Source organism: Pogona vitticeps, chromosome 2 (assembly GCF_051106095.1).
Source record: "Pogona vitticeps strain Pit_001003342236 chromosome 2, PviZW2.1, whole genome shotgun sequence".
Taxonomy (NCBI): Eukaryota; Metazoa; Chordata; class Lepidosauria; order Squamata; family Agamidae; genus Pogona; species Pogona vitticeps.
Genome location: NC_135784.1, coordinates 250,530,257 through 250,674,435, shown reverse-complemented (window position 1 = coordinate 250,674,435; position 144,179 = coordinate 250,530,257). Strand labels below are relative to the sequence as shown.

The 144,179-nt window shown below is 40.5% G+C and overlaps 1 long non-coding RNA gene across 2 annotated transcripts; it reads left to right on the top strand.

Moving 5' to 3' along the window:
- The first annotated feature begins 38,054 nt into the window (after window positions 1–38,054).
- LOC110077531 (uncharacterized) lies at window positions 38,055–139,752 on the top strand. 2 transcript variants are annotated; one of them, XR_002300296.3, is made up of 3 exons: window positions 38,055–38,607; window positions 43,422–43,510; window positions 120,743–139,752. It is a non-coding gene; the product is annotated as an uncharacterized LOC110077531 (long non-coding RNA). The 2 variants fall into 2 exon arrangements; XR_012084391.2 differs by lacking the exon at window positions 120,743–139,752 and adding an exon at window positions 44,566–47,607.
- Window positions 139,753–144,179: the final 4,427 nt, after the last annotated feature.

Genomic DNA, 144,179 nt, shown 5'->3' with positions numbered 1-144,179 from the left:
ATATCTATGGCAGCAGAGAAAATTAAAACTAAAATATTTATGCCTGATAACACTATACATTCCTCAGTACTTTGAATTGACTTGAAGATGTATACCACACATTGTGATGTGAAACAAATAATTATATAAAGGGAAATGTGTTTCTGTCTTAATAACTACATTTTATTTCTACTATCAAAATTAACCTATGCAGTGCCAGTTCACTTTTATTGGAAAGGTTACTCATATAAGCAGAATAGTTCTTCACAAGAGCAGGGATGTAAGTTTATTTTCCACACATTTAAGCTTCACTTGAACTGCCACAAAATGTCTTATTACTTAGTTAGATAGTTGTATATTTATTTGCATTTCAATGTAATTTGACTTCATTTTTGGGGGGGTTCCCCATTTCTACCCTTGTGTATAAAACATATATTTGCAGAACTGAGGAGAATGCTTGTTGCATCTCAAAAGCGGGAAAGAGCAGTGCTTGGAAAACATACTTTTCTTTACTGCATCTCCCAGAATTCATCATCCAGTACAGGAACTGGCCACAGTGGGTGGGGTACTGTGACTGTTGTGATCCCCTGACCATGTTAGTCAGGGAATTCTCTGAGTTCTGATCTAAAACGTTTAATTTGAATATTCTTGACCAAGGGTATCCATAGGAATTGGAGTGAGGGGAAAGAGATCCACAATAGTATAGTAAAATAATTCATGCTTACAGCACACATCACAATACAGCAGCCAAAATCCTATTGCTTAGAATACTAAATCGCAGACTCAATGAATCAAAGGGGATTTGCTGAGTCAACTTCTCCATAAATCCTATTGTTTCAAATAGGCCTGCTCAAGTCGTGACTTACTTTAGTACAGTAAGTTGCAGTTAGAGTAGTCCCATCTATATCAGTTCAATGCACAGAGGAGATGACTCACCAAATCCTCATAGATTCAGTGAGCCTACTTTAGAGTGATTTACTACACTAAGCAACAAGATTTTGGCCAATGTCTATTTAAAAAGGTATTAAACAAATTAATTTAGATTTCTGGGAGAAAGATCCTGTACCCCCCCCCACGCCCCACCGGCAGACATCCATGCTCTGGAGTCAACTACACACTAGTTGTTGCCATAATAAATGTCTTAGTTTCTAAACTGTGAGGAGACTCATTGTTGGTTTTACTGTCACACACACACAAAAATTCTAGTGTCCACTTTGGAATATAGTGCAAATATTTTAGCAGTATTTCAATATAGAGATAGCTGTCAATTGTAACAGCTACCAGAGTATAACCTCCTACATAGCCTAGGCAGAATAAATTACATCCTTTGTGCTTTCTTGAGATATTTCTTCAATATATATGATGTGAACATCCATCTGCTAATTTAGCAGCAGCAGCAAAGCACACACCAAGCCTTAGTAGATTATGTAATATTCATGACTAGGGGAAGGATTTCTATGCCATGTCACATTTCTCTGCAATCTACATTTGAACCCATAAGCAAGTTTAAACATGTATGTGAGTAACCGAGTAACCCAGCCTTTTTCACCAGATTACTCATAAACATCTTCAGACCCACCCACAAGCTTAAACATAGGATGCAGAAAAAATATGACATGTCATAGAAATCCTTATGAGAAATATCGAAGTGCTTAGGTGTTCTTTAAAGGAAAGAAGGGGAACCAATGGGATGTAATGGAGAGAGAGATAAACTAGGATGCAGTAAACCCACTTGATTCCCACTTGACCGTGAAAACTTACCGGAGAGCAATGGTAGAACCCCTTTAAGAATCTATCTCACAAACCCTATCAGTGTCACTATACCTTAGGTGTGATTTAACAGGACATAATAACTAAAGAAAAGGAGAGAGAAGTAGCTTTGGTATCTGGAAAAGTATTATCCACAAAGAAAGTTCTGCAGTAGCATAGCTTTTCGAATACATTTTGCTGTCTAAAGCAGAGCAACAAATCATACTTCTCTCAAAGATCATGGCATTCCTGGTTGGCCAAGTTATTTTGACACCTAAGGTGTGCCACCACCATTTGTGTAAGCCAATATATAATCACAATACATTAAATAACTGTCTGTTTTCTACCATTTACTGATACTCCATACAGTATCTGCTGCACTCTAATGGTATGGCCAGCTCCGTGTAATAGCAAAAGCTGACTATGTTACCATCCCTGTTACACCTCTTCGTGAAAGAGATTAGTACAAATGATTTCTGTTAGAATCCATGACCATGCTTGCTGCAAACACTGCATCTGTACCATTAGAGTAAAAAAGCAGGTATATTAGCTTCCCCTAAATAAAACCGAGACAATAAAATAATACAAAAAAATAAAATAAAGAAGAATAATACTTTTTTAAAAAAAGAAGAAATGCCACAGAAATGAGTTATGCGCACAATTTTTAGCCCTTGCTATCTGTGGTAAATTGATTGCCTCCTCTTTTTGCCTAAGTACTGACCAAGAGTAAGTAGCTGGCTAGAGAGCTCACGGAGTTTGATCACCTGGCTGTGGAGCCAGAGGTTGGGAGTTCAGTTCCCCAATATGCCTCCTGAGAGGACCTTGAGCAAGCTACACAAGTCCCAGAGCATGCCCAGAAGAAAGGAATAATAAACCACTTCTGAGTATTGTATAACTAGAAAACCCTGAGAAGGATCATCATAAGGTGGTATCAACTTGATGGCACACTGATGGTCATGATGATGATGTAAGCATGTGCTGTGTTGGGTATGCAGAGAAGACAGTATATCTAAGCAATGGTGTAGTAGAACCAGGGTTTGCAGTGTTGAAGAGCCGGGACTTTCTGAGTAGCGGCGACTGCCACATCATCTGCCATCCGTCCTCATAGCCTTCCCTTTGGGTTTAGTGGCGATGTTTGCAGGAGCTGGAACAGAAGCTGGTTTTCCCGCGAACAGTAGATTGTTGCAAGAAGTCTCGGTTGTAATGTAAAGTGCTTTGGGGCAGTTTGGTACTGAATGAGCAAAAAAGAGAACCATTCACTTTACAAAAGGCCTGTGCCTCATTTGTTGATATGAACTGATCCAGGCAGATGCATTTTGGATTCTTCAGAGTGGAGATGTGGACTCTAGTACCAAAACTCACTGTTAAGTCAGACTTAATTCATATCGGTGACTTGACTCAGACTCAACTCTTTTTTTCCCAATGACTTGGACTCAACTAACAACTCAGGACCCACCACCCCCTAGCTTGTTTCTCGGGGCGGAGGGAGTTGTTTTCAACATGGATTCAGACTCGGGGCTTGGTACCAAAGGCTTGGACTTGAGACTTCAATCCAAAGACTTGCCAGGATCCCTGCTCCAGAGCGTCATGGCAAGCAGTTGTGTTTTCAGATTTACCACTGTATCTGAGGCTGTGTATTCTAAACTGCCTAGGAATCCGAGGGGAGAGAATGTGTTTGCCTCATTTTGTAACCTAGAAACATCTTTTAAAGGCAGAAAAAGGCAAACCCAGTGGGTCCTGAAACTAATTAAGATTCGTGCTGGCAAAAATTCTCAGTTTCAGAGCTTGGGATGCTGCTGTGTGAAAGAGGAATGTTCAAAAGGCACTGCACTGTGTTTTCCCTATTTTCGGTGGCATGATTTATTCTGACTACTTTAAATTATTCATTTTCTTTAAGCAATCAATATTAATAATGTGATTTGCTCCTTGGCATTTTTAGTCACACTTCTGTTTAACTGACTGTAAATAAAGGTCACTAGGAGGTTTCCCGCTGCTGTTCTGAAGGTCCTTGCCTAATTAATTCCCCACACTTCTTTTCCCTTACTAGTCTGATTAGCTGTTGCAATCAAGCTTTGCAATTAGAGATCTCCCCACTCTTGAGATCTGCTCACCACAGTTCAGCACAAAAACATGCATTTGGACAATACTGGGGCCTCCCCAGAAGAAATGAAATTCATTTCTTTTATGTCTGTTGTTCACAGAGAACATTAGAGATCAGATTAAGTTGATTGGCAGGGCATAACCACAGTTCAGCCATTTCTTAGCTATCACCACCTTTGACCTTAAGCCCTTATTCATACCGTAACTACTAGGGGTATATACAGCCACAACAACATTCACTTCAAATCCCTATTGACCAAAATGGGGAAAAAAAGCCCAATTCCCTTGTGAGTCCTTCAGATGCCTCCTAATTAAATTTCCCTTTCAATCTGAATCTTCAGGCAGAAATATAAATCTGTGTGTCTTCTAATTAAATTGTGTCTTCTATTGACTTTAATTAAAAACCAACAAAAAGGTATTCTTTTTTCTGTGTCAGAACTGCACGAAATTTGCAAGTATCATAGGAATTATGCCTACCAAATTACAGAAAAATAAATGTTGGGCTATTTATACTACACATCCTTTCATTTTGATTTAAAAAAAAGAAAAGAAACAAACTGCCAGTCACTTTTCTATTTCTTGACATGATCTGATGAAACCTGAAGAAACAGTTTGAGGAGGACCAAGCCTGCTATATTTTAAGAAAATATCCGGGTTCATTGGCAAGAAACATGAAAAATAATATTCAGAAAATTAAGTGTTGGAGCGGGTTGTGGCTGGGCAACTCCAGGCGCTGCTGGATGAAACTGATTTTCTAGATCCATTTCAATCGGGTTTCAGGCCGGGTTTTGGTACAGAGACTGCCTTGGTCGCCCTGTATGATGACCTTTGCCGGGAGAGAGACAGGGGGAGTGTGACCCTGTTGATACTCCTGGACCTCTCAGCGGCTTTCGACACCATCGACCATGGTGTCCTTCTGGATAGGCTGGCTGGGTTGGGAGTTGGGGGCACTGTTTTACGGTGGTTCCGCTCCTTCCTGGCTGACCGTGTCCAGAGGGTGGTGCTGGGGGACAGTTGCTCTGCCCCATGGCATTCATGTCATGGGGTTCCTCAGGGCTCGATACTGTCCCCCATGCTGTTTAACATCTACATGAAACCGCTGGGAGAGGTCATCAGGAGGTTTGGGCTGAGGAGTCAGCAATATGCTGACGACACTCAGCTCTACCTTTCGTTTTCCACCAATCCAGGTGAGGCGGTTTCTGTGCTGAACTCGTGTCTGGACCTGATAATGGACTGGATGAGGGTCAATAAATTGAAACTCAGTCCAGACAAGATGGAAGTGCTGTTAGTGGGTGCTTCGCCAGACAGGCTGGAGGGCCATCTCCCTGCCCTGAATGGGGTTACACTCCCCCTAAGGGACAGTGTCCGCAGCTTGGGGGTGCTCCTGGACCCTAGTCTAACACTGGAAGCCCAGGTGGACTTGGTGGCCAGGGACGCCTTCCTCCAGCTGCAGAAACTATACCAGCTACGGCCCTACCTGGACGAGCGGAGTCTCATGACAGTTACACATGCACTGGTAACATCCCGTATAGATTACTGCAATGCGCTTTACGTGGGGCTGCCTTTGAAGACGGTCCGGCGACTGCAGCTGGTCCAGAATCGAGCGGCGTGGCTGGTGAGTGGTGTGGCCGCCAGGGAACATATCAAGCCGATTCTGTATAAGTTACATTGGCTACCAGTTGCTGCCCGGGCCCAATTCAAAGTGCTTGTTTTGACATATAAAGCCCTAAACGGTTTGGGCCCTGGATACCTGAAGGACCGCCTCCTTCCATATGAGCCTACCCGGCAGTTAAGATCTAGCCAGGGGGCCCTTTTGAAAGAGCCGTCCCTCAAGGAGGTAAGAGGGACGGCTTGTAGACAAAGGGCCTTTTCGGCAGCTGCCCCCAGACTATGGAATGCCCTCCCGACTGAGATTCGTCTGGCACCGACACTGATGACATTTCGGCGCCAGGTCAAAACCTTCCTGTTCCAGAAGGCTTTTAACTGAAATAATATTAGCTGTGGGTCCGATGGCAATTTTATATATATTTTAATTGTATTTTAATTGCTACATAACTTTATTGTATTTTAAATGCTGTAAGCCGCCCAGAGACCTTTGGGTAGTGTGGGCGGCATATAAATAAAATAAATAAATAAATACATAAATAAGTGATAGGGATATGGAATTGTGACATATGGAAAACAAATTTAGGACTTTTGCTTTCTGCTAAATTCACACTCTCAATATTAAGACAATGACGGAGTGGTCCTGGATTCTTCTGTTCCAAATTAGGACATACCTTTCCTTTCTCCACCACAGTTAAGCATCAGATAATTCAGAATGAGATAGACCCCAGTGTATAGATAGTGTGTTGTGTCTTGAATACCGTACAGAAATAAAGGAACTGTAGGTTTGAGCTGGGCTGAGACTGAGACATGGAGAAAGAACTAAATTGACTTAAGAGTTCTTTAAAAGTAACTGCATTTTGAGTTCTTTAAATGAAACCAAGGGTTCAAGTTTTCTCTGGTGAACTGACAAGTAACAGTGGATTTGCTATTAGAGTACCAAAGCTGTCTGTTTCCACCAATGTTCAACCTGGATACATGTAAATCAGACTTGAATCTCCAGTCGTCTTTCCTTTTGAAACAACAGCTAATTGCTGGAGCCTGAATCTTCTCATGTAAATGGAGCAAACAAAACAATTCTCCTACTGGGCTTCTTTCCATAAATGGACAATGAAAGAGACCCATGTAGCTTTGCAGAGTAGTTCTGGAGAACCATCCAAATATGTGAACCCAATGGGAATAAAAGGAGGCTAGTCGGTCTCTCCCCTGGATTGGCTGCCTGTGAGTTCATAGAGCAGGGCAATTACATGCTCCAAGGAATCAGAGTGAAATAATGGATAGTGTTGTTGCTCAGTGGTAATGTACATAATGTGCTTACAGAGGATCCCAAGTCCTGTCCTCCTCTGGTAGAGTTTCTGAAATCTTTGAGAGTGGCTGTCACTGAGTATAGACCAGTGATCTGCAGCCTGGTGACCTTTAGAACTATTTTACATACTTAAAACCCAGAAACCATGCACAGTGGTTAGATATTAATGGAGTTTAGTCCAAACTGAAAGCAGCTACAAGGGACAAGGTTGTCTACCCCTCGTATAGACAATGCTGACCTAGACAGACCAACACTCAAGTTTCTATAACTCAGCTTTCTGTGACCCTGCACACAGAAAAGTCTGTTCTTTGTATGCCCCTGCTTTTCTTTGTGTGCTGATTTGTTCATGGATGTTAGACTCACTGTAACACAAGTAGAAATGGAAGTTAAGTCAGATGTCAATGTCACTAAACTGGGTTACACCCAAAAATTTTAGCATTCTGAAAATGTTCTCACCAACAGAACTACCACAGAAACTAGCAGATATGTCAGCCAATACAGTCTTTCCTGAGTGACATACTCCAGCTAAGAAGGTTCTCAATGCAATAGGTTCCCATGACAAATTGGATGAGAAGATGTCACTCGATTTTGATTACTGGATATACTTTTTCAATGAGAACTCCATGAACTACCACCAACCATCAGGTGCAAAAGGTAGAAACCTATTTGGCATGGAGTGTTCCTGATCTGTACCGCAGATCTTCAGAAATAAATAGGATCAGATGGTACTTGCACATCCCTACTTTGGTGTTATCCTTTTTCATTACTATGCTCTAAAATCTCACCTTACAAGTACCTACCTGTTCTAGATATATACCACAGATTTCCCCAGTTAAGGAAGGAAAGGGAAAGACTTTAGGCTTGGATATTTTTTTAACTGAGTGTATTGAGTCTTCTGGTTCCACAACAGAAATTGTTCCATCTGTTAGGTCAAAAGGAATTTCCTTCAGTTCTACTGGGTGAAGAGGGAGGTGGTGCAGTTACAGTTCAGAAACTGGGCCCTCAGTCTCCTCACAGAAAAATAAATCTGAAGGAAAAGCCTCTATGGTTTTGAAATGGAATTCAGCTCCCTGTCTTCTCATACAAATGTGCAATCTTGATTAACCCCCAAAGCATTCATTTCTACAGTTTGATTTTGGATAACAAAGGTAGTTCTGGCGTTGCTATTGTTATAAAGGTGGGAGTCAGAAATCCTTGCCAATATACTTCAGTTTATTTAGAGTTCTACCAGCAGATTCAGATTTGCCTTCTGCCTCCTACTACAGTGGACCCTCTACTTATGGAATTAATCCATATTGGAACGGTGACTGCAGGTCGAAAAGTCTGTAGGTCAAGTCTCCATTGACCTACAATGCATTGAAAACCGATTAATCCGTAATCAGCTGTTTTTGTTCCGTTTTTGTTCCATTTTGATTTTTTTCTTGGTCTGTAGGTCAATTCTCCGGCTGCAAGTCGAACCTAAATTTTGTGGCCAGAGAAGTCTGTAGCTCAAAAAGTCTGTAAGTCGAGCCATCTGTAAGTCGAGGGTCCACTGTAGTCTACGTAGACTTCTGTCATGGACTCTATCTTCCTTCGGAAAGAATTATAATGCTCTCTAAATTCATGTATTCTTCTCTCTCCTTAGGGTGTTTCCCACATTTTACAACTTCCTCTTCGCTATATTTGCCCCAAATCTGTTTCTCCCAAATACTGTCCTGCCATCCTTGTGTTTGAATTTTTGCCTTTTCCATGGGTCTTTCCAATTCTTCATCCCACCCCCTGGATGCTTCCCCCCCCCTTTTTTTGCAAGCAGTATCAGTCTTCACCCTTTAGCTTTGTCATGGCCCCATATTGTCTATAGACATTGGGATGGCTGTGTGTCTTAATTTATAGAAGGTTGTTCTCTCTTTCAAGGCCTTCTGTATTAGTCCAGTTTAACAACAAAACACCATAAGATAGGAAAGCAGGGGTGCTGAAGTTGTAAATGAATCACCTGATCATAGACCTTGTCACTACGATGAGAAATACTCTACCACTATTTAAAGCATAGTAATTATTACTTAAATTTGCAGCAAGGATAAAAACAGCATATGTAAATTTCAGTCAAACCTTTGTTTTCTTCTTAGGAGGCAGAGGAAGAAAATGCAGCAAAGAAATCTGACAACTGTGAATGTTTTGCTCTACAAGATTAGAACCTTGGACAGGCTTAACAGAATGTTAAATCCCAACAAATAAAAACATTTGAACAGGAGCATATTTGCCCTGTATTTTACTATCACTTCAGTGCCCTTCTCTGTATTTACAATTTTTCTCCAGTATGCTTTTCTATTAAGGTAATAACAGGGTAAAGAAAGAGACAGGGAAATGGCATTCTATTATCTTCAATTGTTACTTCACTGTGCAGGAAAACATTACAGGCCTCAAAATCTTTACCACCACTACCTAACTGACTCTTGTTCTGACAGCAGCAAGCCAAAGCATGCTTGCCCTGAACAAGCAGATTTCTCTTTCCTTTCTGTTCCAGCAAGTGTATTCATTTAATCTCACAAGGGATCTGACAGCTTTTCCTAGCTCTTAAAGCAATTCTTTAGCACTCATTGAAAAGTGCTCTAAGCCAAGGAAAGAATGCTGACTGGTGCTTACATGCAAAGACATGCCATGGGCTACATGAGCGCCTAGTACAACCATCTATTTTATAGATTCTGTTGCTCAGCATAAAAGCTGGAAGCAAATAGATGAGTACCTGGGAATCACTCTCTTGGTAACGATAAAGTAATCATTTATTCCATTGATGAACAGTGGGATGCCATGGATACAAAGAGATTGATGCAGTCAAATGGTATCTAATTACTCTCTCTCTCTCTCTCTCTCTCTCTCTCTTTCTCTCTCTCGTTAACCAGAGAGAGAGAGAGAGAGAGAGAGAGAGAGAGAGAGAGAGAGAGAGAGAGATTTCAGTATATTTATTTTTCCTTCTCCTCACACCTATTCACCAACACTCTTACCTTCACACTTTTTTTTTACTTCAGCTATACTTGTGTCAAGATATCATATCCTTTGATAAGCAGCCCAAACCACATGAGATCCACTGAACATCTGTGGTGATAGGGGTAAGTTCTCTGTCACTTGTGTAGCCTTGGACAAGTTCCCCAGTCCCAGAGTGCCCAAAGAAAAAGGAAGTAGTAAACTACCTCTATTTTAAGCCCAGAAAATGCTGGGTGGGTTGACATCAATTGGAAATGATTTGATGATGCGTAATTATTATTCAGAACATACATGATAAGTGTTATGAATTTTTGAATGCAACATTCATTTCAGGTGAATGTTTCTGGTGAGGGCTAAACTAGATGGAAAACCAGGAAATGCATGTCCTGGATGACCTTTTGAAAAACAAAACATTGATGTAGATTAAATGAGGGACAGCGTGAGGAAATAGTTAAAGTATTGAGTATTAAAGTATATCTTGTGTTCTTTTATTGTTTTGTGTTTTATTGGAAGCCGCCTAGAGTTAATCGTATAGACCAGATGGGTGGGATACAAATCAAATCAAATCAAATCAAATCAAATCAAATCAAATCAATCAATCAATCAATCAATCAATCAATCAATCAATCAATCAATCAATAGAACTTCAACTCCGGAGACTTGGGTTCAAATTCTCACTCAACCATGGACCTCATGAGGTGATCACAAACCAATCTCTTTCAGCATGATGCACCTCATAGGGCTGTTGTGAGGTAAGTCTGAGAGGAGGAAAACCATGTATGCTGCCCTCAGCTGGGAGGAACAATGGGACATAAACATAATAAGAACCAGCTCACAAGTAAGTAAATACTCAGAAGTGGTGAAGGGTGGCAGCCCAACACTTTCCAACCTGAGGGGACAGACTCGCTCCGCCTAACAATAGGGCAGGCTCTAAGTGACAGAGAGAGCTAGTTGACAGATCTTTCACCTCAGCTGTTTTTCTGATTAAAATCGCTCCTCCTGCTGCTTTCCTAACTATGAGGTAAAGAGACATGGAGACTACGGAACCACCCTCCTCTGAAAAGTAAAGGACTTTGAGGAGGGCAATTTTGTAGGGCGAGAGGGAAAAAATGGCCCATTGGGAATGCATTAAACATCCCCTCTACCTGCTGCTAGTTCAACCACATTCTGCTTTCTAGCCATCAGGATACCTGCCACTTTGACTTTCACACCAGGCCTATAATTGTCTCTTAACTATGTGCCACACATTCTGGCTACAGGTCCTGGCTGCTACCCCTTCTGTGCTCATAGAGATCTGACTTCTCTCAGAATGCACTGAGAAGCAACTGGCTGCCTTTCAAAGAATATGAGCCCAAGCTCTTTACAAGTATCCTTTGGTGTGCAATATCACTGCAGTGTATTTCCACTGGGGAGGCTGAAGGGAGTGAACTGGCTTCCAGCAAGTACTTTTAGCATAAAAGCCGTGCACTGTCATGACCGTTACTTAATTAAGGTAGCCAGGAAGACCAGAGACCTGAAAGATTCTGTATGAAGTAAAACTTGTTGGATTTAATCTGTAAAATGCTGGCAATAAACCTTTTAAAAGTTTGAGTGCCTGAATGCTTGGCACACCAATAGAATTTTACAATGTTATAAAATAAAATCATTAAATCGTTCAATATTTATATTCAGTGCAGCGCACACCGGGGTTTTCATCTGCCTCAGAGCTCTGATCAAAACCTCTGTATTTGCCATTCCCCAGATTTCTGATTAGATGCAGAGTATGCCTGCAGGATGGGAAGGAGTGATTTAATCATGGTATGGAAATGGATAGTTATAGCTTTGAAAAGGTGACAAGACCATTTTCACCAGGATCTACCTGCCTTACTGTACCTGTGCATCAAATCTCATGGCATCCCATTCCTTCAGATGAGAAATAAAATCTATTTTGATGAAAAGGCAAGGTACACCTCCCCTTCATAGCAGTAAAGTTACTGATTTTTTTGCCCATCACAAGTAAGCCTCTGGCAACTTTGCTGTAATGACCTTCAGCAGTGCCCAAACAAGATTTTAAGGAAATCAAAGAGCGATGGGCATGAACTGGCACGATGGGGGATTCATGATGGTGCACATGAACCATGAACCATACTGATTTTTTTTTTATTAAAAAAACTACTTCATGATTTGTTCAGTTTGGACCCATCTCTAAATGAAAGGGGCTTCCTGTGTAGCTCAGCTACTTAGAAAACCCCTTTCCCACCCAGCACCCAACTTCTTGGGCCGCAGCAGCGACCTTACTTGCTCCAGGCCTCCTCCTCTCTTTGGCTGCTTCTGTATTGCCCACCTTAGTAGGACAGTAGGCTGTCTGGGTCCTACCTCCCGCCCTAGTGCTTCATGTGAAGTTTAGGGTGTTGTGAGAAGAGTAATTCTTTGAGGGTTCCCTACATGTGGCCCAATGAGAAGCAAAACTCCTTACCTGCACAGCAGCAGAGGAGGCCTAGAGCGAATAAAGTAGGTGCTGGGGCCCATGAAGGGGGGCTTGTGGGGAAGGAGAATGAGGCAAAATGAAATGCCAATAAGCAAAAAGTTCTGCGTTTCATTTCACTTTGTGAAAGTATGATTTGCTGAACCATCCTTAAAACAAACCATGAACTGGCCCAGTTCATGGGGTTTGGGTTTTGTTTTTGTTTTTGTTTTTTGGTTCATGGTTTATTTTGTGCCCATCTCTAAAATTAAGTGTAGGCATCCTTCAGTCTCAAAAGACTATGGTAACATGCTCTGTATGGAGGACTTGGAACAGCATCTAGTGTGGCTGAGAAGGCCATTTCGAGAGTGACAATCCCTTCCACACTGAAGACAAATACAGTCTGTCCCCTGTCCAGCTCCCTGATTTTGCTGCTTTCAGGACTGCCTCTTTGCCTCGGCCTGCTGGACAAGTGCCTCTTCAAATTGAGAGAGGCCATGCTACACCACCTGCCTTCAGGCTGAATGCTCAGATGTCAAAATTTCCCATCTGTTGAGGTCCATTCCTAAGGCCTTCAGATCCCACTTGCAGATATCCTTGTATCGCAGCTGTGGTCTCCCTCTGGGACGGTTTCCCTGCACTAATTCTCCATACAGGAGATCTTTTGGAATCCAGCCATCAGCCATTCTCACAACATGCCCAAACCAATGTAGACCTCGCTGTTTCAGTACTGTATACATGCTAAAAATGCAGCTTGTTCTAGGACTACTCTATTTGGAACTTTGTCCTGCCAGGTGATACCAAAAATGCATCAGAGATGATGCATATGGAACGTGTTCAACTTCCTCTCCTGCTGTGCACAAAGGCTCCAGGACTCACTGCACTACAGGAGTGTGCTCAGGACACAGGCTCTGTAGACCTGGATCTTGATATATGCCATCAGATTCTTTTTTTCTTTTTATTTAATTTTTTACTTTTAAACTAGGGATAAGGTAAGGAATACAGAAGGTAGAGGGGAATATGGGGGGAAAGGGGGAGAACACAAAATATACTATCATTCAATCTGTTCATTCTGCAATATCAAGTCAACTTTCCACCTTTCTACAATTTGATTGCCCTCCAGGTTTAAATTTACAGTTACATCTTACTTTAAATCTATATTATTCAAGCACTATCTGGTGACTCAAACCATTTATATAATAAATCCCATCGTTCAGTTGCCTTTTGTATTGAACAGTCTTTCAATACTTCTGATAAACACTTCAGCTTCTTATTAAGCCATACTCTCTTTGTGAGTCTAGAGAATATGGTAACTGCTTTGCCAATGCATTTATCCAGCTTGACTTCTAGAGAGAGGGTGTCAGAGATTGTCAAGCCAGGGTACACGAAATCATGAACAACCTCCAATTCTTGTGCAGAGATCATAATAGAGGGAGATGACTCCACACCCTGGCCCATGACTTGTGTTTTCTTGTGTTTTCTTCAGGCTGATTGTTAGTCCAAAGTCTTGGCAGGCCTTGCTAAAAAGATTCATGAGTTGTTGGAGGTCTTCAGTGGAATGGGCAACAACAGCTGCATCATCAGTGAAGAGGAAGCATGCATTTCAGCTGGACTTTGGTCTTCACTCTCAATCTAGAGAGATTAAAGAGCTTTCCATCTGATCTAGTCCAGAGATAGATACCTTCTGTTGCTGTTTCAAAAGCATGCTTCAGCATGACAGCAAAAAAATATCCCAAACAGAGTCGGCATGAGGACACAGCCCTGTTTCACTCCACTTCAGATGTAAAAGGGGTCTGATGTTAAGCCATCAAAAACTAGACTGCCCTTCATTTCCTCATGAAAGGACCTGATAATGTTAAGAAGTCGAGGTGGACATCCAATTTTGGGAAGGATTTTAAAAAGGCCGTCCCTGCTAACCAAGTCAAAGGCCTTTGTGAGATCTATGAAGGCGACAAAGAGTGGCTGTTGTTGTTCCCTGCATTTCTCCTGCAGCTGTCTGAGGGAAAATACGATGTCGGTGGTGGATCTATTAGTTCAAAATCTCCTGGCAGTCTCTTGGACTTTGCTATGAGCAACTCAAAGAACCTGCAAGTTGTATTTGCTAGGACAGGCTTTGCATGCTTCTAGAGCTCTCCTCTTTTCCTCGATGGCTGGCATCAACTCCTCTGAATAGATGTAAAGCAGTCTGGCGTTTGTCTTTTTTGGCTTCTTGCCAAATGTGGACAAGGAGGTGTTATAAACAGCATTCTCGAAATGTTCCCATCATTCAGGTGCATTTGCGCCAGCTGAGCCTGGAAGAGTTTTGTCAAGCACTTGAGCAAATTCCTCCAATTTTTCTCTGATCATGAGTCTTGCTGTTGTCAATACATGGGCTTCCTTCCTTTTTTTGTGTGATACAGTCTCTTTATTCACAGTTTTACTCTGCTACACACCAGGGAGTGATCAGCATCGCAATCAGCACCCTGATAACTGTGTGTGATCGTAATACTAGGAAGGCTAGTGTGTCCAATGAGGATCAAATCGAGCTGATGCCAATGCTTCGATCTTGGATGTCTCCAAGAGACTCTGTGTCAAAGCTTCATATTAAAGAATGTGTTGCTGACACAAGGACCACAATAACAGCGGGACTCCAGCAAGCATTGACCATTTTGTTCATCTTCCCAATGCCAAAGCAGCCTAGATAAGTGGGCCAAGAACTGTGATCAGTGCCAACTCTCACATTAAAGTCTCCAAGAATAAACAGGGGCTCTCTCTCCCGGATTTTTTTGATAGTAGCTGCCAGATTGTCATAGAATTTGTCTTTGACTTCTGCTGTAGACAACAGTGTTGGTGCATATGCACGAATAAGGGTGTCCAGCCCTGCTGATGAATGGAGCTGCAGAGACAGGATTCTTTCACTCCCTGCAATAGGTGGAACAATGGATCTCAGCAGAGTATTCTATCCCCAAAGCCAACATGATATTCCCTGGTCTCATTCAATGGCTTTCCCTGCCAGAAGAATCTGCGAGCATCCCCCTGCCTCAAGAATCCTAGGAGCTATAATATATGGAAGGCACTGAAAACCCTCTTCTTACAAATCCCAGTAACCTTTATATAATTGCAATTTCTAGGTTTTCTTGGATTTTAGATTCAGAGTCAGACACAATGTTCACATGGCTCCTTTCAAGCCGTGAGAAGACTTCAAACATATGTTTCCACTTTTAAATGTTCACACCCTCCTATCACATCTGACCTTGAGGCTGCTACAGGAGAGAAAAGTGTTTCAGCCAGAGACATATGTATTACACTAGAGCAAATCATTCTGCAAGCCAGTTCTAAAAATGGAGGTGGGCCAAAGAAAAAAAATTATAACTTTGAAATTGGACTTTGGAACAGCATCATATTTACCAGAGATATAGAAGACAGTCTGCTTTTCGTCAGTGCTAAATTTGGGGAAGTTTTGGCAAAGGGTTTTCAAATCATGATTTTTTTAAAACTAAAACTGTTTTCCCTTCTGTGCAGAAACAAGTGACCCTAAACATCCTCAAATTTAAAACAGCTCCTATAAATTGGGGGGGGGGGAATTCCTGCTTATCTTGAAAGAGAATGGTTGATCCCACCTGGTAATTTCTAAAAAATTGGAAAGAATCCAGGGCCTGAAATGTTGATCCTCAAAAAAGGCCTTTCAAAACAGAAGAACTACCACTTTGTTAGTGGAGCAGGTGTACCAGCTAGAGTGTTCTGAAGTAGACACAATGTTGCAGCTTTGTAGCCTGGGAAGGGAGATGTTTGAATGGCAATGAAATAAACAGTTAAAAGGTAAGTAATGGAGTGTCAGTCCTCTTGAAAGGGAATATATTTCAAATATTCCCTTTCTAGAGGACTGAAACTCCATTACAACACCAACTGGCATACAATTTTAAAGGCACATTTAAAGAATTTCTGCATTACAAAAGCATAGAACAGTTGTTTGTTCCTGCCCTGACTGCTTCTAGTAAAAATTTTCTCAGGATTTCTGAGACCAGGCTCCTGGCACAAGTCTTCAAAGGGGAAATCAGCTCCAGATCTGGGGCAATCTGAACTTTTAAAATAGTCAGTCAGGATGCAAATAGCTGTTTCTCAAGAGGAGAACTTTTAAACTCCTTCCTGGCCAAACAGGGATTTGTTCTGGCAAAGGGATTGTGTCTGGTTGTAAAAATATTTTAAAAGGTATTTTAAAAAGAATAGAGAACAACTATTCAGAAGGTTACTCATATAAGATGTAAAATTACTGTTTTTTTTGCTTTGTGACTGGAGATGGTCTTACTCAGTGTAAACTATGGTGCCTATATGATAGTACAGTCTCAGCCATTCCTCCTGTCTTGTCATTGTACAATTGCCTGGTAATTAAGGGGAAAAAACCCTCCAAATATGTTATGTGCCATCAAAATACTTCTGATGTGTGGTGACTACATGAGTTAATGACCTTCAAAATGCAGTATCATTAACAGCTCTACTCAGATCTTGCAAACCAACAACATCCCTTGTTAGGTTGCTCAATCTTCCTGCTGCCCCCCTTCCTAGAAATATTTTACAGTATTTTTCCAGTAAATTCTGGTCAAGTTTTACAAACTAACAGCTTATTGAGACAATTTGTCTCATATTAGGTCTTCCTCTCTTCCTATGAGCTCCCCTCGCCCCCCTTTCCCAGCTATGTTATCTTTTCTGGGCAGTTCTGTGTTTTCATTATTTCCACATGGTAAGACAGCTTCCATTTACTCATTTTTGCTTGAGTAAGAGTTCAGACTTGATTGAGTTCAGAGATCTGCATCTGCAACACTGAAATTTTTTTTATTACAATGGGGGGCAATACGTTCCAGCAGCTTTAAAAATGTTCAAGGCTAAATCAATTAACCAATTATTCGATGGTGAGCAATTAGAACCCTACTCTGTCTTTACAGCATTGGAAAGGGTCCAGACAAGATTTCCAAGAGTGATTCTGCAGGTACAGTGGACCCTCCACTTACGGAATTAATCCGTATTGGAACGGTGGCTGCAGGTCGAAAAGTCTGTAGGTCGAGTCTCCATTGACCTACAATGCATTGAAAAACGATTAATCCCGTAACCGGCCATTTTTGTTCCATTTTTGTTCCATTTTGGGTTTTTTCTGGTCTGTAGGTTGATTCTCCGGCTGCAAGTCGAACCTAAATTTTGCAGCCAGAGAAGTCTGTAACTCGTAAAGTCTGTAAGTCAAGCCGTCTGTAAGTCGAGGGTCCACTGTATCACATGGGGTTCCTAATGCAGCTCTATGGCTGGAGGTAGGATTCCTGAAAGTTGAAACAAAGATTTGGCTAACTATCTTTAGCTTCTGGCTGAAACTAATTTTTTCTTCCCAAGAGGTTTGACCTCTCTAATATTACAGGAGAATTATCAGTCAAATTGGACGGAAGTTCTACTAGCCAAGTTTAGAACTTATGGATTTTCGGAGGGCAATATAATATATTTGGGATATGATGCTACAAACCTAAGTCTGAAACAACATATCATGGAGGTGGAGAGACAACATGACATAGGTGCAATATCGAATAGTATTTCTTTGGATAAAGTGCTACTGCGTTTTAAACCAGCTAACTACCTTTACTCACGGTTAATACCCAAATATTGTAGAGCCTTTACCCTTGCTCGACTAAATGCAATACCATCGGCTGTACAATAAGGGGAGTATAAGAAAATTCCATACTCCCAACGTAAATGTTCTTGTAATTTGGATGCAATAGAAACAGTCATGCATGTTCTTCTGTCCTGTCCTTATTATTTTGATATTCAGAGGAATTTTATTGAATGTCATCTAAAATTACTTCCTGAGCCCTCTGAGGCTTTTTACACGCTTTTATTGCTGTCTGGATGCAATATAGATATCTGGTACAATGTGGCAAAATTTCTTGCAGCTGTAGTTAAAATCTGTGAAAGAAAGGTTTTAAAAATTACTTGATTTTAGTTATTAGAGGGAACCTGAAAGGGAGACTAAGGTAGTATAATGTATTACTTTGTTAGAATGCTTTTAACTTAGTATATGTTTTTATATGTGTGTTTTGCTGTTTTTGTACATTTAGTTGTATGTTTGGATAGTGGTCTATGACCGTATTAAACATTCTGACTTGATTTGATTGATCATCCACTTTTGTGCCTTTCTGGCTATCTATAGCATCCGTTAAGGCTCTCCTCCAGCACCACAATTCAAATGAGTTTTATTCATTCATTCATTCATTCATTCATTCATTCATTCATTCATTCATTCATTCATTTATTTATTTATTTATTTATTTATTTATTTATTTAATTAATTAATTAATTAATTAATTAATTAATCAATTAATTAATCAATCAATCAATTAATTAATTAATTAATTAATTAATTTATATCCCGCCTATCTGAATCACACAGGACCCCTCTAGGCAGCTTACAACAACAACAATTTACAATAAAATTAATACAATTTTAAGATAGAGGAAAGGCAAGAACGAAGTGAAATGGAGACTAGGGCAAAGGAAAAATGGGGAAGGTCAGGAATTGGCTGTGAGGAAGGCCTGCCGGAACATCAGTGTTTTTAATTGTTTTTTAAAAATACCCAGTGAGGGGGTGGCCCGAATGTCAGGGGGAAGATTATTCCAGAGGCGAGGCGCCACCGCCGAGAAGGCCCGATTTCTTGTCTTTTCTTTCCTGGCCTCCCTTGGCGTTAGGCTCCTCAGCCTCACCTCCTGACTCGTGCGAGTGACACGGGTAGAACTTGGTGGAAGTAGGCGTTCCGCCAAGTAACGAGGCCCTAAGCCGTTTAGGGCTTTATAAGTAAGCATCAACACTTTGAAGTCGATGCGGAATCGGATGGGCAGCCAATGCAGTGCGACCAGAGTGGGTGAAATATGTTGGAATTTTTTCACGCCACTGATAAGTCTGGCCGCAGCATTCTGCACCACCTGTAGTTTCCGCAGCAGCCTCAAAGGCAGCCCCACGTAGAGCGCATTACAGTGGTCTAATCTTGAGATTACAAGCGCATGTACTAAGGTAGTGAGGGCTCCCACATCAAGATAGGACCACAGCTGGGCTATCCGCCTAAAGTGGTAAAAGGCGGTTCAGACCACGGACGCCACCTGGGATTCCATGGTGAGTGCCGGGTCCAGATGGATCCCCAAGCTGCGGACCCCATCCTTGGCAGGGAGGGTCACCCCCCCAAAGGAGAGGGAGTTTCCCAGACCTCCCACTGTGGGGACACCCACCCTCAGCACCTCCGTCTTGTCCAGGTTCAGCCTCAGCCTGTTCTCCTGCATCCATTTCAGTACGGCCTCCAGGCAGCGCTGGAGGCACAAAACGGCATCTCCTGCGGTAGGCGGAAAGGAGATGTAGAGCTGAGTATCATCAGCGTACTGATGACACCGAGCTCCACACCCCCGAATGACCCCTCCCAGCGGCCTCATGTAGATGTTAAACAGCATTGGGGAGATAATCGACCCCTGTGGAGCCCCACAATTGAGACTCCACGGGGCCGAGAAGTTCTCCCCAAGCTGTACTCTCTGGGGACGGTCCTCCAGGAAGGAACGGAGCCAGGCCAAGGCAAGGCCCACAATTCCCAACTCGGAGAGCCTCCCCAGGAGGATACCATGGTCAATGGTATCGAAGGCCGCTGAGATATCGAGGAGGACCAACAGAGACAATTTGCCCCTGTCAGCCTCCCTCAATAGGTCATTGCACAGGGCGACCAATGCCGTTTCTGTACCACAGCGCGGCCTGAACCCCGACTGAAATGGATCCAGGGCATCTGTTTCGTCCAGGAGCGCTTGCAGCTGATCGGCCACCACCCTCTCGACCACCTTGCTTAAGAAAGAAACGTTGGCGACGGGTCTATAATTGCCAATTTCATCCGCCGCCAAACTTGGTTTCTTCCTGATGGGCCTAATGAGAGTCTCCTTGAGGGCAGATGGAAATCTACCCTCAAGGAAAGACCCATTAATTATTACAGTGGCCCATTCCGTTGTTGTAGGCCTGGCCGCTTTGATTAGCCAGGCCGGGCAAGGGTCAAGGGAGGAGGTGGTGGCACGACAGCGGTCAAGCGCCCTGGCGACAGTGTCAGGCGTGACAGACTAAAAGGAATCAAAAATCACCGGGCAAGACGGAGCGCTGGACATCTCAGCTCGACTCACTGTATTCAAAAAAGGAGACAGGTCCCGGCGGATGTCCCTGTTTTTCTTCACTGTCTTTCTTTCACAAAGTATGCATGATTTTGACCTTGGTTTCCAATGATAATCTTTGCTAATGCCCAGCTCTTCCTCTTTTTTTAAAAAAATTCAAAAGGTAAGGAGACATCTTTTGGAAAACATGCATACAACATGTTCATAGAGCTTTCGATCTGATATAGGTTTCCTTCTTTGAGTTGGCTAACTCAAAGAAAGGGTTTGAAAATTGGAAGATAGCTTTCTAGTCTGCATTCTGCAGAGTGGGCATGGCAACGTTAGTTTACCTGAGAGATTAAAGGGTGTGTGTATGTTTCTCTATTGCACGTGTTGAATTACCATTCACATTTGTTGAAAAACAGCCTTGACAATTGTTTTGTGTTTGGAAAGGAGACAGTTTCTGGGATTTCCCCTTGCTTGGTGTCACTTTGTGAATGGTTTAGAACCAGGTAGTGTTTCTTGTTAAAATACCTTAAAGCAAATACAGGCTGGTTCAGTCCATTATCCAGGCGGTTCACACCAAATTGGCAGAATGGAATGCCCGCCTCTTGCTTAGCCCTTGAGTAGAGAAGGGGAGTTCCAGTCATTAATTGCCAATTCAGTTAGAGAATTCTGGGAATTATTTTGAAATACGTTACCAGAAAAATATGAAGGTCCTCTTTCCATCTATCATTTTTTGCCAGCAGCCATTCCATTAAGCAGTAGCGGAGGGAGGGAGGGCTGTCCCACCATCTCTGTTGAGAAGCTAGTTCTATCAGTCCCTGTTTACAGCAGTCATCATAGCACCAGCCATGTTCAACTGTCTAGGGACCAGTTCTTCCTCTCCTTGGCGTTTTTTCTATTCCAGCTGGCTATTACAGGAACTTTAAACTTAAAAACATATTAAAGCTTAGTTTTCTCCTCTTCCCTCCCAAGTTCTTTTCCTTTTATGTTATTTATTAGAGACCAGGAGCTTGTGTTGTTACTGATCATTTTAAGTTGCAATGAGAGCCTTTATTTTTCTTCAAAAGGGGTGGTCCTCCAAATAAATAAATAAAACTTTAATGTTTGTGCTGCTATGCCTGCCTGAGGCCTGGTTGCAATATAATACAAATAACGATAGACGACTTATGATGTTTCATGCACAGCATGATGAGCACCTAGTTGCTGACAGAGGAAAACCACAACTCTAGGTTGATATTAGGAAAGCTATGTAGTAGCTGTAGTATGCATGCTACAAAAATTGCAACCTACAGTATACACAATATTTTTTCAGTGCTGAAACTCTAGTGGTGACAGAAAGAGAGCTGAAGGCATCCAGGCACAAATGAAACATATATTCCAATAAACTCTAAGCATAATCAGACATAAATTTGCTTAAGAATAGACTATGAGGCTCCAATGAAGCAAAGCATTTGCTTTTATGTGTTATTTAAGACTCCAAGGAGTCTCATTCACATCTATAAAACTGCTTGCTTTTCAAGAACTGCAAATGAAAACAGCAGAAAAGACAGGAGAAGACATTAGAATATCTATTTTGCTGAATTGTTTTGGCAAGTATATTCAGTTTTAGCTACTTATACTTTATTTTACGATAACAAGTCACATCATGTTGAACATTGGGTCAAAACTCACTTTACAAGCTGGTGTAGTTTAAAAAATCTTTACAGAAAACTTAGAACTGGGAGGCACAAGCAGTTGTTTGTGGCTTATAGTCTAGTTCTATCTAGTTCTTCAGAGTAAATTCTAACTCTGGGGTACATTATGCAACCAATAAAATGGCAAAGATTTCTGGTTTTCAGTTTATTTTATTTTATTTCTAACCCACATTTTTCCTTGTAGACGAACAATCTGTATGTCAAAACACACACAGAGATAGGTAGACATTTCGGTTATCTATCAACAACTACCGCTTCCTGGGAGGAAGTGATTTGGGGGGACACAGGCATCAAGAGAGAGAAAAAGTGGGTTTTGAAGGATAGTATGTGTGGAGTTAAACTCCACCCACAGAACAAACAAGAACAAAAAATAATCCAAGTATTGAGGGAGAAGCAAAAAGGTGAGGGAGGAAAAAGTGATATGTTGTGAGAGAGGGACAATATTGTCTGCACGTTAGTGCAGTTTCTGGTATGATTCATGTCTGAAGGGGAACACAGAAGGGCAGAAAATAACCCTATGTGGAACAGCTCCAAATTAGGCTGCTGGGCTGTTGAAAAGAAACTGGCTTGAATGGAAAAGGAGTGTTTTCATGTGTGTTGAAGGACGGCATTCTCAGTTCTGATAATGAAAAACAAAACAAAACACATTCCTGTGGGCCTTATGCTGAAGGGCTGCTTGTTTCTCCAGTATTCTGTTTGAACTGAGTGCGCCCTCATTTCTTACCCAATCCAGTTGGTGCACTTTGAGGTTCTAGTTTTTACTAAAAAAATTAAATTAAATAAATCCCAAAAGCCTGAAACTGCCCAACCTTGTTTTCCACTTCATTAGACAGCAGGGTATTGAAAGAGACAGCCTACTTTGTTTGCTTTTTAATTAATAACACTTTTCTATTCTGTTTGATGCTGCTGGGATTTCTGTTGAATGTTACTTCCCAGAAGGATGTTCTTCAGCACTAATTTCATATATAACCTTTTTGTAGTGAATTCACTTAAGAGAAAAGAGGATTGCTGCTGGTGCAATTGCTGGCAAGGATTCATCGTACCTAGTTTTTAAATAATAGAGAAGCTTGAATGATACTGTGCTCAGTCCCTGTTGCCACGTGGCCTTTATCTATTTAAAATGGCAATGTTCATCTCAGAAAGTGGAATTGTAACATACAGTTAAGCACTCCTGATCAGAAGTGATCTGAAATCAAACATTAGTGTCTTAATCCAAATTCAGGAATGTTAGATCAAGATATACCTTTTTTTGGTACATCAACTCCCAGCTCCATCCCAGGCCCCAGACATCATGGCCTTTGACTGCACTGACCTGGGGGGTGAATGGGATCTGTAGTCCAAAAAATATTTTTCCAAATTCTGAACCCTGAGGAGGAAGATGGCAAAATCCATGGAGAGGCTCTTTTGTGTGGACTTCTCTGGAAGTGGCTAAAGCTGCAGAGTCAGGGCTTCAACTACTCCTATTCAGCACTATTTTACTGGGAAGGCATCCTATGCTAAATCTGTTAACAACAACGGTGAAGCTGTTTTGCATCTTTATTTCCTTTTTGAAAAGGAGATTTATGAAGCACTTGCCTGTGACTAAAACAAGGAAACAGTGCAATAATGCATACTATTTAAGATTATCAATGGATTTAAGTGTGTTTACACAGTCTGAATCCCATTTTCATAATGTATAATGAAGTTTGGTCAGAAACAAATTAATGGAATACTGTATTTATGTTGTATAGGTTCCAGTATCAAAAGTAGCCAAGATTTAGACATTATGAAACACAACACTTCTGCAAATGCTAAATTTTTATTACCATTTGAGATTTTTCCACTACCAATTCACCAAACTGCAAATCTCTCTTCTTAAGTCAAGCACTGCTTATGCTCTTTGCTAGGGGGTGGCTATGTATCTCCATTCAGCAATTATAATAACCTGCCCTCCTTTCATTCTGATGGCAACCCAGAGATTTCTACAAATAAGCTATGTGGCTGGAAACAGACTTTGAGATGAGAGGAATATCTCATCTAAAGAAAGAAAGCAGGCCTCTCAATAAACAGATTATGTAGAGACACACACATTCAAAGTAGATATAATTAATAACATTTGTTATAACCACTAGAGATAGTGGCTGGTCCCTTCTTCGCCTAATACTTATACTTAAAACAATCAAAATAACATAGAATACAATACATGGAAAGAAATATCTTGTACTGTAATTAGATTGAGGTGCGGGAAAAAGTATGAGATGTAAGGCTGAGGGGTTGTTGATTACACCACTCATATAAAAAGCAGTCTGATGAGCAGAAAAAGGCAGGAGAGGAAAACGCTGGGAAACTCAGTGGTGACCCATACATAGACTATCTATCACACTCGGAAAGCTAAATGTGAAATTAATGTGAAAAAGGTGTACTTCTTTCCCCTACTGTCAGGACTCCTTTGACTGCTCCTTCTCCTGTTTTGACTCAGAAGTGATTTTTACTTATAGGTGTGGAGAAAGGTTTAATGAAGTCCGACAAATTATGTTACATTCCATTGATATCTCTAACAATACTGGTAAGGGAAGAGGGCCACAGATTTGGGTATTGTTGAGCAATTAAGGAAGGACTCCAGCTGATCCTCAAATTACTAGTTCTGTTGCTGTCTTTCTCTTACTTTCTCCCTCACACACACAACCTTTCAACTTAGGCATGTCTATAAAGCTCAATGGGAGCTCAACTGGAATGTAGTCCATAAAATAATATTCCTAAACTCTGACTCAATAATTAATCACCACCACAGAGAAAAGGAATTTTAAAAAAGAGGGTTCTTTCAAACAAAGAGCACTGGGGGAAGGCTCTCCAAAGACGTTGAGACATGAGTAGTTTATGCAGAGAGAAGGAATCCTTTAGGCACCATGGTCCAAAGTGATTTGGGATTTTGTAGGTGGGTAGAGTTACAGAGGAGAAGGGGACGACCGAGGATGAGATGGCTGGACAGTGCCTGCGAAGCAACCAACATGAATTTGACACAACTCCGGGGGGCAGTGGAGGATAGGAGGGCCTGGCGTGCTCTGGTCCATGGGGTCACGAAGAGTTGGACACGACTAAACGACTAAACGAAACGAGAGTTACATCAGTATGTAGATTTGCAGTGCCATTTTGGAATATCCTCAGAAAGTGACAGGATACCTACACTTCCTTCAAACAAATAGGAAAATCATTAAAAAATATTTTGCATCTTGGCACTGGAGTGGTACATTTCTATCTAATACAGTACTAGTTAATAATTATGTACCATGAAGTCATTTCTGATTTATGGCCACTCTCTTAACTTCAGCTGGCCCACGTTCACATAGTTGGCAGGACAAATAACTCCATAACTCTACGCAAACTCTCAGATAGCTCTTCTCTCAACAGTCGCAGTAGGGATTTCAGCTCTGAGCCATTCAGTCAAACCATCCAATTCACTGAGCGATATCACCCCCAATTTAGCCACAATAGAGCTATGAGGATCCTCCCCATCATACCCAGCTCTCATTTCTCTCAATTTTCTGTGTGTAGCCTCTGGAAGTCATTATTTTGTTTATACATATTCTGAAAACAATAAAACCCCTTTTCAGTGTAGCAATTACGCAGTCTATTGACAGCGCTGTAGTAATGTACTGCACAAAGATGCTGCATTGTTCACTTATTCATGTTCTGAAGACACACAGTGAGATTCAGAGATTTTTTGCATTTCAAATAGCTTCTTACAAAAGCAAGCATCTCATTTTAGATTGCATTAATATGTTAATGCTATGAGTGATCAACGCTATGTGCTTTGGAATGCTAAGAAAAGGTAAAACCTTGCAATAAAAATAAAATAGATCAAATTAACCTTCATTTAATGAATGATCATCTTCTTTTCCCCTCCTAAGCATATAGAAAAATGCACAGACTCTGTCTATGCCCCAGTACATGATTATATGCAATAAACCCTTGCCTTATCAAACTGATGCTTTTGAGAAGACTGTCAGTAATAACTATACCGAGATATATCCCTTACAAAAGCTTGCAGTTCTCCTAGGTTTGCTCTTATAAATGATTTATTTCTATCATAAACCGTTATCCATCTCATGGTTCTCTGACATTACAATGCTGTTGTATTCAGCACACAGCGGGGTGGGTGATGGTTTTTCTTCTTGGTAAATATGAAGATTGACAGGCAGGTGACACTGCTAATGAAAAAGCTATGACCAGCGACATAACATTTCTTTCAGGTGAGCTGCTACTGTGAGCAGTGCAATTGCAACCTTTTAGACCGAAACCCCCACTATGCAGTATTCGTCAGACAAGTATATGCCTCACCAAGTTGCTTCAGATGATTACCAAGTAGCTAGAAAAAAATATGTTTGGAAAAAAAACATAGAGATGAATATTTATCTTCAGAAGGTTTAAGCAATCTCCTCTTGCTATCAAGGGATATAATATGCTTGTTGGGAATACTATTGTTTTGTTGAGCAAGCTAAGAGAATCATACACAAGAATGTCTTCAGGAATTGTTCCGGCAGGGAGTAAAGCAGCACTGTGCTACCAGTAAGTGTACTGGTGCATAATGGTTACCAGACACACAGGAGGAGGAGGAAAAAAAGAATCAGATTCAGGAGAGAGGAGCACCTTCCTTACTCTTCCTACAGATACCCATTATTGTACATTACCTATCTAAAGATAAAGTTGGGATCAGAACTGTAATAACAACATATCTCAAATGAAAGTTTATGCACAATGCCTTGGTGTCAGATTTCAGACAGTGAACGTCTCTAATCCGAGATCTGCCACTTTGCATAACACCACGCACACAGATGAGACTATATAAATAAATGAATAATTATTCTTACTGTTAACAGTGCATCATGACATCCATCTTAACCATGTGTTTATTTCCCAGTACTACATCCTTTTATTGCCCAGCTTTCCGTTCTCAAGGGATTTTCATGACAAAACCAATGAAGAGAAATGGATTTCCTTTGCAACTTGGGGTCAAAGGTAAAGAGCTCGCTCTCAGCTGCCTTGCTACAGGAATTAAAATAGAGTAATGAATTTGTGGTGTGCCGTGTGACTTCGTGTTAGACCTTGACCTTAATATCACATTTAACTGAGAACAATCATAGGTCACAAATTAGAAGGTTTAAGCAATCTTCTGGTGTTATCAAGGGAACCCCTTTTAATCTGATTCTATTTAATGTGAGGGTCAAAATTTCTAAGAGAGAAATTGTCACCTTAGTTACAGCTATGATGAAGGCATTCACGGTCCTCTCCTTAATGTAGTTGGAACTTGATTGAAATCCAGCTACATTGGCTTAATTTGGTTGTTCATTGAGATTGGGGGTTTGGCTGGCAGCATTTGAAGGACTTTTGGGTTACGTCTTTTAAACAGAGAATACATGACTTCCCCATATAATACCAATGCTGGCTGTGGCCAAGAAAATTATTCATCCACCAAGAGGAATTCACAGAAACACAAAAATCTAGTATCTTATTTGGAACAGAAGGACAATCACATAAGAGGGCCCTCCATCCCATATCAAGTTATGCAACAGGTTATGTGAGTGCACAAAAAGGTTCCTGCTAAAGCACAGTTGCCTTTCTGTAATTGTGTAATTAAACTGGATGTCAGACACTGAACAAGTCAAAATATTTTAAAATAAGGGACATTTTTTAAACTTTCAAAATTTAAATGAATTTTATTACCTTCTTTAACAAAATAGCAAGGCTTCCACGGTTAATCAACCAAGGTAAATGTTCCCCTTGACATTTAGTCCAGTTGACTCTAGGGCGTGGTGCTCATCCCCATCTCCAAGCCGTAGAGCCAGCTTTTGTCCGTAGGCAGTTTCTGTTGTCACGTGGCCAGCGCGACTTAGACACAGAACGCCGTTACCTTCCCACCAAGGTGGCATCTATTTATCTATTTGCATTTACATGCTTTCGAACTGCTTGTTTGGCAGGAGCTGGGAGAAGCGACGGGAGCTCACTACGTTGTGTGGATTCAATCTTATGACTGCTGGTCTTCTGACCTCACAGCACAGAGTCTTCTGCGGTTTAACCCATAGCACCACCACGTCCCTGAACCAACCAAAGCACCTATTTATTTTTGCCCCCAGAAAAAATTCTTGTTCTTCTTGTATTCCACTCCATTGCACTCTTGTCTCTACCTGACTGTTACACTTCTTTTACTGATCTTTACATTTTTTTCCATACACATGCACTTCCAATTCTAGATTTACAGACTTAAATTTTGGCTTTTTACTTTACAATTAGGAAAGAGCCAAGTTAGCCAGGTAAAAGAGAGAGGGGGAGAGATGGAGCAACCCCTCAGGGAGGACTTCTGACAGGACCCCCTCCCTAGGACATCTGCAAACCCCAATGTGAAGGTTTGGGACAGGAACCCCTCAGAAATGGCCCCTTGCACATGTTGCCAGAGACATCAGAACTTGAAATAAGGGAATATGACTTGACTCCGATGTTTAGACTTGGTGAAACCCCACATTCTAATTACTTTTTGAGGCAAGCCATTAACTCATTTGTTGCACCATTATGCAAGGAGGAGATTTTGAACTTTACTGTTGACGTCAATAGTTTTTGGGATTTTCCCAATATAAATGTTGATGTTTTGGAACCGATCAATCAGCTTTTGTTATTAAAGCAGAGGCTACTGAATCACAGTTTGCCTGAGATGACAGAACCCTCATAAATAGTTGCAAAAGAAATTAGAAAGGCAAGTAGATTGGTCATGAAAATTCAACAATAGAAAAAACAAGATGCCAACACTGAACAAAGGAGGATAATAGCTAAATAACTTGTGATGTCCGTCTCTAAACCAATCATGTGAAATGCGGAGGAGCTCATATAAGTAGTGTTCACCTTGCTATGACCTCAGGATGACCAATGGTCTTGCAAACTTGCATCTCCATATGAGATAAATGGATGGCCACAGAAACATTAAAAACTTGTTAAAATTTATAATTGTAGTTTTAATTGCAAGACAAAGCTAGATTTGATCTTACACATAGTGTTTAATTCTAATACAGCAGTTATCTCCCCAAGTGTTATGTTCACTTTCATAAATTAAAACTTCACAGTGTTTCAGATTGGACAGGAAATGTTAATGGTCTTACCACCTGCATTCATCAGCGAAAAACAGAGTGGCTTTCATCAGCACTGTCAAGCCTTATAGTATTTTATCTTAATCATAGCATGTTCACCTTAAAGAAAAGTTTATTGTAATTTCCTTTAAAATACTTTAATTCTTTAAAAAGAGAATGCCAGTTAATTATGCCGCAATTGCTTTTTATCATTTTAAAGCTGCCTTAATTCCAGCTTTTCTCACACGTTCCTTCTCCCTGTTTGTAAATCTAGTGACTGGATACACTTGCCCAATTCAAGAAGATTCTCCATTGTCTGAATATGAAGGTGTTGACAAATGAGCCATTGATAGGACTAAGTTAGAAACAAGGACATGCATTTTCTTGCCAGGCTTTCAAGGAGAGAACATTGTGTGATGGACCTTTAATTATGATGTGTAGTTATGATATGGTTGGATCAGAAACAAGAACAGACAATTAGGTAGAACACCACATATGGAATATGAGCTGGTTTTACATATTGGCAAAACAGTGACTCATCCAACAAGTGAATACTTTGCAAAGAAAATAATGAGGTACACAAAAGAAAACCTGTTATATAAATCATGTGCCTGATGATGTTTGGGTCCATAGACACTATTTGTCACGTTTAATAGTTCTCTAATATCTGAATAAAGGAACCAGAGCCTCAGTTGCTCTAATAGTAATTGCTCAATTTGTCCAGAAAAAAATATATTAAATGTATTTGTGAAAGCTTTCACGGCCAGGATCTAATGGTTGTTGTGGGTTTTTTGGGCTCTTTGGCCATGTTCTGAAGGTTGTTCTTCCTAACGGTTCACCAGTCTCTGTGGCTGGCAACTTCAGAGGACAGCACAGAGTTATATTAAATCATTTATCAAGAAGATATTGCAGCAGCGCTAGGAACACTCACAGTGCTTTTTATCTAGAAACGAAATATGGGTCCTTCATCAAAAAAACATGCCAATTCAATTTTATTTCACATGCATAAAAAGGTAAAGGTTCCCCTTGACAAATTGTCCAGTCGTGTCCGACTCTAGGGCGCAATGCTCATCCCTGTTTCCAAACCATGGAGCCAGAACTTGGCCGTAGATAGTTTCCGTGGTCATGTGGCCAGCGTGACTAGACACGGAATGCCGTTACCTTCCCACCATGGTGGTAACTATTAATTTTTACATGCTTTCTAACTGCTAGGTTGGCAGGAGTTGGGTCAAGCAACGGGAGCTCACTCCGTCTCATGGATTCGAACTGCTGATCTTACGACCTTGCAACCCAGAGGCTTTGCAGTTTAATCATGTCCCCTCATTCAAGGCATATAATAGGAAAAAAATTATTCAGTTACTGCATAGCTATGACTGACTTTCAACCAGTCTTGAAACCCTCTTGTGCATCATCAGGCTGCATATAGGTAGGTGGCAACCAGGTTTGCTAGACCCACCGCATCTCATTCTCTCAGGATGAAGGGCCAAAACAAGGGTGAGGAGCAGGAGCTTCAGAGGCCTTGTGATGTCACAGGAGCTCAGTTTTGCAAACAGAGATAGAGCAGACAGAGGTGAGAGAAACATCTAAACTTCTGGGAATTTTGACAGTAAAGAGTTTGGTTAGAAAAGCCAGGAGTCCATGTAAAGCTGTGATAACCAGGTAGTATGGCAATCCAGAACAAGGACAACAATTGTTTTTGGTAATTTGGCAGGCAGCAAAAGGCCAGGATATTGCTGTGATTTCTGTTAAGGCCTTCTAATTCCTATTAAGGCTGCACTCTACATTCCTTATCTTTAACACACATGGCACCTAAGGAGTTTTTCAAGGGCCTGTGCTCCTGCCAGGGCTTGTGGAAGGTCCATCATCAGCCCATAGGGATTTTTCCCCAGCTCCCAAGCCATTGCTGCTTATATAGCAAGAAGTCTCATGAATTACAACACCAGAACTCCACTCCCTGCCTTATTTCAAGTGGGATGATAAGCCCAAGTACATGCACCCAGTACTGTGCAGTTCCAAGGCATATGCAGACACCTTTACTCTGATCCTATTAGTAGTGCAGTTCAAAGTATTTGGTATCACCACCACCCAAAAAGAATACCTATTACTTCACCTCTTTCATAGGTAGGAATAGGTGTGGGAAGTCGACTACTAGCCCCAAGTTTCTCATGAAACTGGGGTTTGAGCTATAAAAGGTTGAGACAGACTTCATTGTGTACATCCTTCAGTTCTGAATCTGAAGTGACCCACCCCTTTTAAAAATGGTGATGCCCCCAGCATGCTAAGCTCTACAATAGAAAGAAGACATTAAAGAGCTCTGCCATGTCCCTATTGCCCTTCATGACCTTGCCAATAAGCAAGCTTGACACAATGATTGGATTGAGAATATATTAAAAGTCATAACCATCCACTCCAGTGCTCCTGCTCATGAGGTGATTATTTTATTAAGCACTATCTATAATAATTCTCTAGCTTCAGTGTAGCAAGCGTATTGCTTCCTCAAGCAGCTGCACAATTACACGGACACTTAAGATCGCCGCTGTTTTCCATTTCACTTGCACTAAATTACTTTGTCACTACTGCATGAGTCGGAAAAGCACAGAAAATGTGGCTTCCATAATGGGAAGCTTGTATATGCAAAATGCTGCATGTCCTTAGAGCAGCCAAGCACCTTTGCACAAGGTACTGGGGCCCATCCAAATGGACTCCTGTTTCCCAGTAGAGTTATCATCAACTTGTCCCCTTTAGTACTTTGTCCATCTGTATTCTTTTAAAGGGCATTCAGATTTTAAAATGAGAAGTGCTATAAAATATTATTAGATACCTTTATATATTTCTTTATTTCCAATAATTATATCCTTCCTTCCCTCTAAAATTAGAATTTAAGGTGCTTAACAATAAATACACATCCCACAATAATATTAGAGAATAAAAATATGAAAAGTCTCATCAAATGAAAACATATCTCCTCAAATATACTTTTTTGTATAAAAACATCAATAAGAAGGGGGAATGAACGCACAGCAGGTTAAAAACTGCTTTAGCAATACATCAGCTTAGACACCCAAAGACCACCCAAATAAGAAGTTCTTGTCTACTAATGGAAAGAAAACTGAGAGGAAACTAACTTGGTTTTCCCTTCAGGGTGGTTTGGAGCTTAGAGTCAATTTGACTAAGATATTCAGCTCCATAGTTAGAAATGGAGATGCCCGAATCATTAAAAAAAAACTGTTTGGCTTACCCTAAGATTTGAAATCGGAGTGCCTTATCTATCTCCTCAGAAATCTATATGTGGGACAGGAAGCAACAGTTAGAACTGGACATGGAGCAACTGATTGGTTCAAAATTGGGAAAGGAATGCGACAAGGCTGTATATTGTCCCCCGGCTTATTTAACTTATATGCAGAATACATCATGTGAAAGGCAGGACTGTAGGAATCCCAAGCCGGAATTAAGATTGCCGGAAGAAATATCAACAGCCTCAGATATGCAGATGATACCACTCTGATGGCAGAAAGTGTGGAGGAATTAAAGAACCTCTTAATGAGGGTGAAAGAGGAGAGCGCCAAAAATGATTTGAAGCTCAACATCAAACAAACTAAGATCATGGCCACCGGCCCCATCACCTCCTGGCAATTAGAAGGGGAAGATATGGAGGCAGTGACAGATTTTACTTTCTTGGGCTCCATGATCACTGCAGATGGTGACAACAGCCACGAAATTAAAAGATGCCTGCTTCTTGGGAGGAAAGCGATGACAAACCTAGACAGCATCTTAAAAAGCAGAGACATCACCTTGCTGACAAAGGTCCGCATAGTCAAAGTTATGGTTTTTCCAGTAGTGATATATGGAAGTGAGAGCTGGACCATAAAGAAGGCTGATTGCCGAAGAATTGATGCTTTTGAATTGTGGTGCTGGAGGAGACTCTTGAGAGTCCCCTGGACTGCAAAGAGAACAAACCTATCCATTTTGAAGGAAATCAACCCTGAGTGCTCACTGGAAGGACAGATCCTGAAACTGAGGTTCCAATAATTTGGCCATCTCAGAAGAAGACTCCCTGGAAGAGACCCTGATGTTGGGAAAGTGTGAAGGCAAGAGGAAAAGGGGCGACAGAGGCCAAGATGGTTGGACAGAGTCATCGAAGCTACCAACATGAATTTGACCAAACTCTAGGAGGCAGTGGAAAACAGGAAGGCCTGGTGTGCTCTGGTCCATAGGGTCACGAAGAGTCAGACACAATGACTAAACAACAACAAGATTTGAGATATACTGTATCTGTTCTACCACCTCAATATTTTGCAGGTTGGCTTCCTTTGTTTTGTGATTCGTCATCAGGAGGTAAACATGGGCTTTGTTTGTAGGTCTGCATAGTGAGACATAAATGTCTGAGGGATCCCATCACTGAAGGACTAACTTACTATCAGCTTCTGATTTCAGGCCAACTTATATTCATCTCAGCATAACTGTTACTACACTTTGGGGATAGATAAAGGTTGCTCCTGGAGGTTCCTACAAAATGCATTTTAAAATAACCATCTTCTTTGAACCTGCAAATGTGTCTTGAAATATGACATACTGCATGGCTGATACGAGTATCTTAAGATGTTATCTTCAGAAGTCTATCACTATGTAATGTGTCCCTTTCATTTTTTTTTTAAAAAATACTTTCTTTACATTACTTTTCAGGCACTTTCTGCTACTTTTCCAAAATCCAGCAGCAGAAGAGAGAATGACAAGTGGTTTGTATGGGGCTGCTGGGGCTGAATCAGTTAAAGTGGAGCCTTAGGGAGTCTGGGAGGTGACATCAAAAGAGGTGAGGCTAAGGGAATCAGCAGAGGCTAAGCCAATTGCATTTACTGTCCTACCCACCATCCTCAGTTGAAACATCCTAAGGTCATGCACACTATACATTTGCCATATATGGAGTAACAATTTCTTATCTTGTTCCAGTGTCCTGTCCCATTCAGTTTCACATTGCATTGTGCTCGTGATGCAAATCCCAAGGCTTCGAAGAGGGTTTGAACAGACTGGCTGGTACAGCTAACCTTGCAGCTTTGAAGATGATGCTCACAATAGGTTTTGAGAAATCAGCAAAACTGAGACTCTTCAGCGATGACTAACAACTAAACAAAAGGGACAAATTTAATTAGGAAAAACTAATTAAGTAACATATTGTTATTACAAAACAGGTTTAGGAATTCCAGCTGTAGATGTAAGACAGTATGCTGGCACAATTGGATAGTACTTCTTGAACAAGAGATTTGACCTCAAAGCTTTCAAAGCTGTAGCTTGAACTGTCCTTGGTAATCTCAAATAGCTATATTCAAATGTAAGAAAAGGTTTGTTTTTCCTCTTCCCTAGCTTGCTGTTGTATCTCCATTATTGTTTTTCTACCCAACTGCTGTGATGCCTGCCTCCTTGACTCAGGAACATGCATAGAGCAGCACAGAAAATGGCCAACAGCCAGTTCTTGTGATCATCTCTCTAAATACTTGGGGTGAAATTACTAAAATCATTGTTGATTCTTAACAGCATCTTAGAATCCCACTCACTTGCTTCCCCTGTCACTGATCAGGAGGCAGGAGGCAGCATGTCATTTGAACTTAGAAGAAAATGTTTACTTTACAGGGAGATTATCTGGATATAATGGTTGTTGTGGGTTTTTCGGTCTTTGGCCATGTTCTGAAGGTTGTTCTTCCTAACGTTTCGCCAGTCTCTGTGGCCAGCATCTTCAGAGGACAGCACTCTGTGCTCTAGCGTAGTTGGCTTGGGAGTGCAGTATTTATGGCTGCACTGCGCTAGTCTGTGACTCTTCAAATGTTGGCTAGAGACAGCCATAAATACTGCACTCCCAAGCCAACTACACCAGAGCACAGAGTGCTGTCTTCTGAAGATGCCGGCCACAGAGACTGGCGAAACATTAGGAAGAACAACCTTCAGAACATGGCCAAAGACCGAAAAACCCACAACAACCACTAGATCCCGGCCGTGAAAGCCTTTGTGAATACATTATCTGGATACTTTGGGAAAATACAAAGTATTTTCCACCACATTCCAACAGTCATTATTATTCATGTGTAAAGGAGTGGTGGCCACTTGGGGCATGGTCAGACAAACATAGGGCAAACACCAAGATGTCCTACTGTTCCATTAGTGCAATATTCAACACTGGGAAATGTCCAGAAATAGTGGCAGCCATTTTGTGTCATGCTTAGAGGCCAAACTGAAGTTATAGGTCATTTTGTGGCTGCTAAGGCAGCAGTACATTTCCTGGATACTGAAAAGAATGAGAACATGCACTTTATCCAGCAGTTTTCTCTGCTTTTATTGATTTTCATCTGGGGAATATTTTGGAGACATGGCTCATCCTGAGGTGAGGCAGTACCTTATTGGGCCTATTTGACCAGTCTCCACTGGTGTTTTATTAGAAGCTGTTCCCCTGGCCTCTTCCCTGGAGCTGTTGCGGTAATTAAGGTGCTTTGAGGGAAGTGATATTTCAGTTATTATCTCCCAGGGAATTAACTGGAAGATGGAAATACATTAGTCTGAGGAAGTGTTTCTTGGCAACTCAGACCTTTGGCAGATTTGCTTAAAAAAGGGAAACTCTTGTCTTCAAACTTTTGTGTGAACATGTTGTTTGCTTGATATAATTTGAAAAACAACTGTGAAACACAAGTTGTCCACAACCAAGATACATAATGTGACAAAAGCAAGTCAGCATTTTGAGCAATTCAGTAAATGAAATCCAGCTGTTGTATGAAATTTAGCCATCAAAACTGCCCCAAACCCACCATAAATACGATGTATTTGGTTTCAACCACTGCAAACATACAAACGGCCTAAAATTAACAGGAAACACCAGACTAAGACTTCTAAAACATTCTGCTAAATATACACTAGAAGATTAAAATACAAGTAGTCTTCACATAAGGAAAACTTTATGTCACTGTTTCTAGTAGGAACTGCAGCTATTCAGTGAAACATACCATATTTTTCCATGTATAAGACACCTCTCCACTTTTCTAACCCAGAATTTCTTTCTTCGGAAGAAAGTGGAGGGTGACAGCAGGAATCATCAAAGCGATTCATCAAAGCGATTCCTGCTTTCCTCCCCCACTTTCTTCTGAACTTTCTTTCCGTTAGAAAGTGGAGGGGTAAAGCAGGAATCAAAGCACTTTGATGATTCCTGTTTTCCCCTCAAGTTCCTTGCAAGAAAGTGCTTTTCCCCTCCACTTTCCTCGCAAGAAAGTGCTTTCCCCCCCACTTTTTTCGCAAAAAGTGGAGGGGGAAAGCAGGGATCAAAGTGCTTTGATGACTCATGCTTTCCCCCTCCACTGACTTGCAAAGATTACCCTAAATTTTTAATCGAAATATTTTAGAGAAAAGTATTGTTTTATACATGGAAAAATACGGTGCATATTCTTGAAGAAAGAGGTTAAGGAACCAGTTTTGTTATAAAAGTTTTAAACCCAATATCTCTTCAACATCACCATTTTTGTTATTTTCTCACTGAGAGTTCTCCAGTCACCTGATAGCACCTATTGAAAATGCCCCATTCCATGCACCATGTCTGAACTGCAACTCAGAGTGAAAGGTACCCCTTTGGGGCCACTCATTATTTTTAGAGATTCCTCTCTCAATTTTACCACTGTAAACATTACTGCTACTGAACTAAAGGTAAGTATTTGGGGGGGGGGACGCCACCTACAATACATCCTTTGGCAGCATGGGAAGAATGCAGCATTGTCTGTTTATCACAATAATATTTGGAGTTGCAGTGGACCAGGTTCTGGTACTGGACAGAGCTTTTTAGTGGTAGGTTGTGTTGCAATTAAAGCAGCTTGGGTTTCCTTCTCTTCAAGAAAAAGTGCTTTCTTCCGTTTTGATGGAATCCTTTGGAACTGTGTCAGAACCATAGACAGCTTGTGACTGGTGCAGGAGGGTACCCCTCAAATTTGGGGGTGGAGCACCCCCATCCTGGTCCATGAGCTACCCCTAGCTAGAATTTTCCAGACAAAAACTACTCTGAACCTAGATATCTTGCAGAATTTACACACACACACACACACACACACACACACACACACACACACACACACACACACACCAAGCACCATTCAGTCAGAAATTAGAGCATAATAAACATCTACCATTTTTTAATTAACTATTTCTAATAGTCACCAGATCTCAGGTCCAAACTACAGGTTACACTAATTGTTTGCACACACACCCTTTTAAAAAGAATGAAGTAAACTGCATCTGAAGGGGCTAGAGGTAAAAATTAAGATATTGGCACAGGTTATGGGGGGTTAAGTCTGTTTTTCAGGATGGACGTTTCCGCTAGATCCAGGATCATATTAACCCATGGCCAGGCCCCTAGGCTTTCAGGTATTTTGGTTCCCTTCTGGAATCTCGGTCTTTCACCCTGTGACAGCTGACAGCTGGATCCTGGTCCATTGATGGGGCCCCAGTCCCTGTGGGGCCCCTACGCTTCAGCTAGTCAACCTTATGAATAATAGGCCTGTTGCATTCACTCTTGTGATCCCTGCTTTTCTTTTTGTCACAAAGGCTCATGTCACGTTTTCCTCTTGCTGCCACCAGTGGATTACCTCAATCCACAATATAAATGACATCTGTCAGGACACTTGTCTTGTGAACACAAACAGAACTTATTTATTGAAGTGAAGCAGATTGAATAATAACAGAAGTCCTTCAGATACACAAGCAAATCATTAACAGTTCTCTCAGTACATACTTCTTTTCTCTTGCTATATCATTACTACCTTCTTTACCTATTTTCTTAACCAGTTTTATTTGTTTCCTCTCTCTCTGACTAACCAGCCCTTATCTCCCTGACTCCTTCTTCTGCCAAACCTCATGTAGCTGCTGACTCCGCCCCTCCAGTCCTCTCATAGGCTCGTGCAAACCAACTCATGAATATGAATGGCATGAGTGACGTGGCGCGATCGTCATAAGGCCCTGGTTAGAACTAGTCTTTGTGGTGTTCAGCTCTGCTCTCACCTGTCTGTCACAGCTGGGCAGGGGAACCTCAGCCAATGAGAGGACGGAGGGTGGTGCAGAAGTGGGAGGAGCTGAGTTATATAAGGTGTGTGTGAGGAGTTTGGAGGGAAGAGAGTTTGAGAGATGAGTGATTAAAGAGATTGATTGAGAGTGAGAAAGTGCCTGTCGGTGAGGGAAAAGTCTGTGTGAGCTAGTGTCTTAAAGCAGTGATTGACTAATTGATTTTACACCTGTGATTTACCCTTTTTATTTCTTGTAATCAATAAACCTTTTACAGTATTTGTTTGAAAGAAACCCTTGTCCTTTTGATTTAAAGGATAGGTTGGTGGCAGCAAGTTTTTGGTGAGGGGTAGTGGGCACTCTTATAGGCCTGGATGAGTAAGGGCTTGAGAGTGGCCTGCTACAGTCTTAAATAGAAATATCAGGCAATCAGTGTTTACTCTGTGGAATCAGATCATCCTGCTACATAAAGATGCAACTTTGCCAAGGAAATGCTCAACTTTCTCCACAGACTCTTTCAAGCATCACAAGATGGTATGCTTAGTTTTCCAAAATGGCAAAAATAAGCTGCAAAGGTGTTACTCTGGAGTTTGATATGGAAAAGCTTTTGTAGAGTTAGAAGGATTAAAAACAGCTGTTCAGAAGACAAAGCAATCTCATTATGGAAAGAAAATTGCTGGGGGGGGGCAATGTGTAACCTGCATAATTAACTTGTAAACCGCCCAGAGAGTGCTTGAAGCACTATGGGGCGGTATATAAGCAGCACGCTTTGCTTTAAAATATAGGAAAATATCTTACATAATCTTCTGAGACAAAATCTACGATGCACTGTACATACGGCACAATTTATTTTCCGGTACAATGGGACTCTGTGCACTCTTTCTCTGCCTTTGAAGAGTCATGCTTTTGCTTCATAGATACAAATCTCCAAGATGTTACTGAGAAAATATTGTTGAATCCATGTTGGTTCAAATATTGTTGAAACTCATTTTCCTGATTATCAAACTCTCTCAGAATAGCACAATAATGCACAAGGAATGTTGTCCTTCAAAAGGAGAATTTGTTGTTTCTTTCTTATTAATCTTTATTTGCTGCAGGTCAGTAAACTTAACTATATTTGATGAAGATGATGAATTAAGTATTTGCCTGCATCTTTTCCTCTTCCTTTTTTCTATTTCTATTTCTTTATTTTTTCTTTCTCTTTTCTCCTTTTGCCTTAAGTTATTGGCACATTTGAAGTTATGTCCTCACTTAACAGACCAAAAATGTGATTCAAAGGATCTTTATTAATGTTTTGCCTCAGGTGCTGAGCACAGATTTGTGATTTAACAGCTCCATACAAATAGATATGAATATAGCTTGTTCAAGGCATTTGTTCAGCTTGTTGGCATGTGTAAAATTATAAATGGATTGAGGGGATTTGGTTAGCTAGCTGATTTTCTTTATTTTTTAAGTAGTAAGTAGGCTTAGGAGTACATAGTCGGGTGCATGGGTGTGTGTGTGTGTGTGTGTGTGTGTGTGTGTGTGTGTGTGTGTGTGGCGTACTAGGGATGTACATTGCCTGCGCGACCTTGTCTGTACTCTTCCAGTTGGCCACTCTTAAGTAGGCCAGGAAAACATCAACAACAAGTTGAGCTTTCTTGGTGGTGGCATCTATGTGCTGGAACCAACTCCTTGATAGGTTGCATTTGCCCCCTCCCTGCCTACCTTTAAGAGGCTGCTGAAGATGGTGCTCTTTAGAGAGGCACTTGATGGCAACCTTGTATGATTTTTTTGCCACGGTGGGCCATTATGAAATGCTTTCATAATGCCTGTCATTACAAAATGCTTTCTGCTTTTAGTTTGATAAGTCTATCTGTTCTCTTATGACGGTTTGACTTACTGTATTTTTTGCACCATAAGACTCACTTTTTCCCCACAAAACAGGGATGTGGAAAGTCTGTGCGTCTTATGGAGCTAAGAAAACAGATTATATTTTCCTGTTTTCTTCTCCTAAAAAATTGGTGCGTCTTATGGAAAGGTGCGTCTTATGGAGCGAAAAATACGGTATTTTCTATTCATTTATTATTTGCTTTCTGTTTGTAAACCACCCAGAATAGTGCATTGCACTAATGGGGACAGTATATAAATAAATGAAACAAGTGAAATAACAATAAAAAAAAAACAATAAAAGACACAGTATTCTGCTTTTCTCCATGCAAAGACATGCACCTTCTCAAATGTAAGATGAGTCACCTCCAGTCACCTCCAATATTCCTTAGTTTTTCTTTATCTTTCCCCAGTTCTAACTGTAGCACTGAGTGTCAGATCTCACATGAGGGATTTATGGGAGTGTCAATCCACCTTCTAAACATCTCTGGGCTATTCACTTTGCTTTGTGGTCACCCTCAGAATGTACAAACACCTCTTCATATTTATACATTTGTCAAAAGACAATGACTATTCCTAGAGCATACAATTACTCAGCAATTGATTCCCCTTCTGTCATAATCTAAATTAAATTATAATTTCAAAATGATCACAAAGCAAGTAGAAATGTTGTTTTATGTTACTGTATTACATGATGACAGAGAGTAACACCTAGCAACGATCCAGTTGTCAGCAATCTGTTATCGCAGACTGTGGCATCATAATATCTGTTTCCTGGATGAAGAGAAAACTGAGGTGAGAATCCTATGAATGCGTAAGGAGGCGTCACTTTGTGGGGCTGCCTCTGGATAACCAGCCTTCAATTGCACTCAGTGTCCAAAGTGGGCTGATTTCAAAGCAGGAAGGGCTGGAGAGGAATTGTTAAAATAGTGAGAATTATGTTTGCTTAAAAACAAGTGGGATAATCCTCATCCCACTCTTCTTTGTGTACAGATGGCTCTGCACAAAAATTAATGCACACACACACATAAATCAAAGTAAAATTTATTTTATTTATTCTAAAGAAAGGAGTGCTGTCTTAAATGTGTTTACCTGGAAGTAAATTATGCTAAATTCAATTGGGCTTATTCACTAGTAATTTAGTATTGCAACCTGAATAAAGATTATGAATGTTGATTTCACTACAGAAAAGAAGCTGCATCGAGAATGGGCAGGAGAGAGACTATACACCAGCGACACGCTTTCAGTCAATTTTTTTAATAGATCATCTAATAATTAGACTCGTATAATTCTGGACTAGGTAATTAGAATTTTAATATCCTGGAAATGCCCTGGAAGAGTTCAGTGAATACGGGTTACTTTGTTCCTTATTCCGTCATAAGATATCCCAAATGGGTCTCTTTGCTTTTTAGGGCCAAGGCATACTAGCAAAGTAGAGGGATTGTAGCAGAAGAAAGACAGAGAATGCAGGGTTGTCCAGTTGAAATTGTTGTTATATGGGCCCACTTAGTCAATGTATGTTCTACCAAGATTATTTCTCAGCATTTTTTCTACTGAGAGGAAAGTACCTCAGGTACTTTTAGCCACAAAATTTCATGGCATAATAAACCAGTTAGTGGTCTATGGGGACTTTCCTATACAATAGTTTTATTGTAAAAGAAATGCATCATCTTATTTAGTTGTTCTATAGCATTCAAATATATTCTTTCCCACCAGCTAGTATTTACGACCAAACTGCTTAGAGGTCTGGCGACGAGCACAGATATTTAAAACTTAACAAAAATGAGCATGCTGCCAATTTAAAGAACTTGGCTGGTGGCAGTACTACCCAGGAACTACCATGGGCTTTCCTGGTGGCAGTGGTAAACAGCTAAGAAGCTACATTTTCAAATTTCCTACAGTTCCTAGGAATACCAAAGAAAAAATGAGAGAAGCCACTGCTGGTCATCTAAACCAGCTCACAAGTCACAAGAGAGACATTAGCAATGGTGGGCCTTGCTGGACACTGGGAACCACCTGCGGCTGCCATATCCTTGATGGCAAAGCTGCCTGTTATCCACCTAGACTTCAGTTTTGGCTGAGACTCCTATCAACCCTGGACTTCAACACATAGGAAGGAACACTGTCAATCTCCCAAAATGAGAGCCATGTGCACAAGGTCCAGTGGAGACATTTCCTCCCCTTTGGTAGCCAATCATTATTTTTCCTGGCAGGCTCCTGGATCTTGAAAATGTGTCGGCACCTGTGTGTCCACAGAACAGTGCAATTCCTCCCTTCCGTATGGAGTGAATCAATACAAAACCATCCGCCAGCCTCACAATGAAAAACTCTAAAAAAGAGAGAGGCTGTGTCAGATTTTTGGCAAAGGCATCTTAGAAGACATAAAAACAAGTTTAAACACTATCATTTATGCATAATTCCTTCTTGGCATCTTTCCTCGCGTGCCACAATTTGCAGCCAGAAACCACTTATTTCTCCTCTCCTGACTCTAGAAATAGTCCAGCTTTAAGTGGGTATAATTCTACCCTAGAAGAGAAGCAGTCTTGTCAGGGCTTGTGTCTGTGTGTGTGTGTGTGTGTGTGTGTGCGTGCGTGCGTGCGTGCGTGCGTGCGTGTGCGTGTGTGTGTGCGCGCATGCATACATTTGAAACATCAAGGCTTCCATTTATTGCACAGCTGCATTGCTTCCAAAAGCTGGGGCTGAGCCAAAGTTCTGTACCCACAGCTAGCTGTCGGGAATGATAAACACACAGCTGCCTGTAGAAAGGGCCACAAGCATAATAGATAGCCATGTCTCAACTAGACTCTGTCTGAGCCTCCACAAACGATTAATCTGCCATAAAGCACTGAAAAACATGTGCAGAAATGGTGAGCCATTCCACAATGGCGGGCAAGGAGGGGAGAGCAAGAAGCTGTAAATATTTTCCAAAGGTATGAGCCGGGGTCTGATTTACAGCTGTTAAGCCCTCTTGTTGCAAATAGTTCATAAAGCCTATGACCTAAGTACTTGCCCACGGGGCCACAATAACATTTATCTAGTATAAATTAATGTGTTTCAACCACTAATTCAATTTGGCTAGCTAATTCGTATGGTTTTGGCACAGACTGACCTCTGCAACAAAGTCGAGTTCTTACAGGGATGACTCACTGTTCTGGCTGTGTTTTGTTTCAGTCTCGTAAGTGATGTTTGAACAAAGAGCCCCATTGGTTGAGCAGCCGTAAAACTCTATCTTGAGAAAAGGTTGGGATCAGCACTAATTGAAACTTCCTTTTCAGAGGTGACTGATCAAAACCAGCTGTGGATGTCAAGCAGAAATGTATTTAGATTTATATTACATTAGAAATCCAACAAGACCAGGGCTTTGCAGCTGAAATACTCATATTCAGCATGGATATATTGCTTCTAGTTAACAAGAAATATAGACATGCAAAACCCATTGGAAATCTCCTATTTATGTCTTTATCTTTTTATTGCTTAAGTTTAGGTATTGTGGATCTTAACGAATCCAAGTAAATTCATAACTGAGGCATGAATGAACCAGGAGACAATGACCTGATGCTGTGTACAGGTAATGTGAAATTTTGGACTCAGTATGGGGGCTCCCCTCTTAATGTTGATGTACTGCTGCTCCTTAGGCAGCAATGACTATTGCTGTATTTTCTTTCAAGTACTGTATTTGAGGTCTAGTGCATTTGGGAGCTCTCCTCCTCCTCCCTTTGCTGAATGGGACTCTAGATTTCTGTCCCAAAGAAGAAGAATATCACTTACTCTGGAAAGCTGCAGCTTTACCTATTAAATTTCTGTGGTTAGCAACAATGTGGGAATTGGCTGAAAAGTTAAATATAGCAAGTCTTTTGAAATGAGAAGAAATATGCCAGGGAAATGAAAAACTAATGCTATTTTTCTCCAATGAACTGTTCTTTATTATTTCATACATTTGGTAATGTTATGTTACACTTTTTTTTACATCTTGCACCTGAGAATGTGAGCTTGTTAAACAATGTTTTATAGATGGCAGGAGGGAAACTTGTCTCCACTTTAATAGCCAGTCCTGATGACATTTACTTGAGCAACCAATTAGTTCAGGGAAATGCACTTCCACTTTAGGATTCTTCTTCTTCATTTATATCAGAAGGAGAACCACCAATTCAGCAGTTTGTGCCAGTTTGTTTTTCATCCGAACAGCTGTTCAGCGCTCCCCAGCCCTGCCTTCTTGGCTTCCCTGCCCCGCCTCCTTTGGGTGCTTCCTCTGAGTGGGCACCTGCTAGAGGAGGCAGGGCTGTGAACCACCAAACATCTATTTGGTCAAAGAACAAAACAACCTTGCCCACCTGTAGTCAGAAACAATCAGCCAACAGGGTGCTGTTGCTGCCTGGAGGATGGCATGCTGTCGTTTTAATTCCAAATTACTGTGACCTTTCCTAGAGTTCTCCAGATAGAAAATACTTCAAAGTGTTTTAGGAGAGCCCCTTGTTTTGGTGAAATGTGAAAGTGAAAAAGGAAAGTGCCAAAGCAGAGCTGCAGTTGAACATGAGGAAGACCAAAATAATTACAGAAGAACTGCACAACTTAAACACTGACAATGAAGACATTGAAACAGATGCTTTGTATACCTATGTTCAGTTATTAATCCAAATGAAGACTGCAGCCAAGAAATCAGAAGACTGAGACACGGAAGGACAGCAACGAAGGAATTAGAAAAGATCATCAAATCTGAGGATGTTTTCCCTGGAGCCAAAGGCCATGATCGTCCACATTATTGTATTTCCAATCACCATGTGTAAAAAATGGGCAATAAAAAAAACTGTCAGGGAAAAAATGTGATGCTGGAGGAGAGCTTTGTGGATACACTTGACTGCCAGAAAGATGAATAGGTGGGTCTTAGTTTGACATCAAACCTGAACTATATCTGGAGGCTAAAATGTTGAAACTGAAGTTGTCCTATTTTAGGGACATAATGAAAAGACGGGATTCTCTGGAAAAGGCAGTAATGCTGGGAAAGGTTAACAGCAGCAAGAAAACAGGACAACCAAATATGAGATGGGTTAACTCCCTAAATGAACCCACAGGAATGAGTCTGCTGAGCAGACCTGTTGAGGGCAGGACATTCAAAAATTGCTCACTCATGGGGTTGCTGTAAATCAGGGGTGGCTTGACCACACATAACAACAGTAACCTCTTGTTGGCACTTCGGGACTATGCAGCTTGTTCATATAGCTTTTCTCAGGAGGCATTGTGGGGAATCAAACTCCTGACCCCTAATCCACAGCCAGATGCTCATGGCATTTATATTATGCCAAGTTCTTCACTTTGGTAGATTTTCCTTCAAGCCCCACAGACTTTTTAAAACCTGCTTTTGAACTGTTTTGTGTCATTGAAAAGAAAAGGGAGCTGACAGTCAGAAGTGATACAAGCTAAAGAGTGCTCGGCTTTCTAGTTCTTTGTGAAAGGGTGTTTGAAGTGAAATTGTTCCTCGTTTTAAAATGGCCAGAAATTTTAGTATTCTATTACTTCGCTTGCTGCTGCTCTCCTTTGTAACAAAAGAAGGAAAGAGGAACAGTGTATTCTTTTCCAATCAGATTTAATACAGAACTGGAGGCCAAACTTGCCAATACAGATTACATGCTGTTAAACACTGAAAGTGCATTAGTGCTCCAGTGAAACAATGCCCTTCAGGCTTCATGCATGAACAATCCAACTTGTAAATGAAGTCCATGTTTACCTCCAAATGACTAATGGCAAAGCAAAGAAAGCTCATGCTATGACAACCAGATGTTTTCCAGCACCTTACAAATTCCTGCTTCTAGTGGGTGCCATCTCTTATCATTTAATTTGACATTAATATTAAAAGAGAAACTCATGAGTGGAAGAATTATTACTTGGATGTGGTTAAGGAGGAGAAAATAAAAGGACGGGTTGTCAGATATTTTTAGGATTTAGAAAGATTTGATATATTACTGTTGATTACGGTTGGGTAGAAAACGTGTCGTGTTCACATATTCATGCAGATCAGAATAATTTGCACTTCCTGAACCAACATAGGAAGCAATACACAGGTATCCTTCAATATAATCAGGCATTCTATGGAAATCTAAATTCAAGCTAAATTCCCTTTGATTTCTAAGGAGAGGTTTTGAACATCTTAAGTTTGTTTTGATTCTAATATTCTACCAGTGTACTTTTCATGGTCTTGATGATGTTCATGAGTCATACTCGTAAATTTTGATGGTATCCGGAGTCGACATGTGTTTTAGAAGTACCATTTTATTTCTTCTAAATATCTTGAGTTAGTTTTCCCTTCACTGTTTTAATGCTTTCATTTAAAAATGATGCTTAGAAAATATAAAACCGAACCTGAAATTGCAAGTGTGATTTGGCTTCCACTGTAGTTAAATATTCATTTCATAGAAGCTGATTGTCAACAAAATATATCCATTTAATTCTTATCTGCAATGAAGGCAACATTTAATCTTTATGGAGGAAAAGGCAGGGGAAGGTGGAAGAGATTTGGAGAGTGAGGAGCCTTACTGTTTAGTGGTATAACATATTTCCCCCCCCCCCTGAATTCCCTCCACCTTCACTTCAGGAATCTATTTGAAGTTTAGACAGTGCCAGACAGATGAAGTCATAGGCACTGGTACAGGTGGTGGAGAGGGAAAGGGGACCTTTGAAATATAATCAATAGTTCCTGCATGATTCAACAAGGGGGAGCCTACAGAGGAAACATAGCTCCTCTGTTTCACAAACTATCTCCAGCACACTTCATCTCGTCTTGCGCCTTAACTCTAAAATGTGACCCGCTTGACTATGGTACATCTTTCTCAACAAGTCTAATTTAGTGACTATCAAAACACATGTATTATTTTTAAAAAGCCAGTTGTCTATATATCTAGGAAATAACTGGGATAAACACTAGTTGATATAGACACCCCCTATTGTTTTCTTACGCATTATACTTGCCATTTAAGAAAAAAAATGTGCTGTTCTGATGCTTTGGCTGCTTATTATTTTTATCTGTCATTCTGTACCTGGGTTCCAGCCTGCTATCTTGTTCCATCTCAACAATCTTGCCAACCTGCACTTTTAAAATGTCTCTACTTTTTTCTTCAACTTCCTGACCTTTACAGTCCATTTCCTCCTTTTCATTCCTCTGTCCTCTTCAACAGACTTAGTGGCTTAAAAGCTACCTTAATGTCATGGTTGCACTGGCCCTTGAAGCCTTGAAGCTACCTTGGTGATAATGCTGACTGTCTTTTACCATGTCATCTTTTCTACCTTTAATCAGAATGTTTACTTACTCCTCCTCCAAGTCCTGCTCTGCCACATCATGTTATGGAGGTGACCCTGGCATGTCTGAAAGTGAGGTGTTAGCTCTGGCAGGTTCTGCCAAGCTGGTAAGGCTTTCTGTACAGCCCCAGTGGCAGACAGTGTATCTGCTGGTTGAGAACAGAGAAGCTGGTCACTAGAAGCTTGATCATTAGGTGATGAGCTGGCCAATGCAACTGTGAATAAAGTGATAAGAGAAAATAGTTCTGATGTGCAGCAATGGTTCAACTGTGTCATAATATGTTATATGTTGCCATGCTGGAAATGATTAAAACTGATCTTAGTAGGGCTTTCAAGGTAAGTCAGATATTTAAGGAATACTGTAGTTTTACCAATTCCACCCATTTCCAAGGAGTTTCCATTGGGTGAGCAGGGATTTGAACCTAGGACTCTTGAGTCCTAGTCCGTCTGTCTATCCACTACACCCCACTGGGACAGACAACTGAAACAGATTAAATAAAGGGTCTTCAAGGCATATTTATTCAGCTGTTCACATCTGATTTGGGCTGGCTTAAGTAATTTCAATTTTGTGATAAAGTATATTTTATTTGATTGTTTTCCATTGTGTTTCAATAATTTTTAATAGTTGCTTGTTTCTGTGAACAAAGCCTGGAGGTACTAGCTGAAAATACCTAGTTGCTTTTAATTCAGTCAGAGGCAGCGTAACCAGGGCACTGCTTTTGAGTAGGTGCCCACCGAAGGGGCCGGGCACCAACCTATAGATCAGCTGTGCAGCCAGGAAAGGAACCATTTCTAGTTATAAGTATGTATCCTTGTTAATGGATGCAGGAGGACTATCACACAGTTCAGCTGCTGGCTTATGCTTTGCCTTATGCATCTTCTTTGTGCTCTGTTGTGTGTACTGAGGCAGAGACATGACAAAAGTGGATTTTGTACCATAGACCAGTGACTTGTAGGTGTGTTTTGAGGTTAATAAAAATGTAATATGTTACACTGGTGCCCCACATGACAATGATAATCCGTCCCATAGAATTTGCTGTTTAGCAAAATCATCGTCATGCAAAAACCATTTTCCCATTGGAATGCATTGAAACCCGTTTAATGCGTTCCAATGGGTAAAATACCTTGTCGTTTTGCGAAGCGCGCCCATAGGGCAGCCATTTTGTGAAGCACCAATCAGCTGTAAAAATGGCTGTCCTGCGAAGCATGGGTCCGGAAAACACAGGGCAGCCATTTTGTGAAGTCACCGATCAGCTGTAGAAATCGTTGTCTTGTGTACAAACGGCTCGCGAAGCACCGACCAAATCATTGTCAAGCGAAAATCGCCCATTAGAATGACTGTTTTGCAAATTGCTATAGCGATCGCAAAAAGTCATCGTTATGCGGATTTGTCATTTAGTGGGGTTGTTGTCTAGCGAGGTACCATTGTACTTATTTATTATTATTATTATTAAAATCAGGCTTACTTTCTTTAAAAATTGTTGGGTTATAGCCAATTGGCTTCTTTTAGCTGATCTGCCTAGCAGATGCTTGCATGAGCAGTATGGGAGGAGAGTGCTTCTGGGCCCTTTTCCTTTTCCCTACAACCATCCATGCCCTCTCCCAGATTATTCTGAAGGATCCAGCTTGTCGAACCTCTTGTAGACTTTGGGGCTGCAGGAGGCTGAAAGGAAGAGAATCATCACAAAGTGTACCCTCATCAAAGGATCAAAAGACCCATCTGTCAATGGACGGCATCAATTGCACAAAGCAACGGAACAATTCTAAATGTTGGTTTCAGTAAAACCACTTGAGACTTTTGCTCTCAGCCATTTAAACCACTCCATAATGAACAAGTAGTCATGACCATATCAAATGAGAGGGTGTCCCTCACAGTAAGGAACCGTATCATTTCTTTCAGGGAAGTCTGGATGCAATTAGTTCTGATGTCAGTATTCTGCTGTTCTCTCATATATTCATCAGGCCTCCAACCCACTGCATAAAAAGTCTACTTCACATTTTGCTCACAAAGACCCACCCCTCAAGTGTAATGTCATTTTTTAAAAAAAAAATCTGATTTTTAAAAAAGGGGGAAATAAAATCCTTTCCAGAAATTGTCTCTGCCCTTGATGAGACTTTAGATTTATGGGTAGGGTTAACTGCCACAATCCAGCCTTGTCATAATTAGCATTTGATTTAAGGAGGGTGGGGGGAACCTTTCATTTGAAATAGCACATTACATTATTATTATGCACAAAGCAATGTCTTGCTAATTATAGCTCCTGACATTATACCCCACAAAAATGCAGAAGCAGATGTGTACAGCACTTCCCATTGCCACACTTCAAAATGCTGAAAGAAGAATGTTAGGAAGGCTTCAAATAAATGTTCAAACACAGATACATAAATAATTCCTTAAGAATCTCTCTATTGTGCTGCTACAGTGTTTAGCCCTAATGGCGTTTGTGTCAAGACTACAGATGATAAACAAGTTTGCTACTATATCACACGGAGATTCACCCTGGATGATGAGTATGTAAGAATAAAGTCTGTGGGAGAAAAGGAATAATAATGCACACGTCCACCTGAAATGTTATACAATGCTTTTATCACTCCACCTGGTTTCAAAGATTAAACGTTCATATGTTAATGAAGTCAGCATAGCCAATAGATAGCATTCAATATGTTGAATCTCAATCAAATCCAATGCTCATAAACAGGAATGCCATTTTTTTCTAGAATCACCCCTACTTCCCCCACTGTGATACTTCTGTTCACATGATTATTTGCTCTTTGCCTCTCAAGTACCTCCTGTTGCTGGTGGGAATTTTTGTAAACAGTAATGTGAGGAGAAGAGATTTTTATTGGGTTCACTGATGAGGAATCAAATACAGGACAGCAGAGGTCTGTCCTCACAGAAAACGGCAGCTATCAGTATCAACAATATCCAGACAGACGCGGGCATCTGTTCTGCTAAGCCTTTGATTGCTTGTAAATTGTCATTACTACAGTAAATGCCTGTGACTGAAGCCTGTGGATATCTTTAGTGCTACAGTTGTCAGCTCTACTTAAAATAATACTGACTTACAGCAACATGGTTCAGAGATCTTAAATGAGGAAATCAGTCCTGTGTGGAAAATAAGGTGCAATGGCATATAGCCTCTTCTGGCGATTCTTGATGGTAGGCATGGACTGAATTGGGAGTATTTGTACAATTTCAGGATAATTACGGGGTGAAGCAATTGGCTTCCCTTCACCTCCCAGGGTGGAATGACACTACAGTGGATCCTTTGTATCTCAATTGGTTTTTTTTTAAAAAAAAAAAACTGATAGGAAAAAGGAGGAAATGAAAGTAATACAACAGACCAGTGGTTCTCAACCTTGGATCCCTAAATGTTCTAAAACTCCCAGAAGCTTTCACCACTATCTATACTGGCTAGAATTTCTGAGAGTTGAAGACCCAAGGTTGGGAACCACTGTGACAGACTTAGTTGCTGGTGATTGGCAGCTGTACCACTATTAAGCTCAAGATCTCTTCCAGAAACTCCAAATGCCAAAGTGCTATAGAAAGCCCAGGCTGACATCATTGTATGCACTATATATATCCCCTTACAGGTACTTTGGCAGCCATCTTGTATGGCTGTAGAGGTGTGGGGCTATTTAACTAGCTTGTTTGCATTCTGGAATATTCCTTTTCTTTGTCCTCTCACACAGATTAGTTTACAAAATGTTAAATATATCTACACTATCAGACACTTATAGTCTACTGCATCCCTCTACCACTCTATTCATAGCTGTTCTGTTTCTCTCCCATTCCCTGAAGTATCATTAATGGAGATCCAGAAATGTACAGAAAATTTCACAGACCCATGGACAAAGAGGGTCAGAATCTATTCTAAAAGGCAGGTCAGCCCTGATCAATATGCCCTTCATTCTGGTAGAGAGAGTTTCCGTAGCCTTCTGCACCACCCTACTGGATATCATGTGACATTCAGATAAGTTTATGGTATACATACTTTGTCTCCAAATTTGCCCAAACACTCATGAGCTAAATACTGTATGTTTGTTTACTGGAGAGAGAAAGAGAGAGTAATGAAGTGTACATAGGGAAGGACGTTGGTTATTCCCTGTTTGCTGTTTCATCAGAGCCATCACATAAAGAATAGCCCCAACATGTGAGCAAATATTATTGATGGTCACTGTGAACACCAAAACTCACTATGTGATGGTCCTAGCTCCTCTTGCAAGTTATACTAAATGATATGGCTGAGGGGCCAGGAGAGAAGATTGCTGACATGGGGAGTTTAAATGCATGAAAAAGCTAATGTATACATTATTTGTTATGTGTATTGCTGAACGCAGAGACACTTCTGAAGGATCTTTGTTTTTGATGCTTAACGATTATATATCTTTGTAACCTTTGATAAAAGAGTTGAAATCAATAAAATTTCTTTTTTTGAAAAAGGTTAGCTCCATAAATAATTCCATCTAAAATTTTGGCTGAATACCTGTTGCTTAGCATAGTAAGTTGCAACAAGAGAATGCTTGTAGAATCAGTGGGGTTTTGATGAATCAACTCCTCTGTAAGTTCTGTTGATTCAGTGGGCCTACTGTAGATATGACTTACCACGCTGAACAACAGGATTTCCACCACTGAAAAACAGGCAAATATAAAATAATCGTATCTATTGAATTGGCTTTAAGTCTTTAAGGTCTTTAAGTCTTTAAAATGTTTTTGTTTCTATTGTTGTTACCAAAACAGACTGACACAGTTGCCACTCTGTAAATTTTGTGTCATTGTGGCTTAGTGCCCCTATCCATTCTTATGTCACACCCCCATCTGAGAAAAATCTGGATAGGCTGTACCTTAAGATCACTGTGAAATCACTTTGCTGTCTTTCAAATCAAACATTTCACTATATATCCTACACATTTGTTAATCACAAAACACGTGGTCTTTTCTGTAATGATACCATTCTTATGGATTTGCCTTCAGGTGGGAGGGGGGCACCCGGCAAATCAAGTTAACAGATATTTAAGGAAAGCCGGAGTACTGATGTGCTTCTTGATAGATATCTTTCCTTGTTACTAGGTTAATTAAAAGTTACTTGCAATTAATTATTTTTTCCAGTGCCAATGCATCAACTCCATTGCGTTGTGATTGTAACTTCACAGAGGATAACCTTGCCAGTTTTGCAATTTAGTGGTGACATTTAGTTACTCATATAGTTATGTGGGGTAGCTTCATATCATGGTGGTAGAAGAAGAATGGCATTTGGTTGAAATGTTGGCTTTTGTCTCTTCAGGGTATTGTGGGTATTGAGACAGCAAGGAGGGGAGTACCTTTCATATCACAAGTCAGTAGCTTGTAGCTTCAGATTGATTCAAAATAATTTTGAATCTCAGCTGAAACAAATCTGACATAGGGGCTATATGAAGGTAGTCTGAAGGAGGTTTCTAGGAGGGACTAAATCTCGGTGGTAGAGCACATGCTTCCCTCATGAAGGTGCCAGTTTCAAGTCCTGTCACTTCTATGTAGGAAAGAATATTGCCCACAATTTTGAAAAAGTCCTGTCAGCCTAAGGTGACTACACTGGGCTAAGTGGACCAAAGGGCTTATGCAGTGTAAGATAGCTCTCTCTATGGACTCTTCTTGCTGCATGTTTGTCATGTTTTAATGCCATTTTAATTGATTTATAGTATTTAACTTTTCATACTGTTATCCTTTTTATCTTGCCGTCAGTAACCTGCAAGGAATAGGGGCTTTAAATGTGAGTTATCAATTATAGTAAAGAAAGACTGGGTTATAAAGCATCTTGGACACTGTGCAGCCCTGCAGAAACAGAACAAACACTCCAGCAGCAAAGAAATTGTCCTTCACAGCAGTGGACTTTTTCTTTTCTAGTCGGTTTCATAGTTCAGAATAGTCTCGCTCTTTTTTCTCTCCTATAGTGATAAGACAACCTCTCCTCTACAGTGAGCGGCTAAGTGGTTTTAGCTGTCAGCTCAAGAAACTCTGGGTCACACAAGAGTAAAAATGCTTGCAAAGAAGAAGAAAAATACTCTAGCTTAATAGATCCAGAGATTCAGCCCCAGGGCAAACCTCCATGGTAATTTTATAAATCATTTCCACAACAGCATAATTGTAGAGGGATCTGTGCCAGAGATGCTTGTCATGGCCTACTTTTCCATACTTTCCTCTCTCAGGCCTAGGGCATGCAGCTATCGACTTCATCTAATTTAGACTTTGTAATGAATCATGCCACTCTTTATGAAATTTTCGATCCACAAAATAACACAGCAGGATTAGAATCGAGGCATAACGAAACTTTGCTGTAATTCACTTGCCAATCTACTTATTGCCTAGCTGTACATACTAACACATTTCCTACAATTTTAGTACAATGAGTATCCTAATATCATTTGTGCTCTCAAGGGGTGATGGTGTCTGAAATGGTCATTTTACATTCCCTTTGAGTTTTTCTATCATATAGCAGCGGCGTAGTGTGGGTTGCTAGCACCTGGGGCAAGGCAAGTATTGCACGCCCTTGAGGTCACCTTGGGAAGCAGCAGGGGAGGGGGCTTGGTGCCCACCAAGTTGCCTCCCCACACCACCCCTCCATGTGGCCTGCCCATCTGCTTTGTTACACCATACACCATGGAGCGAGCAAGGCAGTCACAGCCAAAAAGAGGGGAGGAGAGGCTCATTTGTTTTCTCACCCACTGGATGGCTCTGAAATGTTGCACCCTTAAGAATTTTGTGCCCAGCGCAACCGCCCCTGTGGCCCTACCCATGCTATGCCACTGTATATTAGATTAGGCAGAAGACTAGTTAAATGCCTTGTTACATTTGGAATACTGAGAATGTTGATTTGGCCTGAAAATAGCCCTAACAAATATGACCATTGCTGTACTTGTTAGTACCACATGTTTAGAAAACTCAGCCACACTCATATTATGACAAACTGTACATGTTAAGGGCAGTCATGCAAGCAGGTCTCTCAGTTTGCCAGCTGCCTGTTGTGCGACCAGGAATGTGTGATCATGTACACAATAAACTGCACAACTAGAGGAACACCAGATATGTGATGACCAACCACAAATTGCCTCCAACCACTAGAACAACTGTACATAAACAAACAGGCTTCTGGCCTCAATGGTTTGGTCAATGATATTATCTAGATCATAGAAGTCAATCTAGAGCCTCGTTGAACTGCAGTACTTCAGTCAAGATTCTGCTCATGACCTGAGTTCTGTATTGATGGGCTCATGTAGCTGGCTCAAGGTTAGTTCTGAGGTCAGTAAATTGATGGTTGTTGTGGGTTTTTCGGGCTCTTTGGCCGTCTTCTGAAGGTTGTTCTTCCCAATGTTTCACCAGTCTCTGTGGCTGGCATCTTCAGAGGACAGCACTCTGTGCTCTGGTGTAGTTGGCTTGGGAGTGCAGTATTTATGGCTGTGAGATAGGCTTTTGTCTTTTTCTGTAGATGGGTGATTAGTGTGTCTTGTTGAGTACTCAATTTATTGAGTACTCAGCTCACTGCAGAGGTAATGTGTAGCCTGCATAATTAAACTATAAACCACTCAGAAAGTGAATTAAGCACTATGGGGCAGTATATAAGCAGCACAGAGTGTTTGCTTTGCTTTGAATGTATAACTTAGTTTGATCACCTTCGCAGTCCCAAACCCATTTACTATTAAACAGGATTTTTTTCCTGCACAGTAAGTCATATCCTACAGACAGACAGACAGATAGACAATTAATATATGTATGGCAGGTGTGGAAGGATTTGAGTAGCCTTTCCTACAGATGATTTTAAAAAGCTAACAGATTTATTTGGCACATTAATAAAATGGTACAAAACACAATATTAGAATAAAACTGTAACAATAAGCTTTGCAGGAGAGGAGTGAAGGAGAGAGTGAAGTATGAGTCCATTTTCAAATACAATGCATACTGAAAACCAGCAGTAGGACTGCAAAAGGAATTATCCCATTACCCTGGAATAAGACACGAGACAACTGTTATGGAATATACATGGGCTGCACTTTATTGAATATTCATGTTTATCCCCAAAGGGGGAAAAAGTGGGGCATTTTGCAGAGGGGTCTCAACAGATCCCTACCAAACTATAGGCAAGTCCTGAGCCCCAAGATCTCGCAGTCGTGAAGACAAGAACTCTGCTGGCCCAAATGTGACCATACCCAGACCTCAAGGCCCCTCCTTGTTCTACCATGCATTTTGATAGGTTTCTGTCACCAAAGGGAGCTACCACTGCTGTTGGTGAATTCCAGCGGCAGAGGTGATGGCAGCAAAATTGTCAATGGATGCTGGAAAAATACAATCTGGCATGCTTCTTTTTCAACACTAGGTGTCTGTGGAAAGTAAGCTCTGTATCTGCCACCAAGCTTTGAGGGGCTTCCTCACTCACACCTTACAGTTTTTAAGACTTCCTTCCTTACTCTTCCTTTTCCTCCCTCTTCTGTTTTCTGTTCTCCAAAGACAAATGTGTGGAGATATAGCTCCATACTATATATGCAAAATAACAAAGCCATGTATTTTATAAGTCAATATTTTTTGTTTCTTTTAACCAAGCAGCATCCAGACTGATCTTTTTTTCTTCTTCCTCTTCCAAGGGAAAGGAATGAGACTGAACAGATTTTTCCATACTTTTCTCTGGACTAAAAGGAAATAACTAAATTCCAGTCCTTTTAACAACAGTAAGACACTGTGAGCCCCACTGGCCTCAGCAGGGTGGCTTGACTACATTTTTCCATCTTGAGTTCCCTGAACTCTGGACACAAAGGTTGTAACAGAACAGTTAATGGGGGAAAGGTTAGCATTCGACAACTTCACTTATTTCTTCACAGTTCTCTTCACTGGGGTTGACTCACAAACTGCCGTCTCATGTCCCTCAGTTCACTTCAGAGAGAGATAGAGATTTTTCTCTAGCAACCTCAATTCTATTCACTGGAGTTGGGGTGGCTGGTGTAGCTGAGGCTCCTAGTCAACAATGAGGGGCAGTATGACTGGGAGTCTATTGTGGGTGGTCCTTGACTAGTTGATGCCCTTGCCTCCACCCAGTGCTGGCATTCTGGCTCCCTCTTTCTCTGCCAGCATCAGAGCTAAGTGGTGGAGATGCTCATGTTTCTCCCCCTCTCCTTATTGGACCCTAAGCTGGACAAGGATCTCTCATGAAGGGTCCCCTTTATTAATTTTGTCCCACTCCCTCATGTGACTCTTCTGCCCAGTAAGCTCCCAAGAAACTCTCTGAGGCACCTCCCCAGTCCTCTTCTTCCAATGCTTCTCCTTCTGCTCTTTCAGGGCCAGTAATGGGCCTTCAGCTCTGTTCAGTTTGGCACAAATGCTCTTTGCAGGTCCTTCTTGATGATGGGTCTGCCTTTCCATGTGGCAAAGGCTCTTTTATATCTCCCATCCCCTTTCATCTAGGAGTTTTGTCACATCAGACAATCTGATGCCTGAACATCTCCTTAAGAGCCCTACAGAGCTTTATAGACCTCTAGGGAAAACTCAGAAGCCTGTGTTTGTAACAGTTGGCATTTATTTAAGAAAAAAACAGTTAATTCCATAATGAAATCAGACAGTCATTTCAAACTTCATGAATATAAGGATATAAGTCTTTACGGTGTTGAAATGGTTCCAGGCAACATCAGCTTGTCGAGTTCTACACATTTTATTCATCTACATTGCTTTTATTTTCCATGAGCACAAAAAAATCCTAAATATTCTAAAGCAGGCTTGTCCAACCTGCGGCCCCAGGGCTGCATGCGGCCCAGGTCAGCTCGTAATGTGGCCCAGTGCAATTTTTTTTATTTTTAAAGAAATTCCAAAGTTTCAAGTTACACTGTAGGCGCTTGCGGCCGGAATGTGGCCGGGGCATGTCACACCAGTAGAGGGGGAGAGAGGGAAGGGAGGAAGGAGTGGGAGGGGGCAGGGGGGGCTGCGTAACTAGATTGCACCATCCCTGTCAATAGGCGGACCCCCTCCCGGCCCCATAAAGCCACCGGAGTCAAAGCTGGCAGCCTCTGCTGTCTAAGATCACAGCTGCCGGTAAGCGCGCTTGGAGCAGGGCTGCGGAGGAAGGCTAGGGCTGCCCCCCATGCAGCCCAAACCAAATGTATGTGCGGCCCAAACCAAATTTTCATCTTCTAATGTGGCCCAGGGAAAGTGAAAGGTTGGACTCCCCTGTTCTAAAGGCTTATTGCTGTGGAAAACTGTAGGCACAAATACCTAAAAAATATGAAAACTAAACTTAAGTTGCAGGCAAATACTTAAGTCAGAATTCAGTCCAAAATACGTTAGTATAAAAAGTACAATAAAATTCCAAAAAGAATGTTTAAATTACATTCTAAACATACAAGAGCTTATAACTTAAAAAGGCACAGTTAAAAAGCTGGGAATATATACTGTATATTAAAATATTAAAGTTCTTCAAAGTAAGAATATATTTCAGAAAATGACTTTCTTAGCTGCTGGGTAAATTAAGAACACACACAGAAAATAATTCTAAATGTTCACCCAGCCAAACCAGTTTGAATCTATTGTGGGAAATCCATGTGGTCCTAGTCTGCTGCCACTGTTGCTGCTACATGATTGTTGTTGGTATCCAGTGTATTGTATTGCCTTGCAATATGATGCTCCTTCCCTGATTATCTTTCCTGGCCATTGTTTATACCTTTATCTCCCCTTCATCCACTATCAACAATCCTTTTTGCTGGGTCTGGAGGTACAGGGGACTGATGCACCTATAGAAATTTTATAATACGAATTTCTATTGTTCCTGTACATCCTGTAACTACAAGGGTTTGCAACTCAGAATCTGGCAAATTGGCATTACAATGCTAAACATTATTGTTGTGACTAAGATTCTCAAAGCATGGAAGAATAAAGGCTTGTGAAATAAAGGATTTGGTACACTGAAATACTGTAAAACCAGAGTATAGTAGCTACAAAAAGTGCTAGTTATAAGACCTGCAAATGCCACCTATCTGTCAGGTTAACATTTTGCAACATTTTACTTATTTCAATTCACTAGGGCGTGTGGCTAGCTTTTTCCATGGAATTCAAACTACATTGGTGAGATAAACTGGGCTTCATACTGCCTCAGGAAAGGGTCCTGTGAGCCTCGTCCTATCTTCATATAAATGCCCTGAGCACTAAGCTTTGTATCTCTGTATTCCATGACTGACTGCTTTTAGCAAAAGGACAAAGTGGGAATACTTTTCTCTGTCTTACCCACTTAGTCTAAAAACCCATTGTGTTTCACTCCTCATGCTCAGCTCAGAGTGAGGCATGTTTTCTCCCTTTTTGGTTTTCCTCTGAGCAAGCCAGCTGCCTTGTAGAGCAGCAGGGTTTATTTTTCCTGGCTCAGATACAAACCTCGAGTTATTAATATGGGAGAGAGTTCTGCTAGCTGACAATTTAAGATAAAGCAAATTGGAAGTGACATAAAAGAGCGTGTGGGTGTTAATGTGCGTCAGGAAGGTCCTTTTTCTGACATCCTGAAAGGTCTTGCCTGTATGGCCGACACTTACAACCTTTATTAGTGACCCTGTGTTATTAAAGACTAGGCACTCCCATTGATTTGTAAAAGTGACAGGTGCAGCATGAGATTGTAAATTAGCAACAGGAAGCCAACTCTCTACGGATTTTCAAGTATGAGTCTTCCCATGTTTCCCAACTCCCTCCCAGTGATTTGTGAACATCTCTTTGCCAAGCCGCTTGTGCAAAAGCTCTTAAACATTTAACTCATGTAAATCTGCCACACTTCTGTGAACACAACCGACTCTCCAGTTCTCCTGAAAACCAGGCTTTTGGGTGGGAGAGCAATTGCTTTCTCAAATACTTTGCTCTGTTCCACATCAGGTGAACAGACAAATCCGCATTCAAGCCAGAAATGGTGGGTTTTATTTAGAATATTTTAAATCTTGCGTATAGGAAAAAATGTTTGCACTTGTGAAGATTAAAGGTCTAGCTTTGTTGCCAGACAAAATTCTCTTTTTGCAGTGTACGTATAGAGCAAATGGAAGCTGTACAAGTTTCTATATATTCTTGGCACTGATACCAGTGAGTGTAAATAAAATGTTAGCACAGTAAATGAGCAACACTGCTTGGATCACTTATTCTTCATTCCGTCTGTAACACTGGTTTGCTACATTGAAGGATGGTAATCATTCATGGCTGAATCCAAGGTGAATTTGCCTTGGGTGAGCTGGGGTATGTGACTCATCAATTTGACTTGCAATCTTTTCTGAATACAAAATAATCCTGGTTGATGCACTGTGGTGGTTGGCGGGGGAGGGGAGGGGACTAGGATAGAGGAAGGCAAGAAATGTAGCCTGAATTGTTGAAAGATTTTCTTCAACGTTGACACTAGTTGGGTGGATGGGATTTGAGCACCAGGCATGAAAATGCCTTTGGCTGGGCCTGTATCCATATTACCTTCTCCTTTTCTTCATCATCTCATTGTTTTTTAAACGAGGGAGTTGATGTAACTTAATACACAGTGTGGTGAAAAATCCATCTTCCTTCATGCAAATGCCATCTAAGGACTTTCCTGTTAGCTTCAGTAGCACATGAAGCAAATCATTTACTAGCTGAATTGTCAGTGGTTTCTAAGCCAGAGTTTCAGCAGCCTGGATACTGACTTATTATTACAAAGTTATACTTTGATGTCAAAGTTGAAGTCATATTATGTATAGGACAGAGGGGCTGCTTTTCAAACAAATAAACCCCAACAATTCTGTGTGTCACATAAACTGGTACATAGCACTATTTTGTGTGGGGGCGTTTGTGTGCTTGTGCAATTTATACTAATGGTTCCTAATGTTTGCATATGGCCACTCATATGTTCCAACCTCCACCCCAAAATAAAATCTGTAAATGTTATCTTATTACAGTTCATATGTAATCCAAAACACAGCTAAGTAACCAACATGGAGTCCCTGAGGATCTATGGTATTTTTTTAACATAGCGTATACATAAGACTTGCATGTACATAAATATTTTAAGGCCACATATTATTTAAATTATGCAATTGTTGCTTGAAAAAGAAATTCCACAACAAATGTAAAGGTGGAAAAGTGATAATCCTATATGACTCTGACTGTATCTTTTATTCTAAATCATTTACGGTATGTGTGAACTGTTGTTCCCATTTTTGTGAGAGAAAGTGCTTTCCTGAGAACTTGTGAGGTAGATAGTCAACATTACACCAAAAATGAAAAGTCTAGTTTTAGTTGCTAAGCCAAGTCCCTGCTCCTCCCTCCCTCCCTCCCTTCTTTCCTTCCTTCCTTCTTCCTAGTTTTCCTTTTCGAACTGACTCGCAAACATTATTTTCTTCAGTCTTCACTCCAATGAGAAACCTCAGACAAGTGGCTCCACTCAACACTGTGAGAGTCTTACATCATCCTGATTTCTACAAAAAGATCACAGTGTTGCCATTCTTTTCTTTGGCCTTCATAGAACACATAACTTCCCCTTTAAAGCAATTGTGTTTGATCTCCAAGACCTCAGTTGAGTCTATACAGTTTCTTTTTGTTGTCTTCAAATATGTTTCTAAAGTCTCAAACACTCTCCACACAACCAAGCTGAGTTTTACTTTACCGTCATAATGTTCATTAATGTTTGCCTCTTATGTGCTTTACTTAAATAAGCAATCCATAAGCATATCCTTGTATTGTGGGAATTTTACTTATTCAGGGAAAGAAAAACATCATTGGAAGAAAAAGGAATATATTTCAAGGTACTATGGCTCTATCACTAATACATTCACACTGGAGCCCATAGCTAATCAGAGATTCCAGTCTCTGATGAGCATCTCCAATGATTCATACATTTAATTTTGTTCTATATTTCACAAGCATTAAAATGAATTGTTTTAACCCCATTATCCATGCACTTGTTCTCAAGCTACTCAACTCGTCTGCACCCCACCCTTCACCCCCTTTTAAAAGTCCAAAATTGACTGTTTCTATGGAAACTGGCACAGATGTAACATCTGCTGTTCACAAGAAAGGGGAAGAAGAGGGAAATGGATCAAAAAGTGTCACTTTCATTATGCAAAATTACATAGCTCTGTATGAATCACATGCTGTGAAAAGGGCCCTTTGTGAACACGAAAGTTAGAAAGGTCACTCTCGCATAGGAGAAAATATTTCTTAAGTTTATAAATGAAGCTTCTTGAAAGCCTTGCATGGAAAAAGAGGTTTTTAACTTCGGAGATTTCCCTAAATCTATCAAGAGTGAGTCTTTCCTTTTGTTTATTCTCCATGTCTGCTAAGTTATTCCTTTTAAAAAGTCAAGGATATCCTTCACGAAAATTATTTTATTTTCCTTTCCATTTCTAACTGAAAGTTGAAAGTAACCCTGTCCACCAAATACTTTTTCTTGGATGCAATTCTTGTGCATGGCTTCTGTAGGAGCTGCAGAATGAAAAGAGTGGATGTGGATTTTGCTAGTAAAGTTAATATTGTGTAAGAGTGACACAACCTCCACCGCCAGCATTCCAAGGGCACTCCACTTTCCACATGAAGCTGGAAGCTTGAAGTGGAAGGTGGAAAGAGACAGGAATCAATATATTACTTAGTTGCCAACTGCTGGTTCCATTTTATAAAAATGCCATTATGTGATATTTTCTTGTTTGATCCTAATTCACAAGAATACGTTGAGACGTAAGTTAATTAGGCCTATTAAGTTTCCATTGTATTTTTACACCTCTCTTTTATGTCTCTTTGCATTCTTTGCTTTGTTACCAGTCCAGAAACTGTCTCTTACAGTGAACTGAGTAGGAGCTTGCTCCATCTATATAGTAAATCACAAAGAAAATACACAGCAACATAGTCAGAAGGTTGGCCACCTCCTTGTTCTTACCGCTTGCTTGGGTTCTGTTGGGACTTTCAGATGAATGCTGAGAAATCAATACCGACACTTGTCAGTTGCTAGGTACAGTATCCGTAAGAAAGACAGTTTTGATTTGGAAGATTTATTGTACATTTACAAGATATTTCTGTAAGTTTTCTTGTAGACTTTTAACAAAAGAAGTCTATGACTTCTGAAAACCTTTCTCCATCTTATAAAGTGATGTCCAAACTTACTGTGTGGGTAACAAAATAATGTGCAATGTTGCTCTTGACAACCTCCTTTTATTTCTCAATTCTCTTTCCTGTTTCACCTACAAATATTTATAGCCACAACGTTAACAAATATACTTCACATAATCTTTCTGTTGAAAAACACAAAGACCTTCATAGGCTTTGATTAAGCTTCCAGGAAAACAGGAAAATAGAGATGCTTCTAGGACACAGTGGCACAGCAAAAATTCAGAATGTTTATAAAATATTATTGGAGGCAAAGGATCAACTCTAATACCATATTCACACCATGCTTTAAACATTATGCGAATAGGATGTGGAAGAAAAGATAAGTACAGGAGTTTGGAAACATATATGGGATATAATAATACTGACATCTACGTCTGTAAGGATAAAGGACAGTTTGTATAATTTAGTTTGGACAGGGTATTTAACTCCAGTGAATTTAAATCAAAATCAGTTACTCCAAGTTCTTTTGGAGAGGGTATCAGAAAATAGGTACTTATTTTCATATGTGGTGGGAATGTGAGAATATATTGAAATTTTGGCAATTAGTTTTGAAGAAGATAAATGAAAGAACTAAATTAAATTTAGAGGTATGCCCTAAAATACCACTTTTATCAATATTTGCTAGGGAGCAATATAATTGAACAACTAAAGAATTAATTTCCAATTTATTCACAGTGGCAAGATCAATTATAGCTGAAAAATGAAGTATGAACTCAAGTTAAATAAATGGTATAGAGAGGTTTGTGATATCGCTATTAATGATAAATTAACATGTAATATTAAATAAAGGAGTTTATAAGCAAGGAAATTTTATAGATATATGGGGAGAATTTATTAATTTTGTTTTCTAAAGAGAAATTGATGTGTATCTTTGCAAGAGTCAATGAAATTTTGGAAGGGGAATAGGGTTCCAAAGAAGAAGGTTAAAAATGTTTATATCTCCACAAAGCAATAATGACTTGGAGTGACTTTTAGTGGAAGTGAAAGTACCAAAGCAGGACTGCAGTTGAATGTTAAGAAGACAAAAATTATGACTTACAGAAGAACTATGCAACTTTAATGTAGACAATGAAGAAATCAGAATAGTTAGTTTTGTATACCTTAATTCAATCATCAATCGAACTGGAAGCTGCAGCCAAAAAATGAGAAGAAGACTGAGACTTGGAAGGGCAGCAATTAAGAAAGTAGAAAAGATCATCAAGTGTAAGGATGTGGCACTGGAGATGAAGATCATCCACACTCTTGTACTTCCAGTCACCATGATGGGTGTGAGAGCTGGACAATAAAGAAAGCTGATGGGGGATGGGTGGGAATGATTCATCTGAAATATGGGGGAGGGCTTTGTGGATACTCTGGGCTGCCAGAAAGATTAACAAGTTGGTTCTAGAGAAAATCAAGCCTGAAATACCTCTAGAGGCAAAAATAATAAAATTGAGGCTGCCCTGTTTTGGACACATCATGAGAAGGCAGGGTTCTCTGGAAAAAAACAATAATGCTGGAAAATCTTGAAGGCAGCAAATATGAGATGGATTGACTCCCTAACGCAGTGGTGTCGAACTGTGGCCCTCCAGATGTTCTTGGACTTCAACTCCCAGAAGCCTTCACCACCACCTCTGCTGGCCAGGATTTCTGGGAGTTGAAGGCCAAGAACATCTGGAGGGCCACAGTTCGACACCACTGCGGCCTAACGGAAGCCACAGGCTTAAATTTACAAGAGCTGAGCATGGCTCTTGAGGACAGGGCATTTTAGAAATCTCTCATTCCTAGAGTTGCCATAAATTAGAGGCAACTTGATGGAATGGCATAACAACATTCTTTTATGAAGAAAGATGTTCCAGATACTCACAGGTATTGCCTTCTATACATGTATAGTGAGGGGGACCCTTCCTGTATTATGGATATCCCTCACCCCAGACCCTTTCCTGTTCCTCTGTTGTTATTTTCACTCATTTCCTAAGTTCTGGAGTGTGGTGCATAAGGCAACGGTCTGCAAGAGGTCTTCTTGTGAGGAAGAAAACTACTCCACAACTACCACGATGGATTTCCTCTTCATGGCTGGATGTAAGAGAGGTGGAAAATGTCTTCCTTGAGAATGGTATGCATGAAACGTAATGAAAAGAAACACAGTGGCATAAAACATGGGCGTGTAAAGCATTAATATTCATTTTAGCTGGTCTCATGAAGTGTGCATGGAGACTAGTGATTATCCTTGAAGATATTAAAGCACATCTCCCTACTTAAAAAAAATGAAAGTGAAAGCTTATGACTAAACTGTCATTGCCTGGCTATGGAGTAATGCAAAACAAGCACAGCAGAGTCAAACACTGGTATTTACTATGTTAATATTAAATAAACGTAAATAAATATTTCAGTTTCTTTTATTGTCTTATGGCTCCTTTCACACGGCACAGCTAAAATGTAGAACTCTCCTACAGGAAGTAACATATGTTTCTTCCAAATCCATTTTCCTCTCTCTTATTCCTGTCAGTCAGTGTTATTCCTACCATTTTTCTGATAAGCCGTTAGATCTCTTACTTCTAAAGCAAAAGGCATCTCATGGCCACTGTTTCAATTAAAGTTCAGAAGACAGATTTATGGTAACTGATTCAGTATTCTTCTTCACTTTGTACCAGGGAGCAGCCAAGTGAGAAATGTATGACTTGAAATTTGATATGGAAGTCAGGAAAATAGGGAGCAGTTAAAAAGAAGATAATGTTGTTGCTGCCAAGGTTTGGATCCAGTAATTAATCATTATACAGCCACTTTTACATGGCATGTCTAGTTCCATGTGAATACATATTAAACAGATGAGACGTTGATTGCTGGGAGCTGGTTGTATCTCTCTGCTGCATTCTAATATTTTTAATTATAATTGTTGCATTCTATTAAAATGGACAAACAGGACATTTCTAGTAATAACGACAACAATGACAACAATAATAATGGAGAACACAACATAAAGGCTCAATATAAGAAACAACAATTTGAAAATAAATTAAACAGAAGGAAAAATCTACATGGACAACGTCTGAGAAATATTGATGTAAACCATCATCATAATTCAACATGGGCATGCCTAAAACTGGGGATCCTTAAAAAAGAAACTTAAGGCTTGATTTTTGCTGCACAAGAACAAACACTCGAAACCAATGTGATGAAAGCTAAGGTCCAAGGAATTAGTGCAAGAGCAAATGTTGATTCTGCCAAGAATTATATGTGAATATCCAAAGATTACACAAACAGATTACAAAGTTAGACGTGATAGAGTGGCAAAATTATGCAAAAAGATATATAAAAAACCCTGGGAACATCAGGTAGGTTTCGGAAAATGAGGAAGTCAAGATCTTGTGGGATTTCTGGATCCAAACAGACAGACACATTGAGCATAACACAGCAGACATAGTAGTAACAGAACGAAGAAATGTCCAGGGCAGGCCAGAGTTGAAAATAAAGAATTGGAAAAACTAACGAAGTACAGAGACCTGGCAATCGAAACATCTCACCTCTGGAAGAAACACACTTCAGTGGTCCCCCATAGTCATTGGGACTTTGGGAACAATATCAAAAAATTTCACACCATACTATAAGCAGTTACAGATCTCAGAAATAACACCATCAGAGCTACAAAAAAAATGGCAATATTAGGAATAGCATACATACTGTGCCGATATTTAACAGATACGGTTTGGTTTGAAACCTTTATCTGTTATATTATACCAGTCAATGTTTTCATAATTCATAAACACTGTGCCTGGTGTTTTTGAATAACAATGAAAATAATTATACACCATCATATTGATTGCAACTTATGGCCACCTTTTCCAGGGTTTCCTAGGCATGGAGTACTTAAGATAGTTTACCACTCCCTTCTTCTGGGGATGGTCTGGGACTGGGCAGCTTGCTACACAGGCTGGTTCCTCTCCCAAGAGACGCACGGGAATCCAACTCCTTACTTCTGGTTCTGCAGCCAGGTAACCAGGTCACTGAGCTACCTGGCCAGCTAAATCTCATCAAATAACATAATACTAGAACTGCATTATGTTACTTGTTTGTCTTTGGCAACCCTTTGTGGAACCTTGCTGAACACCACTTGAGTTTGTTGCATGAAGAAATATTTTCCAGACTTTTCTGGTTTATCCAAACCATCTAAGAATCTTGTACCCTATACTAGGGTTGTATTTCAGTTACATTTGGGAATATAGAATGTTTGCATTAGCTAGACTAGAGAAGACTAAGAGTGCTAGACCAAATTGGGGTTTAATATTAATTTGATTCGTATCATCTCAGCATACTTTAATTACATTTCATTCACATTGTCTCAGCATACTTTAATTGCCCTTTGGCATTTTATTAACATATTTCCTTAGTCTTGGTCAGAAGGTGCTGAAGGGGGCTCCAGGAGAACTTTTGGCCATCTTTGCACACATCTGATTGTATTTTGAGGTTTTAAATTAATTGTGTCTTTGTAAAGACCTTGGAACCCAATTTTGTGGGGAAAGGGTAATATAAAAATGTTAAAATAAAATACATCAGTCTCAGCTGGGAAATGGACCATATCGACACTTGCTTCCTACAGGCCAAGCTTCAAGTTAGTATTGAGTTTTCTTGAAGAGCCCCGCTTTGGGTTCCTCTACAGATCAAGTAAGATGTGACATGGGGTATCTGTGTTCTAATCTAAAAATGTTGTATTGGTTTTTACATCAAAGCAGCTGCAAGGAACTATGGTATTACTCAAATATTGTTTTGATGGAGAAAGCAATATTGACCTCTCTCCTTTCTGCACGATTCCCCCAGTCTTAATGTTCTCCATAACATTTCAATAGGAAACTACAGAGCATAAAAATATAGACACAGTACAGGAACCCATTGCTACAAGCATGGTGAGGGGTTACTGTGACAGACCAGGGCACTGGAGACCTGAGCTCAGATCTCCACTTGACCATGGAAGATCACAGGGGAGGGGTGGAACCAGTAAAAACACTCCTTAGATATCTCACTTACCTTGAAAGCCCTATCAAAGTTGTAATAAGTCAATTCAAACTTGATTGTGCATACTGTCACACAGAAATCATAGATATAATCTCTCCAGATCTAATAGCAGTCAAGGTGGGAGAAATTTAAACCAATTTTTTTAAAGGGTGGGGAGTTGGCTTCTTCGCAAGAACCACTGCTCCAGTTAAATCAGATTCCCACAATTGCTTTTGTTCTAAGGATGATCAAGCCGGAAGATCCAGCCATAGATGTCATCTGATTTTCTCCGAATTCTGCTGATAAATGTCGAATAATAGATTTACCTTTCTGCTTCCACTAATTAGTTCCGCATTCCAGGCACTTGCTAGTCTGTTCCCTTGACAAAGAAAAGCTCACAAAGAATTGGCAGGTTTGGTCTGTAGTTCTAAGCTAATCTCAAGTACTCCACCACAGACACACATTTTAAAGCTGCACATCCATCTGAAAAATTCAAACAAAGTTTTGCCACACAGTCCAAAATGATTAGGCACACCCTCATCACATATATGTTAGGCTACTCTCCTGTGTTACCATACAGGGTGCAGAAGATAACTGCAATATGTCATTCATATGGGTTCCAAATTCAGTTTAGCTCCTGTGACAACAACTACAGTATTTCCTAGGAGTTTAGTTCCAGTGGTGATGTGCTACCAATAATCCTCTTGGATTATTACTGGTCCCATTTTTGAAGACTCAGTTCAATTTGTACTGCCCGATTCAGGTTTTATATTATTCAAGTCTTTGCAAATGTGCAGTTTGCTTATTGTCACACTGCTTGAAGGTTTGAGTAGCCTAAATTGACCATATGCCCGTTTATAGCACAATCCTACATCCATCAATTCCAGATTAAGTTACACAGAGCTGAGTGTGACTTACTTGCTAGCAAACAGAGACAGAATTGCAGCCCAGTGTCATGTGGAAAAAGGATACACACAGTAACAATGCTAACTGAGCAATATGTTGCTACTGGTACTATCTAACACTGCTAGACTCTGCAAAAATTAAGAATACCATAGGCTACTTCATCAGGTTTACATTCTAAAAACACATTAACTGATAGTTCAGTTTCACATTCTCTTACATACAATTATTTTCTAAAACCTCAAGTCATTTTTTACAAAGTTATAAGGGTTTTTTCCCCAAATTCTGGGAAGTCTTTATCAGAAACGAATCAAGTGATTTTCTCCATCGTCTACATTCAAATCAACATCTGTCTATTTATTTATTCAATTTTTCTCCCTTTTCTTTGCCAGAAAGGTTCCTACAACAGCACACGCAATACAGCCGCCCAGAGTGGTAGAATATACCAGATGGGCGGGATATAAATCAAACAAACAAACAAACAAACAAACAAACAAACAAACAAATAAATACAAGTTATAGAAACTAAACCAAGAGAACATAATGGGAACAAACAAGAGAATGGTGAGGAAAGTAGAAAAAAGCATATAGATGGAGGAATATACATGCTATCCATTTCATGCTGATGGTGACTGGTGGGGAAAGAGATCTGATGAACCTTCAGCTAGGTTGGTGGAATGGCCCAGCTTCCCTTCCCATCTCATTTCCTTCTCTTGAAACTTTCTGGAATGGGTAGTGGTGGTGATAGATGTGGGGAGGGGACTTCATGGTAGTAATCATTCTGCAGAGCTGGTGGAATGGTCCTGTCCTATCTCACTTCTCTGTATTGCAGCTAGGGTTGCCAGGTGTTCAGGTAATGAATATGTTTCTCCAGTTCTCTAGCTAGGGACAAAAATCTTAGGGCAAGTGGAGGAAGTTTGTTTTGTGTGAGAGAGGTACCTTGAAAGAGTGGGCACCCATTTCTACCCATTCCCAGCCAGCACCAGGGCTCCCTGGTGTTTGTACGTCTTTTGAACTTGTTTCCCTCCCAATCTCTGCCTGCCTGCCCCATGACATCCCAAGGAATCTCCCATGACACCACAAGCATCTTCCGCTTGTTGCCAGTTTTGACTCTGCTCACCTGGACAGATTAGCTGTAGCCTTTTTGGACTGATTGGTAGTGACAACTGAAGGAGCCATGTGTTTTCCCCTCATTCCAATTTCACTTTCTCCTACATTTAAAAAAATCTTATCATCTCTCAATGAATTTATAAAGTAATTTATGGATTTTGGAAAGTTCTTATTTTTTTAAAAAAAACGTGTATCAGATGAAACTCATATGCACATTTCCCTTGATGACTCGTTTAAAAGCCAGGGGAAAAGAGTATAAATGAGAATCAGTTGAAGGAAAGTGCACAACACCCACATACAGACAGATCCAAAATGTCCTTTTGATGTCTCATAAGAGCCATTTCTTTCTAACTTAACATACGTATGTAACTAAGTCTTCCTTCTCTAAATAACATCAAAGATTTGCAGATGTCTTACGATCTGCAGCACAGAGCGCCTCTGTTTTGTACCATTGGGAGCTGGATGTCATTGGGAGACTTTTGAGCTATAGCATCCTGATTGTCGAATATCTTTACTTTGGAGGCCCAGCTGGCACTGGCCTCATTTTACCAATAAGTTAAAATGTGGCTGCTTCAACTAGCCATTTTGGCAGCTGGGACAAAGGCCTCCCATAGACTCCATGGTGAGGAACGGTGCAAGTGTCCATGAAAAAAGAGGAAAGGAAAGTGGTGTCCCCCTGGAAGAAAGAAAATTTAGGCCTTCAAAAAAAAAAGTGGACGAATTGAAACAGAAGATGTTACTTGCCAATAGATTCACCTTTCAATTTCAATGTATTTTGGTACATTTGTTCCACCCTAGATACAGCCCTGCCTATTATTATTCATGAGGTTCCCCTCCCCCCAGTATTTTAGATTGTTAATTCTATTCTACTATTGACTTGGTTGCACTGTTTTCTATTGCTTTAAGTACTCAAAGCTGTTTAACCTTTTTAAAATTGTTTTAAAGGTAAAGGTAAAGGTTCCCCTTGACAATTTCTGTCCAGTCGTGTTCGACTCTAGGGGGCGGTGCTCATCCCTGTTTCCAAGCCATAGAGCCAGCGTTTGTCCGAAGACAATCTTCCGTGGTCACATGGCCAGTGCGACTTAGACACGGAACGCTGTTACCTTCCCATCAAGGTGGTCCCTATTTATCTACCCGTATTTGCATGCTTTTGAACCACTAGGTTGGTGGGAGCTGGGACAAGCGATGGGTGCTCACTCCATCACGTGGATTTGATCTTACAGCTCAAGATCTACAGACCTTACAGCACAGAGGCTTCTGCGGTTTAACCGGCACCACATCCCTATTGTCTTAAGTTGTGCTAAAACCTGAATTTTTTAGGAACTGGACAGGATAGAAATAATTAGATGATAAAACAAATGGTCAAAAGGAGCAGATTCCATCCAACACAAAAAGATTGTGTGTGTGTGTGTGTGTGTGTGTGTGTGTGTGTGTGTGTGTGTGTGTGTGTGTGTGTGTGTGTGTGTGTGTGTGTGTGTGTGTGTGTGTGTGTGTGTGTGTGTGTTTCATAGCAAACCTAAATTGCCAAGCTAGGCACTAAGTAAAAAAAGAGAAAACTTTGTTCCAGCTGCAGGGCAGATACTTATTACAGGAGAAATTTCTATAAGTACAAGCAAAGTTGCCAAGGCAGGACTATTTCAAAGTGCATCCACCTTAGCCTAGAGCTCTCAGCATTCACTGACTCCCACTAATTGATCAGTTTTAAAAGTTCAAAGTAAAAGCCAACAACCCAGCACTACAGCAGATGGCTTCAGGTTGCTGGAGCTTTCATGCTGAACCCTCTACTGCCAAAAATAATCATGCAGTTGATATCTGGATTTTATTTCAGAGACAGATTAGTCGGAGGCCACTTTCCAGTACTTTTGGTCTCATGAATTGCCCAGCACACTTCACATCGAGCATTCTGAAATATGAGTGGAACCACGGCATCATTTGGCCAAGGTTTTAGTGTTTCCTGAATCTATCGAGACAATGGAGATGATGGTATAATAGCTGATTTGTCTGCTCAACATTTACTTTCTCATTTCCTGCGAAAGGAGGCAGAGAACAGCTCTAAGCAGAGGGCGTTACAGTAGTCTGTTTTAGAGATCACCACTCCATGAACCACTGTTGTTAAGGCATTTCTAATCCAGGTCAGGGCACAGCTGTGCAGTCAACCAAAGTTGATAAAAGGCATTCTTAGCTTCAGCAGATATTTGTTCCTCCATAGAGAGAGCTGGATTCAAGAATGCCCCCAAGCTGCAAATCCAGTCCTTCAGTAGGAGTGTTACCCCATCAAGGCCAAATAAATATCCCTTCCAATCTCTGTTATATCTGGATTCCGTTTCAGTTTATCCAGTCCATTATGGCCCTCATCCAGTCCATTATCAACACCAGGCAGTGCTCCAGGACCCGCACAATATCACCTACAGATGATGAGAAGGAGAGATGGAGCTGTGTGTTATCTGCATATTGATGACAACAACCTTCAGTTCTCCATATGACTTCTCCCATCAGCTCCATATAGATATTAAAAAGGATTTCTGGGAGTTGTACTCCAAGAACCACTGTTTTAGAGTACAGAGCATATGCAGAGGTACCTATATACCTATATACTTCTTGGTATACACACATGGAATCTATTCACATGGGATCCTGAATGTATGAATTCAGCATAGGACCTATGGCCATGTTCAACACACACACATACACTCATTCTCTACTTCATCCACGCTTCATAGACGATTTACTGAATGAGGGCATAGAAATGCCATTATTTATTTAATGCTTACAACCATGATTTTCATGAGAATAGTAAACTGTAGTAAACCATAGCTTCCTTCTAGGCTACTTCTGTATTCTTCAAAACATGGCTCTATGCTGTGGATGACTCAAAGTCAGTTCTCTTTATCTCTTTTTGCTTTGTCCCAAAACTGACTTTCCACTTGCTGTTTGTGCTATGAAAATGTTTTGATTTTTGTGTGTCAAATGTGCACTCCCAGAGGTTGCCAGGTTTCAAGCCGAAAGATAAAGCTTTGCTCTTTATGTTGCCTTGCAGCAGAGCAGTAATACATCCCACACACTGTGTTTAAATCCTTGGTTTTATGAAAGTACGAATAATTTCTACTTTGTGGTTCTTTTGACATTCAAGTGGTGTTTCCTGAGGGAATGAACCAGCCAGCAGAACATTTTCTCAGCTTCTCAAGGTTTCACAAACTATACACAGCTCTCAGAGAAAATTGCTGGTGGTGTAGAAAAGGGGTGAAAAGACTGAAATTGCTAGAAAGAAGCAGAGTTCATTTGATACTGCTGGCTGCAATAAAGACACCATGTATTTATGAAAATAATGGCTTGAGTGTTGTGATCCATAAACAAAGCAAAATCTATACCCACAGTAATTGGTTGAATGCAAAATTAAATGCTGTACTCCCAATGAGAAGCTGTGAGTTGGTTTTCCAATAAAAGGAAACAGCAAATAAAGAAAAATTACAGAGTCCATTTTAAATAATTACAGCTGAAATGTACTGGCCACCATTTGAATCCTGGGATACACATGCATAAATGAAAACTAGGACTTTTGGCCCCAACGTGAAGAGCGCCAAATTTTTACTATATAAGCTATTAGAATTTTGTACTGTAACGGTTTTAAAGTCTAGTAATTTTTGAGTGAAGTTAAGCATGATTGCATTTCTGATGGGGACACACAATATTTCCCACCTCACAATTGCCCTGCTATTGTAAAAACCAGAGAAACAAAATAGTTAGGTTCTTCTAGCCTAGCGCCTTCCTACCTACAGGAGGATTCACCCATATCACTCCCAGTTACATTCTGAAATAATACAGCCTAGAGGAGGTTGTGCCATAATGATACAGTGGGGTCTTGACGTAAGAACGGCTTGAGTTAAGAACATTTGACTTAAGAACCACTCTCATAGGAAAATATTGACTTGACTTACATACTTAGATTTGAGTTAAGAACGGGAAAAAAACCACGTGGGAGGCAGGGAAAGTGCAAAATGTGAACTTTCAGTTAACTGTTGGCCAGTGAAAAGGGTGCCTGTCTGCTTCCTCACTCCTCCCAGCGTTTAGAGAGTGGATTGGGAGACAGTCTTCAGACTGCCTGGTACTGTACTGCCTGGACTGTATTTTCCCTGCCTTCCCTGAACCTTTCTTGACCTAAGAAAAAAAGAAACAAAATATCCCCCTCTAGTGGTCAAAGGCGGAATAGCAGCTTCCCATAAGTTTCTATGGACGGAAAAGAGCAGATACGGATCAAATGGTTTTCAATGCATTCCTATGGGAAATGCAGATTTGACCTGAGAACTTTTTGACTTGAGAACCGCCTTCCAATACGGATTAAGTTCTCAAGTCAAGACCCCACTGTACTTCTGAGCCTGTTACTCAGCTCCAAACGAGGGCAATCTGGCACCCTAAGAAAATGCTTTTCAGACAATAACTATGGAAATCCTTCCCTTGAAAGTCACCAGAGCCCAAGTCTGTCTTTTGGAAAGATCTCCTCATTATACTTCCTTTTAATTAGGGATGCGATTCAGTTAAATAAACTTTAGGTGGGTAGGAAGCTTCACTGGAATGCCCTAAAAAGCTTTAAAATTGTTATTTTTCACCTAGCAGACTTAACTCCAAAGGCCCATATTTGTCTGTCTTGACAAATAGATTTGAAATGTTTTTGCTGCAACAACAACTACTCTATAGTCAGCGTCCTATCTCTGGTTCCCAATAGAATAGATCCATTGTTTTAATGAGATTTCCATAAATGTTGATATAGATGTTCAGCACTTGATTCAGCAGGTCTACTCTTAGAAGATACAAGTGATAAGATTCTGGCCCATAAATAAAACAAGTAGTCCCTCAGGATAATTTTTGGGCAATTTGTTAATAACTTGTGCAATATTTTAATTCAGGAGCAATTATGTAATATTTTGTTGATGGCCAAACAATGGCTAAAGCAAGTTCAAAGCAAAACGTTCATATTATTAACTAATCTCAGCACAGAGATGGCAAAGTTGCAATTACATTTTACTGACAGGGCCAGCGGTTTAATATTTAACATTAAGCTGTTGAAAGGGTCAGAAAGTAATGTGTAGAGAGAAAATATTTGTATATAAATGCTTTCTGTGGGTGTGACATGATTCAATATAAATACTTTTTTTCTCTGCTTGGTTCTTCTTTTATCTCAATTCAGGCCATAACCCAGCAGTTTGAGTTTATCTTGGCTGTAAAATGCTACAGTAATTTATACGCTCCCTCACTCAATGCTCCTTAGAGGCAGAAGCAGCTGTCTCGCCAGCAGTTTAAAGAAAGAACTGTAATGAGCACTTGAGTGTACAGAGGAAAAGAAGCCAACCATCATACAAGATCATCTGTTTTCAGCTATCTTAGCTAGCCACCATCACATTCAAATGGCTTGCCTACAACTTGAAATGTCAGCACAAATATTTTCCTTCTGCCTTTGTCTATGTCTGCCCGTATTACAGATTAAGGCATCACAAACAGACACTTTTCTCATTCAATTTCTCTTCCAGCTTGGGTTCAATATGACACAGTACTCAGCCCTAACATTCACATGTATTACTGCTCTCAAGGATGGAAAGTAGGAGGGGCCCATCTCTCAAGATGGGGAGTGAGTAGTCCTAGCACCTTTGGAACAAAAGGAAGGAAGGAAGGAAGGAAGGAAGGAAGGAAGGAAGGAAGGAAGGAAGGAAGGAAGGAAGGAAGGAAGGAAGGAAGGAAGGAAGGAAGGAAGGAAGGAAGGAAGGAAGGAAGGAAGGAAGGAAGGATTGACGTTCTAATGCAACAATGGAGTCAGTGCCCCAAAACGCAGCTCGAATACTGGGAAAAAATTGGAAGAGACCTCTCTACCTAATCTTCATTTCTTCAAGAATAAATTAAAAATATTTTCCTTCAAAGGAAGTGACTAGTAAGAGGGTTCTTATCCTTTCTGAATAGGACATTTTCAGCTAAAAAGAACAGTGGTGCTTATATGTGTCATAGAGGCCCCTACTGTGCCATAGGATTGGCTACATCTCCATCGTGAGCCACTCTAATGATGACAGAAGCACTAGGTCATGAACATCCAGCTATATAGTTTTTGCCTCTGGCTCCATCTCTTCAGGCAGCAGAGGTAGCATTGGCATGGGAAGGACCTCTGGATCCAAGCCTATAGAACTGATAGGGATGGAAAAATCAGTTCGCCCAATGTGCCACATTGCCTTCTTTTTAAGGTGCACAGATGTTTATTTATATATTTATGAATGCCATCTCCGCAAACACACCTGCTTTGTACACAATGTACAGAATATATTCACTTTTTTGTCAAGAGAAACATTTTTGTATGTGCTTTTGAGCTACAAAGAACACCATAAAATACAGAGAAGTGCTCAATCCAAAGGGCAGACACTTTTCGATTGGCATATAAGTCTGGAAAGTGGGAATTGGGTGAGTTTGGTTTTGAAATGTGGATCAAAACAAAGTGCTCCTGTTCCACAGCCCTAGGGACTGGAACATCTGACACAGCTTGAGTGATAAAAAAAAAGCTCTTTGCCACTCCATTTTATCGTCATAAGAACCCTACAAGGTAGACCAGGCTGAGAAAGGGTGGCTGGCCCAAGGTCATACAAATGAAATCAAGGGATGGGAACCATGGTCCCAAGCCATTACAGTGGTGCCTCAACTTACAAACGTCCCTACTTAAGACCATTTCGAGTTACGACCAGCTCCGACTGCAAAATTTTGCTTCTACTTGTGTCCGGAGCTTCCACTTACGAACAGAAAAAGGCGGGGAATTCAAATTTCTAACTGTAGGTGGTGAAGAGGCTGCTTCTTTGTAGCTCTTTTGCCCCAGCAGTTAGAGAGTGTGCAACTGGAGGAGGCTTGGGACTGCCTGGCTTCTGCTTCTGAGTGAGTGTGTATGTGTGTGTATGTTTGCAGGGAGGCTCCAGGCTGCCTGGTAAGGTAAGGTGCTTTTTTCTGCTTTTTAAAAACTGTTCTGGGTGTTTTTGTAGTGTGCATTTGAGCTGGTGGGGGTTATGTTTCTGTGCTGTGATGGGTCTTGGGGGGTTTGTTCATTCCCTTTCCCCACAATTCCGATGGGTCTTTGGGTTTTTGTTGCTTTTTGGAGTGTTTTTTTCCATTTCCGATGGGTCTTGGGGTTTGGTTGCTTTTTGGGTTCACCCCCCATTTCCGATGGGTGTTGAGGGGGTTGTTTGTTTCTTGGCTTTTTTCCACCCCATTTCCGATGGGTCTTGGGGTTTTTTGTTGCTTTTTGGGTGGGTTCCCCATTTCAGATGGGTCCTGCATGCTTCCCTTGCTTTTTCCTTTGTTCTCTGTGGATTTCCGATCTGCTGTGTTTGTTTTCTGTGCATTTCCAATGGATCTTGCATACTTGATTGCTTCTCTTTCCCGCCCACTCTTCAGCTGAAAGGGATTAATCACATTTCAAATGAGTCTTGCAGTGGTGTGTGTGTGTGTGTGTGTGTGTGTGTGTGTGTGTGTGTGTGTGTGTGTGTGTGTGTGTGTGTGTGTGTGTGTGTGTGTGTGTGAGAGAGAGAGAGAGAGAGAGAGAGAGAGAGAGAGAGAGATTTTTTCCCCCTTTGGCTGGAACGGATTAATTGCATTTCAATGCATTCCTATGGGAAATGGTGCTTCGACTTACGACCATTTTGAGTTACGTCCATCTTCTGGAACGGTCATAAGTCAAGGCACCACTCTACTCTAACTTTAGCTCCATTGCACAACACTGGGCTTGTATAACAGTATAGGCTGTTAGTAATGCAGTGATCAATTGCAGTGGGTCTTAGATTCTACAGAAAATTTCTTGTTAAATTGTTCTAGGATGCTTGAGAGGTTCCACTGTCCAAATACATCCCAATGTAAATTTTAGACTACAAACTAATAACATATCTCTATTTGTCCAATCCTGTAGGGATGTTTTCTTTTTGTTGTTTGTTGTTCTTTTTTTAAGCAGGTTTCAAATCAAAGCCTTGCAAATATATGAGACTCTTTCCCAGGGATGCTCAAATATGCCAAATCAGAAAGACCTATTTTCAGTGCAAGAATCTAGTTCTCCCACATGTCTCTTCAACATCCCATAACCTCTAATTTACTTGATAAGGTTCAGAAGGACACAAATGAAATAATTTGTTGATCAAGGCAGTGTTCCAATAAAACCCAAAACTGAAATGTCAGAAAAACAGACAGCAGACTGTTAACCCTCCTCAGAGATGCTGAACCTGATTACATTCCATGCAAATCAGACTTCACTGCTGATTCTGACACATCAATCTGTCTTGCCTGAGCTGTCATGGCCATGAAAAGCTCATTTACTGTAAACATTAAGATGACTATATTTTATAAAAATAGAAGTTTGGGGAGTAATCCTGTGGGAAAGGAAGCAGATAGACTGACCACTGTGATATATCTATATCTATTCTCTCTCACACACACACACATACAGACACAGAGAAAGACACACGCAGAGAGAGACAGAGAGAAACAGAGCAGCGCATTCACTGGGGAAAAACATCATGTTAGACCAGCTCTGAGGCATATCTTACTTAATGAATACCCACAAATTTTCTTGACCTTAATGAAAAAGAGTGTCTCAACACACTGAGGCTGTCAAAAGGTTGGACTCTTACTGTCAGATTTTTCCCTGTATAAGAGTTAAAAGAACTAAATGGTACATTTTGAAGGAAAATGTGCATTTTGCACAAAATACGAGATGGGTGTGAGGGGGTGTGCACTGAAAAACCATCCTGCAATTCTTCTTTGCAAAAGGACCAAAATCAGAAAAAAATGAACAAAAACCTTTGTGAGCAAACCTGGAGGGCAGAAAATTTTTAAAATACTGATAACCTTTGGATCTTTTCATTTTCACCTGTGAGAATGAACTAAGCAAAGATTTATATCCCTATTCTTCCTCCATGTTGTGAGTGTGAAGGCCAGAGATGAGAGGCTGGCATCTTCTCCCATTGCCATATCCTTAGTCCAGACCATTTCACTCTTCTGTGAGGTTGGAGATCTGGCCTGCTGTGGGGGAGGGGACACTCAGTGACTGGGATGGGTCAGGAATGAGACCAGCTTTCCTCGTGTGAGGTTAGAACACTATCAGTTACCTCACAGCAGAATTTCCAATCTGTCCTATGATGGCTTGGATGGTGACCAAATACCACAGGAAAGTTTAAAGCCTTAAGGATCTATCTCTCCAGGCATTTCATATAATATATATGTACATACAATTAATGCTGTATGCACGTCCATGCTTAATACTGTAAACAGGGCTGGAATGTTGCACACAGTGTTGCAGTACACACAGCCCCAAGACTCCGCATTCCTCTGTTCAGTTGAACTACTATTTAAAAAGGCTTCAATCTATGGCTCTGTCCTTGTTTTGAAATTAAGTCCAAAATTCAATATTAGAGACCATGTTAGGGTGATATCTTTATTATTCCAACCCTCCAAAAGAGGCTTCTCTGGTGGTTGTCTCCTGCTTCTGCCAGAACTGGAACAGCATGGGAATAAGATCTACAGTGGTGCCCCACATGACGATGATAATCCATTCCATAGAAATTGCTGTTTAGCGAAATCATTGTCATGCGAAAACCATTTCCCGATTGGAATGCACTGAAACCTGTTTAATGCGTTCCAATGGGGAAAATACCTCGTCGTTTTGCGAAGATCGCCCATAGGGCAGCCATTTTGCGAAGCGCTGATCAGCTGTAAAAATGGCTGTCCTGTGAAGCATGGGTCCTGAAAACATAGGGCAGCCGTTTTGCAAAGCCACCGATCAGCTGCAGAAATCATCATCTTGCAAATAAATGGGCTGCGAACCACGGGCCAAATCACTGTCAAGCAAAAATCGCCCATTGGAATGACTGTTTTGCGAATCGCTATAGCAATCACAAAAAGTTATCGTTATGCGGATTTGTCATTTAGCGGGGGCGTCATCTAGCAAGGTACTGCTGTACTTCATTTTTCTCTTTCCTTTCCTCATTCTTTCTTTCTTTAAGTTGAACTACTAAAGATAACATCTCAATATGAATTTTGTACTCCTTAACACAGCTGCCCCTGCATTCCACATGACTTGACCAATAACCAATCTAGCCAACCGCTCAGGGGGGGATTGGGGCAAAACAAGCTCCTCCTTTCCCTGAAGACCTTCCCTGCCAAGCTTAGCCCAGTCCAAAAGTCCACTACTGCTTACCCTTTGCTTTAGGAAGGCAAATGAGAAGGCATCTCTAGGTCATGAATCAATTATCTCTCTGTCCTTTGTAAAGGGAAAATTTATATTAATATTATTTATATTAATATTAAAATTTATGTTATTAAGAACTGCTCTCATTTTTATCCCACATTAGAAATTAAGAGCATATATTTAAGCAGTGTGTCTTTTGAATATCATAACTTTTTAAGCCTTTTTAAGTTACTTTATAGAAGATATTGTTGTTTGTAACTCACAGTTATCCATTTTAGATTGAATACTGTATTGTTTAGATATATGGACAAAGATTTTACATGAAGACAGTAGATTTGGAAATATATACTCATCTATTTTTATATATTTGCTTGCTTGCTAAATAAATAAATATTAGAAAGGAAGATTTCCTTCTGGACATCCAGTTCATTAGGAAATAGAGAAATCAAAGGGATATCCAGAAAAAAGGAACAGAGACAGTATTAAAAGGATGCTAAACCTTCTGAGACTGTAAATCACATCCTTGCCAGCTGTGTATATACACAGGTCTATAAGTCACTAATTGGGAGTCTGTTCATAGCAGGAGCCCTATGAAGCTATTCAGACATTTCCTTTTAAGATTTCTGACATATCTAAAACCAGTTTGCTGTTTTCCGGTCCCACTGGAATACCAGTGCATTCTGATTTAGCAGCTGTGTTAGGGTTCAAAGGTTAAATGTACAGTTCCTGTACATCCTGATGCCACTGAGCGTCTCCGTGTTTCCCCCCTCCCAGGAATAGGGGCAACCTACAGACAACTGGAATATATCATTTTTTGCTTTTCAGCATAATCGTTCATTAAAAAAAAAAAAGAGTCCCTGTACGGTGCACTGAGTAATGAATATTAGATGAATGATACATAAATGAGCTGCAGAATTCCTCCAAAAAAAGAAATTGGGACACCTAATTCCAGGGGATTTATATTCCATTCTTTTAAAAAATAATAATGTTATAGACAGAATATTCTGTAAACCAGGTGTCGAAAAAATAGCTTCCCCACTTGCGTGCAATAATCTCCTTACTATTCCTGTTAATGGCAGTAAAATTTGATACTTTCATCTTGGCAGTAGTCCTCAGTTCTGCTGCTCCTCCATGCCTCCATGGGTAGTTTTAGTGGACAATCTCACTTGGTTCTCCATCCCCCAAGTGTGTCTTGGCTGCAATGGAAGTTCTTACAGCAGAAGAATCCAGAGGTTCTTCTTCATCTGGTATTATTAACCTTCAGCCCTTTAGGTTTTTCCTCTGGACATAAGACTTCTTTCGATGCTACTGCCATGGTGACTTCATATAGGTTGGAGCACTGGTGTTGTTGATAGCTTTAGTGGATCACTAGAAGCTATCTTTCAACTCTTCAGGAGTCTTCATCAGACTGGACGTTACAGAGCTGGGGGTGGTGCAGAAGAAATGTAAAAGTTCCAAAATCTATAGCCAGATGGGTAGGCTAATTTTTGCTTGTTTAAAGCAAGTTCCAAAAAAGGACTGCAGAAGAAATTCATAGGTGTTGGGTTTCAGATTTTGCCTCTGATGATGCGGATTAAACTACCCCTCCCAAACTTCTTAAACAAACAACAAGAAGTTTAGGAGGAGCTGTCTAATCCATACTGCCAAAAGTAAGATCTAAAACCTACCATCAGTAATCTCATTCCGCAATACCCCTTTTAAACTTCCTTTAAACAAGGATACCTACATTTCTGGCCATGAATTTTGGAACTTTCGTATTTTTTTTTGCACTACCAGCAGTTCTGTAATGCCAGGATGGATGGAGACTCCTGTGAAGTCAACAATATTTTTGTGGTCTAATAAAGACATCGCCGCCCTTCGCTTGAGATTGTGTACAAGGGCCACATGGCTTTTTCTCTTCCTCTCTCTCTTATTGAGGACGTCAGGATTGATCGTATCAGCAGCTCCTTCCACTGCTGAGCTTCTCTTTGTCTGGGCTGGCACGATAGTTTTTGAAGCAAAGAATATAGAAATTTTGGCAACATTCACATTTTAGCCCTCCAACCTCCTACCTGGGGTACACAATTCTCTAAATGTTAAAACTAGGGAGGCTTCAGCACAGATAAGAGTGATGGAACCGACTGCTCCTTACCCATCAAAACCAGGGTCATATATTTAATGTAAAAAAAACCCCTTTACATTGTTTTTTCTTGTGGGTTTTATTTTATGTTGAAAGAAAGCTTAAGAAATTACTGGCTGTAATTCCATGGACAAAGATACTGAAAGAGAATGGAGTTAAGGAGAGATGGGAATTTCTTAAAAGGGCGATGCTAAAGGCACAATCTAAAACTGTTCCAATAAGAAGGAATATGGGAGATGTCTAAAGAAACCTGAATTGTTGATTAAAGAACTTTCACTTGAGCTAAGTGCTAAAAACATGTACAAGAAATGGAAAAATGAGGAATACAGGGAAATAACCAGTATATATAGGGGGAAGGTAAGAAAAGCAAAAGTGCAGAATGAACTCAGGCTTGATAGACAGATTAAAAAAAATAAAAGGCACTTTTTTAGTTACAGTATGTCCACAGCAAAGGAAAAACAAGGAAATGATACCGTCGCTGCGTGGAGAAGATGGCCAGCTACTAACAGAAGACAGGGAAAAAGCTGAACTTCTCAACACCTTCTTTGCTATCGTCGTTGTTTAGTCATTTAGTCATTTCTGACTCTTCGTGACCCCATGGACCAGAGCACGCCAGGCCCTCCTATCTTCCGCTGCCTCCCGGAGTTGTGTCAAATTCATTCTGGTAGCTTTGATGACACTGTCCAACCATCTCATCCTCTGATGTCCCCTTCTCCTCTTGCCTTCACACTTTCCTAACATCAAGGTCTTTTCCAAGGAGTCTTCTCTTCTCAAGAGATGGCCAAAGTACTGGAGCCTCAGCTTCAGGATCTGTCCTTCCAGTGAGCACTCAGGATTGATTTCCTTCAGAATGGATAGGTTTGTTCTCCTTGCAGTCCAGGGGACTCTCAAGAGCCTCCTCCAGCACCACAATTCAAAAGCATCAATTCTTCAGCGGTCAGCTTTCTTTATGATCCAGCTCTCACTTTCATACATCACTACAGGGAAAACCATAGCTTTGACTATGTGGACTTTTGTTGGCAAGGTGATGTCTCTACTTTTTAGGATGCTGTCAAGGTTTGTCATTGTTTTCCTCCCAAGAAGCAGACATCTTTTAATTTTGTGGCTGCTGTCTCCATCTGCAGTGATCATGGAGCCCAAGAAAGTAAAATCTGTCACCGCCTCCATCTCTTCCCCTTCTATTTCCCAGGAGGTTATGGGACCAGTGGCCATGATCTTAGTTTTTTTGATGTTCAGCTTCAGGCCGTTTTTTGCACTCTCCTCTTTCACCTCATTACAAGGTTCCTTAATTCCTCCTCACTTTCTGCCATCAGAGTGGTATCATCTGCATATCGGAGGTTGTTGATATTTCTTCCAGCAATTTTAATTCCGGCTTGGGATTCCTCCAGTCAAGCCTTTCGCATGATGTATTCTGCATATAAGTTGAATAAGCAGGGGGACAATATACAGCCTTGTCGTACTCCTTTCCCAATTTTGAAACAATCAGTTGTTCCATATCCAGTACTAACTGTTGCTTCCTGTCCCACATATAGGTTTCTCAGGAGATAGATAAGGTGGTGGGGTACTCCCATTTCTTTAAGGACTTGCCATAGTTTGCTGTGGTCCACACAGTCAAAGGCTTTTGTATAGTTAATGAAGCAGAAGTATTTATTTGTTTGTTTGTTTGTTTGTTTGTTTATTCTATTTATACCCCGCCTATCTGGTTATTTTGACTGCTCTAGTAGATGTTTTTCTGGAACTCTCTGGCTTTCTCTATAATCCAGCGCATGTTTGCAGTTTGGTCTCTAGTTCCTCTGCCCCTTCGGAATCCAGTACTTCTGGGAGCTCATGGTCCACATACTGCTGAAGCCTACCTTATAGGATTTTGAGCATAACCTTGCTAGCGTGTGAAATGAGTGCAATTGTACGGTTGTTGGAGCATTCCTTGGCACTGCCCTTCTTTGGTATTGGGACGTAGACTGATCTTTTCCAGTCCTCTGGCCACTGTTGAGTTTTCCAAACTTGCTGGCATATTTAATGTAGCACCTTAACAGCGTCATCTTTTAAGATTTTAAATATTTTCAACTGGAATGCCATCACCTCCACTGGCCTCATTGTTAGCCAAGCTTTCTAAGGCCCACTTGACTTCGCTCTCCAGAATGTCTGGCTCTAGGTCAGCAACCACATTATCTGGGTTGTCTAGGATATCCAAATCTTTCTGGTATAATTCCTCTGTGTATTCTTGCCACCTCTCCTTGATGTCTTCTGCTTCTGTTAGGTCCCTCCCATTTTTGCCTTTTATCATGTCCATCTTTGCACAAAATGTTCCTCTAATATCTCCAGTTTTCCTGAACAGATCTCTGGTTTTTACTTTTCTATTATTTTCCTCTATTTCTTTACATTGTTCATTTAAGAAGGCCCTCTTGTGTCTCCTTGCTATTCTTTGGAAGTCTGCATTCAATTTTCTGTAACTTTCCCTATCTCCCTTGCATTTTGTTTCCTTTCTCCTCTCTGCTATTTCTAAGGCCTCTTTGGACAGCCACTTTGCTTTCTTGCATTTCCTTTTCTTTGGGATGGTTTTTGTTGCTGCCTCCTGTACAATGTTACGAGCCTCTATCCAAAGTTCTTCAGGCACTCTGTCCACCAAATCTAGTTCCTTAAATCTGTTCTTCACTTCCACTGTGTATTCATAAGGGATGTGGTTTAGACTATACCTGACTAGCCCAGTGGTTTTTCCTACTTTCTTCAGTTTAAGCTTACATTTTGCTATGAGAAGCTGATAATCAGAGCCACAATCAGCTCCAGGTCTTGTTTTTGCTGACTGTATTGAGCTTCTCCATCTTTGGCTGCAGAGAATATAATCAATCTGATTTCGGTACTGCCCATCTGGTGATTTCCATGTGTAGAGTCGCCTCTTGTGTTGCTGGAAGACAGTGTTTGTGATGACCAGCTTGTTCTCTTGGCAAAACTCTATTAGCCTTTGCCCTGCTTCATTTTGAACTCCGAGGCCAAACTTCCCTGTTGTTCCTTTTATCTCTTGACTCCCTACCTTAGCATTCCAATCCCCTAGAATGAGAAGAACATCTTTCTTTGGTGTCAGTTCTAGAAGGTGTGGTAAATCTTCATAAAATTGGTCAGTTTCAGTCTCCTCAGCAATGGTGGTTGGTGCATAAACTTGGATTACTGTGATGTTGAAAGGTCTGCCTTGGATTTGTATTGACATCATTCTATCATTTTTGAGATTATATCCCATTACAGCTTTTCCCACTCTTTTGTTGAATATGAAGGCTACTCCATTCCTTCTGCGGGATTCTTGCCCACAATAGTAGATATGATAATAATCTGAATTGAATTCGCCCATTCCTGTCCATTTTAGTTCACTGACACCCAGGGTATCAATGTTTATTCTTGCCATCTCCTGTTTGACCACCTCCAGCTTCCCAAGGTTCATAGATCTTACATTCCAGGTTCCTATGCCGTATTTTTCTTTCCAGCATCGGACTTTCCTTTCACTTCCAGGCACGTCCACAGCTGAGCGTCCTTTCAGCTTTGGCCCATCCACTTCATCAGCTCTGGAGCTACTTGTACTTGTTCTCCACTCTTCCTCAGTAGCATGTTGGACGCCTTCCGACCTGAAGGTCCCATTTTCCAGCGTCATATCTTTTAGCCTTTTGTTTCTGATCATGGGACATTCTCGGCAGAGATACTGGAGTGGCTTGCCAGTTCCTCCTCCAGGTGGATTGCGTTTAGTCGGAACTCTCCACTATGACCTGTCCGTCTTGGGTGTCCCTGCACGGCATAGTCCATAGCTTCCCTGAGTTACTCAAGCCCCTTTGCCACAACAAGGCAGCAATTTGTGAAGGGGTTTCTTTGCAATAGTTTTCTCCAAAAAAGAAAATAGTGCTCAACCTGAAGGACAAAGAGCAGGTGACGTAGTGGGGGAAATGCATCACAGAATAGGTAGAGAAGTAGTACAGGAATACCTGGCTAATCTAAATGAATTCAAGTCTCCAGGGCCAGACGAATTACATCCAAGGATATTAAAAGAACTGGCAGAACTAATTTCAGAACCATTGGCAATAATATTTGAGAATTCTTGGAGAACAGGAGAAGCCCCCATAGACTGGAGGAGGGCAAATGTTGTCCCCATCTTCAAAAAGGGGAAAAAGAGAAGATCCAAATAATTATCACCCAGTGAGCCTGACATCAATTCCCAGAAAAATTCTAGAGCAAATCATTAAACACACAGTTTATTAGTACTTAGAAAGCAATGCTGTCATCACTAAAAGTTAACATGGGTTTCTCAAAAACAAGTCATGCCAGACTAATATGATCTCTCTTTTTGATAGAGTTACAGGCTTGATAGAGGAAGGAAATGCTGTAGATGTAGCATATTTTGATTTCAGTAAGGCCTTTGACAAAGTTCCCCGTGATATTCTCGCAAGGAAGCTAGTAAAACGTGGGCTACACAGTACTACTGTTCAGTGGATTTGTAATTGGTTGGCTGACCAAACTCAAAGGATGCTCACCAATGGCTTCTCTTCATCCTGGAGAGAGGTAACTAGTGGGGTGCCTCAGGGTTGTGTTCTGGGTCCCATGTTATTCAACATATTTTTCAATGACTTGGATGAAGGAATAGAGAGTATGTTGATTAAATTTGCAGGGGTTGCTAATTCCCCAGAGGACAGGATTAAAATTCAAAATGACCTACAGATTAGAGTCCTGGGCCAACACTAACAAAATGAATTTCAACAGGGAGAAATGTAAGGTCCAACATCTAGGCAGAAAAAATGAACTGCACAGATATAGGATGGAAGACTCCTGGCTAGACAACAGTACCCATGAAAGGGATCTAGGAGTCTTGGTAGACCACAAACTGAACATGAGTGAGCAGTGTGATGCAGCTGCCAAGAAAGCCAATGCAATTCTTGGTTGAATCAATAGGAGTATAATATCTAAGTCAAGGGAAGTTATAGTAACACTATATTCTGCTTTGGTCAGACCTCACCTGGAGTATTGTGTCCAGTTCTGGGCACCTCAATTCAAGAAGGATGCTGACAACCTGGAATTGTCCAGAAGAGGGCCACCAAAATGGTCAAAGGTCTGGAAGCCATGTCCTATGAAGAGTGGCTTAAGGAGCTGGGAATGTTTAGCTTTACAAAAAGAAGGTTAAAAGGGGACATGATAGCCATGTTTAAATATTTGAAGGGATGTCATGTCGAGGAAGGGACAGGTTTGTTTTCCACGGCTCAAGACACTAGGACAAGGAGCAACGGTTTCAAAGTACAAGAAACGAGATGCCACCTGAATCTCAGGAAGAACCTCTTGACAGTCAGAGCTGGTCAGCGGTGGAATATGCTGCCTCAGAGTGTGGTGGAGTCTCCTTCTTTGGAGGTTTTTATGCAGACACTGGATGGCCATCTGTCAGGAGTGCTTTGATGGAGTTCCTGCATGGCAGAGGGTTGGACTCGATGGCCCCTGTGGTCTTTTCCAACTCTGTGATTCTATGATTCTATGAAACAGAGGCAACAAAAAAACAGGAACACAGAAAGCAAACTACGAATATCAAGACTACAGAGAAGGAACAAAGAAACTGATTGGAATTCTAAATATATAAGGGACATACTTGCGGAAAAGCTAGAATAATCAATCTAATGAAAAGCTCAGTCTGTTCTTGTGGAAAAAAAATGAAGGAACTGTCAAATGAAAGAAAAAGATGCCATGAAGCATAGTAGCACTAAACCATTCCATTTTCTGTTGAAAAGACTTGAGCAGACACAGATTCTTAAATACAGTTAAGCACTTATAAGCAGGCTGAAACAATTAAGTGTTTTGCAAAATGTCTAAGTTTACAATCCAGCTGAATGAAGCTGTCAGATATAAGAAGGAAAGAAACTAATTCTTCAGTCCTTGATATTGCATTAGTAAAGGCAGCTTAAGAAAAAGCTAGGATCTTATTAATATTAGTTTAATCACTATAGAATATGCTAATATTTGGAGTGTTTCTTTGTGAACTTATGTGACATTTTCCCATATGGAAGTCTATCTTGATTCCTCTGCTGTTTAGTTTAATAAATCCTTGTTAAGCAGTTAAACATAATAAACCCTTCCTCGAGGTGCAATTTTCACCGCAATTCGATAAAAATAAGCCATAGACATGCACAATCTCTCCTTTCATAGCGTCCGTGAACAGGTTTGTTTAATAATAAAACAAAGGAGCCTAGAGAGGTCAGAAACATGGTCAGGAAGTAACAAAATGAGCCCTCCAATCCAGGGAGAAAAATGCTAGCTAATATGCCTGGGGAAATGTAATGTAAAACAAAGATCAATTCCATAAAAATGAAACATTTGCAGAGCAATAATGCTGAAATACACTTAAGTCCCTGATCTCTCTGTAAAACCACCTGCAAACAGCACTTTGCTCTGCTCTAGCAACCAAGGGGAGAGGTTATGGCTGTAACCCCTAAAAAAAGAAAAGAATAGAAAAAGCAACAGAATCAATGGCAACTGGGAACAGGATGGAAAGTCATCAGTACAGAAATGTTCTGCAGATGCAGGGGCAATTCATACCTATTAAAAATAGACACAAATCTCCTGCCACAGCTAGGATTTCTTGGGAATCCCACTCCTCTCCACTGCCCTGCCATGATTTCTGCCATGGCCAGTTGTACCCACCACAGCAAACCATTCAAGCAGCTTATGGGTCAAAATGAGTATGTAGAAGTTCCATTGGGAGTTCTTAGGGAGGTGCATTTCTCTCTGGCTTAACAAGCAAACATACACATGCTCACTCCTCCGCCAACCACAAACACTTGCTTTATTGTCTGGGATCCTGTTACACCAGTGCAACACAATTGGCACACATCTCAGTAATGAACTGCTACCAGTTAAGAAGTTGGCAACTCAGTACGCAACAGCAAATGTTATTTGGATAGTAATGTCAAGTATGACGTGGCCTTCCTGTTAGGTGGTGTCTTGTACCACTTGGCATTAGCATTCTGATAGCTGAAAATAAATTGTTTTAGCTATTTTTAACAATAAAGCAATGTATGACTTTTTAAACATCATAACAATATTATTTGGGGGATCTTGAGATGGTAAATGTAACTAACTGCTCTGAAAAGTAACTTCCCAGTTCAGCACAAGGACAATGTTTTCATTGCATGGGTTTAGAGAGCAAAGGTAAACATGATGAACGTACAGATTTGTTACAATTAATGGATGGCTTTCTCCCAGCCATTCAGCTCTAATTAGGTACAGTACATGAGTGACTGAACCAGCTTGCAGTGCCTTTACTCCCTCTGGCATCCGCCACTAGTGCTGGACCTTATGAGAGACAGCAGCAGCAGCAGCAGCACAGAGATAAACCTTGCTTATTAACTGTTTGGTTAATTGATTGATTGATTAACTTGATTGATGGAATTCACATTCTACCCCAAAACAAAGGCACTCGAGTTAACTCGGCAGCCATTCAGTGGTGGGATGATTTCCTAAGAAATTAGCCATTTCTTGGACAATGACTCATTATTTTCATGTGTTGTACCAACACAGAGAAAGGGGAGAGCCTTCAAGAGACCAGCCTCCTCTGTCTCTGCTTCTGTCATTCTCCTCTGCAGAAATAGTAACAAACCTTAAGCAAAGATTTTTTGCTGTCCATTAATGTTCTCCATGTGGGTCATGACCCTGATTTTCCAGGGTTCCAATTCATGCAGAGAGCCCTGACGGTCATCAGAGATGGACCTGCTTCATATTTATCATCCGCCACACATGCCAGGGCAATGGAGAGGATAACAGAGGGACAGGGCTGAGGTTATCTCCTTCTCACTCAATGATCCAGTGCAAGGAAATAACAAGCATATAGGGCTCAGCTATGGACCAAAGATTCTGTGTCAAGATTGATTGATTGAATCAATCTTGGGGATAGCTGGGATAGTTCTGAGGTTTGGGAATGAGGCTTGTGACCCATTTCTTCCCACGGGGGGGGGGGGCTTTTGTATCTGCCATCTGACAAAAACATTATGCTTGATCTTAGAGAGAAGGGCAAGAAGTAATTTGAACACAGCATCAGCAGGATGTAGGGAAGTCCAGGTCTGTGGGATGGCCTTTTCTCCCCTTTGGATCCTTGGCAAAGCAGGAGACTGTTGACTGCAGTTAAGCATAGGAAGGTGGAGTGGGAAATTTCAATGCGAATCCCCCTCCTCTTTGTTGCACTCTTGTATGTTGCCATTAAGAGGCTTTAGCTGGGAGGGACATTTCTGGATCAGGGTGAATGTCAATCAATCTGGTAGCAGCCAATTGTTTTCTCTCTGAATCAGAATTTTTAAGAGTTCCAAACTTCTCTAGTCTGGAATTCTTTTCCCGACTTTTTTTCAGTTAAAAGCCAGAAGACAAAGTTGTGTAGTCAGTTAGAATCTGTCATGTAATCAGCATGAAGTTAGTTAATCAGTTAAGCTCTGTTCATGTAGCCAGTTAATATTTTTTTCTACAAAGCACTGTTTGTTTTGATCTATGAAGAACTGTGAGCAAAATAGAACTTTTTAAAAATTCCTTTCTCTTATCAGTGTTCCAAAGTGAGTTACAGTATTGAGACAGTAAGTGTCAATTGAGAACTAACCAACAGGGGGGGGGGGGGTGTGTTCTGTGGGGAAACTTGAAGCTAATCCTGTTCTGTAGGTCCCTAAGGTTTCTCCACTGCATAACTAGAGGTTTGTTAAGTCACTAAATTTCCACACTCTGCCAAATAGCAGGAGACGTTTGGTGGAAAAGCCTATGTTTTGCCTGCAATCAGTCACTAACGTACATTTGAATAAAAAAACATACTTGTAACCATGGAAGTATTCTTCCCTTCAGTGGAGACACAATAGGATAAACAAGCTCCTGGTGGACTCAGTATAAAGCCTCTCTCTAACTGGTCCTATCACTTGTCATTTGACTATTTAAGCTACAGATACTGAGATTTTAACTTGAGACTTTATTTTCACAAACCATGTGTTATAGAACACATTCCTTCCCATTCTTGACTCCATGGGCTCTGTTATATCAATTCAACCTTCCCCCCCCCCTTGCTAGTAACACTCCATAAATAACAATCTGAATGGGAAAAGTGCTACTCTTATGACACAGGAAAAAATTGTGAAGAAATCACAGTGGAGGAGAGGTAGATTGATCTAAAGAAAATCTTGAGACCCCAAAAGTCTGAAGAAGCAAAATGAGGGAAAGCAAAAGACACTGGCTTGTTGGAAACGTCTTTGAATTCTTTTAATCCCCAAGGTCAATTTAAAGGGAAATGATCTGACTGTTTGGCATCTGCTAGTGATTGGAGGCACATAAAAAATCATTGTGTGATTTCCAGCTCAAGCAGTGCATAGCGCACACACTGCTGTTATGAAAGCAAATACAGCAATTTCTCAATTGACCTCAAATGACTAATAAACCCTGTGATGATTCTAACATATGGGATCCTGAAACAAAGTGGAATCAAACACACACACACACACACACACACACACACACACACATTTTTAACTTTGAAAAAGAGGGCCTAATTTATGGCCAGGGCTGGATTTGGCCAAAGATGCGCAATCCCCACAACATCTTTAACATTTAGTCTCCCATACAGAAAACATGGGAAAAGTGGCATTTAAAGTCGTAACATGTGGTGTCCTTTTCACATTTGACCTTCTGTTGCAAATCGGAAACCAAGAACAGTCTTGGAGGGATTGTTTATGTATTGACTCTGCACAACGGGAGCCCAAGTATAATGTAGCTGGGAAATGAGACATCGGGTTGTAGCAGCTCTTTGTGCACAGCCCTGCAAATCATCCCATTAAGGCTTGCAATATGTTCTGAACAAGGGCTAGATCGTGAAGGAACAAAGTAAGAGAGCAAGCGAGCAAGAAAAGAAAGCAATATAAACAGACAAAGGTATGGTTGCCCAAGTTGCTGCAAGGTTAATGAAAAGATTTCTTTCTCAAAACAATAACAACAAAAAGCAGCAATGAGATAAGCAGGGTGTTTTACTTAGGACCAACTCCTCCAGGAACATGGTCTCCACTTGCATTCCTTTGCCATGACATATTTGCCTCTCTCTTTTTGGCGTCTCTGGTTACGAGGTTAGCAAACAATAGTCTTCAATTATTGTTGGGCTGCAAAAGATCTGTTCCTTGGAGGATAAACAAACAACGAGAAGAACAGGTATGCATTTCTAAGGTTCATATGTGAGAGGTCCCACTATGCACTCAAGTGCATTCTTTTTGAGAATGCCAATAAGGTGGAGAAAATAAGAAGTGGTTGCTATTTTGAAACTGGGTTGAAAACCCACAGACTTCGTGCCAATTTCATTACTTTTCACGTGTACAGAGAATGATCCTCCCAAGCCTTTTGATGGTGATAGTAGAACCACTCCTCATCCCCCAACAGGTTGGCTTTAAGCCTAGGAACAACTCAATATCTGGTGGAACTCCTCCTTCCAGTGAGATCTGCCCATCGCACAAGTTCTTCCCAGGCTGGATGGTTGAGAACCTTGACCCTGAGAGAGGCCCAGAAAGACCAAAAACAGGTTTTTCTCAGTGGTTGCTCTCTTTCTCTAGAATAATCTCCTGCCCAAAATCTGCCTGGCCCCTTCACTGGGAATTTTCAGACAGTCCTTGAAAACATGGCTCTTCAGACAGGCCTCCTCAGAGCTTATAACACCATAACACTGTGATTGCTTTAGTGTTCATATGATCAGTTCCACCACCTTGTCTTTAAATTACTTTTAATCATTTTAGTTAATTTTATGTTATTTTGTATATGTGTACTGATGTTAAATTTGATTTACTTTTGCTATTACATTTATTGTTTATGTTTACTGTTTTTAAATTGCTGTCTCTTATGTTATTGTGCTGTAAACCCCCCAGAGTCGCCTTGGCAGCCAGATGGGCAGTAAAAAAGTCAAACAAACAAACAAACAAACAAACAAACAAATAAATAAATAAATAAATCAAACAAACAAACAAACAAACAAACAATGCATTGAAATCTATTTAATGCATTCCACTGGAAAAATTGTCATCTTGTGAAAATCGTCCATAGAAAACATAGTCTTGCGGAACACAGTTCCCCATTGGAATGCATTGAAATCTATTTAATGTGTTCCAATGTGGAAAAATCGTTGTCTTGCGAAAATTGTCCATAGGAAACTATCATCTTGCGAAGTGCCACAGTGATGCAAAAACTAGTTGTCTTGCGGATTAATCATCCCATGAGGCAATCGTCTTGCAAGGCACCACTGTATTCACCAAGTGATATGGTAAAAACTTTATAATCTAATCAAGGACTATAAACTAAATAAACAGCGACTCTTTTGCAAAATCATTGATTTTTCCTTAATTTTAACAGAAGAAGAATCAAAAGAATGACCTATATTTGGATAGCGTATTGACTCCTGTTTTGCTTAACTTCTAACCCAATGATCAACCATTTCCTGAGGGCATGAGAAATTTTATTTATGCTGATGATCTCAAACTTGCTGCTCAGCCAGATAGTTTTCAAATATTACAACATTTCTTAACAGGTAGGATAGAAGAATTTGGTACCTGTTGTGATGGAAATCAACTTAAACCCAAACCTGCTAAGACTCAGATATGTGCTTTTCACCTAATAAACTAGCAGGCATCTTGGAAACTTCAGGTTACTTGGGAGGGGCATCCAACTAGATCACTGACTTGCCCCCAGAGATCTTGGTGGTCCTTTGGATTGGATGCTGAGTATCATGCTGAGTATAATATAACCAGAGAACAAGTCATTGGATTTTAGTAGTTCTTTGTACATAGTCCTGTAAAGCAGTGGCCCCCAACCTTGGGCCTCCAGATGTTCTTGTACTACAATTTCCAGAATTCCACCTCTGCTGGCCAGGATTTCTAGGAGTTGAAGTCCAAGAACATCTGGAGGCCCAAGGTTGGGGACCCCTGCTGTAAAACATCACATATAGACATGTGATACAAGAAATACTTCCAAAACACAAAGTAAAAGGTCTCATCTAGGAACAATGTTCTTTGAAAGCTGTCAGGAACCAGTTGAGGTACACAACCACAAAGAACTACAGCCTCTGCCCTATGCTAGTCTGTGCACAAGTATGCTGGTCCCGTGTGGCATAGTTCAGCTCATGCAAAACAGATAAATATAGCACTCAATAATAACTGGAAAAGCATAACCAGATTTCTGAATTGATAAAATCAATTGTCCAGCAAGCAATGCAATCAATACATGGAGTTAACAGTGAAAGAATCCTCTCTTCAGCTACCACCCCAGCCCTTCAAAATTAAAATGAAAAAAAGTACGTGTTTTGAAAAAAAAAAGTCTGTGAATCTTCAAGAATGACAGTACTACAGTCTCGAAAGAACAAACAACCCACCTCTTAAAATTAATGGAACCCCAGGAAATTTGGTCCCTGGTCATGCAAGAACTGGATTACTTGGGCATCACTTAAAAGGTTAAGGACTGGAGCTAGCAAAACTAAGGTGAACCTAAGAAAATGAAGTTTTCACACTGACACAGTCCTTTGCAAGTATGGAGAAAAGCAGGAAGCTTTACACCAATGTCAATATACTCTTATGTCCTTCAATGTGCACCATGGAAGGCTTGGTGCTAACTGTCCCCAGTTTTTTTGATGATGCATGCTACTGGGGGAAAATTAATTATACTGTGGTGCTTCTGACACAAACAAATAAAGAGCTGCAATGTACTTAGAGTAATGGGTTAGGAGGATAATCAGATCTAAGCCAAGCTGTTAGGCAGAGAAAGGCAGCTGCCTTGAACAACAGACATAGTGGAGCCAGGAAAAAATAGAGAAGGACTGGAGGAAAGAAGTATATATATCAAGTGACCTGCCCTGCCCGGCATCATCTAAACTACCATATTTTTCCATGTATTAGACACCCCCATGTATAAGACGCCTCCACTTTTCTAATCCAAAATTAAGAAATCTTAAGTGGGGCTTAGCAAGTGTAGGGGGAAAGGGATCAAAGCGCTGCAGGATCGCTTTGATCCCTGCTTTCCCCTCCACTTGTTTTTGTTCTCTCCTCTCATTTTTTAGTCTAAAAATTTTAGACAAAAGTATAGTCTTATACATGGAAAAATATGGTAATCTCTTCTTTGCTCCTGGTCACAAGAGAACTGGGTAACTTGGATGTCACCTAATAAGCTAAGGACCGGAGTTGACAGAACAAACATATTCTATGTCCTTCAACAACTACTGTGGAAGACTTGACTTCTGGTATGAATGAAAAAACAAAAGACCAAAGAAAGAAGTTGCACGCCGCTCTCTGATCAGCCAAAGGATCTAGAATGTGCTGATGCTTGGCAGGAGAAGAACAGGAAAGGAATGGAGATGTAGGACTTGGGATAAGGCAAATTAGGCACTACCTAAGGAAGTCAAATGCATTCTAGCAAGCAATGTTAAGAAACAAATTTAAAAATCAACCAAGACACAGTACTAAAAAAGATCATTCTTCAGCAGTGGTTTTCAGCCTTTGGCCCTCCAGATGTTTTGGTTCTCAGATTCCAGAAGCCTCAGCCAATATAGTCAGTGTTCAAAGATTTTGGGATATGAAATATCTGAGGGACCAAAGACTGGGAATCATTGTTCTACACAGCATGGGCATCCTATGCAAAACAGCAATTATTTAGATTCCAATTGCTGGTTCAGAGTCTATGAGACCAGAGGTAAGCACCGTGCTGCCTACAGAGTGCATAACACCCCAAGGGTTTTATCCCTCCCCAAATGAAAAAAAAAGTATAAAGTTGTGGGCCCTTCCTTTTCACATATTTTTAATGTCAAAACAACAAAAAACAGCCATTTTCCCATGCAGCCTGTGGTGAGGGCTGGGATCAAACCTTTGGCTCCCAAGCTAACTGAGACAACTGACCTCGTTTTAAACCAAGTTAGCCCCAGAGCTAAAGGCCCAGAAGAAGAATTACACTGTTTTCCCAACTCAGTCTGACAAAGCCAAATATACATAACAAAAGCAAGCAAACACATGGTGGTGAAATTGAAGGACATTGCAGGTTGCTCTGGTGACAGGAATAGCTTCTTCTTGTGATGGGAATTCATATTTTTAATAGATCCCAATTCGATTTCAACCACTGTGTTTTCCAGACTGGGCTGTTGCTGACTATGAAGTCTTTGATGTACAACATATTAAAAAGAAAAAAGAATGTAAAGGTACTTCTGTGTGTCCTGCCAGTGATTCAAAAGATTCTGACCATGTTAAACAATGTTGATAACAGAGACACAGAAACACACACACATACATAAAAGAATATATGTACTCTTTATCTGAGCATCCATATTTCTCAAGCATGGGCTAGTTGCTTTGTGCTCTCCAACCTTCTGTTTAGAATATATAAATGTGTAATTTCCAGTACTCCAGCAGAGTGCTGATTTCTCAAGACCTCTTTTACTGACTCTTGGGATGGGATTGTCAATTCTTCTCTTACAGACTGAATGAGCCTGGCAAAAGCTTGGGCTAAGAGCAACAGCCATAATAAAAAAAGGATTTGTGATGTTAATTTTTATGTTGCATTGAATTCAAACGCCTGCTGCATTATTTTGCATAGACTCCAAGCAGCTATTCTAGCCTTTGGCAGTACTCAGAACTATTCCCTCACTTCTTCACAGGGCTTTGTTTCCTACAGATCTGCTGACAACATCTTTACAAATGTCTCCAAAGGAAACAAAACAGCAAGGCTGAAAAGTTCAAAATCCTTTCCAACTAAACTTCCAATTCCATGCCGAAATGGCGTGCGGGGAGACAATCTGCTGAAGTCTGACACATGTGTGCAAGTGTCAAAGAGAGAGATAAGAGTGTTTACATATGTGTATGGGCCTGGTGGGAGGAGCGCAGCCTTCACCCTGAGACTGGGTCCTACAACTAAGTGTAAAATATGTCCACCAAAGGAGGCGTGGTGACTCACCAGGGAGGTTAAGAAGACTTCTTTGGTTCCTCTCAAAAGAACAGAAAAGTGAAATAGAATATAATAAAATAGAAAGCAGAGAACCTGACTAACTGAACTGGGTAAAAAAAAAGAAGAAAGAGCTGTTGGCTGGATTAGATTGGCAGGAATTTCTAATTTAAATGTGTTTAAGGAAAATGACAAGTTATCGACGTCAGCATCACTGGGTACCTGCTGAGCTCTTTATCACTGTGGTGTCTCACAGCCCCTTACTTCTCCTTCTCATTTTCACTTCCTCTTTTCCTTCTTTTTTCAAATTTCGAAGTGGTAACAAAGAAGAGAAGGTCAGAGAAAGAGCAGCCTCCCTTACATGCCCAGTCTTGTCTTTTCTGGCAGTAAGGAGGACCAGGTCTAGAAAGATGGGGCAAGCAAATGGGCAGTGATGACAGTGGTGACTATGGGAAGGAGGTGACTCCACTCAGGGAATGGGGACTAACTTTGAGCATCAACACCATTAAGGAATGAAACAGTGACTGTTTCATAACTGGATCAATTCTTAGGCTGACGATGCCTGGGGGGAACTTGGGAGATGGAGGAGGTAGATAAGGCAATCTTGGCTTCCTGGCAGTTAAGAGTCAGCCTGGAAAGTGAATAAGACTAACGCAGGCAAGATGTAGTGAGCTATCAGCCTTATATAGGGCTATCAGCCAGAGGTTTGCACTGTCATAAAGGAGTCTATATTTTGGAAGGCATCAAGACAATGTTGACGTCTGAATTAGAGGCATGAAAAGCAGCAGCAGGTAAGAGGCAATGTGGAAAAGTGGAGGTGTCATTGCCCAAATTCATGTCTCTGAATTTTTCTGGATTGCCAGTTTTTGGGTGATCAACTGGCATGGTGTCTGAACTGAGCTTATGTTTCTTAATGGTTGTTTCAATTAATCAAAGTGTTGACTCAACAATACATAAAGTTAAAGGATGAAGTTACCACCTGACTTGCGAATAAAGAAGAAATGTAGTAGGAGTTGTTCAGGTAAAGTGTTAACATGCTGTCTGGCAAAGAAGGCTATAGGTGTAAACCTTCAGTACAATTAATTTAGATAGGGAATGATAAGAGAACACCTGGTATTTCACAGTCTTGGCACATTGCCATCACATCTTATTAATGGGTGGCAATTCTCTTTTTTTCCTCCGCATAACTTTTTAAAAAAAGAGAGATGAAAGCATGCAGTTCTAAAATATATTTGCTGCAAAGAAAAAAAGGTGCTTCACATGACTACAAATGAACTATATTAAATCAAATTTTAATTAAGCATGCTTTTATCTCAAAACAGAATGGAAAGCCTTTAAACTCAAGTAGGAAATATTAGTTTGTGGTTACCTTGGTTTTTTTGTTGTTGTTTAAATCGATTTGATAACAGCAGGAACTTAATCATGGCAGAGACAACAATGTCATGAACAGAAGCTATACAGTGGAGATGAGCGGAGGTCCCCTCACCCATCACTTTGATCAGAAGCGACCTGGAGAGGCAGGGCATCTATAATCAGGACCATGGCAATCCTTTTTTAAATTATTTAATTAATTGTATTTATAACTCTCCATTGAACCCAACAAAGCGACTCAAAGCAGCTTACAAAACAGTTTAAAAGACAAACACAACTAAAATATATAAATTAAAATATTAACTTAAAATACTAAAAAGCATTTAAACACATAACATATTCAAACAACAAGTGAATAAAGCAATCTTAGTCATAGTATCATAGAATCATAGAAAAATTAAGTTGGAAGGAGCTTGTAAGGCCATCAAGTCCAGCCCCCTGCTTAATGCAGGAATCCAAATCAAAGCAGATCTGACAGATGATTGTCCGATTTTCTCTTGAATGCCTCCAGTGTTGGAGCTCTCATCACCTCCCTGAGGTCATTGGTTCCATTGCTGTAATGCTCTAACAGTCAGGAAGTGCTTCCTGACATTCAACCTAAATCTGGTTTCCTGTAATTTGAGCCCATTAGCAATTTGAATACATGCCCTGCACTCTGGGATGATTGAAACCAGATCCTGCCCCTCCTCCTTTTCTAGTATTTGAAAAGTGCTATCATATCAACCCTCAGTCTACTGTTCGCACAGCTAAACATGCCCAGTTCTTTCAGTTTTTCTTCATAGGGCTTGGTTTCCAGTCCTTGATCATCCCTGTTGCCCTCCTGAACAATTTATATCCTTTAATTGCTGTATTCCAGTCATGGAAGTCATCCTACCAAGTTTCAGTTATCCCGATCAAGTCATATTTACCTTCTTGAACTAAGAATTCCAGTTCTTCTTGTTTGTTTCCCATATTTCTGGCATTATATGTAGACACTGGACATTGCGTGATTTGTGGCCTGCTTTCCTTTGCACATTTTTATGAATATTATTATTGATCCCCATTAGAAAACTTCTTACTGTGCATGAGACTTCACCTATCTTTAGGTCTGATCTTGTGTCTCCTCCCCAGTTCCAATTCCATTTAAAGCCCTCCTGATGAAGTTCTTCAAGCTTTGGTCAAATACGTTCTCCTTAGAGACAAAGTCCTCAGACGCGCCTGACCGGTGGTCTCTGCTTTGACAGTGAAGCCCCTCAACACCATGAACTGAGTGATGGAACTCTAGAGTCACCAGCTAGCTCAGGAAGAGAGTTTGTTGAGCAGCTCAATGGGCAATACCCCAACAGAATCCTATTCTGTCCTAAGCACCCACCTTTAGCTATATACACTCAAATCCAACAGACTAACAGGGCACCTGGCAGCAGGGGGGCTGAAATAATGATAGATCACTACAATTCCACCTCCCACCCCGTGGTCCCACCTGCTGCTGCACAGAGAACCCTGGTATGCAGGGTCAGCATTCTCATCTGAGATGAAATCTTGGGTAGTTGTTTTCCCAGGGATTTGCCTGGTATTTAGCAGCAATCCAAGCAGAGGATTAGTGAGAACCAGCCATTGGTGCTCAAATCTTTAGAGAGCAGTTGATCAAGGAGTACCCAGTGCAACCATTCGATATCACTTGGCTCCACAATTAGATGTGCTGAATTTGCCCCCTCAGTTTCTGTGCCTACAAATGTAGTGGAGATTTTCAAAAGGCTATCTGAACACAGCTAAAACACAGTCGAATATGTCACACATTGCTTGTGGAATTTTACTTATCCATATACATTACTGAAACAGCGACGTCTATGTTGACTTGGCCATGTCTTGAGAATGGCTGATGGTTGGATTCCAAAAGATCTCCTGTATGGAGAATTAGTGCAGGCAAAGCGCCCCAGAGGGAGACCACTGCTGCGATACAAGGACATCTGCAAGCGGGATCTGAAGGCCTTAGGAATGGACCTCAACAGATGGGAAACCTTGACATCTAAGCATTCAGCCTGGAGGCAGGCGTTGCATCACGGCTTCTCCCAATTTGAAGAGACTCTTGTCCAGCAGGCCAAGGCAAAAAGGAAGTCACAAAAGCAGCAAAATCAGGGAGCTGGACAGGGGACAGATTGTATTTTTCTTCAGTGTGGAAGGGATTGTCACTCTCGAATCAGCCTCCTCAGCCACACTAGATGCTGTTCCAGGTCTTCCATACAGAGCACGTTACCATAGTCTCTCAAGACTGAAGGATGCCTAAGCACACAGTGTATTTTTGATCAGAGGAATATTTATTGATGCACACCAAAGAGACAGTTTTCTAAGAAACCTTTTGAAATGTGCATATCTAGTGTGTTACAATTGCCCATGTATTTCTGAATGGAAATATTTCTGTATTTCTTTAACATTCTGCATTGTGAAAATGCAGAGGAGGCTTTACATATTACATGTGGAAAGAAACTATTTTCAGGCCTAGTGGTCGATTTGGGTGAGTGCCAAAAAATCAGGAAGGGTCTCTGACTCCCAATTGTTTTATAGTCACTACAACCTTCCCCTCTCTGAGCAAAAGCAAAAGAACAATTGGTGGGGGGGGGGGAGGAGTCAGGAGTGACTATTGTATATGAAATAGATCATGAGCTTGGTTCTGGTACTTATTACACATCCCTGGTGTAGCATGTACTCAAAAGCACTCTGTTACTTAATTCATGGTTTACGTATGTTTCCATGACCCTGTTTTGTCCCTGCAGAGCTCAGGGTTTCAGTGAAAACCAAGGTAGACCACTCTGTCTGCCCTCCCTGGCCACAGCACTTTGGCATTTTTGTAACCAAACCATCTTCAATACAACCCATCCAACTAAACTTATTTCCCATATGACTAAATCAAGTTTTGGCTTTGGTTCACAATACCGTAGACTAGGCTGTCTGTGATACAGAACCAAGGTTGGCAACAAGTTTAATCCCTTTGCAGGGGCTGGATTTTTACTGTTATAGTTTTCCCTGGGAAATGATGAACGGGCAATGGGAGCAAGGAATGGAGAGAGAAAAGGAAGCCAGCTGTAATATACTGTGAGAGTCAGGAAAAATAACTACCAAAGGAGTTATTAGGAAAGGGCAGAGTTTGATAAGAGTTTGGTGGGAAGTAGCATAATTTGTTTAGCGGTATTCAAAGAGGACTCGTATTACTCTTATTAGCTAAAGACGGTCCATGGGGACTGAGCACTAGGGTTCTCAAGGAGTAGATCAATTACAGTACTCTGCTGAAAGTAGTGATTTGTGCCTGGCTTTGCCTACTTCATAAATGCAGAGGACTAGACAAGAATCACAAGGAAGAAAGGGGATTCCTGAGAATATGACTAGGCAACTGTATTTGTTTTGGGCAGTTCCTTCCTATGGACAACAAAATGCTATAGATGTCTGGCAAGTGGATGCATGCCTTTTTGTACAGAAAAGGAAAGGAATTATGAAGAAACTGAATGTTGACCTATTCATATTTCCAGACAATGGCTTGCTCCCAGTGGCTATTGTCTAAGATCAGGGAAAGCCAAAGTGTCTCTTGAAGCCTATTCTGAATGATATATTGGTGTGAGTATGTCTATTGTGTTGCATGAATGGAAACTCAGACCCCAGTTGAAGTGTTTAACAGCTTTCATTCACAGCCCCAAATCAAGTTAGTCCCATATCTTATATCGCCATGGGAAGCAGGACTCTGGACTAATTAGACTTCTCTTCTCATCTAGCAAGGCTCTTCTTATGTTCTCATCTGATACTCCAGGGGAATGTGTACCCCTTCAATTCTTGTTGTTTTAGGAATTCAGCTCTGTGATGTTCACCCCTCGTGCCCCTGCCTGACTTTCCAAACACAGAGCACAGAAAGGCAAACCAATACTCCTTTTCACCCGCTGCCACCAGTTGATCACTAAATCAACATTAATTATGGAAGGATGAAGATGAAGGTCCAGACTTCACTGTCTTTTAAATAAAACTAGTTTACTGATTACGGGTGTTTGATTATTAATCATAGGTAACTTCTACAGGTTTATTTATAGTCTCAATTTTCTATTTGTTATAACATTTCTGAGTCACTCTTCACTCTAATCACACCTCAGATCTCCCAAATGCAACACTCTATCTCTCCACTCTGATCTCTCCTCTCTCTCTCACTCTCTCACTCTGACTCCACCTCTTTATTATATATCTCTTGGCTCTGCCTCTTAGCAGCATTAGCCTGCAACGTAAATATTCATGTCTACTTAACATGATAAGGGTGAACACTACAAGCTCCCATCAGCCTTAGCCAAAATTGCACAATGATAAATTTAGACATGCAGCCTGCTGCACCGGAGCACATCAAAAATTGAGAACTGGGTCTTGTGTAAAGTTACTGACTCTTAACTGCCCATTCAAGACCAAACCATCTTCAAATACTTTGGCAGTACAAGAGGGCCAGCTTACAACAATATACTGTTCCTGGGAAAACCCATGTTTTTCTCAACTACTGAAAGGAACACAGCTGTGCCCAAAGGAAACAGGAAACCCGGGAGGGAGAAAATGACACCATAGTTCATATCCTCAGAAAGCCCCAGGTTTCAATATTGTGAGCCCTTTAGTACTCCATTGCCAAACCATGTAAGTCAAGGATGAAGGACAGTGGAAGTTGCCCTTCTGTGACATCCAGACAGCCACTTGTTCCCTGTTCCTGCCATTCAGAGATGCCCGATCCTGTCCTCATAGACCTAGTTTTGTCCCTCTGTTTCTCTTTCTCTTTGCACTTCCTTTCTGTCAGATTTTCCTCCTCTCTGGAACCTTGCACAGTCCAAGCAGTTTGGTAACTATCTGCCATTTCTGGTTTTCGTATCCCTGACTGGCTTTAATTTATTGCATGAGCCCCTGATACTAAAAACGGGGTCGACTTCTCACAAAAAGCACACTTGCTTTACTATGGTATCTACACAAAGTTGGGATTACATGTCAGTAGATCTACACATTTCCCGCCCTTGCTTAACTTTGATATGGGCTGCCAGAGACTGTAAATTTAATGAGAGCACCTGCTGCCCTCTTGCTAGTTAATTCACAGTGATTTGCCTCAGCTGAAGAGTTTTTTAAAAATCCACTGTTCTTCAGTAATAAATTACCAGCCTGTATTATAGCCTAAAGGGTCTTTGATTCATGTAATATTACATTTACACTAAGCACTCCTGGCAGTGGGAACATTTAGCTTCTGAGTTAAGGAGGGGGTCTGTTTAGTTGGGAAGGAGAGTGGTTGGTGAGATTAAAATAAAATGAGAAGATCAATTGCCTGAATGCTGACTGCCAAAGGGAGGGTTTTGTCCTCGACCTCACAGGCCTGAAGCAATTATTTTCACAATATCAAAGGCCCCACCAATACAGATTTGACTACATCAAGTGACAGAGTACAATATGAGGCCATTAAAGGTTGTGTTTTCCCCCCAAGAGAGCAAATAATGGTTACCCTGTAATTTGCTGATTTTGTTTTTGAAAATTGAGGTGGCACATTGCCATATACTGTATACTATATAAAATGAAGCATAAGTTTACTTAATTTTATTTTTATTTTAAAAAAACACTGTGTTTTTTTTATATATGTGTATAGCAGTTTGCCTTTAAGGTATCACAGCATTTGTGTCTTCTTTTTTTAAATTTTCTTTTGGTTTTACCTGCTACACACAGATAGTCTTCTTCTTTTTTTAAAAAAAAAGGAGAGAGTTAAGCAATAAATCAAATCATATAATAAGACAACGTTTAAATAAAGAAATTGACATGAAAAATTATGAATGAGTATTAAGAAAGATGGGATGTGGGTACCACATGGAGTCAGAGGAGACCTGGCTGCCACCACTATAATGGTTAGCGACATGATCACTGTGGTGAAGGAACTCTGTAGTAATTAATGTGGATGGTGTTTCTCTGGGTTATGAGGTTTTTTTCTGCTTGATTTGCTTCACAAACTTAAAGAGAAGTAACAAACAGTCTGGTGGCACCACAGAGACTAACAAATGTATGAGTCTCCCAACGAGGACCTATTTATTACAACATAGTAATAAATTGGTGCTTGTTATAGCCTTCATGGGCATTATTTAAAGAAAAATAGCAGCACTGAAAGGATGAACAAAAGCTGGTTCATTCTTTTGATTTGAGCCAGGCTTCCCCTAGGAGTGGCTCACGTTCCAAGCCAGAGGGTGGAGCAAGCATTTTTCCACAACAGACTGATCTTACAGGTCTTGCTATAGCTACAATTCCCTACCTCTCCTAAGAACTCAAGCTCCTGTGAGCCCTAGCTGGAAATGGGGAGATCAGTTTATCTCTGGACTGTCCCATTGAATTTCTAAGTGTGTATTTTTCAAAATGCAAACAAATGCACAAAAGAATTGAAATGAGCTATTCAAAGCAAAAAAAAAAAAAAAAGGTAGTTTGAGGTATGCCTTACAGGGGAAAAACAAATTTTTTCACAGATAATATTCATTATATGAAGGATTATGGTTTATGTAGTACTATCAGGAGAAATACCATTAATCCATTAATTGTACAATCTTTCCCACCAAAGAGGTTGATTAATTGGTCAGAAAAAGAGGGAGAGCATGTAAGCTACCTAGCAGGTAAATGTCTGACAGTCACTTCCTCCCAGGTGATCATGCATTTGACTGCATGCTGAATTGTATACGTTCCCAACATTCTGAGCAGTTGAAACCATATCTTCTACCTAGAGCAGTGGTTCTTAACGTGGGCAATAATGCCCCCCAGGGGGCGATTTCATTTTTCAGGGGGGCAGTAGAACGAAAAGGGGCAGTGTGGGGGCGCTGGAGCAGAAGGGGACGGTAGGGGGGCGCTGGAGCAAGCCAAACCTGTGAAGATGGCTGCAGCCTTTTTACAGTGTGCATGAATATATATTTTCCTCCAATCTTAATTTAGTTTTTAGAGTTTTTGTCTTGAAATTTTTAGTTCCTGCATTGCGGTTTGTTTTTATGCCCTTTTTATATTTCTTTTTGCGTCTTAAAATTCGCTTACAACTAAATAATTAAATGTTACTTTTTGGGAGCATTTCATTTTCTTGGAATTGAATTTTGTTTTCAGCAGTCATTGGATTTAATAAATAAATAAATAAATAAATAAATAAATAAATAAATAAATAAATAAATAAATAAATAAATAAGATATCATCAGGAGGGGGGCGATGATAACTTCTTCAATGGCTCAAGGGGGCGTTTCTTTCAAAAAGGTTAAGAACCACTGACCTAGAGCACCACAGGTGTGTTTACAAGGGGGCACCCCTGGCCCAGGAGTGATGCAATGTGATGACATATCTACCTTCCTGGTGCCGTTTGTTGTGTCATTTTAAATGTGCGCATGGAAAAAGGAGCTGAGTTTTCTCTCTTCCCGGAATGACTGTTACCTTAGAAAATAAATATGGAGTTTTGTTTTAAGATTGCCCTCTGACCATCTCACAATACAGTCCGTTTTCAAAGCACTAGTGTTGAAGTGTCATTTCTGAACAGCCAGAGTCCTGTTCATGCAGTTGGCCAAAAGTAATACACATTTCTCCCCTTCCTGTTGGCTCCCCTTTACATGACTGACCCTGTGCTAGCTACAAAATTGGTTATGCAACCAGTCATTCTAAGGGGACCCGGCAGGAGGAGAAAAATCTGCTGTGTGATTGCCCTTACACGCATGTTATGAGTGACAGAGTGTGGCAGTGTGTGTCTGGGTTCCAGAAAGAGCAGCACCCCAGTCCTGAGAAGAAGATGGAGAAATCGCAAGGGAAGATGGGATTGTGTGCCTAATACAGAGTTTCCAAAGAAGATGCAAGCTGCAAACAGAGACAGTTCCGCTATTAATAAGAGGTTGCTGTGTGGGCAAAGGTTTGGACAAGAGGGAAGTGAACTGGAGCAAGAAGTCCAAATATAACTAAAACTGGAGAAAGCAAGCTTAAGAAAGAGGAAGCAGCCCAGCTGAAGCCAAGTCTGTGGCAGATGGAACAAACTGAACAGGTGAAAAGAAGCATTCCTGCATGACAACAGACTGTACCTGCCCAGGAAGCCAGTGCTTGTGCCAGGCCAGGTTTAGCCCATTAGCACAGCCCCACAAGGAAAAGACCTATAAGAAGGATGACCCAGGAAGAGACAGGTGGGCTTCGGAAGAGTGCTGGAACAACCCTCACCACCCTTTCTGAGGAGGGATCACGCCCAGAGAAAGGCCTTCTGGATGAGTATCTTGTGTGAATGGGAAGTATGAAAGAGAGACCTCTTAGTACCTTTTGTCTTATATCCTATGTCTTATGTCTCATCAATAAATGTTACCTGAATGGTGCTTAACCCAAAATTGTTGGTGTGTGGTCTTCTTGACAATAGTCTGGCTAGGTTCTCTCTCTCCTCTCATGGTCCCTCTCCCCAGGATATAAAGAACAAGAACCCATTTGGGGTAACACACATGGTTTTCTTCCAACTGAATTTGGTCAACATGTTTGTGACCCAAGATTTGCTCCTGCATTGCAAAATTTAACAGAGTGTTAAATCTAGAGAGCAACCATTTCCCAATCTTACAATCTAAAAGATAGCAAATATATTTATTTTGGGGACATCAGTTCAAAGGGATCAATCAGTTCCTCCCCCGCCCCGCAATATGCATCACATTAATTCCTTGAGGATCCGAGCCTTAGCTACTTCTTTATCCACTTTATCTAGCTGGCTTGGCTCTGGCAGTGCAACTCATACAATGCATTATAGGTGCAATATACAAATTTCACAAGACTTAGGAATGTTTTCATCACAATATTAACAAGGTACACACAGAGTAAGTAAATATTTATGACATTTGAAATTCATGGTTTGCTCTAGAGTAGGGATGCAAATTGTTTCTCCTCACCTCTGACAAAACATATTTTCTGGTGCATTCACTGAAAGTACAGTGGGGTCTTGACTTAAGAACGGCTTGAGTTAAGAACATTTTGACTTAAGAACCGCTCTCATAGGAAAATACTGACTTGACTTACATACTTAGATTTGAGTTAAGAACTGAAAAAAACCACGTGGGAGGCAGGGAAAGTGCAAAATTTGAACTTTCAGTTAACTGTTGGCCAGTGAAAAGGGTGCCTGTCTGCTTCCTCACTCCTCCCAACGTTTGGAGAGTGGATTGGGAGACAGTCTTCAGACTGCCTGGTACTGTACTGCCTGGACTGTATTTTCCCTGCCTTCCCTGAACCTTTCTTGACCTAAGAAAAAAAGAAACAAAATATCCCCCTCTAGTGGTCGAAGGCAGAATAGCAGCTTCCCATTAGTTTCTATGGACGGAAAAGAGCAGATACGGATCAAATGGTTCTCAATGCATTCCAATGGGAAATGCAGATTTAACCTGAGAACTTTTTGACTTGAGAACCGCCTTCCAATACGGATTAAGTTCTCAAGTCAAGACCCCACTGTATTTGCATTTGAAAGAATACTTTTTCCAAGAATAAACAAACAAACAAACAAACAAACAAACAAACATATGAATGAATGAATGAATGAATGAATGAATGAATGAATAAGCATTAACCAAACCTACAGTAGTTTCTGCTTCGTTGCACTGGCTTAAATTAAGTATTGGGTGGGTACTTTGCATCTTTTCCAGCAATCTACCTCTCTTCCTGTGCTTGCTCTCTCTCTCGCTGTCGAATTTGCTTCCAAAGGAAAATGTCAGTTTGTGTGGAGATGTTTTGCATGCACTGTGGAGAACTGATTGGAAAAATCCTGTTCCTTGTTCAGTTCTTTTACTGGAAGTAAGAATTGCAGAGGCTAGAAATTTCTTGAAATGCTGTCTCGACAAATAATTCTGTGCTTTCCCCCAACATCTCTACATTATATGTAAATCATCTCCAGAAAAAAAAACCCACTCTGGTTAGTGTTATCATTCCTATACCATTTGCAATTATCAGCTGATATTAAGAAATGGCTAACACAGTAGCTTCCTTAAAACAACTTACCAAATTCAAAGCAGAATTATATATTTCACATTTTAAATCTTCCATACTGCTCTGTTTTAAATCTGCTTTTTAAAATCTTCCACAAGACCGCAGACTTAGCATGTGTCCTATTATGCTGAGGGGGAAATGGCAGCATCTATTTCCAAAAAGTGTGATGAGGGAGAATATTTGAAGAAAGTTGTATAAAGTGGTCTCTTTTTTTAAGGAGGAAGGATGAGAAAAAGGGACATCTCAGGAAAAGCACATTAGTTAGGCATTATTGTAATATACTGCGGTTTTTTCCTGTGAGATGTAGAGCAGCAGCCCATCTTCTGAGTGGGGAAAGGACGGGGGGGGTCATTTTGCAATGACAGACTTATGACAAGTGTCAACCATAAAAATTAAAACATTTCAGCTGCTGATTTTTATTGGCGAATAAGTATTAGGAGTGCCAAAGACTGTGGTAAACACTTCCTATTTCAATCTGCTCAATCAAACATCTCCCAATTAATTTTATTAGTGTTTTATAAGTAATTTACTTTGAATAACCTATAACCATGATTTGTTATTGTCAGGTCTTAAGTGGAATTGTAAAGCTTAATAATTATTTGTTTAAATAATGGAATCATTGGTGTACTGATGATAGTCCAATGCAGTAAAGATTTATTATCTTTAATAATAGGATTAAACAAAATCATAACTGAATATAGATCTCAAGAGAATCTTTTAGCTGCTGTAGGTGAAGTGGAAATAATGTTACTAATTAAAGCAGCATAGTGGTTGCTGTAAGGACAGCTGCACATGTGGATGATATAATACCCCATCACCACTCCTAAATCAACTCTACTGGATTTAATTTTCAACCTTAGTAATAATCTCAAATGCTACCTTTTAGGCTCATAGCTTCCAATGCCAAAGAACCATAGAACAATAGAGTCAGAAGGGCCACTGAGTCCAACTTCCTGCCAAGTGCAAGAATCCAAATCAACGTAGATCTGACAGATGGTCGTCTGATTTTCTCCTGAATACCTCCAGCATTGGACCACTCACCACCATGCAAAGTAATTGGTTCCATTGTTGGAATCTCTAACATTTAAGAAATTTTCCTGCTATTTAGACAAAATCTGGTTTCCTGTAACTTGAGTTCATTATTATGTATCATGGCATACATCGAGATGGTCAAGGGTTGAGAACACATCCTGCCCCTCCTCTGTATGACTACCTTTCAAGTATTTGAGAAGTGCTGATATCTTCCCTCAGTCTTCTTTTCTCAAGACTAAACATGTCCGGTTCTTTCAGTCTTTCCTCATAGGACTTGGTTTTCATGTCCCCTGATCATCCTTGTTGCCTTACCAATCACAGATCATGAAGAACAGAAGGCTAAAAAGAGAGGCATGGTCTGCCCAAGTCGCTCTTTTTTCCTGAGGCAAATGACAAGAGAGTGCTTCTGCCCCATGTCCATGAGCAGATGCCAACTGGACTGGCAGCTTTTACCTCAGCAGTGATGACGTGGCGGTTTAGAATGTGTGGGATATATCTTATAGCAGTTACAGTATTGTCCTCCAAAAAAGGATAAATATTTAGGGGGCTTAGGGTAAATAGACAAGGAAGTTCCACTCTCTTACTTAGGAACTTTCCACCTGAAGCAGTTTCCTCTTGTGGGGCTGGCCCTGAAGTACACCATAACGATGGAGTAAGTGTAAAATGCAATGGTTGGCAAAGCTCTCCTCCACTTGAAGCAGATTCCTGCTTGGCTATTTCCAACTTTGTAGGGAAACAGCCAACCATCATGCACTCTGCCATCCACACTTGCCTCTTTTCCCTCAGCAGAGATGAGTGCTCCTCCTCCTCTTCGCTGTCACTACAACAAGTCATCAACTTTCCTTGCAGAAGCATCATCTACTCAAACCATGGTGTGTGTTTTCAAGCTGATAATCCATTTTGCAAAGAAGGTGGCTGTGCCATTGCATCAATGCCATTACTGTGGTACAAAGATGACACATCTTATTTTATTTAGAAAATTGTAAAGGTTCACTTTAAAAAAGTAATATTTTCAAAAAGTAATGGTTATTTCACCCCCCAATGTCTCCTAGCAACTCGAGCTGAGCACACAACATAGTTCACTCACTCTTTAAAAAACAGAAAGAAAAACCAGAAATATTATACCTTTGGCATACATACGCAATGCATAGGCACATTTACATATTTATAACAATAGTCACCCAAGGTATGAAACCAATGGGCCTAAAACAGATGTGACATACAGCTCCGTATAACTTTCCTTCTGGCTCCACAAAAGAGGAAATAAAAGCAGCATTTGGAAACTAAGAAACTATAGAAAATGGCCATTTAACCCATTTTTAAATCCATGTTTAACTCATTTGTTTCTCTGCATGAAATAATCTTCAACTATTCTTTCACTGTACAATTTTTTTTTCAACAGCCATCAGATGTTTTGCTTTGCTTTTTAGGAAAATAATTCAGGGAAAATGTAAAATGCACCCCCCCCCCCTACATGCAACATTTAATCCCAGCCTCAGCAAGCAGTAAATACAGATGCCTTGAAATCTCACAAGCCCTGATATATGGGCTCAGAACACCCACCTCCCCTCCCAAATGGTGCTACTATTGTGTACCTGGGAAATTTCCCCTTAAATAAAATTATGAGTAAAATTGTTCAGTGGCAGTAGTTCATCTGCATTTTTGAGATAAAGTAACATAAGAGAGAGCACGTCTAATAACAGAAGTTCTGTGCCATTGGAGAAAGACTCCAGATTGATTAAATTCATGAAAATGGGAACAGGCAACCTCCCATCACACTGAGTATATCTTTCTTTCATTAAGGCTCACTTATATCCTTGAGACACCTTCAGTGTCTTTCAACTGTCCTCTCAGTGCTCCAGAGCGTGGAGCGAGGTCTTGAACTCCAGACAATGAATGAGATACGCCATGCTAGGAGTAATTAGTTTATTGACGTCACTTTAGCTTTCAGATCACATTTAACTGAGCTGCTACTCCTCGAAACAGTAGGTCATTTGTAGCACATTATGCAAATGCAAAGACTAATCTTTTGCATTATACATAAGGACTTGCATTAGCTAATTTATCAGCCTACACAGGAGCTATGAATGCCCATTTTTATTAAGCTCTTCATTAAGTCAAAATTGTAGCTGAAGTAATGTGTGCTACTGTTATATATGTCATGAGTAGTATAGGAAAGGGAGAGAGGGAGAGAGAGAGAGGCTGGGGGATTTACAGTATACTGTGTGTATTGTTTCCAAATACTATTACTTGCCATGTTGGAAAAACAGTTGGGTTGTTTCTCACAGCTCAAATGTGTGGTCTCACTAGATTCTGGGGAAGTTATTTCTTTTGGACTACAGTTTCCAGATTCTCTGGAAGCTGTGGTTCTTGGAGCCATAGTCCAAAACAATAATATTCCTAGTTCTGGGTGTAATTGAAATGGTCAGCCCTGACAGACAAATAACTGGCATCTTAAAATATAACTTCCCTCCACACACAGACAAAGTACTCATATGTATATAAGAAATACAACAAACCTCATGACCATTTCTCTGGAGTCTGTATAAGGATCCCGTAAACAACTTTCCTCACAAATGCCCTGCAACAGAGCCAACGACCTGGCCTATGAACTGCAGCAGGCCTACTTCAGAACAGGCAGAGACAATTCCACATGAATGATACAGTGCACCCCTTCCCTTCCTGGCTCACTTACCTGCATAAAGAGAAGTTGTACAGTAGAGGCTGGGAAGCATGTTCAGTATTTTATCAGCCACTCAGCACATTGTTGTAGATACCTTCTAAACTGGATACAACCAACAGATACGTTAATAGTGCCTTAATTGTGGAAGCAACCAATTTGCAGTGGCTAAGGACAATGGAACCAAGGCAGAATCCCCCAAGAGCCACACCAGAAAACCACCACTTTTCTGGTGTGAGTAGGATGGCTTTGTTTTGGTCTGTTTTCGCTACGTGTGATCACTGAAAATGGACCAAAAAAGCAAGACTTCCTCTAATTTGACAATATTGTGAAGTGGCTTAACAAGACAGCCATTTATGACAGCCACTATTGGCAAATTCCTTCCTCACCTTCATGGAGGGACTGAGGAAGTATTTTTTTTAAGTGTGTGTTAGGGTAACCAATATTTGCTCCACCATGTTAAGAGAGAGAGAGAGAGAGAGAGAGAATTTTCCCCAGAAGCTTTTCTTTGCTTTTCTTTTAAAGGACGAGTTAGAGTCTGGCTGAGCTGTGCTTTATTTTTTAAAGTGGTGCAGTGAATATTTGCTATCCTATGACACTTCTTAATAAAAGAAAAATCACTTCTATGGCCCCTCCACAGAGCTGAGGAAGTTATTAATTTGCCAGTATCACAAAGTAGCTTAAACAGGGTCCTAAGAATCTGATTCAGCCCATTCCTTTCACATCGTGTAGACCAGCCCTTAAACACAAACCATGTGTGCTACTTGCCTAATTGAATCGTACAATAACTATAGCATTTTGAATGCGTTCTGCTGCTGAAGCAGTGCAGTCTTGCCTGGGTGCAAGCTGGTGTATTAATCCTTATGGCAAGAATAGGATGGGAAATATGTAGTGCTGCTTCACTAGCTACAACTTTCTCTGTCACCTCAGCATTCATCAAGAATCTGTATAAGTCTGCTGAACCCTCTCAGTTGTATCCCCATGGTTGATTGGATAGTGAGTAGCACATCAGTCTAAACAACTTGTTGTGTAGGGAATTAGAGATAAGATACCAAAATCAGTTGTTTTTTAATGGAAGGAGAGGGACTACCTTCTTTCCAGGCCTTCCCTAGCCTAATTTTTCCTCTCAGTTAGCTGTTTGCACTATGGAAAACTAGAAAAGCACAGTCCTGCCATGATGATATTCAAGGGGCGGAAAATAAGAAAAGTAGCTCCTGGACAGGCATTCCTCTTTGATTTTTCTGAGGGCTTCCAAGTGAACAAGGGGGTGCTGGATCTGACAGATTCTCAGACTGGCCTGCCCACCTTTCCCCAAACCCTCACTGCCCTGCACAGTCACCCAGTATTGACTGCAGTTAAAGCCAGCTTGACTTATGTCAGAAAATGGGGGTAGGGGGAAAATGTTTCAAAACAAAAAATTCTGCCTTCTGGGGGGGACCCTCTTTTCCTAGAAAAGCATCCACCTACCCAGTTCAAAGGGAGATTTAAAATTATATTTCATTCATAAGGATATCTTATAAAGCCTGAAACAAAGATTTAGCTCTCTCCACTTGGTTAAAAGGAAATCAGTTTCTCAAACACTACAATTTGAACCACATGATAAGCTTTCAAGTAAGCTTTCATATTTCCCCCCCCCACATAGCCCAGAGAAATCAAAGAATCTTTATTAAAATTTCCTGAAAATTTATTTCTTACTTAACTGAAAGCACATCCTATGTAACAGTTAGTATACCTAAATAATTCATACATGACGCTTAGTACATTGTGTCTATGTAAGTAACTACATTCCTTAATCAAGCAGCATGGTATTTCCTATGGGATCAATATAGTTAACAATGGGAAAGAATTATTGAATCAAAGCGACATTCAGTATAACTTTTAAATTCACCAATGCAATTGTACTGAAAATTCACAGTATACTAGTATGGTGTGGAATTCTGCAATACAAGGACATTTGATAATTGTGACAAATATCGCTGGGAAACAGCATGGCAGTTGATACTCTAGACCTGGTTAAACGAAACAACTCACCATTGTTTTCTGGTGGTTACACACACACACCAAGTACAACGTTTGGGCAAGTGAAGTGGTGCCGTGAAAGTTCCTGCAGGTAATGAGATTGGTTGAAAGTATGTCAATGAATGGACTGAGAATGATGTAGGACAACTGATACAAAGGGGTATAAGCATCTCCAGAGGTTTTTTTTAAATTTCTGGTCAAAATTGCACAGCACAGTGTGCTTATATTTACCATGTGCTGTCAAATCAATTCTGCCCTTTCCAGGCTTTTCCAGCTAGAGTGTTCTCAAACGTAGTTTGCCATTCTCTTATTTTCTGTCCTCAAGAAGAAAACTGGGCTGCAGAAGAGCTTCCTGAGAACTTATTTACAGAATTCTACTTCTGGGTTTTTAATTTTGAGGGCTGTGGGGTGGGGGAGCTACCTCCCATCTGAGAGGACAGCTGGTACTCCTACAGGCTACCAGAAGCAGAACATGATGACATTTTGGAGAGCCCCAGGTGAAAGCTGATGTACCTGGACATGTTGGAAGTAGTGCCAGCGAGCACACTTCCATGTGCTCCACACAATTTTGTGCCCACACATACTCTATGGACAGGGCTTCTGCTAAGGTGTCATTTTGGATCCAAGAATATAGCAACCACCCTCCCACCCTTGAAATCAGAGTATTGGAAAAGCATATTAGTGGGATTGCAGACAATAATTACTTATTTATTTGCAATTAAATATTTATGGCATTTCCCCATCAAAAAGCCTCTGTAAGCAACTCAGAAGACAGACAGAATGTTTTAAAATGCGAGTCATCTCAGTTTTCCAAGCCTGGAGATAGATTATACACGCAAACACTCATTTCCAAAACTACTTCAGTTTTCATTCAGCAGGACAATTCTTAGTAGCCTTTTCCATGAATTTTAAAAGTTTGCTAAGAAAAACCAGAATCTGAAACAGTTATCACACATATATTTATTCAGTATTTTTACACAGTTACTACTTTACTAAGAGGCTCTGATACAGCATTCAACTAGCCAAGCTTGTTTAAAGCTCATACCCAAACACAGGGTATAGTCATGTTGTTTTCATTAGTTTTGGGGTTTGCAAAAGATGTGGGGATTCCTGATGCATCTGAAATGATATTATTTCCAATGAAGAAAGAAACTCCCTGCACACAAATGGATCCTTGCATAACTACCTGCCTGCCTTGTACCCCGTACGGGGCTGCACACCAAGCCTTCTGTGGCGGACAGCCCACACATCACTCCTGTCAGTCATTTTACAGCTCTACTGCAGGAGCCTATGACAAGACAGGAGGGGTGGAGTCAACAGAACTGGGAGTGCCAGAGAGGCAGTTAGAGAAACAGAGGGAGAGTTAGGGAAAATATGGTGAAGCGTTTAGCCAGTTAGAGAGAAGACTGTGAAGTGATTAGACAAGATATTAGACAGTTGGTTTGTAAGAGAATATTAAAGAGTTAAAAGGAATTAGAAGTACAAAGACTGGCAGAATATACTGAGATCTTGATTAAAGCAAATGAATACAAGCAGTCGTACATGTAATCAAATCCACGTTTAATGAATGAATGATAATATAACATCCATGATTTTTTTTCTGTGATTCACTTATTTATCCTTAAATAAACTTGGTTTTATTTGGCAGCAAGGGTGTGAGAGGCAAAACACACAGGGGTCACTGGGGGTATGCAAAAACTTCTGACTGTAATGTTAGAATTATAGTGGTGCCTCGCAATACGATGTTAATTCGTTCTGTGAAAAATGACGTCTTGTGAAAACATCGTATTGTGAAACGCGGTTCCCCATTGGAATGCATTGAAATCTAATTAATGCATTACAATGGGGAAAAACCGTCTTGCGAAAATCGTCCATAGAAAACATCATCTTGCAAAGCGCCACAGCGATCACAAAAACCAATCGTATTGCAGATTAATCATCCTGCGAGGCACTGTAAGTGAGTTAAAGTAAGAAAGAAATCCTTCTTGGGATAAATGGAGCAGGTGTTCCCTTCTTTTAATACAACTCCCAGAAATCCTGGCCATCCCAGTGAGAAGTGAAGGCTTCTGGGATTTTAGTCCAGGAATACCTGGGGACCACTATTCTAATAAAATGAGACTTCCATGATGAGGGGGCCTATCCTGTTGGCAGAACAGCAACTGTGGAACTAGAACCCAGCATGAGTACAAGAAATACAGGTGACATTTTTCCTTCCCTTCATGCAGAAGTTCAGCATGCTAATGAAAGCTGAGTCATGGCAACTGGACTTCTTTTTTATTAGGTTGAAACATTTCAGCTACTACTCATCCAAGTAACTTGTTCAGACTAAAGAAGCTTCTTCAGACTGAGGAAGCTACCATATTTTTCTGTGTATAAAATGACACTTTTTCTTGCGGCTGCTGTCTCTGCTGCTGGTTGTGGGCTCAGTGATCATGCAGTCCTTTGACCGCTGCTTTCCCCTTCCTTTTGCTAAGCCCCATGGCTGGGGAAATTTTCTAATTTGGGGTTAGAAAAGGGTGGTGGTGGTCATCTTATATATCATGTCATCTTATGAACGGAAAAATACAGTACTGTACTTGGATGAGTAGTAAAACATTTCAACCTAATAAGAAAGAAGTCCAGTTGCCATGATTCAACTTCCAGTTAACCTCACCTGGATGACTGAGAATCTTCACAGTTACTACCTGCTAAAGTAAACAGATCTACAGGAAGGCAAGCAAACTGCTTTACCCCAACCCCTCTGGGCTGATGCTGACAAGGGAGAAGTGAGGAAAAAGGCAGCATTTTAATATTTCTTCCCTGATCCTCTTTTATAAACTGCCCCTTTCCACTGATTCTAGTAGGAGTGAATTGGGAGTGAACAGATCCATAGCAGTTTCAGGGCTGCTGAAGATCTGTTGATGTGTTGCAGAGCATATTTGAAGAACTAAGAAGGAAGTTGGTCCTACAGGTCCACAATGTCTCTCAAGCTGTCTCAAGTACAGCTCCTTTCTGCCTTCTAGAACATCAGAGGTCCGATGTAAAAAAAATCGTATGTGGAAATTTCCATATCAAGATTTCAAGAGTAGTTCTTGCCTCTGATGGTGGACCCCCAGAGGGGAAGACTAATATATTCTACAGTCTCTGGGATATTCTCTCAGCATCCAGGAACTGAGAAAACAGGAAAGAATTTACACTCCCTCCCTCTCTTATTTGCATTGTACAATGTATTTCAATTGAAGATGAGTAGAAAAAGGACAAAGCAAACAGACATGTCGTATTCTGCGTACAAATGTACAAGAGTCCAGAACTGTGCCCAGTGGAGAAGGAAGGAACTAAAGGTTGTCAGATTCCTTTCTGACTTCAGTGTCCAACTGGTGGTTCATTAAAAAGTAATAATAACTCACTACCATTATGCTTAATAAATGACAAGAAATCATGTACGTGTTAAATAGATAAACACTACATTGCTAGTAAAACAGATTGTGCAAACAGTTCAAGGAGCTGGCCCGATGCCCACATTTACTGAAGAATGTTTATTAAATTATTAAAATTTATGGGCTGATAACATGCTTATATAATTTATTGCAGCTGTAAAGCCTTTCTAAGTTTTGGAAAAACAATAAAGTTGATTTAATAATCCTTTAATCTTATACTCAACTTCCTCCGGAATTTTCTTCAACGACACCTCATAAATAACAATTTTTCCTACATTAGAGGAACCCTAAAACAAACACTCCAGGAGATTTCGTCAGATTCGTTTATTTTGTTGAGTTAACCAGGAAGCACAACACGCTCAGAAATGGCCCTTACAAATTAAGCCTGGAATGTTATTAAAGAAAAAAAAGAAAAAAATCCATCTGGTAGTGATAACACTCAACACCTCTCATCAATGATGCTGGATAATGATTCTAAGAAGAAAATCAGACAAAATGTATGTGCGGTGTGTGAGTGCACACAGAGTTATTTCAGCTGTGTAAAAACAAATGTTTTATTTTAAAAATCCCAAATGATATCAATATGAAAATTATTACTATACAGAATATGCACTATAGGCAATGAATTAGTACAAATTACCTTAACACAAAGCTTATCGCTATCTGATACAAATCAACAGTAAATGTGCACATTTATTGGATACCTTCCTAGAACTGCTCCAATGTTGGAGTCTCTGAAATATCCAAAGTCCTGCTGGGCTTGCACTGAGAAGAAAGAAGAAGAGCGCTCCCTCCCTCCTTCCTCTCTTCGATTCTTCCTTCTCTTTAAGCCCAGGGAGAATTTTCCAACACCCTTGGACCCACTCACTCTGCCCTAAGGCATGATGTGACCCACTTCCAAGAAGAAGGAGGAGATAAAGGCTATGCTTCGAAAACACACAAAAGACCAGCTAATGACACCCATCAACCACAGGAACAGATAATCTCTTCTCCTTAGCACAACAATACACCCACAACAATACACACTAATCACCCATCTACAGAAAAAGTCAAAGGCCTATCTCACAGCCATAAATACTGCACTCCCAAACCCAACTACACCAGAGCACAGAGTGCTGTCCTCTGAAGATGCCGGCCACAGAGACTGGCGAAACGTTAGGAAGAGCAACCTTCAGAACATGGCCAAAGAGCCCGAAAAACCCACAACAACCGTCAAATAAATAATCCTTTTGTGGAAAAAAGAAAGTGTTGCAGAGTTTTGAATTTTTGGTTGAAAAGTTCTAGCTGTTCGGCAGAAGTGCAGGGAGCTACAGAGCAGATTTAGCATCAAGTGCCCCCACAGTAGATCACCCCCTCTTGCTCTCATCAACTGGCACTTATAATCTCAATAACTTACTCTGAGACACTGGAAAGAGAAAGAATTTTTTAAAAGTTTCAGTTACAGTTGAACAGATCAAAACAGTACACTGTATAAAACAGTACTGTTTTGCAGTAATAGGCCTCGACAGACTCACTGCTGACTGCTTCTGCAGAGTCTCAGACAACATTCGCATAACTGCACTAACTGCCAGCAGACTAAAATGGGGGAGCAGAGAGACAGAAAGGTGTGGCTCTCTTTGAAATCAAAGGCAGGGGAGGAGCAATTGGTTACTGCTGTATTGAGAGTCGCTCCGGCCCAGAAAGGCCATTCCCAACCAAATCTCCTAAAGCAGTCGTTCCCAACTTTGGGTCTCCAGATGTTCTTGGACTACAACTCCCAGAAATCCTAGTCAGCGTTACAAAGTTGAAATAATTCCAACACAAAGTTCTTCTACAAACACTTCTAATGTTAAGTTTTACCTCTGAGAAGCTGTTGGATAATTTCTCAATCTCCTGAAGAAATTTACTGATGTTATTTCCCCAGTTTCTTTTGCCAAAAACAAGGTGGAGAATTGCGAAAGGTCATTTGTGCACAACTCGGACAGTAACCGGTGGACTCTATATAAAAAATATGTTAAAGATCAGGATCCCAGTGAAATAGAAATGCTCAGTTTCATTTCTGCTGCAGTTCTCCCGATGGAAAATGCTTCTCCTTTTCTATTGTTTATGTTACAAAGGATGTCAATGTTGGAAAGGCAAAACTAGGAGATGGCCATTCGAGGAAAGTTCAGTGGAATGAAAATATGGCCAGTGGGAAATGAACGATGGGAGGAGCAGGATGCATCCCAGGCCAGTAACCTTAAATTTTAATAACTCTGAATGCCACATTGGCTCCAAAAAGAGTGCAAATTGGTTACACACTGTGAACTTTTCTCATTCATGCACAATTGTGCATGGGTGTGTTTCACTGAAATGTTTAAATGCATAGGTAACCCCCTATTCCTGAAAAGAGAACAAGATATAAAGCCTAATTTATAGTAAGTAGCTAAATTGTTTATCATGAATGTTAAGTTATTTACCAAGAGTACCTACAGTTCTCCAAGTGCCAACACTTTTGGAAACAAAATGGTGCTATTCACAAACAAGAGGATGGTTTCAGCAGGCTCAAGGAAACTGCAAGAGTTATAAAAGTACAAAAACAAAAGGGGGAGGAATAAAGACCCCAAAGCCCATGTGTGCTCAATTGGCATGAAATACTGAATGTTAATGGCACATGGAAAACCAGCAGTGGAATGGAATGGATTAGAATCAAATGGAATGGCTAGCACCATAAACAGGAGAACTTCACATTTATTTGCTTGTTTATTTGAGGATCCCACATGTACGTGCATAATATGCGTACAGAGAGAGATTTTAAATAATCAAAGCTGAAAATATTCCAGTCTTCATTCTAATATTTTTTTACTGATATTCCCATCTGAGTTCCGATGGGGGAAATAAATCTGAAAGAGATGGCAAAAGTACTAGTTGTAATCATTACCACACGTAATGAATGAGACTTTCCAGGTTTTGTCCAATATAAGCAAATGTGCATACTCAGTCTGGATGGCATAAATCAACTTCATTGGGCATAAACATCCAGGTCATTGTAGTCTTCAGCAAGCAAGAAACCTATCAACATTCAGGTAATGTTTTACTTTTTTCCCCCATTTAGAAATGTTCCATGTTTTTATTATCTGTATTAAGGACAGATGTGTTTTGTTAGTGTTACAGTTACCATTTTTCAAATGTATCACTGACATTTTATATGCTATGCCCCAAGGGTCTTCCTAACCAGAAATAAACAAACTGTCTCCTTTAAGAGGAATCTGAGGATCAAATGTATGCCAAAGATAAAGTGTTTATTTAAAAAGAACACAATTTTAATTGAACAAACAAGAGCATTTTGCTTTTTTGTTCATACCTTTTTAAAAACACTTTTCACATATTCATTAGAATTTTTAATTAATTTTTACTGCATTAATTTCCCCCAGAGATAGTGAGTGAAATAATTTCCTGGGATGTGGTTAAATTATTCCTATAGCCTTCCAAGCAGCTGAAACAAAAATGTAACATTTGGTACTATAAAAATCTCCACTGTTTTGACCAACATTGCAGGTTGTCATGGAAGTGAAGATTTTCAGAGCAGATTAGTCAGTCAGAGGGGTTTCCCAACCCATATGGCTTCTTACCTGAAGATCTATCAATTCAGAGAAGGGCTGCCTGGCATAAATCCTCCTAGACTTTCAGATTTAGATACAGAAGTTTCTATGACTGAACCTTGTCACTTATTGCACTTTTTCCTTCCTCCCTCTCCAGGTGAGTGGAAAAAGTCTCCTTGATGACAGCAAGAGCAAATACCAGGGAAGCCTATGAAGTCTCTTTGGAAAACCTAACTCTCCAGGCCTGGACTGGTGCCATGGATAATATGCCATTGCCAACAGCATGCAGCTGGAACTACACAATTGCAATAAACTGTTATCCTTAGACATCTTTAGTTGCAGCATTTTTTTCCCCTATTACAGTGGGGTCTTGACTTGAGAACTTAATCCGTATTGGAAGGCGGTTCTCAAGTCAAAAAGTTCTCAGGTCAAATCTGCATTTCCCATAGGAATGCATGGAAAACCATTTGATCCGTACCTGCTCTTTTCCGTCCATAGAAACTAATGGGAAGCTGCTATTCCGCCTTCGACCACTAGAGGGGATTATTTTGTTTCTTTTTTTCTTAGGTCAAGAAAGGTTCAGGGAAGGCAGGGTCCAGGCAGTACCAGGCAGTCTGAAGACTGTCTCCCAATCCACTCTCTAAACGCTGGGAGGAGAGAGGAAGCAGACAGGCACCCTTTTCACTGGCCAACAGATAACTGAAAGTTCACATTTTGCACTTTCCCTGCCTCCCACGTGGGTTTTTTTCAGTTCTTAACTCAAATCTAAGTACTTAAGTCAAGTCAATATTTTCCTACGAGAGCGGTTCTTAAGTCAAAATGTTCTTAACTCGAGCCGTTCTTAAGTCAAGACCCCACTGTATTTCATCCAATATACCGCAGTATGAGTGGGTGTGTATTCTGTTGCCATGGGCATATTGGAGGCTGGGTGCACCATCACATGGAAGGAGTATTGTACCTTGCTTCTTAAAAAGGTGTTTACATGCAGCTTGCAACATGCTTTTTAAAATATAGGCTTAAAATAGTCATTGGTCCTCTACGTGTGCACATAGAGGCACAAAGTGAAAAAGATAGAAAGACACAACAGCAGTCAACGGGGTACAAGGTGTAGTGGCAAAAAAGGAGAGGTGGAAAAGCACTAAACAACCCACACAAAGACACTACAAAACAATACAACAGATAAGCCATGCTTTCAAAAAGGTATAAAAAAGCAACAGATAGTGATGGAATAAAGCATTTTAGTAAATGCTCTTTCATGCTTGAATTCTACTTGCCCATATTGCTAGGTGAAGAGAGATTAATGAAACACTGACAGTGAAATTCCATGGCCTACTGAATGTTAGATGATGCCAAAGATGATCATGTTAACTCATGGTCAAGTTAGCCCTCTTGGCTACAAGAAACAACACCCTGGGTTATACCTTCTGTTAAACGGTTTCTAATTTTGATACAGCCAGAACCTATGTGTTTGAGATTGTGTGAGGGAAACTGCAGGGTAGGGGTGGCATGTGGATTGAAGCAGAGGGCACCTCATGACAAAATGTCAAAGGGAGACACTTCCTTTGCCGTAATCATGAGTCCCCTTACTAGCCACACTCACTCATTGCCCAATGCATTTACATGGCTGTCCCACTGTTCTTCATCTGTTGAAAACAGCAACTCTTCAAATGTTACTTTTGAGGCCACATCTCTCAGAATACACAAGGCAGTGGTTGAGGACTCTGGAATTTACAATCCCTCAAAGCTTTACTATTGAAAAGGGAATGTCTGAAACAGATAAGCAGGGGCTATAGCACGAACTGTATGGACTAAACGTGATGGCACTGCACATCCTTTTAGAGACCAGAATATTCCTGTATGGTCTACTGTCCCTAAACTTGGAAAAAATCACTTTCTGAACTATTATTCCCTCTGGCTGTTGTGGGTTTTTCGGGCTCTTTGGCCGTGTTCATAAGGTTGTTCTTCCTAACGTTTCGCCAGTTTCTGTGGCCAGCATCTTCAGAGGACAGCACTCTATTATTCCCTCTGTTCATGGACCTTTCCAGAGCTACTGGCCATGCTGGCAAGAAAAACCTGGGACTAATGGTCCCTAAAAGAAACATTTTGACGCTTTGGTTTGTCTTCATTGAGGATGAAAGAACTGCCATCAGCATGCTGAGAGCATCAAGGAGCTTATGGCATTTTCCCTGTTTGCTCTAAGTTACAGAAACAAATGTCTTTGTCCAACATCCTGTGACATGTCCCACTTGTATGGCGCTCTTCACTATCTCTCACTTGCTGTTACTGAAGCTGGAGATCACCTTACTGAAATACATGGGCTAGGTGTGGATAATTTTCCACACAAGCTTAGTAGAAGCCTATGCAATAGACCACTGCACTGTGCTTGAACTGCTCTCCAAGCAGGTGGGCTTTCACAAAAAATTATTGAATCTTTTTGTATTTCTATCGTATGATTTACTGTATGTTGTGAAATGCCCAGAATGTAATAAAGTTAATGGGGCAGTATAATAGGGAAAAGGAAAGAGAGAGAGAGAAGGATGATGCCCATAAAACACATTGCACATCTTGGAATCTCATAAGTATGGAGAGCAACTACAAGTATGCTCACGTATTTCTCACTGTCTTGTTCTCAAACACATGTGGAAAGAGTTGGGAGCTTTATGGAACCTTCAAGTTTAGGCAACCTAAATTAGCCAAATCTTTTTATTGAAACTTCCGAATGAGCTAAAAGCAGAATTTGAACCTAAAGATCACAGAATCCTCCACCTAGCATAGCCACTGGTTCTGGAAAGATGTATGGGCAGATGCACAACAGTGTAACTCCCTTAGTCATTGCTGTGCTGTTTGAAGTACTCTATAACTGACAGAGTTAAACCCTGAAAGAAGAAGAGAGGGGTGATGGCTCAGTGGGACAATTAATATTTTGTAGCATATGCAGGTAGGGTGTAAAAAGAATTCTGCCTGAAGCCCTGGACAGTCTCGCTGTTGAGAGCTGATGATACTGGGCTAGAGGGACTGATGGTCTAAGTCAATATAAGATAGCTTCCTATGTTCCTTAATTGGCCTTCTCGGCCACACTAGATGCTGTTCCAAGACCTCTGTTCAGAGCATGTTACCATAGTCTCTTGAGACTAAAGGATGCCTGCATGTATGTGTGTTCCTGAGTATGGAAAAGTCATGCTATTACACTACATGTCCCAGATGCCAATGCCTATGTTGGGTGGGGGATTTGAGGCATCGCTGTCCAAAGGAATATGTTTCCTGTACTCTGGTTTCCAATAAGCAAGAAATGCTGTGCTAGAGACAAAGCAGTAAGCCTTATCATGAAAAGCATATTTCAGCGGTGTATTTGTTGCTATTGAGACAGAGTTTCAGCCCTGGATGAGGAGGGAGAATCAATATTAATCTGCCCATACTTGTAATGGAAGGATGTGGTCACATAAAGTATTGCTTGAGAGTGCCAGGCTCAAGTTGGAGACCAAAGACAGATTCCTGTATGTTTGCTATGGAAACAACAGACCATAACATTGTATTTGATATGGAAAAATCAATCACACTGTTGCTAGCTAGAAACCATTCAACTCTGAGACAAGAATATAAAGTACCTCAAGCAGTTGTTAAACAGAAGAGGTTTCATGATTATTTAATCACTTTAGAGGTCAAACCAATTAAAATATCATCTGTCAATACTTCCCTCTTAAGATTTGTTTGCTCTGGGAATGAATGTTTTTGTGGTTATCTATTGTTCTTGATTTAAATGGTGATGTTGCAGAGTAATAAAATATCAAAGCAAAACCAGTGCTGGCATGAAATACAATATGGTTTTTCCAAGCAGAAATAACTTACTTATTTCATTTTATTTCAGAGATTAATAAGGTAGCTCTTCTAAAGTGACGTACAAAATTAAAACCATAAAGACCCATAACAAAGCATCGATAAAACAATAACCATAAACTATAGAATGTTACAATTAAGCCCATTTCTCATATGCACAGTGACTTTCAGAAAAGTCTCTCAATTATATGCCACACAGGGGTAGATTAGATATAAGTCTATATATGAAGGTCTCTCATGACAGAACTTCGTGGTCAATATTAACCGAAACAGAGGTCCAGGAACAGGGGGGCACTCTTAGAAAAATATATTCCTTGTCCCCATTAGCCTAATTGTTTTGATAATGGTAACACAACCAAGGTCTGCAGTAGTTACTTCACAGTCTGGGTAGCTTGGTATGTTTGAAAACTGTCCATTGAGCAGTACCATAGCTATTGGCTTTGCTCGGGTCATCTGAGTTTAGCACATGTGGCAAAAGGAAGGACTGCATTTAGTCTCCTAAACATTCATAGTTTAGCAATACCCACGGCGACCATAAGGAATGTGTGTGTGTGTGTGTGCATATTGTCTGTTGCAATGAAAACCCAAATCACACACTACCCTAAGTTTTACTTCAAAACACATTTGTTGAGGCTTCTAAATTCTTAATCAGAGTATAAAAATAGTGAACTTTGTTATTTTTTTAACAGATTAATTCCATTTTCAACTGTATCCTAGATCGTATCTAGTGAAAACCCTATACACTATATACTTACAAATAACTACCAGAGTCACAAATACTCCTTATGCACAGCATTAAATGATCTATTTCTGTAAAATGGAAGATGTAGCAGGTGCTTGCAGTGCAAAATGCCTTCTTTAAATGTGTCACAAAATTTCTTTCCTGATTTTTTCTTCTAATAATGCTCACTTTTAAATACAGTGGTGCCTCGCTAGACAGTTACCCTGCATGACAGTTTTTTCACTAGACATTGACTTTTTGTGATCGCTATAGTGCTTCACAAAACAGTGATTCCTATGGGGGAATTTCGCTGGACAATGTTTGGTCCCTGTTTCGCAAACCGATTTTCGCTAGACAACAATTTGCTTTTCGCTAGACAATTATTTTGCTAGACAGCGATTTCAGTGAAATGGATTATCATTGTCTAGCGAGGCACCACTGTACAGAACTAGAAAACAGTTACATGGGACAAAATGCAGCCTGCTTGGGTATGCTTCTAATGCTCATTTTATGCTCCTTGGAATTAATCAGTTGTAGGAAATGGTACGACAATAGCAGACCTTACGATGCTGAATGTTTTACAACTAAGCTGTTTCTTTCCAGCCATCATCTGCCACCGTGACCGAACAACTGATGGTCAGCACTGTTTTTGTCAGATTTGGACAAGAGAATCAATAAAATGACACAGGAACAGCTCAGTGGGAACAGATACCAGTCATGCTACTGGCCTTCCGGGACCCACAAAAGCATGGGGCTGCTTTTCCATGTTAATTTCTCTTCAGCACTCTTGGGGTTATCACCTTCTTTGGCCCCTCTTAATTAAAAACTGCCTCTCGTTAAAACTCCCTGGCAGACTTTTTCCTCCTGTCAGCCCATTTTGCTGGCTGCTGAGAGAAGAAATTAAAAGAGGGAGGAAGTTCAGTGAACCTTGTAAAGAAACATTGCCTACATCCTATGTTTTTATCTTTGATTTCTATGGGAAACACACTTTATTTCTTCTTTTTTTCAATTCACATTTACTGATGACCACGGCCGCTTTTGAAATATGTTGAATAACTATGATGTCTGTACAAATACATGTCATTGTTCTGAATGCTTCTCCAGCAACTTCTGATTCCCTGAGATTTCAGGACTTGAACCTGAAACTAAGGAGCAAGTCACTGTGGTATCATAAGAGTCAAGCCCCCCGCATAACAGTTATTAAATATGTGTGCATATGTATGTGAGACAAACAGGCAATATTGATTTATTGCACTCCCTTCTATATATATATTTAATCAAGTATGTTGGTATTTTATGTGGCACGTTTCTCACAAAACTCAGACCTGAGACAGCTTAAATGATAGTTAAAACAATAGGAGTAAATTTCACTGGAGTTATAAAGAGATAACCAGTGTAGCATAGAGGACAGAATGACAGATGGCAATTCAGGAGCCCTGGAATTGAATCCCTGCTTGGCTATGGAAACTCTCTGGGGTGTTGAACTGGTAAAACCACTCCTTAAATAGGTGCCTTGAAAACCCCATTAGCGTTGATATATGTTTGTTACAATTTTATTTATTTTATTTATTTATTTACAGTATTTTTTAGCCACACCATTACCAGTGGCTTCTGATGGCACATAATGTAAAATTTAAAATATTAAAAGAGAATTAAACTCATTCTATTTTTAAAGTACAGTTAAATTGAAAACACTTCAAAATCACTTAAAATACCAGCCTTACTTCGACTTAAAAAGAAAGCAAAAGAACTACCACACCGGTCAGAATCTAGTGATCTGAGGCTATTAATTGCTAAAGGCCAGGCTAAATAAAAAGGTTTCTTTTTCCCTGATGATAAAAGTACAACAAGGAGGATGAAAAAAAACCTAAACTCTTTTGGCAAAGACCATCTCACAATAATAACTATGCAAATGTTTGACAAAAAGAACTATTTGAATGGTTGAAGGTGAAGGTGTTTGCTTTTCACTGTATCTAAACAAGAGTTAGGTGACCACATGCCAGAGATTCTTCAACTTTGGATTTCTTACATTGGCAGGGGTTTGGACAAGATGAATCACATGAACCTGTTGATCTATACATTTCTGCATGAGACTATGAGACCGGGAACCCTAGTTGATGTTTTTAGAAAAGAAAGATGTTTAGAAATGTACCAAACTTTAAAGAAAGGTTTTTCAACACCACAGTGTTTAGGCTTGGTTGTTGTGCTTGTTAAGTGCCTTCAAGTCGCTTCTTATAGAGACCCTATGAATGACCAGTCTCCAAAATGTCCTAGTCCTCAACAGCCCTGCTCAACTTTTGCAAACTCATGCCTGAGGCTTCCTTTAGAGAATCAATCCATCTCCTCTTTAGTCTTCCTAGTTTCCTCTTGCCTTCAACCTTTCCGAGCATTATCGTCTTTTCCAGAGAATTTTGCCTTCTCATAATGAGGCCAAAGTATGATAGCCTCAATTTTTTTTCCTCCAGAGATATTTCAAGCTTGATTGGTCTAGGATTGTTGGGGTTCAGGCAATGAGCAGGCTGATGGGCTTTGTGGTGATAGGATAGCAAAGAGTCTCTTAGCAATAGATAGAAGAAGTCAGCCACACACACAGATGGATGTCTGCCAACAGTACTCCTGGTGGGCGACTCAGCAAGGAAGCAGAATGAGAAGTCTTCTCCATCTGTGATGTTCTCTCCCTCTGCCACCAGGAGACTGTCCTTTTATTAACATTACAAGGTCACAGGTAGTGACAGCATTACAGATAGTAGACAGGGTCCAGATAGGACAATGGTTACATTAGGGTTGGTCTGGATAAAGGCAATTAATCAAGCCCTCTGATTGGCCTAAGGAAAGGCTTCTATGCCAAGCTCTCTATGATAATGAGAAGGAGGGAGAATGATGGCAGCTCCTTCCCTCAGAAGCAGCCACAGGATGCTAGGAGAGTTTTCCCTCACTAGAACACCCATGTGGCTTAGCAACCTCAGGAATGGTACCCCCACATAGGATTTTTTTTTCTCTGCAGAGTATCTGCAGAGCTCTCCTCCAGTGTACTGTATTTCAAATGAAACTTTTTTTCTGTTCGCTTTCTTAACAGCAGCAATAAAACTAAATTAATGTCTAAGTGTGTTTTGCGTGGGATATTATTTCTTCCATATGCTTGAATTTATGCCCTGATATACTTTACTTTTTGAGATGTCGGCCTTTGGATAGACTGACTGCACAGTGGTACAAAACTGTTCATTACCTCAAATTAAACATAATTTACTTTTGCAGTAAGGAAGGTCTCAGATACAATGCTGCTTTCTTTATAAAGCAACACTTTTAAATGATTTATAGTACTGCACAGGCGTGGAAAATATGTGGAATGATGTACATGTAATGGCCACATGGATTTTACCAGAAAGTGTTTTGAATAGGTGCTGACACAAAGCTAGCTGTTTTCTAAAAATTCATGTGACTTTCCATTATGCTGTCCTTATATACTTATATATATAATGTCCAAGCTGCTTTCTAGTTGTCACCCTTAATACCATTCAAATAAGGCAGAAAGTACCATAACTTAGTAATGAATATTTTGGCATGGAAGGTCTTTTGCAGTTAAAATACAACAAGGGTTTCAACATGGTCAATTGGAGAGAATAAAAAGCATTTCCCTGTCCTGCGTTTTTGAACAAAATGTGCTTAACAGTTTCTGCTTTCTGGTTAAGCATCATGGGCAGCTGCATACAGTAATTGCTGGCAGAATTTAATCTGATGGAATTAATGATGTAGAAGGCATTTGTATTTTAGACAGAAATTTTCAGTATTTCTTAGTATGAATGCTACTGATGTGATTGTGTCTATGAATAAACAAAAGCCCAAGTTTAGGAAATAATTTATCATAGGGCATGATCACACAGATGTTTGTCCCAGGTTGAGTCAAAATTATCTATTCTACAACCTGGCGTTTACATTGCTGTGTCTATCCACACAGACATATTTAATTATCCCAGGAAGGTGTCATTTGTCAAGATTACCCTAGGTCAGAGAGACCACAGTAACCAATCAGCCACACTACCCTAATTTTCCTTATGCGGGTAAAATCCAAGAGGGTTAAAAGAGCAATACTTCAAGGGCAATTTCAACAGTTACAGAATAATTAAAGAACTGTGGAACAAAAGTTAGCAGTCAAAAAGTCTGAGGCAAGAACAATTCTAGTTCAGTCCCACAAGAAAATATGATAGCTAGCTAACATGCATTAATATTACATCCTGACATAGCTTCAGCATAATTCCAGAGCACATACAGAGTGCAAGTCATGTGAGCAGCAGATGAGCATAGCATTTTCCTGAGATAACTAAGCTAAACTAATAAGCTTTTCTCCCCATTTGTATGCCCAAATTCCAGTTTCCAGTCCCTTCCAGAAAATCTACCAATCAAGCCTTGACTTTCTTTGAACATTCTCAAAGAAAATAGTAACTTCTTCCCTTTCCCGCATCCAGCTAATTGACTCCTGTTACAGAATGACTCTGTACCAAGGACAGAGCTTAGTCTGGCTTTCAAGTTTCCATTCCCATAAAGATGGCACAGCTGGTTGCTGCCTTCCAAATAACAGTGGCACTTTCTCCCCATTCACCCAGTCAGCACATCATAAGCATGATTTTCTAGAATAGCAACAAAAACCATGATTCCCTTTTTCCCACCAGTCTCTTGACATGCTCCAAGTATCCATATGTCACATAGCACCACATCCCCTCACCCTTCTCTGTCACTGTCATCACTGTCTATCCCACTTCTTTAGCATTCTGTTTCCCCTTTTACAATGTTTAGCAAGTGAAATATTAATAACCTGACAAGCTATGGTATGCATTTAAATTAGTGTTGTTTCAGTTTAGCACTATAGCATTAAATATAGGTGTGTGTGTGTTTTCAAAATACAATTTACAAATTTCATTGAAGTTGTAGTCCTTTTCAGTGTGAGCACAAGGCAGTCAAAAGGAGTAAAATTTACTCCCATACCGTGCCCCACAGTTCAGCTCATCAGAGAGGTAACTGGGAATACCCAGTGTGGCTATTCCACCCGAACACATACCATAACCCGCTGGCATAATTTTTATAAAGGAATTATGTGCACCACTTAATGCGATTTTGATCATCATGATTCCCAACCTGACTTCTTTGTAGAATACAGTAAACACATAAGGGTCCAAAATGAGCAAAAATTAATACAAGACCCTATCTTATTTTGAGGGAAACAGGGCAACTTGGTTTACACAATGATATTGAATGTACAGTCATGCCTACGACAAAAACGCATTACAATGACGTTTTTGCAATCGCTTTTGCAATCGCAAAACAATGGTCTGAATAGGCTTTTTTCGCTTTGCCATGATCGGTTCCCTGCTTCGGGAACCGATTCTTAACAAAATGACGATTTTCCTACAGCTGATCGGTGGTTTCAAAATGGCTGCCGGGTAAATAAAATGGCTCCCCGCTGTTTTCTGGGATGGATTCCTCGCAAGACAGCCACCAAAAATGGCCGTCCTATGGAGGATCTTTGATGGACAGTGAGTTTTTAGCCCATTGGAACGCATTAAATCGGTTTTAATGTGTTTCAATGGGTTTTTATTTTCGCATTACAATGTTTTCATTCTACAGCGATTTTGCTGGAATAAATTAACGTCGTAATGTGAGGCACCACTGTATTACTCACCACCAGTAAAACATCTCTAACTTGATGAACTACCAAAGATCTCAGGAAAATACTACACATCTGTAATCCATGTTGGTGATTATATTGTACTGAGTTTAAAGTAGTGATGCCTCTGAGAAGATGAGTTGGTACCACTGCCATACATGTTCTAGATCAGTAGTTCCCAACCTTGAATGACCTAGGTGTTAGACTGCAATTCCCAGAAGCCTCCGCCAAGCTGTGTTGGCCAGGGTTTCTGGGACTTGTAGTCCAAGAACACCTGTGTTACCCAAGGCAAAACAGCCTCCCCCATCTTGCTTTCATCATGTCACTTTCACACGATGAAAGCAAAAACTGAGGGGGTGGGACTAGCGTGCTTCTTTATTGCACGCCAAAGACACACATGTTATTAGCTAAAGTGGGACAAAGGAGGCAAGAAAGCAAGACCAGGAGGGAACTATAGACTGTTGTGATGTGGAGTAGAAGAAAGGAAGAACGTGTGAGTAAATTGACACATAGGGCATGGTTTATGCTTGTAGGAAGGAAATGGGAAGCCAAATGGGAGAACCAAGAGGGTATGGGACTGTTAAGTCTAAACATTAAGTGTAATTATTGAATTGTTGGCTTCTGCTTTATGTGCTTGCTACTAAAACATATGTGAAAAATTCCATACCTGAAGCACTGCATGTATAATCCATGATTATGCCAGAAATAAAAAAATAAAAAAGTATCATAGACAAACATCAAGTGTTTCCTAAAGCAATCATGTGCTTGATAATTGTGTTATTCTGCTGTTTGGTGACAGATAAGCAAACACGTCAGCGGTTACTAATAGACAAAACATATCTCCTCTCATATATATCTTTTTTTAAGGCATGATACATAGTTTATTGTGGTTAAATGTGTGGCAGTGATTTAGTGGGAAAGGGAAAAGCTCCTAATGTTTGGTATGAGGTTCCGCCCTCCCCTTCTTTCTTTCTTAAGTAAAATAAGACAATGCAGTTTCCTTGTCCTCATGACAACTAACTCCTTTGTCTAATTTCCATTTGTTTCTGTGGCAGCTAAAACACCTTGAAATTACCTTCTCCAGCATGGAAGAGTGATTTTCCCCTTTCTCTAACTGTCATAGTGATTAGAATTTTAATTAGTTAAATGGAGAGAGCGCAGAGGGAGGAAAATCATTGGGGGGGGTGAGCGGGAGGCACATGAAAGATTCACAATTGCAAAGGAGACAAAGAGACATTTTCTCCAGCCTGGGTGTTGTATCAGCAAGTCCATATACCGCTGGCCTCCTAGCTGCCGCTGCCACTGCCCCTACTGGCGTAGGTCCATTTAGGGGCCTGAGGAAACACACTTATCAATGCCCAGTGATAAGCCAGGGCAGGTTGATCATGGGTTTTGTTTGGTTTGGGTTTGAAAGACCAAAAAAACAGTTTCATTGCAACAATCCAGAGCTCCCCAAAAAGGGAAAGGGGATGGAGGATCTGCAAGCTGTAATCCAAAAAAGAACAGAAGGAAGGAAGGAAGGAAGGAAGGAAGGAAGGAAGGAAGGAAGGAAGGAAGGAAGGAAGGAAGGAAGGAAGGAAGACAGACTTTTTTTGGATCTGGCACATCTACTGCAAACTTCCCCTCCCCCACTTCTGCAGACTAGGAATCACAGTAAAGAATCTGTCTGCCATTCAAATGTGTTGAACTACAAATTCCCATCCAGTAGGTCATTGCTGGTGAGCAAGAGTGGGAGGTCTAACCTAGCTACCTCAGCATAGTCTCCTGGATCACAATTGTAATTCTGTCTGCTCTTTCAATCTGTTATGCTGAAAATGAAGTGGATTCTTCTTAGGCCTAGAGAATGGGTTGTGCCATATGCTTTCCCCCTGTCCTTTAATATCTTTTAAGTGCCTCTGCAGCTTCTCTGATCTCCTGCTCTCCTTTTTCAGTTTCAGTGTCTGCTGTATTCTTTACCCAGCCAGCAAAAAAAAAGTACACTTGTTTCCGCCCCCAGTAAGAAGTAAGAGGCTTTTTTGGTTTCTTTACTTACTATGATGAGTAGCACAGCACTGAGTACTCATTGCGAGATGTTGAAATAAAATATATTTATGTAGGCTACACTTTACTCTTCTAAAGTATTCTCTATTTTCTCAATCATAATGCTTTTTATCTCTCCTGGCCCTCACATTCTTTCCACTGGTGAGAGGGGATTAATATAATAATTACATGCTGCCAAGTCACTTGTGACTTATCACAACCCTTCCCAGGGATGTCTAGGTAAAAAGTGCTCAGAAGTACCATTCCTTATTTTGAAGGCATCCTGGGACTGTACAGTTTGCCCAAGGCTGTACCAGCTGGCTGGTACATGAGGCCCAGTGGGGAATAGAACTCTCAAGCTCTGGCTATCTAACTCATTCAACTGTCCAGTTAGCAAAGGAATGGATTAACAGGTGCTATTTACCCGTATTTTTCGCTCCATAAGACGCACCTTTCCATAAGACGCACCAATTTTTTAGGAGAAGAAAACAAGAAAATATAATCTGTTTTCTTCGCTCCATAAGACGCACAGACTTTCCACCCCCCTGTTTTGTGGGGGGAAAGTGTGTCTTATGGTGCGAAAAATACGGTAGCTCCCTTCAAAATACCTGCTATCCAGTTGGCCTGATAGTGCATAGCCCGCACTGAGCAATTATGGAAGCTGTAGTCCATTTTTGAAGGGCCACAATTCTCTACCCTTTGTATATGTATATCTTCGTGACTGAGATAAGGACTTCCTTACATTTCTGGAATAAAGGACAATCTAGTAATTTTAATGTTTGTTTACTAAAAATGTACAGTTTCACATGATTTGTCTCTATTTAGCCTCTTCCATACATTCCAAATGGACAAAAGAAAGATACATGGGTAGAACCAGTAAGCACTGTTCCATGATTAGACTATATTCAGTTCCTATACCTGTACTAAGGGTAGCTGTCTTATTTATTAGTTCACTTAGTCCACCTTTGGTCTGAACTCTGACTTCAGACCCCCACTAAGGTGCCGCCATCGTTGCCCATGCCATGGGGGAGCAGGCCGGGTAGGTGGGACTCGTCAGCCTTGGGAGGCAGCTCATCTAGGAGAAGGAAAACTCTGATTTCAAACCTCCACTGCCTTGTGGCTATATCCATTGATGGAAACGACTTCAGGAGTCAACCTTGAGGCAAAATCCGGAGCCAAAGTCCTGGAGGCAGTTCGTGTCATTCTGGCAACTCCTGCGACATCGCTGGAACCAGTTGTATTGGCTCTTGTCTTTCCATTGGACTATTTCAGTGATGTGGAGAGGGGGATTTGCTGCTTGGATAACAGCCTATCCTCCATATTATTTTCCGTGGAGAGGACACTCCAGCTTCGCATACGTCGAAACACTAGACGCTGTTCCAAGTCCTCCATACAGAGCACATTACGATAGCCTCTCGAGACTGAAGGATGCCTATGTAGCCCACCTTTCTCTCAATTCAGAAACTGTGACCCAAGGCAGTTTTCACAATTGCAAGGAAAAAAAATCTGATCCATCTACTGGGAAAAGGTGGGATGGATAACTGTCTTCTGACAGAGCAACCCATTTGGCCTATTGCTCTGATGTTGGTCTTACTGCCTTCCCAGTAAATAGATCAGATCTGTCACTTTTAATTTCCCATAGACCCTGAAGCAATGCTATACCAAAGCACTGTGGGAAGCAGCCTAGTGAAATTGACCAGGTCAAAGGTGCTGGGTCCTTTTTGACATAGCCCTACACAGCAACTAAAATATTGTCTGAAATTTTCATATGGTTATTCCTCTGGTCTGCAACTAAAAGACTCCCTCCTGTTCTTTGGAGAATCTTTGTCCATTTCTTTGCATACATTCCTTTAGAGTAACAAGCAGATTTTCTTGACCTTTTCTTTCAGAATAAAACACTTGACATAGTTGTAATTCATGAAAAATCAATCTATAGAAAGTGTGTTCAAGTGATTACAGGTGAATTTTTGATCTAAATAAAGGTGAAAATGAGGTCATAGAGAAAAATCCATGTTACAATGAAAATAAAATTAGAGAGCAAAGTTCAAAGAACAACTGAACACAAGTTCTAAATAGTAGTAGTAAGGTAATGATTACAGCTCAGTTCAACAGTAGTCTGTCATGAAGAGTTATAAAATATTCAGTTCTTTAAAAAGCCTCCAGTTTGTGAATGTAGGATATTGTGCTCCTATATCCATTATTCAAAATGCTAGGAAATAGCCTAACATTGCTGCACAGTATTGGGTCTGTGTTGCCAACAGGAAAAAAGGATGTTACGCTTTATATAGCAAAGGGCAGCCTGAATGTTGACAACACCAATGGCAGCAGTCAAGATGGTCTACAGGATACCCTCTTGTGCTCACTACATTCACAAAAAGATATCAGTCAGGGAACCCCCCCCCCCAAAAAAATCCTTTTTTTATCAGTTAATGACTTCTCACCCAAACACAAAGCAATTGTCAGGGCTGTTTTTCAACAAGTTATCTAGGTATCCACTAGGAGCCACAAAGTAATCAAAAAGCCAAAAAGCCCTGACAATTCTCTTTTATCTTAAGTAACCACCCATAATAAGTTAAAAAATAGCCCTGAAAGTAGATGTAAGTGAGGGTGAGTGGTGGACCGGACAGCTGTGGAAGGGGTGGGCAAAGGAGTGATTGGGGGGGAAAGGGTGGTCCTGTACCTCCCAAAATTGCAGTGTATCTGTAAATTCCAGAGCAGTAAAAAAAAAAAAGATTGGGCTCAGCTTTCAAGTCTTCCAAAACTCTTCTTCAGACATAGATGTCAGGGAGGAGGAGCTTCGTCTTGGTGAAGCTAGCAGCTCTCGGGAATAGCTCCCGGGGAAAGCTAGAACCACTTCGGTCTGGGACCCTCCCAGAAACGGGGGGCCAAGGAAGAGTCAGGAGAGACCCTTCTGCAGCAGCTGGTGAGCCACAGAAGTTAGAAGATTGGGCAGCAACTCGATTTTTCTTTCTTCTGGAAATTCACAGCAGCACAGACGAAGACGGGCGCCATTTTTGGCAACTAGCCAAAGACAGCTCCGTTCGCCGAGAATAAGAAAACAGAAGCACGGTGAAAGTATACATCAAAGTAAGTGGAAGCCCTTGTTCTATGAAAAACCTCATTAAATAAAGAACAAGTGATTGTGTACAAAGTTATGACCAAATGAGATAAGGATCGGCATTCCTAGCATACCAGCTTACCAAGCTGAAGGTTGAGTCATCTCTAAAGGAACAGCCAGGCAGAAATAGCCCGTGTCTCCATTAAAGGAGGAAAAATAACTCTTGAAGAATCAACTGACAGGCTTTGAAAAAATAAATTCTGTTGCAAGCTGTTCACTTTGGACCCCTTTTCCTCTTTGGATATATATTTTTAGACTGTGTGGGATTCTGCTTTCCGTGGATAATATATTTGCCGGGATTCTGATTGCTGGACCTCTTTTTTCGGGGGAGGAGAAGGAAGCCTCTGGAAGTAAAAGGAAGAAACGGACTGTGAGCTGTGAACTGGGGGCTATGTGGTTTGAACTGAACTGGGATCTTGACAAATGACATTCTAATAATAGAGTATTGCCGGGTGAAGGTTAAAACAAACTTGGAGAAGAGAAAAGAAGGGAAAAGAAGAAGCATATCAGCGACGTGTAAAAGGACTGAACTATAAAGACACTTGAGAGATTTATGTTTTAGATTCCATCTCTTACTTGAATGTACCTCCTATCTTATTGCTAATATGGTATAGTTGCAAGGTGAAATATTAGAAATATTGGATGTGTATTGGGGTAAAGGGGAGAGGGAATTTTAAGTGAAAATACTGGAAACAGAAAATGGAACCTCCCCCTGCGAAAATTACAGATCGGTGGCTAGACTGGAAAACTTCTTTTCAGATGTCACTGTTGCAAAAATTCATGCAGGTAAATTATTATATTGACCAGATGGAAGACGTGATTGGAGGCTCTAGGGGAGGGAAGGTAGCGGAGGTTAAATTACACCAAAAAGAGATCTCAGAACCGGCTGTATTGATGAAGATATCAGATAATATACAAGGGATGGAGGACCACCCAGTAAGCGATGTAGCGATAGCAGATAAGGAAACTGAGGTTGAAAAGCAAACTTTGAATGATATTGTTTCCCCTTTTAAAATATGGAAGAAAAAAGAGTCACAGAAACAAAACAAGCACAGGGAGGAAAGGGGAGGGGAGAGCAGAATTTATATTATTTTGGGTCTGCTGAGTGTATTCTCAAGAAAAAAGGAGGGTGAAAGAGGGGATATATTTCACAATTGGCCTTGGTGTTCTGATGCTGTGGGAATAACATAGATTTAAGCTGCATTACACGTATAAGTTGAAAGTTAAAGAGGTTAATACATAGACAAAATAGTTAGAAGAAGAAGAAGAAAAAGAAGACGAAAGATGAACCTTTATTGGAACATGAATAGATTAGATGTTTATGTACTTGATATGAAAGATTGAATGATTATGCATTTGATGTTTTCTTATTCTCAAAACCCTTTTTCCATCCCCCCCACTGCCCTTTGCCTTTTGTATTCCTTCCCCATTACCCAATAGTTTTGAAAATAAAATTAAAAAATAAAAAAAAGACATAGATGTCAGAAAGTTTCAGGACTTGAGGAGAAGCAAAAAGTCAACAATTAGGCAAGATGTTCTTGGAGATGAATCTGCAGTCTTCATCATACCTTGCCATCAATCTTCTTTCAAGAACAATGGTCATTACCTCTCATCAAGATTTTGGGGGTGGGGGATTCTGCTTTCTCCTTTTTCTCCAGTCTTCCAAAATTTTATAGCCTATAAGTTTAAAAGAGGGTTCTGGAGGACTTGAAGTCTCATATCACAAAAAAAAAAAAAAGCATTATTCAGATACGTGCAAAAGCTCAGCTACTCAATGGGGATGGGGAAATCATGGCAAATAAAAAGGCAGAAGTGCTTGATCCTGACTTCAACTTGGTCTTTCCCCAAAGGTAGTTGATTCTGGAGAAATCAGTGCAAAGAGATTGGATTGCTGTGGATCGATTATATGTTAAACATGGATCATGCTATTCAACACCCTCCTCCCCCCAAAAAGTAACTCTGAACAACCCTAATCTGGACTAGAAACATTATCTGGTTTTTATCTAAATCCCTCCTCCAGTGTATGAATGGGGGTGTCCATTGAGGCCACCCCCCCCTTTAAGAAAATATATATTGGGAAGGCTGTGCATTTTTCAATAAATCCAGATGGGAGGAAGTTTAAATATTCCCCACCCATTAACACGGCTCCCCGATCCAGATTAAGGTAGTAGGTGCACAGTTACTCTAGATGTGACAGGTTAGTGGCACACCTATGACTACATTAAGCCTTCACTCATGTAAACCGGTTCCAGGGACTGTTGTGTCTGGAGAAATGATTTCATATGTTGAGTACAGTATTGCCTCCATATTTGAACTGCAGCCCTGAAAGCCTTTCACTGAAATGTCAACTTGACTGTGAACTCACTAAGAAACCTTTGGTTCATGGATGGATGCTTGATTGATTCTGTAGGCTGCATTTCTTACCACTGGGAACCCATGACAGCTCACAATCGATTAAAACAATCCAACAAACACAATTAAAAACAGTGTAAGATATTGTATGAGAAAACAAACAACTAGGTTAAAAACCACAGTTTAAAAATACTTGAAAGTATACCCACCTAAGTTCAGTATATACAGCATCTCTTCATGTCTACTTACATTAAATCCTACCCAAAAGGCCTGCTGTCAGGAGGACATGAAGGAGGGGCCCAATCTGGCATTCAGGAGAGTGCAATCTGAGAGCAGCCACTAAAAAAAGCCATCTCTGGACTCTTCGCCTGAAACCTGTTGGGGTGAGACTGACAACTCGAACATGGTAATTGAAGGGCATAACTTATTCAGAAAGGAAGACATATGAGATATGTACACCTGTGAGGAAATCTACGATTTGGAGCATGGAATGCTGATACAGTGCATTTGGGTACAAATCAAAAGAAGCAGAAACGGTGACACCATTGAAGGGTCTGGTGCAGGCTGGGATGTTTCCTTCCTGAATTAGATTACAAAACATTCAAGGAGGAGAGATGTAGGAGTAATGGGCGACTCCAACTACCCTGGTATCTGTTGAAGGTCAGATTCAGTCAAGATTGTAAAGCGGAACAAATTCTTCCGTTGCCTTGCTAATGATATCACCTTTCAGAAGGTGAAAGAATCTACTTATTGCAACTTTAACAGGATTTTCAAAGTATCTGTGAAATGTTCATGAAGTGCTTTGCCATTCCCACACCTCAGTAAGTTTCCACAGTTGAGAGGATATCTGAACTGCATTGCCGTTCTTTCATTCCTTCATTTGATTTATATACTGCCCCATTAGTGCAAGCACTACACTGGGCAGTTTCCAAGATTAAAATGTACAGCCCTCAACACACACATCCCAAAAACACGTCCAAAAGCAATGAGAGATACAACAGTCAGTCAGTAAATCATAAATACAAATAACCCTATAAAATCTATAATTAATTAAAAATTGATGATGATAATCATAATCATAGAACAGGAGAGCTGAAAGGGACCCTATAGATCATGGACTCCAGCCCCTTTCAAGGAGACAGTGGTGGGAAGAAACTCCCAAACTTTGGCTCTGGGGCCAGATACCTGACCTAGATGGTATCCAGGAGAATCAGTTATTAAAGGCAACTTTAAATAATTCTGTCTTCACTAGCATTCTAAACATCTGGAAGAAAGGAGCCTAGCGTATCTCTGATGGCATTTTGTTCCAGAGGCTAGGGGCCACAATCAAAGTCTTTTCAGGCTTGTCTAACGCTCGTCCACTACATCATGCTGGCTCTTCGGATGTGATACTTTGGAATAATTTCTGTACCTTCTTGATAAAAAGTCTGCTTTAATGGAAAACATGATCAAAACAAAAACAAACCCAGAATAAAACCCACGTGAATTATGCTGTAAAGACATATGTAAAAAGAGCAGCCAGAACCAGGTAACAGAAAATATCAAAGGAAAACCAGCATACTGGGGATACCAAATATTAAAAGAGAGTCATCACAGTATAGTACATTCTTGTATAAACAAATGCTGGATAGGCTTGACAAAATAGATCAATAAGACCAAGGGTCTAAAGGAACCAATTTTTAAAATAATGTTAAATATTCATATTATTATGTCTTCTGTCCAAACTGAAAAAACAACAACACGACGACCTTGTACTAAAAGCATACAGGTTATTTGTCTCTACAGTAATTAAAAAATTAAATATAATGTTTCACAGTTTGTAGTTATATAATATTTTATAGGATTCTTCATACTTCACATGAAGCATCAGTAATTCTTATATCAATCCTGGAAGGTAGGTTAGGATTTATATCATACCTTATCATGGGTTTGGTAGGTCAAAATGGCAGAATTTTGAATTAACATGGCTAATAATGGCACTTGCCATACCCTGCAGTCTTCCCTGTTCACTATTCATTTATCTGCAGTAGCTGATAGCAAAGTGTGGGGTGCATTTTTCCAGAAACAATATAATATTATGAGCTATCCTTACACTGATGCCAATTAGTGGCTTGGTCTTGAATGGCAAGTGATTTAGTTGCAGATGGCTATTGGAATCCATGAACTTTTTTTGAAAAGGCATGCTCTTGATGGAGATGTAAACTGCTCAGTTGTTTTGTTGATATGGCAAATTGCTGCCCTAGTTGTAGCTATGGGGACTATAATGAACAGTGATTACACCTCAAACGTATCACTGTACCATAGATTATACCCATCTTTTAGATGGAGACAGAGACAAAAAGAGAGGGCTGCCTAAATTGTTCCTGACACAAGCAATTTTGCCACCCAGAGCCTTCCTAGTATACAGCTCTAGTTCATAACTGCATAACACTAGCTAATCGTGAGATGAAATGAGAAATTAACCAGCCAGTACTATTTGCAACTTTTTTTGTTCACCTTAAAAAGGACAAGCACGTGCAGTGTTTTAGAACACATACATGCAAAGACTGAATTTGTGGTGATTTGTTCTGCTGTTTTGAAAACTCGTACTTCATACACAGAAGTAACTTCAGAGGTTTCACTTCTCTTAAAGTATGAGAAAGAGGTGACCACAAAAAGTCACTTGAATAAAATTGCAATCACTAGTTTAAACAGTTCCAGCATTTTAATTCAAGCCCTCCAGCAGTTTTCTAACGTTACCATCATCCAATTTTCTTGCAAAAACAATGTCTCACTCTGTAGCTGAATACCAAGCAAACATAACAGCATGAACAATATTGGCTGCAAAGATTTTGTAAATGACCTCTTGACTTGCACATCTTCACTTAAAGATTTAACGTAAAGCAAGAACTCAAACATCAAAGAAGAGTGAATGTGGGGGGGGGGAATGCAGATGAAGTATAGCACAAAACAGAATTGTATCTGTTCAGTTTGGTGGGCAGAATGACATATAACCCAGCTGAAGTATTTTTCTACTAGAGAGGATAACATATTAATAATAGCAGCACCAGCAACAACAACAATGAAGTTTGCAAACCCAGTTGTAAGGTCAGATGCAATGGTCAGAGCAGTTTCTTTCACTGTTCTAATTTGTATTTTTATTTATTTCCTCTATATACTGCCTTCTCATCAAAGGAGTTCAATGTGCCGTATACTGTTCTCCCCTGCACAACAACCCTGAGGGATTTTCCTCACAAGCAAAACAAATGGACAGAGTTCCTATTCCAGTCCTCTGAAGATACCAGCCACAGAGACTGGCGAAACGTCAGGAAGAACAACCTTCAGAACATGGCCAAAGAGCCTGAAAAACCCACAACAACCATTAGATCCCGGCCGTGAAAGCCTTCGTGAATACATTAAAGTAAAGTGTTCTGCTTATATACCATCCCATAGAACTTCAAGCACTCTCTGGGCAATTTAAAATGTAATTATACAGGCTAAAAATCCCTCCCCCGGAGAGCTCAGTTTACTGACCTTGGAAGGATGGAGGGCTGAGTGAACCCTGAGACCAGGCTCCTGACACAAGTTTTCAAAGCAGAACACAGCTCCAACTCTGGGGTCATCTGAACTTTTGAACCTGTCAATCAAAACCCAACTAATTTTTTACTCCTCCCTGGGCAAACTGGGTTTCATGCTTGCAAAGGTACTATGTCTCTCTGTCTGTTAAAATACTGTATTTTAAAAGATATATAAAAAAGAACACAGAACAAACATTCAAAAGCTCACTCATTTAAGTTATGACATTACTGTTTTTTTTTTCTTTCTGGCTGGGGATGGCCTTACTCAATGTTAGCAGAATTTTGATACATACCCTATATCCTGTCAGAGTCTTAGCCATTCCACTCATCTTGTCACTATACAATTGTTGAGGAATTTTTAAAAAACCCTCCTGTCATGAGTTCTGCCGAAGAAGATCTGGAATCTGAGGGGTTAATTACAGCTGAAGAGAATGCTGGCCAATTAGAATTGCAGGCAGCTGAATCAACACCAGATTCTTCTCCCCCAGTAGCCAGGGTAAGGGAGAAGCTTCGGCAAGGACTCATGACACGAAGATCCGAAGCCTGCATGAATGCTTCCCATAGGAACATCAGGTCGACCAGTCCTGAGTATTAGCAGGATGAAGTGTTTAGATGGCTGCTGTTATAAAATCTGCACCCAGAGGCTTGCAAGTTTGTGGAAGCAACAAGTCAAATACTTTGGCTTGCATCCACACTCCTGCTTATCCTGGACCTTGTTCTCTGGACCCCTGGCTTTGGACTCTGACTGCTGACTATGGTTTGTGTTTTGGCTTTGGCGTTTTGGTATCTGCTTTGCATCTTCTGGACTTCTGATATTGGACTGGTTTATTGGACTGTTGCCTGTTGAAACCCTCTGGGAACGTGACACCTCCAAAGATATTATGTGCCATTAAATCACTTTTATATGTGATTAATTGCCTCACAAATGTCATATTATTAACAGCTCTTCTCAGATCTTGCAAACCAACAGTATCTCATGTTAGGTTGCTCTTTCTTCCTACTCCCCTGACTCCTAGAAATATTGTCTTTTCCAGTAGGTTCTGCTGAGGTATTGCAAACTAACAGCTGTGGATTACTTTCTTGAGACTACTGGCAGAAAGGGATCACAGCCAGCAATCACAGTACAGTTCATGTGCTCATCTTCTAAGATCCTCTAGCATCTGGTGAAAGAAGTTTCTATTTGAACTTCTGTGGAGTGTCTGTTTAAAACTTCCATTACAAAAAGCCAAGAAATTCAGTTCTTCAAAAAAAAGCCCCTCTGATTTATGAATATGGGATATTGTGCATCTGTATCCACAATTCAAAATGCCAGGAAATGGTCCAAAATTGTGACTAAATATCATTCCCGTGTTGCCAGTAGGAAAAAAAGAAAAACAGCCCTGACATTTGCTTTCGGTTTAGGTGAGAAGCAGTTAACTGACCAAAAAAAAAAAAAAAAAAAAAAAAAAAAGGAATCGACATCTGGGATTTTCCTTTGCATGGTATCACTTTGTAAATGGTAGTGAGCACAAGAGGGCATCCTGTAGACCATCTTGACTATTGCCATTGGCGTTGTCAACATTCATACTGCCCTTTGATATTTAAAGTGTAGCATCCTTCTTCAGGCTGACTACCATTTGCTATGTAAAGCTTGGCATCCTTTTTCCCACCGGCAGTATGAGCATGATATTGTGCAGCAATATTCGGCCATTTTCTGGCATTTTTACTCAGGGGCACAGAATCACTATATACCATATTCATAAAATGGAGGGTTATCTGAAAAATTGAATTACATCACGATTCATGAAGGTTTGTCTTTGAAATATGGGTGATAATTTCTTTGACTTTCATTATTCATACTGATAGTAAGAAAAACTGGGGGAGGAATAGTGGTTAGAATGTGGGGGCTGGTATTTAGGAGTTTGAGGATCAAGGGCTCCCTCAGCCATGAAACTTTCAGGGTGGCCTTCAACCAATCACATTCTCCCAACCTAAACTACCTCATGCTTAGAAAGCACTTATGACAATGGAGTGGTGAGAAAAAGAACTGTAAGTACAGTGGACCCTCTACTTACTGAATTAATCCGTATTGGAATGGTGGCTGCAGGTCGAAAAGTCTGTAGGTCAAGGCTCCATTGACCTACAATGCATTGAAAACCGATTAATCTGTAACCGTCCATTTTTGTTCTATTTTGGGTTTCTTCTAGTCTGTAGGTTGATTCTCTGGCTGCAAGTCGAACTTAAATTTTGTGGCCAGAGAAGTCTGTAACTTGAGAAGTCTGTAAGTTGAGCCCTCTGTAAGTCGAGGGTCCACTGTATTGGAAAGGCAGGACTTTGAACTCAGTATTGGACAGG